Here is a 142,677-nt window from a genome sequence, read left to right as displayed (position 1 = left end):
GCTTTAGGTCAAGCTGTCGTGGAGCAAACTGCAGTGCTGTATTGCAGGATGCGCAGGGAGCGGAGGGTGCTGCTGTGGGGTCAGGGATGGCCCCCCCACCTGGGAAGTTCTGTGCACCTGTAACACGGGCTGGGACTCAGGAGATCCTGGCTCCAGTCCCCCACTGGGTCACAAAGCTCATTGGGCCAGTCACTGCCTTTCAGTCTAACCTACCTCAAAGGGTCGTGGTAAGGAGAAAATGAAGAGGAGGAAGAGAAGGATTATGGGACCTGTCTTGGGTTCCTTGTAGGAAAAAAGGTAGGACATACATTCAATCAATCAATCAATCAATCCATCAATCATAAGCACCATTTAAAAGGCATCTGGTTTAGAAGAACTTCCATCTTCATTTCCCACAATGCCTCTTAAGCAATGCTGTTTGTGGGGCATTCTGGGAAATACTAGCAGAACAGCTGCTTTCCAGAGTGCATGGATGGTAGCGCTGAAGCCAGGTGAGGGTCAGCACCTGGAGAACTGGATTTGCTGATAGGCTTCACTTCAGCTGGGGGACTGAGCGGCCGACATATCCGGGTACACCAAGGTGGGCAAGGCGGGAACCTCTGGTGTACAAGTGAGCTGCAAATCCGGGGGCTCACCAGAGGCCAAACATTTGCTCTGTCTCAAAATTGCTGGGGGTACCCTGCTGATTCAAATATCGCCCCCCAGACTGTGAAGAACCATAGGAGGCGCATCCCTAACTCTGCCCACCTCTGACCAGCCCACCAGGATTTTATGAGCCTTCTGCCAAGGCTCTCTTTGCCCCCCCCCCGGGCCCCCACTAATCGTGCCCTTGTATGACTTCCTCTCTCTGGCTACCACTTGCCTGCATGCCGAGAGGCAGAGAGCAAGGCAGCCTCTCCTGCGTCTCCTCTTCACCACCCCTTTTCTCTGGGCCAGCACAGGACCTCCCATCCAAGCACTAACCAAGCCCGACCTTGCTTAGCTTTCGAGATCAAACGAGATGAGGCTTGTCCAGGCTGGTATGGCCTTGCTCAAGGGTAGGTGAATAAGGAGGCTGCAATGGGGAAGAGGAGGAGCAACTCCAGGAGGGCTCAGCCTCTGGCCCTCGCTGAAGGGTGAGTCCAGCCAGTGCCAAACTGTGCCTGCCTTGGATGCTGAGCCTGGGAAGCCGCCTTGGATGAAGGCGGATCAGCCCATCCAGCTCAGCATTGCCCACACGGACTGGCAGAGGCTCTCTGGGGTTGTTGGTCAGAGCTTTTTCCAGTCTTACCTGGGTGGCAACTGTGGCATGCAAAGCAGGTGCTCTACCTGCTGAGCTTCAGCCTGAAGGCAGCTTACTATTTCAAAATGCTACGATCAATAACAGCAAATGATGCATGAATGAGAAACAGTTCTGTTCAGGACCCAGCCTGGTTTCTCTTCTCCTTCTGAGCTCTCTCTGGGTACAGAGGTCCGAAACAGGGTTATGGCAATCCTCTTGGAAGCCAGCTCTCTGCTGTTGGTCTGACTTCCTCTTGGCCCTGGCTGAGACAGTGAGCCAAGCTGAGAGGAACTCTGCAAATGCTCATGGAACCCCTGCACAACCAGCAAATTTCTGAAGCACATGTAGCACAAGGAAAGGATGCAAATCACATGTGTGGGAGAAAGATGCTGCTTGTCCAGTGTTCACACATGCAATTCCTGGCAGGAGCTGGTGGGAGCCCCGAGCACCAGTCCGGACTGCAGGAAAATAGGCTGGAGCCTGGGCAACTGAGCAGAAGGAATTCAACCATTTCCGGTCTCCAAAGCAGATTTCTCACCCATCTGTAATCTTCAGTACCTTGAAGAAGAAAGAGAAGTGTGTGCTTCACCTCTTCACCTCCACCATTTCTGGACCAGGGGGAGAAGCAGGTGAACAAGCAGGTTGCAGATGGGAAAAGGAAGAGAAACTCTGGGGTGCTTGCAGGCTTGGCCCCTACTGGAATACAGGCCCTTGACAGGTGCCCAGCCATGCCGAACCTTGACGCCCTGCAGCTCACATTTGGCTTTGGCCATGCCCGCTGCTGAAATATGCTTTCAGCTGGGATGGTGCAGACTTTGGCATGGAAAAGCTTCTCCGCCCCATGCTGCAAAGTCCTGCCTCCACAAGCGGCATCTTGTAGAACAAGGGCATGCAAGGAGGAAACCCACCAAGGACTCGGAATCTCAGAGGTGCTCCTGCCTGCATGACTGATGTGAGGAAACCACATAGCGGCACATTCTGCACATGAAAACCCTTAGAGGGGGTTGAGCTTTGGTTGTCCCAGTGAGCATCTGAAAACGTTGCCCCCGGAGTCATGCAGTTGCAGTACAATCTTGCGCATGTTCACTCAGCAATAAATCTCATTGGATTCAAGCTAGGAATGGCAACATGAAAGAACCTGACCCAGACTTTGGCAGAGCCAAAAGCGGACCATGTTGGAGTTGTGTGTGCGTGTGTGTTTGGGGGGGGGGGTTCTGCTTTGCATATGTATGTATGTATATGGTGGGGAAATTTGCATAAAATGCCGTCACTGCTTGTGCAATTTGTAGAACATATGGCCACCATTTGCATAAAACCTTGCCTCAGTTTGTGCAAAAAACGGCTCCTGTTTGTGCAAATTGTGGTTGCATTTCACAGAAATCTCCCTTTTAAAAGAGAAATGCAAATTGTGGCCCAGCTTTAAAAGCAGAAAGTGTGCACAGGATCATGTCAAAGCATCTCTGCGCCAAAATGGGGCAGATGGCCTGGGATCTAGAGGTCCTGCTGGCCCAGTCCACCAGATCACGAATGCCCGACCTGATCCCTCGTGTATCCCTTCCAACGCATTTGCTACCTGAGATCAGCCTTGGAAATGGAGATCAGGTCCATGTTGCCTAGCGGCCTGCTTCCAGTGGTGGTCAGCCAAGCCCCTTCTCCACAAAACCATGGCGAAGGAATGGATGGAAGCCTGGCATTCACAAGGGGATCAGCTGTACAGCTCGGGAGACATGGGACAGGGGATGAGGAAACTGGAGAAATGTGATGCTGTCTCTTTAAAAATAAATAAAGACGTCCCCGCCCCCAAAGAGGCAATAAGCGTATGCAAATACGACGAGCAATACTGGCTGTCTGTGAAACAGATGAAGAAAAAAGTGCTTGAAGCCAAAGAGAGGAACGAGGCAGCAATAGCTGACCCCGGGGTTAATAATTTTTACTTTTCCATCTCGCTCCATCCATAAAGTAGGGGAGGGGGAGGATGGCAAGGGGGGCGGAGGGGAGAGAACTAGAAGGTTCCTTGCAGGGATGGAGCAGCCATGTTGCCTGCACACGTTACTTAATAATGCACTTTCTCGCGGGGTGGGGGGAGCAGAAAGAGATTCTGGAAAACCCCAGAATTGTTTCGACCCAGGCGTTGTTCGGATTGAGTCAATTCTTTTTATTATGGTCCATGGCCAGATGTATGACATGTGCGCATACCTGCAGAGGAGTACAGGATCAGCAGCGGACCCTGGCCTTTGGCATCCTTTGGTCCTTCCTGCAGTCCCTTCCTTATCTCCGGGTTTTTGGTTTTTTGTCTTTTTGGCTACTTAAGGCAGGGAGGCAAGTTGGGCCCCTCCAGGTGGCTCAATCTATAACTCCCCTAATCCCCTACCTTTGGCCATGGAGATCGCATTTAATTATTTTATGTATGTAATGGACTTTTAAAGGGCTAAATAACTGAGTTCTCTGGGTAGCATGCAATGCTTTAAAATAATAAAATTGCAAGATTAAAAAGTAAGAACAGTCCAGAACACAAGCAATGCAGTCCAGCAAATTCAAACCGGCATCAGAGTAAAATACTGAAAGCACCGGAAAACAATTCTGAAAATATCAGGGAGAATATGAAGAACTTGACCAGGGACTGTGCAGTTGGTGCCAGGGGAACCTCTACGGAGAGGCATTCCACAAACAGGGCGCTACCACTGAAAAGACCCTGTCTTTTATAGCCACCTGCCCCACAGGAACCCCTGGTGAAGGACCTCTGACACTGCTTGCTGGGGCATATGGAAGCTGTAGTCCAAACCATCTTAAGCAGGAGCACTGCTTTAGATGTGCTTTACCACTGCTTTTGAGTTTCTTTGGAAAGAAGATGACATTCCTAGAGAGGACAGAGTCTCTCTCTCTCTCTCTCTCTCTCTCTCTCTCTCTCTCTCTCTCTCTCTCTCGCTGTTTGGCTTGTTCATGCTGATGGAGAAATGAGTTTGTGCCTTCCATAGGCATTTCTGCTTGATTAATTCCAATGCAAACAACTGCTGTTATTTGCTTCTCGTGCATGTTAGGTCACTTGGCACTGCAGTGAGATGAAATCATGTGCTTTTCCAGTTCTTTATTTCTTATTTCCAAAAAGCCATGAGAAAAGACGAAGACAGGCACAATCCTGGCCATGCCGGGGAGGCCACAAGATTATCCAGGTCCCAGCGGTGAGATCCTGTGGTCCTGGAGCTGGGACTCCAAAGGCTGAACTGCACTCCTGCATCCTCAAAGCCAGTGCAGAATGGACCAGGCTGGTTGGCCTTCTCTGGGCCAGGAAGAGGAGAGGGGGGTACGCCAGGAGGGAGGGAACGGGAGGAGATGGGCTAATTCCAGATTCCTATTGGCACCCACCTCCTTTTCTCCCTTTCCCAGGCGTGTTGTCTAGATTGCCAAAAACGGCTACCTAGAGCAAATACCTGGCACCAGGGGCCATGGCAGTACAGATAGCCACTGCTGCACCTTCCCACACACCTTGTTCCAGGCATGGAGTACCTGTGGTTCCCGGCTCTCTCACCTGGAGTACCTGTGGCTCCCGGCTATCTCACCTGGAGTACCTGTAGCTCCCGGCTCTCTCACCTGGAGTACATGTAGCTCCCGGCTCTCTCACCTGGAGTACCTGTAGCTCCCAGCTGTCTCACCTGCTCTCTCACGTGTAGCACTGTACTCAGTTCTGGGCTCCTAAGTTTAAAAAAAGATGCAGGCCAGCTGGAAAGGGCTCAGAGGAGGGCAACCAGGACGATTCAGGGGCTGGAGGCCAAGCCCCGTGAGGAGAGATGGAAAGAAGTGGGCATGTTTAGCCTCGAGAAGAGAAGGCTGAGGGGAGATAGGATAACACTGTACAAGTACCTGGAAGGCTGCCACAAAGAGGAAGGGCAGGATCTCTTCTCGTTCATTCCAGAGTGCAGGACATGGAATAATGGACTTAAGTTGAAAGAAGTGAGATTTAGACTAGACATCAGGAAGAATTTCTGGGGAGGTTGCGGGCTCTCCCTTGTTGGAGACATTCAAAAAGTGTCTGGACCGCCATCTGAGTGGGACGGTTTAACTCGGATTCCTGCAATAGCAGGGGCTGGACCTGAGAGCCTTCTGGCCCCTTCCAGCTCTACTATTCTATGATTCCAACATATGCAGATTTGCACACATGGCATCGATCATGCCACTTGTGTAAACGTCCTTCGCATTTTCCTAAATGGTGCACAAGCTGTCTTAGTCTTAGAAAAGGAAGCCTCCAGGACAAATCCTGACTTTGCTCGCTTCTGCTCAGAAGCAGGCAGGAAGCCCACCAAGCTCAGACCAGCTCGAGGGCGTGTCCCGAAAGAGCCTGGCTTTCCATAACAGGAATGCTGTGCGGGAGACACCCCTCCTTTTATATGCGTTCCGCACGCAGCATTGCACAGGGCTCGGAAAGTTCTGAGCTCAGATCTTGTCAGGTTTCTGTGCTGCTTTTTGTATCAGCTCACAAACAAATCTATGCCTGCGTACCCTATTTCTGCAAGGGACCTCATTCCACTTCCATACTGACGGGCACGCGACCACCTGAATTTGGCAGCAGCGGAAAGGGCGGTGATGGATTTGGTATCATCATTTTGATATCCTGCCCTGTCTCCTCTTGAAAAGAATCCAAGGCTGCCTGCAAGATCCTTCGCTCCATTTGACCTCAAAACAACCCTATGAGGGAGGCTGGGCTGAGAGCAGGGAGTGACCCAAAGTCCTTGAGAGCTTCACAATTAAGTGGGGGCCAGAATCCAGGCCTCCTGTGTCCTGGTCTGACTCTAACCAGTGCACAACACTGCCCACTCCCCTACTTTTTCCTGCTTGCAAAGAATCCAAGGTGGTTTACATGGTCTTCCCCTCCATTTCATCTGAACAACCATCTTGAGAGGTAGGTTAGGCTGAGAGTCAGGAACTGGCCCGAGGTCCCCAAGTGGGGTCTACAACCCAGAGCTCCCGAGTTCATCTGACGTTCTAAGCACTACACCGCACAGCCTGGGGTTTCTTCCCAGCACTCGGGGTTTCGATGCAGGCAAGAGATGCTGTTCTTGCTAAGCCAAGCAAAAGGCCCACTTGTGTTTTGCCTGCAGCCCGGAGAAGATTCCCCCTCTGTCTCCGACAGGTCTGTTATTTGTCCCCCTCCCCAAGTGACATGGCACCTCCCAGCTCCCCAATTAATTCCGCTGGGGTCAGGCTCGTTCGCTCGGGTCCTCCTGGCTCAGGAGGGGCTCCGCTGCTTCCTGCACAATTCGGATCGCAGCCAAGCTGATTAAGGGAGCAGAGGGAAAGGGCTTTGCCTTGCGTAATGGCTGCCCCTCTGCATGTGCTGGCAGGAGGGGAGCCGGGGCAGCATCTCGCCCGCCTTCCTTCCCGCCTGCGTGATTTTGCACACTGCTGTGCGGAGAAATTGCTGGCCGCATTGGCCAAGTGCGTGGTACCCTCCTGTCTGCGACGGGCAGCAGCAAAGCTGATTGAGAGAAGGCAAGCAAGGAAACAACGCGCGTGGTTAACCCTTTGAGTCTGCGCTTTCCCAAAGAAATTCCCAGCCAGAATCCACCTCACCCCAAACCCTGTTGCTGCCGCAAAAAGCAAGAGGTGGGACCCAGTATCAGGAGGGCTCTGGATCCCAGATTAGGGGTGTGAAGATCAGGTTGGAATCTGGCTCTCTTGCACTTCCTGGACTTCCCCCCTTTTGGTCCTGGCCAGGAAGTGAGCTGAGTTGAGATCAGGTCCATGAATGCTCAGGAACACTTGTGGATTCTTTATGCAAAGGATGCAAAGATTCTAATTCTTTGTGCAAAATATGCAGCTCATGTCATTCTTTGCACAAAGTATGCAGCGCTCACAGGTCGTGTGTGTGGGAGCAGAACACTGCTTGCGCTGGCTTGCTGTTGGAGGCCCGGCCGAACACTCCGCATGGGGCAGGTTTAGGGAAGAAGGAAGGTGGGCTGTAATCTGGGGGCCAGGCTGAGGAAATCCAATGGATTCCCACCCTCAAAACAGATTCTTGCAACCCTGCGCAGCCTACATCGTGGCGCAGTGGTGGATTTTGAAGTCATGTCCCGCCCACAAGGAACATCTGAAAATTCAGCATTGATCCACTTCAACGAACCATTTCCAGCAGTGTCATCACCACCAGGGGCAGCTTCTTCTGGGGAGCTAATGGGTCTTAATTGCCCGTTCAGGACCATGCTGCTCCAGAACACTTGGCGGTGCAACAGGGAACGATATGTTTTTTTCCCTGGGAAACAAATCGTTTCCCGACGCTCCTGTGGGGAGGGATGCTAAGCTCACAGGGATGCCTGAGGGGCGGTGGGCAGACTGGTTCCTTCGCTTTACTTTTTGACATCTCTCTATAGCCAAAGCTCTCAGCTTCATTTCCAAAGATGAAACTCCCAATGTCCAATATAATAATATAAAACCATTACACGCAAGTATATAAAAGCAGTTTTAAACCCTCACTAATAAAATTCCCAGGGCATAGTAAAGAGACTCATCATACACTGTGAAAAACCTGGAAGTAGAGAAAGTCTTAACCTGGTACCAAAGAAGGAAGGAAGGAAGGAAGGAAGGAAGGAAGGAAGGGGAAGGGGAAGAAGTGTCTGCACCAGACCATCTCACTGAAGATTATCCCTGTCCCCAAAGTTACAAAAGTTTCAGGATGGCATCCCTGAGGGCCCTGGGTCCACTACACCACCAAGTATTCTGCTTTAGGTTGTTCCATAAATTCTGCAGATAAATACCATAGCTAGGTAGTGACACGATATAAACCTGCGTGGTAAGGGGGAAATGCTGCTGCAGACATTGACTGGACTGCTCCCAGCCCCGAGACCACGTTTCCATGCGATGGGGGTCATTGCCCTTTGCAGGTGGGGCCACGCTCCCTTTGAAAGGTCGGCTTTGTGCTCTGGGGGCTCTCCTAGAGTCAGTGCTGGATGCCCAAGTGGCCATGGCAGCTTGGAATACTTTCCTTAGCTTTGGCTGGTTGGCTAGAGGTGGCCTCCTCTGGACCTGAATAAACTGGGGTAGGGCTAGGAACCTCACGACTGGATTGCCGCAGTGTCGTTGAGGCAGGTCTGCCCAGGGTCCTGGAGCAAACAGCTGCAAAGTTGTTCCAGCAGCCCCTCTGAAGCATGCGGCTCCCTCACCGAGCAATCTCTTCTGGGTGCTTGTTTGCCACTAACGTATGAAGCCCTAAACTAGTTGGGACCATGATCCTCAAGGGGATGCCGCCTCTCTTTTTGGCCTGCATGGATACTGGTGCCATCAGGTGGGGTGTCCTTGGCGGTCCTGCATGGACCTCTGATGCTGACCTCTACTGGAGTACACCCGGAGAAGAGCCTTCTTAGTGGTGGCTCCATTTCTCCGAAGCTCTCGGCCTCTTAAGCTCAAGCTGGCCCCATGTTGTTTTTGGTGCCTCCAGAAACTACACTCATTCCAAGACATTTTCCTTCCTGACTAGCCACAGAGTTTATTGCTATTTCAGGTTAATATAGTGTTTGATCCTGTTGATCTTTTAAAATGCTGTGTTGTTCAGTGCTCCAAAGTCTGTTTAGATGTGGGACAGTACATAAGTGGTGTTCAATCAATCAATCAATCAATCAATCAATCTCACTTTGGCATAGAGTGGCCCAGAGTCAGGCCTAGTGCTGCGTAGGTTAACCCAGGAGGAATTCTGGGGCCGTCTATGTGCCAGATCCATGGAGCTGGGTCCAAAGGCTGACCAGAGTCAGAAGCAGTGTCAGCAGACAGGAAAGGAGCAGTCCAAAGCAAAGCTGAAGTCAAAGCTCAGGTCACGCACATGGGAGCCATCCAAAACAGCCATAATCCAAGTATCAGAGCCTTAAAAGAGGTCCAGGAATCAGCAGAACAAGAGGCCAATCCAGAGGAGATACGCTGAGCTGCAGGGTGCCAGGACCCGAAGAGTCGTTCCAGCAGCTAGCAGGCCTCAGCTGAAGGCTTGGCCACTTGGACTGCCAGGGTTCTCATCCAGACCTCCTTCTGGAAGACGTCCCCCTCTGGAGGCAAGCACTGATCGATCAGGGGCTCTTCTTATCGGAGGGGTTCCCCTTCTCCTTGGGTACCTCTGGCCTGCCTTCTGAGGCAACTACATCCAGATGGCTGCTTGGCTAGTGTCTCTGAGGCAGGGGCGCCTTCCTCGCACAAGGACGGACCTGCCGTCCTTCCTGTCAAGGCCAGGATCCCACCCGCTCTCCCAACCCAGAGCAGTCCGCAGTGCAGGGAGCGCTCTCGCCACTCTTCGGAGGATTCCCCAGCTGGGTGGGGGACGGGGAACACGCCGGCTTTCTCCTTTGGCCGGCCACTGGGCCTGGGACCCCCATGCTATCAATTTCCTGGGGCATATGAGATTCCGTTGTTTGTGGCGACAGAAGCCAACTTTTCTTCCTCCGCTCTCCCTCCAGCACTACCCTGAGCCCAGCCTTGGCAAGTTTATGGCCTCCTTGAAATGCAATAAAAACTGCACATCAGCAAAACCCTGCTTTCCTCGGGCTGCCGGCTTCCACCATAGGAAAAGGGGGGGGAAAATCCCCTCTTTTCCCCACTCCACCAGATCGATACAGAGAGCACAAAGCTGACACCGAGTCTCATTAGGGGTTAGTTTTCATCTCTCTGCTCCTTGGCAGCCTTCACATTATCCCATAAAATTTATTTACTATTTCATGAATACATAAGCAGCAGGCAAACGCTGGCTTTTTATATATTTACACTGTATATATTTCACAGGAGAGTTATGTATGTCTCTGAGGCAGAGCAGAGGGAGGGGAGGAGTGAACACAAGCAGAAGGAGAGAACAGCTGTGAGGAAAGGAGAGATGGAAAGGGAGAGAGAAGCAAGGGGGGCGGGGAATAAACCCAGGGATGGTGTCCTGGCACCTCTGTCCAGCAAGGAACCCTAACCGGGACTGGATCAAGCTGGCGCTGCTGGATGCTTGACGAGGCCCACGCCTTGGTGGAAGATCCACCTTCCACCCCTCCGAGCGCCAAGGCACGTTGTTTCCCCTCCTTGCGGCCAATTCCTGCTCCCTCCAGGCGCACAAGCAGGGGCAAGAGCCTGGGGGTGAAGCAGCAGCCTCCAGCTTTGCAGACTGGGGCCAGTGGGCGAGAGCAGCTTGATCAGCAGCAGTGTCAAGGACGAGACGGGCTCTCCAGAGATGGGGACCCATTGAAGGCAGCCTGTCCAGGGGTTCTCCGCTGGAGCTGACTCTGTGTGCAAAACGTAAGAGGAGCCCTGCAGGGTCAAACCCAGGGTCCATCTAGTCCAGCGTTCTGTGGACACGGTGACCCAGCGTGGGACTCCCACCAGTGGGACATGCGTGCAACGCACTCTCCTGCCCATGTTCCGTAGGTACACTGCTTCTGATACTGGGGGTAGCACAGAAACATGAGGACTAGCAGCCTTCTCCTCCATGGATCTGCCCAATCCCAGAAGAGCATAAGAAAAACCATACTGGAGCCAACAAATCCATAGGCAGGGGAGAGCCACACTTAGGAAGCACAATCTGCACGTGACCCACAAGCTGTACATCACCCGCACCTCCTCTAAGCATCCGGGTGTTCTGGGATATTGGCTGTATCGGATGGGATTGTGGGAGTTGGAATTCCACCCATCTAGAGGTCATCACACGGAGGACCCTGGTCTTTCTCTTCTCCATTGCTCTGCCATCCAAATCTACCATCTTCCTAGGAGAAAACAGTCCCACTTCTTGCTCTTTACCCCACTGGTGTATCTCACCTGTGACCTGGCCTCCAGCCATCAATATCGGCCCGGGCTGCTTCAAGATCCTATCGAACTTGCCTTGTCTTGGTGACCACCAATCCTTGTCTTCTCAGAGCTGCCTATCTCTGCTGGGTTAATCCAACCGTCATCCATCCATCACCCTTCTGGGCTGCCAGATGCTTTCCTCATCAACATCCCTCTTCCCTTCAGGAAAATTGATGGTAGATGGTGAGCGACAAAGGTACCCGTGCCGGGCCTCTGGGAGCCAAGCTCAGGGACACAGCCTGGCGCAAGAGCAGGTGAGCATGCAGCTTGCAACGGGGAAGTGGTGGAGCTACTTCCGGAAGACCTTGTCCACAGGCCACCACTAGGGTGTGGGCCCCCAGCAAGTGCCCAACCATGCCGACCTTGGCTGCCAACCCTGCCAGGGTCTGCCATGAGCTGGTTGCCTACCAAACTGCTGGGCGAGCCAAGTTTTGCGGTGGGGTCTGTTCTGGTTCCTCGGGCAAGACACCCACCATGTCTCCTTCCAAAGGAGTCCACCTTCAAGCCACCTGTGTCCCCAGCTGCTCCTCTTTCTCATCTCCCAAGCCACATGCCCCTCGCCATGCTGCTGCTTACCATACTGCTAATTTTCACTACGCTGCTGTGCTGCAAGTCCATCTCATGACCTGCTAGTATAGACGGGTTAGAAATGTTCTAAATCAATCAATAACTGGTATTGTTCCTGGTCAACAGTGTTCCTTGTTCCGTGTGCCCTGCCAGGTTTACCCTGTTCATCAAACATCAAATCCCGCCTCCTCTAATAACCAGGCTATTAATTCCTAATTTAGGAGTAAATCTAGCATTTGCTTTTAACTATCCTGGATTCTCTGGGGGGCTGAGGGAGCAGAGGATAGGCAGAGGAGTCGAAAAGAATGAAAACAATTATGGGAGAGAGGCGTCTCACTGCAATAAATGCCCACGTGGAAGATCTCAGTGTTGCTGCATCTTGAGCACCCGTGGACACGTATTTCTCCTTCCGCACAGCTGCATCTCTGAGCCTAATGTGGGAGGGAAATTGGGCCGATCGCTTTCCAGGGCAACGCAGGCAGTAGGGATACCCCGAGGCCAGACTTGGCTGCAGGTTTTGGAGGGTCCTTGGGCAAAGCACCCTTCTGTGGTCCCCTTCTCTCAGGGGCTTGGCCTTATCACCACCAGCTGCTGCTGCTCCGCCTCCTCTTCCCCTCTGCCCTGCCCTGCCCAGCAGGGGGAGAGCCAGGGGCAAGGATGGTGCGAGGGGCAAGCCATGGGTTCTCTGGGGCTTCTGCATCACCACCAAGCAGCATCCCCCTCCTGTGCCATATTCAGCGGCCTTTGTGAGCGCTCCTGCGCCCGCCATGCAAGAAGGTTGCCAGCTGACCCACGAGCATTTGCAGACCTCCTCTTGGCTCAGCGTGCTTTCCAAGATTGGGCAGAGAATGGGAGGGAGCCCACAGATGCTGGTGGGACGGATTCCGTGGGGCTTCGATGCATCCCTGCTGCAGGGGCTTCTGTGGGGGTGTGGGCAGGCCATGGTGCCTCTCATGCCAGGGAAGAGAAGGTCCAGTGCGGGGCACTTTGGTCATGACGGACCAGCAGATTCAGCCACCAGCAACGGCTGATTTCTGGGGCTGTGGGATGCATCGCGGGGTGGATTGTGTAATTTATTGGTGTGCTATTTCACTGTGTGGGGGGGAGGAATTATGGGATGTGCTGCATCTAATGCAACAAAATGCAGCTTGAAATGGAGCGGGGGGGCACCATTTGTTCCCTCTTCAGGTCACACAATGCTCTCCTTTTTTAGCTCTGCATGGAAGTCACGCTATGTATTGTCATGCATTCAGAATGGATTCATTTTAAAGGGGGTAACATGGAGCCAGATCAGGATCTGAAGCTCCCACGGGAGACGAGTGGTGCGTTTCGCCCTGGGAGCACCCACCGGAGCCGCAGCATCCCGGCGGCCTCGGACCCAGTGGAATCACACAGCGCAGTCAGGAGCTCCGCAAGACTCTATTAAAACCGACACGAACCCTGCCCAGATTTGCGGCAGCACAATGGGCTTTTCTTTTTCTAACTTGTGCCCCTCCCATCCCGCTTCAGAACTGGTCCCGAGCTGAGCCTCCTCTCATGGCAGTTCCTGCATCTGTGCTTGCTTTCCAGCCTGAGCCTGCCTTGCTCGGTACATAGAAACATTGAAACAGAGCGAGTCAGAAGGGGTCTCCCGGGCCATCTAGTCTGACCCCCGGCTCCAGCCGGCTCCGCTCACGACATGCCCACCATGTGGACATCCAGCCTATCCTTGAACACCCGCACCGATGAGGCCTCAACGACCCCCCGTGGAAGCCCATTCCACACCCTCGGGGTCCTGACTGTCAGGAAGTGCTTCCTGGCATCCAAATGGAACCTTGGCTCCCTGAGCTTTGCTCCGTTGAAGCACGTCCTGCCTTCCTCTGCAGGGGAGAACAGGTCTCTCTACCCATCTCCATGTGACATCCCCTCACATACCTGTATGTTGCCAACAGATCCCCTCTGAGTCTCCTCTTCTCCAGGCTGAAGAGACCCAGGTCCCTCAGTCTCGCCTCATATGGCATCCCCTGCAAACCGGCCACCAACCTTGTGGCCCTACGCTGCACTGACTCCAACCTGGCTATATCCTTCCTGTAATGAAAGGAGGTACCTGCTCAAGGCTTAAGGAACAAGGTTCCTTGTTTGCTCTGAACTTGTCTTGCTGGTATCTGACCTTTGGTCCTTGTCTTTGCATCTGGTTCTGCCATAGTTTCTTGATATGTGCCCTTGCGTTGGCCTTTGGTTTGCCCCTCAGGCTGGCAGGGGCTCCCTACCCTGGCCTAGGCTGACCACTCTAGTGATACCGATGCCTGAAGGCTCGGCTCGCTCTGCTCTTTCCAACTTTCTCAGGGGACCTCTCAGGGACTTGAGATCTGCTCTTTCTTATCAGTTTCTGGATCCAGCAGTGCTGGTGAGAACATACCCATGAGGCTCCTTCCATGAATGCCAAAGAATGATCTCATCACGCATTCCTAAGCAACTTTGGTATAGACATGGTGTAGAAGGCCTTTGGGTCCAACCACCTACTCAGTGTAGGACTTGAGTCTCCCATCCAGCTTCTAACCAGGCCTGACCCTACCTAGCTTCCGAGATTAGGCAGCCTCAGGCACTTCAGGCTACACGGAAGCATTCATAGCATTTGATCAAATCACTGGTTTCTTGATGCATTGCTAAGTTGTCTCCCAGGAAAAACCTACTTTATCCATGGCTCAAGATCAAAGATGCATCTGAGATGTGCTTTGCTAGGTCTCTCCAACGGTGCAGCTCTCCAAAGGTGTTGGTTCTTCTCCAAGAGCAGGAGGCTGAATCACCTAGAAACCTCCATGTGGTAGAGACAGCTCTCCTGGTGGTACAGTCCCATGCTGTTTGTCATTCGTTTCTCACCACCAGGAGTTGTATCTGTGATTGTGGGGTTCCACTTGCTTTTGATTTCTGGACTAATAGCTGCTAATAGACCCAATCCCCCATGGACACCTTGCAGAGATATCTAAGCTAGGGACCCCTCAACCTATCTTATGGCAACGAATTGTGGAAGTTAATTGCGCATTATCCACTGCATGTAGAAAGAGTGCCTTGATGTAAGGAGAGGACCATGGACCACCAGGCTAATTGTCCCACTTCCATCCTCGCTCTGCCTGGGCATGCTGAGGCCTGAGCCACCCGGCGGTTTGATGGACGAGGAACTGCTGATACAGCCGGCACTGTCTTCCGACTAACACCGTTCGATACTTTGCCGAACACATCCATTTATACACCGTGATATATAAGGCTATCAAGCTTGGGTGGTAATAGCTCCTGCGAGAATTGGGTTGGATTCTCCTCTCCTCTGCTCCCTCCCCTCAGTCTGAGAAGCAGGCGTAAATTTAGCAGAACAGCTTCACTAGCCTTTGGTGGCCTGGATGGAAATTCACAGGGTGCCTGGGTTTGCTGAGAGTTTAGCTTAGCATCGAAACAAAATGAACCCAAGGGCTGAATCCCACCTTGGACAAGCTGATGGGTGTGGCTAAAGTCAAAGGGGGTTGAGCAAAACCAGCCAAAGCATCGCATATGCTAGCTTGAAGTTCTTATCACGTGGAAGAACGCCAAGCCAAATGCCTTAGAAGAAATGCTTCAGCCACTCAGAAAAGGGAGGGGGATCACCATACAATATCCCATGACCTGATTAAAAGCCCATCATATGCTATCAAATGCCTGAAAATAGAGAAACTCGCTGAAAAGAGATCAGTGTTGGCAGCAGGCAGGCCTCACTGGGGAATTCATGCCATAAGGGCGGGTGGGGTGGGGTGGGGTGGGGGCTGCCACTGAAAAGGCCCTCTCCCTTGCTACCCCTCTCTGATATTCCCTTGCAGGAATTACCTGGAGTAGGGCTTTCTGTGATGAGTGTCGTGCGCAGGGGGATCCAGGCCGGGATTGGTGCTCCCTCAGGTGTGCTGGTCCTGAACCATGCAAGGTTTCCCAGGTCAAAGCAGTGTGCTGAGTTGGGCTTGGAGACAGATGGGCAGCCAGTGCAAGCCAGCCACATCCCGGATAGCTTTGGGTCGCGCTGTCCATGCTGTCAGTTCCGCCATTGCTTTCAGAACACAGAATATATTGCAGCAAGAGCACTGGCAGCAGAAACCAGGTTCTCTCTGCCCAGGCGGGCCGTGGCTGGGTCACCGACCAAAGGGGCTTGAGGATGCTCCATAGCACTGTGGCCGCCAAGCCTCGAAGGGCAAAGACGGCAGACCGTACCTGGGAACTTAAGACAGGGCTCCAACGCAAATCGCAAGTGCAGCCTTCTATTCCGGCAAGTCTGCAGGAGCATATTTGCTGGACCAAAAGATTTTTATTTCTCAGATTTCTTTACAAAATCATGTGTTATGTGTGTGGACCCACACACCATTTTTAGGTTTAGTGTAATAAGAAGCGTGGGATATAAAGTATAGCCTTTCCGGGAAGCAAGCCCATCAATTAGCTCAAAGGCCACAAAAGCTTTAACTGGATGAACCCAGCTCTGGTTGGACCTAAGCCTTGGGTTTCTTACCCGGTTGCGGCTACTGGGTTACCATGCCCAGCAGTATTGGCTGGACTGCAGGTCCCTTCACCCTTGCCCATTGGCCATGCAGGTTGGGGTTGATGGGAACTGGAGTCCAGAGGGGCCCCTACTCCTGCTCTGAGGTGCCCAGGTGACTTTGCTCTTTTGGGGGCTTGGGGTGCACCAGCTGGCTGCCTTGCTTTTGCAGGAAGGAGGCTCCCCTCCAGGGAGCCAGCCCAGCCTTGGGGGCTCTCCTGCAGATCCCGCGTTCAGGCTGCATCCTCTCATCAACCTTGCCGGACATTCTGGTGCCGGCTCAGGGGGTGGGGTGCCTTGCTTGGGGACAGCCAGCCCAGCCTGGCCAGGCTGCCCCGCTGTGCTGGGGCGAAGCCTCCCTCCCTGTGGAAGTCCCCAAGGCATGTGGGGGGCTGCAAGCCTCAGCTCTGTGGATCATCCGGCATGCCAGGAATGGAGGAAAGCGGAAGAAAGGGAGCAACTCACCTCTAGCCCGACAAAAGAGAATCACCATAATCAGAGGAACACACAGCTGTGATTAAAATGCCGCGATTGACATAGGTCCCCCTCGGCTGCGGGCAAGCCGCGTGGGATTAAGCCTCCACCACAATGGAGTGTGATTATTTTATCAGGGGAAAGGAAGGGAGGCCAACAGGGGCCTGCCTGTGACACGTGTCAAAATCGTCTTTACATTTTTGTGTCAAACCGCTTGGCTGAGAAGGACGGAGAGATGGGCATTGAGCCCCCCGCAAGCGCGAGGAGGATGCTTTAGGACGCCGCTGCATTTGGGTGGCCGGAGCAGGACGAAAGGAACAGCGCAAGAGCGAGAAGGTGGTGGATGGATTAGGCGCAAGCAGAGAGAGGAGAGAGTGAGCGAGCAGACTGGAGAACGTTCTGATAAACTGCTGAGCGAATGTGGATTTCCCATTGTACTTTATTATAGAGTGGCCGTTGTTTAAAAAAATGGAATTGACCGAAATCTGCACTGCTTTTGTTGGTTCCGTGGTGTGTGCATGTCCAATAAATGTATGCGGCCCTGAGACAAATCGGCGCGTGATATATGAGCTGCAACTTCTATTTCTGCAGCTTCCCATGATGTGTAATATGGGAGCAAAGGGGCGTTCACGAACAGGGCTTCTTTTCCAAGCATTTATTTCAGGTGCAATCCTATGCATATTCAGACACAAAAAAAGCTTACAACATGTCCTAGCTGGGAGCTGCAGGACTTTTTTCCATCAAAGAAGTACAGAATTGTGTTTGAAATCATGTAAATATCAGGCAGGCATGAAAAACAAAAGATTTTGTAGGCCGCTCAGACACTGTTCGTAAGCTTTTAGGAGGAACCTGCGAGGCAGCATGATAAATAAAGGTGCAGGAAATCAGAAAAAGAGGAATTTTTTTTTTTAGTAGAAATTCCACTGCTCTTGTTCAGGGAGTGAATTTCAGAAGGATGCATCTCCCTGGACATTTTGCATTTCCTCTTGTGACTTAAAGATGGGGCAGTAAAGAGCTGTCATAGCATTACAGGATTTGAGAACATGGAAAACCTACAAGATGCTACAAGAGAAGTGCTTTTCTACTGTTTATTGATCAATACGTTTGTTTGTTTTTTTAAAAAAATAGTGCTTTCTTCTGTGTAGTGGTCGATATTTCTTGGGCTACTGTATCCTGTATTCTGTCTTTTCCTGCAAGTGGATAGGCTGATTAGTTTTATAATTTTGCTGCTAGCCAATTTGCAACTCTTGGGTGGACAGTAATGAGCAGGTGGGTTGTAGGTTTCCCCTTTTGATGTATTCTCGGCGCTCACCTCTCTCCAGGACGCAGCGCAGGCTTCCCTCAGGGGCTTGCTCTCTTTGCTCTCTCCTGCCATTCCAGATCTGCCTCAGTCTGACCTCTGTCTTCCCAGCTCTGTGCTTCTCAAGCCCTTGGCTGCACAACCCGCTCCTACGGATGCCACGATCTTCCCATGCGCCCCCTTTCCGTCAGCCTATCATGGAGGTTCAGCATTCGATGACATCAGCAAACATTATGTGACTTCACTACCATTCAGCCAATTATCTTTGAGTAGGGGAGGAACTAATTGATGCATGATGGAAGGTGACCGGACTTTTGTTTTTAAATCTCTCCCTCCCTTGCCCCACCAATCACACACACACACACACACACACACACACACACACACACACACACACACAGAGCAGCAGGGCCAATGAGGGGCTTGCAGGCAAAGACACTCTCCCCCCCCCCCCCCGTGCTGCCCTGCTCCCTCTGCTTCGCTGTCCAAGGTGCTCTTAGCCCCTCTCCGCTGCCCATTTCCCCGCTTCCTCGGGCTCTGCCACCCTCTCCGCTGCGCCAGTGCCCGGCAACTGGCTTACAGTGCTGATGGGTAATTAGGCTTCATGTGTGGGGCAATTATAGCTGTACCTTATTATTACTGAGATTATGCATAGCATTATATTACGTATTGATACTCTCTGTTGCTGAAATTATTATGATATTATGTATTTTATTCTTGCACTAAGTTTTGTTTTGACTTGTTCATTGCTTATAGTTAAATATTATATTGCTTGAATACATTATTGTATTTGTATGGAATATATATTTTCTTGTTCTATTGGAACAACATCATCACATGCTCCCCTCTTCTTCCTTTCCGAATTTACTCAATGGTGGCATCCCTCACCCCTTGGAGAGGAGAGGAGAGGAGAGGAGAGGGGAGGAGATCTATGAGAAAGAACATGGCGAGTGGGGTTGGAACCTTGACAATGCTTTGCTTTTAAGGATGCGCTGCTGGAAATCATGGGCCCACCAAGCTGGACCCCCTTGCTCCCCCCATCCCTCCCTTACAGGGCCACTGCACCCTCTTGCACCCACACAAACTCACACACGGTGGTGGGGGAGGGATGTCCGCATGTCAAAGTCTTCCCTGACCCTCGAAAGGGGGCAGAAGTGCAGGCCACCCGTTTGCCCCCATCAATGCCTTGGCATTGGAGGCGTGCGTGTTGCGGGAAGGGTGGGGGGTGAGATAAAAATGCAAGTCTGAGACTCAGATTTATAGACAGGATTTCATGGCATGTTAAAACCCCACCAGCCCCCGAGCCCCCGCCAATCTGCATGCCCGCAGCGGTGCCTCTCGCGACTACACAGGCAACCAAACCAGCCACGGCCGTCGCAGCGCCTTCCTCCCTCCCTCCCTCCCTCCGGCGTCACCTGCCAGCTTGACGGGGAAGGGCGCTCCGGCACAACCGCCGTGCACATGGGCACACGGTGCTGTGAAACAGCTGTCCGGCAGCCTGTGGCCACGTGCCCGGCAGGCAGCAAGCCCATGCCGGTGACGGCTTTGCTGTGTTAGCCAGTGCCCAATTAAGAGACTTGCACTCCGGGCAGAGGACAGCTGAGTCCTGCTAGGCTGGGGCGGTTGCTCGCCGGGGACTGCTGTCTGGCCCTTCCGAGAGGAGAGCAACCTTCTCCTGCATTGCGCTTTGCACACCGGGTGTCATTCTGGGGCCATGAAAGTGGCATTGAGGGCGTGCAACGGGGGTGGACGTGGCAAATGGCTCCACCATTTCCCTGCCACTGCCAAGCCTCCTTCCTCTTCCTCTAGAGGGCCAGGAACAGCCATCTCGAGGAAACGCACAGCACAAGGCAGGGCAGCGGTGTAGGTGCTGTTACTGTGCCCCCCAAATCTCATAAACAACCAGTTGCGATGGCGACGATTGAAAAATTAATCACCAAACTTTAACAAGTTGAATTTCAAAAGCCAAATTTGAAATATTTAGGGCTTTTCTTTTAAAGACAATCATGTTTATAAAAGAAAAGGCAATGGCTGCTTTAAAATGTGCTTTCTACAAAATGAGGAGGATCAATGGAGTTGATAATATGACGGAAACTTGATCTTTTTGTTCTTTTTTGCCATTATGAAATGTCAATTAAATCATCTATTTGATGTCTGTAGTTCTGACAAACATCTCCTTTAATTTCAGTTCAATTCCCAGCATGCTTTCAGTTCTGTGGGTAAATTTATCTTTTGTAGTTTAGTCTGGGACTGGGTCCCTTGCTAACCAAAACAAGCCATACAACTTCAGTTTTATGTTGGATGGACTTGGGTCTAGGGTTGAATGAGGATTTTGTTTCACTTTGGTTCTGGTAAGAATTTACTGGAATTCTCAAAGTTCTCCATATTCAGAACAAAGAGAACGGGAGCTTTTAAAAGTGTAAAGGTTGGGGAAACAGACACTGGCAGATCTGTGCATCTGAACGTTGGGTGCTTAAAGGACAGGGTTTGGGTCCCTGTGCATCCTGCAATGTTTGTGGTGTTGAATTAGTATCGCTAACTCTTTTCCAACAGATTTCCTGTGAGTGAATTTGGCTTTTGAAGATCAAGGAGAATTTGGTTTGCATTTGTTTTTGATGAGCATTTTTCAGAAATCACAAAGTTCTTCAAGGTCAGGATAGAAATAATTTGTTGCCAAAGTCGGCAGGGTGCATCTGCCTCATTTTCCTTTTTGGTTAATGTTTGGGAAGGAATGGGCAAATCCACAAAACCTGAGCCCACCCGAGTTCTCCAAACTCCATCAGGAAACTTGTTCCAACCCAAGTTCTTGTGAGATTGTGAGCTGTTCTTGTGGCGACCTTTGCGTCTTCCCTGCACACATTCCCAGATGCAAGTATTAGTCATTCTCATCTTCGCATGGTGCACATTGTTCTCCCAGGGATTAATGTGTATCCATGAACATTTTCCAAAATGTTCTCTCATTCATGCATGTGCTCAAATGCATGCTTTGGGCCACAAATCACATTGCAAGCTTGGAGGTGCTTGGACCCGGACTGCAGATTGTGCTGAATCCAAATTGGTTGAACCCTGCTGGGAAATGAACTGATGCACATTTCTGATGCACCCCTCCTTTTGATTTGGAATTGATTTGATCAATGCTCAGAGCATGTTTCATTTCTTAGATCCTCCATCATTTGACAGCTCAGAATAGGGACGTCCTTGTAATCCCAAAGCCTGACAAGACTTTTTGTTGTTGTTAGTTGTGAAGTCGTGGCTGACCCATCGTGACCCGATGGACAACACTCCTCCAGGCCTCCCTGTCCTCCACCATCCCCCAGAGTCCACCTAAGCTCACGCCGACTGCTTCAGTGGCTCCATCCAGCCACCTCAACCTCTGCTGTCCTCTTCTCTTTTGCCATCTATTGTTCCAGCATCAGGCTCTTCTCCAGGGAGTCCTTCCTTCTCATTAGGTGGCCAAAGGATTTGAGCTTCATCTTCACTATCTGGCCTTCTGAAGAGCAGTCAGGGTTGATCTCTTTTAAGATTGACTGGTTTGATCGCCTTGTGGTCCAGGGGACTCACAGGAGTCTCCACCAGCACCACAATTCAAAGGCCTCAATTCTTTGGCACTCAGCCCTCCTTATGGTCCAGCTTTCACAGCCATACATTGCAACAGGGAAAACCACAGCCTTGACTATATGGGTATTCAGTGCTCAGGTCTAGTAGCTGGACTTTTTGTCTGTTCCAGGTGGGGCCTCACTCCCTTGGGAGGGAAAAGTATGCAGCTTGGGGTGTTCCTGGATCTAACTGGAGGTCCCAGAGACCCCAGTGGAGCCGATAAGCCATAAGATAGATAAGCCATCTACCAAGTCACTAAGTATTCCTGGAGGGGGACAAGCTATCCAAGGTCATCCATGTGCTGCTAACATTTTATTTATTTTTATTTAGGACATTTCTATGCCGCCCCATTCGCCGAAGCCTCGGGGCGGCTCACAACATCACAATTAGACTATCGTAAAGTGCTTCATTTGGAAGGTTTGGAAGCTGCTGATGGTGTGGAAGGTAGCTGCTAAGCTGCCCTCTGGAGTGCCCAGCTAAATTCATGCAGCACCTGTATTAAAAGGAGCCAGTGTGGTGTAGTGGTTAAGAGTGTGAGGCTAGAACTGGGGAGATCTGGGTTCTGGTCCCCCATTGACCATGGGGCCAAGTGAGTGGCTTTGGGCCAGTCACAGACTCTCAGTGCAACCTACCTCACAGGGTTGTACAGGTAAGACTGAGAGCAGCAGGAGGAGAATGATGTAAGCAGCTTTGAGTTTGTTAGAAAAAATGGGATATAAATCAATCAATCCAACACACGAACAAACAAATAAATGAGTTGCACTGGCTACCTATTAGCTACCAAGCCCTGGAAAAGGCCATGTTGTTGATCTAGCAGACTGCCTTCCCTTGAATATGCCCAGCTGATCCTTAAGATCTTCAGTGGAGACCTTCTCACAACCAGCAGAAGGTTGCCACGTAGGATCTCAAAGGCAATCTTTCTCTAACGCTGCCCTTGACCCTCCTCTGTGCCCTTCAGAAGCCAGAACACGAGATGAGCTGCCAACACCCCCTGGAAATGCTCTTCCTTTGGCTTGCAATTGGAATCCATCACTCATTGGTTGGCCCAGCTCTTTGCAGTTTTTATTAGTGTGTTTTTAATGTCTGTGGATTGTTCCTGCAACTGAAATTGTGTTTGAATAGTGCACTGGAACATGTGAAATATGTCTGTGTGAACCTCGTAGGTGCTTTCAATATGAAGAGGGGCATAGATATTATTAATAAATTTAAAAATCCCACTTCTCCTGATTTCCAATCCAGGATTGCATTTATTGTTTGGGCCTACCACAGAAAGAGAACATCCATAGTCCTGTGTTCTTTTTCACCAGCTGCTGTTTGTGAAATGGCCAGATACAGAACGGAATCCAAGAAGTGGATGATGAGTGGACAGGGAATCTAGCTAGGCGACGTTTGGGAGCTCTGGCATGCAATAAAATAAATCTAGGGGGGAAAGGGCATCCAGAGTGGCTTTGGAGCCCTGTGTCTCACTACCAGATGCTATCTTGCTTTTCACAGTGTGGGGGACAATGGGGACCCCGTGGGCTGCACATCACCTGCTCTGATGTCGTCTGATCTCCTTCCTTGCAATTCGAACCCAAAGGCTTTGGTCAGCATTGCCAAATCTCTTTCAGTCTCAGGACTGGGCTCCATTACGGGGAAGCATCCAAGGGCCAATATCTGTCCCTTGTGAAAGACAACAGGGCCAGGGTCCAGGAACTAGCATTGTCGGCTTTCCTCACTGTCAAGCTCTTCGTACCAGCAACTAAGTCTGAGGAAAGGCTTCTCAGCCCTTTGGAATGGGGAAAAATGCAAAACTGCCAAGGAATGGCCAAGGGATTGGTGGCTACAGAAAGGGGCAGGACCATCTTGTGAGCTCTGGAAGGTCAGATTAGACCCCCTGGTGTGAGTTTGCCCACTGCTGGTATAGGTCCAATGCATCTGGAGGGCCAGAAAGCACATTTGCGCCATTATCTCTGACAGCCCTCCCAAAATTTGAAGATGACTCTCACCCGGGCTCCAGATAGACATCCCCAAGTCCCTCAACTTGGTCTTCTGCTCTCAGTCATCTTCTCCTCTTGGTCATCTTCCACTAGTCTGGTTTCCATTGCTCAATGCTGCTTCTGAAACAGATGCCCCAAGTGGGACATGGCCATCCAGCTGAAATCTGGCCAAAACGCCCCCAGGTGGCACAGCACCTTCGCGTCCAAACATTACGGGCCCATGCGCTAACGACACGTTGTACAGGCATGACCAGGACCCTGCTCACATCTGTCACTTGCCAGACTGGGTGGCCACAGGTCCTATGCCACAGGCAGCTCCCCCTTGGGTGATGCTCCCCTATCTTTGTCGGGTTCTTTGGCCCAAGTCTGGTTGGAAGATCAAGGAAGAACCCAGTGGGAGCCCCTTGGGGAGCAGACTCAGTGAAGCACACTGGTCACCTTCTCATGGCTCTCCCCACTGTGACACGAAGAACTCCACTTCTCTTTAAATCTTAGCAGTAGTTTTGAATTTCTATCCATCCACTGAACTGTCATTTGCAAATGCTCTTCTCTTCTCTTCTCTTCTCTTCTCTTCTCTTCTCTTCTCTTCTCTTCTCTTGATAGCTTGTTCTTCTTGGATGGCAGGGCAGGGGTCACTCTTCCAGCGCGAACCAGAATGAACTCCAAGGAACGGCCAACCACACTGACCAACTTTCATCAGGCTCCACAAAGACGGGCGCAACGTGGGTGGCACCACACCAAGAGGCTGTGCCAAGAGGCGACCATTGTCCCCCATACATAGGTCAGGCTGGAGGAGACGCATTCCCATGCACGGACTAATGATCCTGCACCCCAAACCTGTACCCTCTCCCCTCCGTGCTGCAGGACCCCAAGGCAACCCTGCTTGGGATGCAGAGGTTCCTGTAAGTGGCAAGAAAGAAAGGCCAAAAGTAATCAACCCGCCGGGTGACCCTTCACCCCTTCCCCAGCGTTACACATGCCCGGGCTAATACACGTGAGCCCAGCTGCTTGGCAGCTGACCCCCCCCAGAGACCGCCTTGCTGACAAAAGGCCTATCTTCTCTCCACCTAAATGATTTAAATTCTAATCAAACATCATTTATAGTACATCTCGCCGCCGTCTCCTGGGAACTGCTCCCACATGAGCGGTTGCCAGGGCAACGAGGGGGTCTCATTTCAGAAATGTCAGATTGCATTATTGTCTTCACACTTCTCTGATAACCTGGTGTCTCTCTCCTTCTTTCCACCATCCCTGTGGTTTTCACTCTCTCTTCCCCCCTCCTCCCCACACCAATTCGTCCCCCCACCTCTGCATCCCAGGAGAAAATTACCAGCTCTATTTCATTACCTGCTCTGCCTCCATCACCAAACACACACACGCACGCATGCACGCACCATCCCCCCTCCTTTGGGGGCTCGGCGGTGTGGTCTGGTGTCACTTCATTTCACTAGATATGAAAATGAGACATAGATTTTTGCCAGTGATGATAGCAGAAGCAGAGCGCAGTTGTTCCGGCAAATCTCCCCGGAATCGGGCTGTTTGGAAACAACGGCGGTTCTGGGCTGAGCTATGATGCCCCCAGCTATGGGATTCAGGGGGACGATGGTGTGTGTGTGGGGGGGCGGGGGACAAGCAGGAGCTGGTAAAAGTGGCACATGGTTTTTAAATGTTAATTTTTAAAAGGGAAATGGAAACAATGATAGCAGAGGAAGAAGGAAAGAATGCCAGTTTTGCATTAAATGCAGGAGGGGGTATCGTATAGCTGAGGACAATATAGGAGCAAGGCAGACGGGTCTTCCACCTTGGTTTAGTCTTGTAGGTTTTTGAAAAAATGCCTGTTAGGGGCCCTCTTCAGAGTGGAATGGTGCCCTCCTTTAAAATGGATAGTCCTCTAATTTGGAGGGCTGGTGGGGGACAATTTATTTTGTATTATAATGAGTATAGATCACTGTTAGATCTAGATAGCCATTGGTTAATCTGGCGTCCCAGTGCTGTGTTTCCAGGTTGGCGTGGGATTCTGGATGTACAGCATTGGTCTTCCAGCCCCAAAGTTGGCAAACTTCTTCCCAGGTTGGCTGAGGCTCCGAGGTCTCAAGTCCAACTTTGGAGCCAGTGTTGTGGGGCAGGGTGCGGGGAGGAGAGGCACCGCTGCCCTACAAGGAATCCTGGTATTGCCTTCACTCAGAGGACCAAAATCTGGGATCCTCCAAGTTGCCTGTCATCCTCCACTGCCTCCCTAATATATTAAAAACCACCCAAGGTTCACAATAAAATACATAATATAAAAGCAAGAATAAACTGCATACTGTCAAAGGCATTAAAATCTTTAAAATATTACAACACGCTAAACTCTAGAACAGGGAGACTGACAGAGGCCATTGAAAGTCAGGGAAAGCCTTTGGGAATAGGCATGTCTTCAAGAGACTTTGAAAACAAACCTGCATTTCAGCCTCTTCGGCTTCACTAGGGAGAGACTTCCAAAGGACCAGGGCCACCCCTGAGAAGGCCCATAGATGTGCTGATGCCTGGAGAAATTCTACTGTGTGGAAGGACCAATTAGGCCTCTGCAGAGGAACCTAGGAAACAAGCGGATATAGAAAGGGCAAGGGAGAAAACTGGTGTTCTCAAGTCCCAGCCTGGTTTAAGACCCAGGCAGACCTAGGCAGACCTAAGCAGAAGAGCGGCAGGAAGGGACAGCTCGCAGAGCCCTCTCAGCAGCACCCAGACAGCACATGGAGAAGGTCAGCGAGTCCAGGTTCTCCTTTATTGTGCCTTGTTCTTTTTCCACTTCCGAGGAAGCAAAGGTAGCTCCTATGCCCCTCTTCCTATCTATTTTATTCTCACAACAACCCTGTGAGGTAGGTTAGGCTGAGAGGCAGCGACTGGCCCAAAGTCACCCAATGGACTCCATGATAGGAGACTTGAACCTGGGTCTCCTGAGACCTGGTCCACTACTCTAACCACTAGACTACACTGACTTCTAAGGAGACAACGTTTTCTCCCGTCTGCAGCTATTCCTGGCTTGAGACGCTGACTGGAATATATTAAAAGGAAGCCCTTCTTTGTCTAGCACAGAGATAAACTGCAGAACTCATTTCCACAAGCTACAGTGTTGGCCAACCATTCTGTGGGCTCTACAAGGGAAGTGGATGAAATCATGGTGGGGGAAGCGGCTATCAAAGGCTACTAGCCCTGGTGGCCACATGCGGCCTCCAGCGGTAGAGACAGCGTGCCATGCACATCAGTTGCTGGGGCACATGGGCAGGAGGGTGCGGCTGCATTCATGTCCTGCTTGAGGGGTTCCCATGGGCAATGGTGGCTGTTGTGGGGACAAAATACTGGATTAGGTGAACTCTGGTCTGGTACATTCAGGCTCATCTTTTGTCCTTACAGCTGTTGAAAGAGAAAACTCTTTTAGGAGACATAAAAGATGCGGCAACTCTAACATGGCTGAACACGCAGGGATCCAAAGCAAGGATTTTAAGAGCAAAGCATTCAAAGCGTTCAGAGTGGATGGAAGAATCCATCCATTTCAGTCACACCCGCATTGGATTTTTTTTAAAAAAATCCTGAGCTCCTTTAGTGCCTAGGACTTGGCAAATTTTGGCAAGGCCTCAGCCCCACCGCGTCGCCACCTATCCTGCCTTGAAATGCCTCCAAGATAAACAGCGAAGGACACAAGTTGCGTTCTAGATGGATGGATGCAAGCCTGCAGCTGTGAGAGGGGCAGGTATGTCAAAATCTTGGTCCGTGCCACTGCAGACTACAGATGGCGGAATTTGAGGGGTGGGCAAGGGAGGGTGGTGGGGTTCCGCATCTATTGCAGCATTTATACTGAGCTTTCTAAGAATGCTCCATGGTGGTAAGCCCATTGGGGAATGGATTTCACGGGCTACAGCACGCTTCCCTGGATGCTGTAAATGGAACTGGAGGGTTTAAATCTGCAAATGCAGGAGTAGTTACGACCTAACTACAGAGACCTAAAAACTCACTAAAGGTACAATCCTGTGCTAGTTAAGACAGAAAAAAGCCCCACAACAGGCCAACACAGTCTCTTGGCCCCAAAGCAGCCAGCAATGGAGTGACTAGTAGTGTGGTGTAGTGGTTAGAGTGTTGGACTGGGACTCAGGTGATTGAGTTTCTAGTCCCCACCCAGCTATGGAGTCAACAGGGTGACTTTGGGCCAGTCACGGACTCTCAGTCTAACCTACCTCACAGGGCTGTTGTGAGGATGCAATAGAGAGGAAAAGAGTCAAATAGGCTGCCTTGGATTCCTTGAAGGAAAAAAGGCAGGATATGAATATAATAAATAATATTTCATTTAAAAATGGAAGGGCTAAAAAGTGTGGCTAAATTGAAAGGTCACTACCTGGTCCTGCAAAGGGCCCAGGTAAGCTTTTCTAAGGCAAAGTACACTCAGTTCATATAAAAATGAACCAATACAAGTTTCGCTCATCTGCTTGAGATTTCAACCATTCCATGGTGGGAAAAGGTGAAACTTAGAGTCCCCCCCTTCCTTAATGTCAGCTTTTAAAAAGTTATTATAGGTGTGTGTGCACATTCTTTAAATTTTGGTTTTAAATTTTGCATTGTCAATGTTGAATGATGTTTTAGAATGCTTTAAATATGCTGCATCTTTTATTGTTCTTTTTGATGTGCTTTGTGAACCTCCCAGAGAGCTCTGGCTATTGGACAGTATAGAAATCAATTAATTAAATTTTAAAAACCCTGAAGAGGTCCATCAGTTTCGCCAAAGGCGGCAAAGGTGATCTTAGGTGTGCATGAAATTTGCATCTGCTACTTCAAATGCATACAGGCTTATTGAGAAAAAGGACCATCCATGAAGCAGAAATATAATGCAAATCTAATAGAAATAGGTTTCCAGAAATGGAAATAGAATGCATCTCACCCTCATGAAAAAGATCAATACCAAGTGATCCTTGGCATCCTCAAGGCCTCTGGGGGACTCTGCCTTTGCTTTCTGGATTGTTCCACCAGCCTAGGACTGGACAGTCCTTCCCAGCAAGAATGCCACAGGTCCCTGCCCTCCATAAAAGCCACGCGCAGTCTGGGGTCCCACAGATGAGTTGGGCCACATGGCTGGTTGGAGGTCGGAAGGCAGCTCTGGAAAGTGGCAGGTTAAGCATGGTTTCCAGCATTTTAAGAGAGAAGCAGCACCAAAAGGGCCTCTTCATGACACATTTGCAGAATGATAAGCAGCCCCTGAGGAAGGAAAGTGCTTTCTGAAATGTGTTGGGCAGAACAGAAAAGCCTTTTCAGGCAGCTGAGAATATTTTCTCTTCTGTTTCGAGATATGTAAGCGCCTTCCCCATGGCTATCTTGCCAGCAATAAAAGAATTCCAGCACTGGTCCCTCAAGTTCACTGTTTACATATTCTGGTCTTTTACATACAAACATATAAAAGAGGACACGGAGAGACACTCACAGGATTTTGGCTAAGCTAATGGGTCTTAATTGCCCATTCAAGCCCAGGCCACCCCAGATTACTTTGCATAGCAAGCAGCAATAACTACACCGTGTCTTCAGAATCCCTATTTCCCCATTAGTGAACTGTGAGGTTAGCAGCCAGAGCAGGGTAGCAGAAAACACGAGCATCCCTGAGATTGAGAAAGCCTCCGTGCTTCCTCCCTGTGAGCCCCAGATACCGTACACCACAGGGCTTACTTAACACGTTTGCATCTTACTTTGCCTCTTAGATTTTAAAGACTGCAGTGCTGGGAACTCCAGAGCTTCCCTGGACATGCTGACACCTCCCCCTTGTGTCGCAGTGGCTCCGTTTGGGCTCCCAACTTGTTGGCATGCGCCGTTTGAGTTCAGGATTGCAAGGAACAATGTATTGCTGTCCGGGGATTCCAAGAAAGGATGCACTGAGCTTGACTGTTTGGTACCATCTTATCTCTTGCAAGGAAGAGAGTTACACATTTTCTTGCCTTTCTCCTTCCCCTGAAGTGTGGTTAATACATCACATTTATAGTGTATATCTGAGTCCTAAAATACCGTCAATGTAGGCAGTCTCTGGTCCTTTGGATATTGCTACACTTGAAGCTTTCATTTCCAGTGACTGAGTCTCCTGGGAGGTATTTCAAGCTGTTAAAACGTGGTGGAGAAATTGCACGAGAGATGCAAAACCAGCCCATGATCGGCAGGTATGAGGAAAGGGATGGGGTCAGGGGGAGGAGTGTGGCTCTCTGGGGGCCACACAAGGACTAGATTTAGTCCCAGCATCTGAGGTTCCTCACCTTTGCACTGCTCCATATTTGCACAAAAGCCACTGTGGAGGTGGTGGGGAGGCGGTAAGAGGGAGCCCATCTGTTGGCACCTCAAATCCTTTCGCCTGCTCCGTGCAGCCAAGGTGAATTCAACCTGCCCCATGCAGAGATTTATCTCTGAAGAAGAGCTGTGCTGAAGGGGAGAAGGCGTAATTTACATGCGGGAGTTCCCCAGGTCTGTGCCTTGTGTCGCCAGCGTTTTAACTGGCAAACAGGCACGTCCATTTTCAACAGTTCATGCAAAAATGAAAATTCTGGTGAAAGTGGCTGGAGAGGTGAGAATTTAAAATCACTTACTCTTTGGGGAAGAGGTCAGGATTGCCACCAACTTTTCAAGCAGAGGCAGTGGTTGAGAGTTCTTCTTTAAGTTAAAAAGGCAGTTTTTAAATAAGCCATGCTTACCTGTAGCAGTTTGGAATTCTTGTAGCTGCCCAGTTGCTTTCCATGAATCCACATGAGACTTCTGCATCCCAGGAGCCCTTCCCGAAGGTCTGTGAGAAACAGCCAAGCCCCACAGTCTGAAGGGAGTTCCAAGAATTGCTACTAGTTTGGAGAAGCCTCTCTGTAAAGAATTTGGTGCTATTGCAAAGACACATGATGCACAAGTAGGAAAGGAAAGGAAAGGAAAGGAAAGGAAAGGAAAGGAAAGGAAAGGTGTAAAAATAAATACTGGATTCTCAGTCGAGTTCCACAGAGAGAAAACTGTTTGAAATTCTCCCCCTCCCTGTGAAAGAGGAAGGAAAAAAAAAACATCATTCACAAGAAGAAAAACATAATTCATAGGAAGAGGGGGAAATCCTAAAAAAAATGAGGTGGGGGAGGTTTCCCTATGGTACTAGTTGTAATATTATTTTCATGCCCTGGGAACCGTGTTCTTGAGTGCCTGCCAGAGAATGAGTGGGGAATTTGCAAGAATTAGAGCCAGGATGCTGTATCCAAGGAGCTGTCCTACTAGGCTTTTTGTCTTCAGCTGCTGAAATAGTCCCATTATTTTCAAGTGTGAAATGGGATAGATGGCAGCAAAGAACAACAGGACCTTCTTTGCTCTCAGAAAGACCTGGGATCCACTGCCTGGCACCTCCAGCTAAACAGATCAGGTGTTTGGTGATGAGGAAGACCCTTTCCCAAAGGACTGGGAGAGCCACTGCTGCTTGGATCAGACAGTCCAGGATTAGATGGGCCAAAATCTGCCCCAGGCAGGCAGTAGCTTCTTCTGTGGAATGGGTTCAACAGAGGTGGAGCAAAAAGTAGGAGAGAACGCATCATGTGAGGAAATGACCGGCTTTCAGGATCAATTCATTTTTTTATTGCATTCATATCCCGCCCTTTTTCCTCACCAGGCAACCTGCACAATCCTCCTCTCCATCTAATCCTCACCAGCAATCCTGCAGGGCAGGCCAGGCCGAGAGGCAGGGACTGGGCCAATGTCAGCCCAAGCCCTGAGAGGCCAGGAACCTCCTTTTCAGCAGGGCTGATCAGCCACTGCAGTTTCCCTTTCCAGCTTCATGGGAGCTATCCATGGTGCTCAGCCTATTTGAGGGGCTCAAAAGAAAAGCTACCACAGAAGAGGAGCCCCGTGGATGTAGGAGCCAGTGGCCTGCCCAGCCCCACACACTGAATGGGGACCCGAACCTGGCTCTCTCAAGTCCCAGTCCAAAATGCCAAGCCCTACAGCACCCCAAACCTTCCCTGAGCAGGTAAATGAGGGAATCACAAGGTGTCCGAGCTTTGCTGTTGTGGCACAGAGGGAGAGCCCCTTTCCCTTTGTAGCAAATGGTTGCACTTCAGCTGGCTCCAGACCTTTCGCTGACACTCACCGTGCTTAAGTGGAGGATGAATCACCAAAAAGGAGGCCGTATCTTTCTGTCTACCTTTGCTGGGATGTTGAATGTCTTTCAGTCTGCAGCCTGAACTTGAATTTGGAGAAGCCCTGGGGCTCACACCCCCTGGTCTGGGCTGAAGACAAAAGGGCTGGAGCTGAAGTACCAGAAGGACAGTCCTCTAGAGTTTAAAGCACTCCCTCCTTCTGGAATAGACATTACTGCTACTAATTGAGCCTTCAGAAAAGGCTACCCCAAGGCAGGAAAGACCAAATGATCCATGGTGTGTGGGGTGGGGTGGGGTGGGGGGTTAAGGAAGGGATGGGCCAGCTGCAGAACCCAGGAGGGCTGGATTTGCCATCAGGGGGTGTCAGTGGGGGCCTTCTTGCCAAACAGGAGCTGCCGTGTGCTCTTCAGCTCATCCCGAGCATGGTTTTGCTCACAGGCCTGGGGGGAGGTTGTTTCAAGCACAGGGCCCTTCCTTGGACCTCTTTGGATTGGCCCACACCAGAGAGGAAACCCATCCCAGGTAAGGATAGGTGGGGTGCCACTAATGAATGCCAGGCCCATGACGATCCTCACCCCCCTTCCCACACGCACACGCACTCCTTTCCGCGAAGAATAAACCCAGCCGGGCCCAGGCGGTTAATATTTAACTGAATCAAGAGCCATAAATATGGAAAATGGGGCTTTTAATTAAATAAGCAGCTTTTAAAAAGACCCTAGGGCCGGCACGGCTTTTGTTTAAATATGATGGATTGGCCTCCCTTTCTCTCCTGCTCGAGAGAGGTCCAACGAGCAGGGCTGGCCGGTCACTGTCACACTCCAGCAGTCTGGCCGCTGCCACGGACGGCTTCACGGTGTGTGGCGCTTCTTGAAGAGGGAGAGGCCGGCCTTCCGCCTTCAGAGCGCTTCTCTCATCGCCAGATGCAGCATCCCAGGAAGACCGTGCAGCTGGGTGGAGGGTGAGGACTGGCCACCGGCTGCACTGCCGCCCTCTTGGAAAGAAGACGCCAGATTGGAGTCCAGAATGTTTGGAGCCTGGGCAAATTAGTTCGTTAGCCCATCTATTCGTTCGCACGACTCAGCTTCGGGATCACTCAACAAGCAAACTTGAATCCAGGCCTGGTGCTGAAGGGTGGGGGTGATTGCTGACTCCCCAGGCTCTCCGGGGGCTGATTTTGCGGTGGGGAGAGTCGGTTGGGTGTGGGAGCTGTCGTCCGCCACTGTCCCTGGAGGGATGCTATGGGGGAGGGTGACTGTCTCTGGGGCACGGGATGAGCTTTGCAAGCAGAGGTATCCTGGCTTGATCTGCACTTTTGCCAAGGAGGCCTAAGGTGGGAGCCCTGCCTAAAACCCCAGACACTCACAGCCACTAGAGTAGACCTACTTTGCTTGACAGACCAAAGATCTGAGGCAGAGATCAAGGGCCAACCAAGGATCTAAGGCAAAACCAGCCCTCAAAGGGGACACATCTGCCTCCCGGGGGTCCCCAGAGGAGCACACTCAGTTCCCCAGGTCCCAGCCCTTTCCCAGGACCACTAAGCATTTGGTGACTCATCAGCTTTGGGGCAGTCCCCCCAGCCCCATTGGAGGCTTCAGGCTTGGAGGGAGGGAGTAGGAGCGCTCAGCTAAACTGTTCTGCCCCTCTTGGCATGCAGCCTCCGAGGGCTTCAAAATGGGGCTGAAAGTAGTTCTGTGCTCTGGGCCACACGGAGCTTCCTTCTCTTCCTCCCTGTACAAAACTACATTCATGCCCCCTTTTCTTGCAAGGGGCTCAAGGCAGCTCACACAGCTCTCCTCTGCCCCCCATTTTACCCTCACAACAACCCTGTGAGGGAGGCTAGGCTGAGAGAGTGGCTTGCCCAAAGACACCCAGTGAGCCCCAGGGGTGAGTGGGGCTAGAACCTGGATCTCCTGACCCCCCAGGGCCATGCTCTAACCACTCCACCACCCTGGTCCCCATCTGAGCCCCCCATCATGGTACAGCACCCCCTTGCATGCAGAAGTTTGCAGTAAGTTCGGCCTAGAGCGTTGCTCCTTAAGGCTTGCCATTGGCACTCGGAGCAGAGTCTCACCTGGAGCAAGTACCTGGCTGTGTGGGAGGAGGGCATTTTCGCCAGGACAATGGAACAAGGGCAGAGAATTATCTTCCCCTCTACCCCCAGCCTGGACTGAGGCCCCGCTTATCAAGAGGAATGGAGCAACTCAAATAGTCTGCAACTTCAGGTCATCTTTGGGGGTCCTTCTCTGGGAAGTAAGGGGGGTGGGAGTTCCAGGAGAAAGCCCTTTTTTTGGGTAGCCCCCTGGGCATGGAATGAGTTCCTCAGATAGGTGCACCTGAGGCCTACTCTATATTTTTTGGGGGCCAGATGCAAACTTTTTGCATCGTTCCAGTATTTTAACAGTTCACTTTTAAACTTTAGTTATAATATTGCATTTTATCATGCATGCTACTAAACCTCCCTGCTGAATTGGTTGCAATTCCTGTGGTTCTATTTTTGTGGTTTTTCCCCTTCTTGTTTATGTGTTTTTAACTTTTCTTAACTGCCCAGACAGCCTCAGCTATTGGGCAGTACAGAATGAAATAAATGAATGAATAAATAAAAATCCTGGGCACAACCAAAAAAATTAGGGATGAAACCAGGCAGCCTGGTGCAAACCAAAGTTGGGCTGGGATCCCAGAGAAGCTTGGGGAGTGACTTCAGCCCAGTTCCTGACTTGCAGCCTAGCCGGCCTTGCAGGGTTGTTGTGAGGACACAAGGGAAGGCAGGACGAGACGGCACGCTGCACTGGGTTCTTTGCTCGGGGAAACATCCGGATACCCGTGCAATTAAAAAATAAAAAAATTCAACCGAGCAAGGGCGGTTAGAGCAGGCACCGGGCAAATCCCCCGCCCCCGCGTGTCCCGGGCGAGGGACTCCCCTGCCCATCTGCCGCCTCATCCCGCCCGGAGAAGATGGCCGCGGCAGGGGCGCGCGAGGCGCGCCACCGGGCCAGCCGCCCCTCGCGCGCGCCTCCTCTTCCTCGCCGGGGCTGCGCCTCCGAGCGCGGGCGGCTCGTCCTCGGGGGGCGCGGGCCCCCGCCCGTTGCCATGGCAGCCGCGGCGGGGCGGGGCGGGGCGCCCCAGGCTCCTCTCCAGAAAGCCGCGGCCGCGGCGGAGGCGCCGTGACGGCGGCCGCAAATCGCGCGCGGGGCCGCGGCCGGCGCTGCTCCCGCCCGGCCCCTCGCGCGGCTCCTGCTCCGCGCTCTCCCTGCGCCTCCTCGCCCGGCTCGAGCGAAACCCGCCGGGGCCGCCGCCGGGCAGAGCCGGCCCGCCAGGGCCCCCAGCGGGACAGCCGCTTCGGCTCGCGCAGCGCGCAGCGCGCACCGGCCGGCCCGGCGCCCTCCTGCAGGGCACCTGGGCGGGCGGGCGCGCGCGCGCCTGCGGTGTGCATGGGAGTGTGCAGAGCGCCACCGTGGAGCTCAGGCTCGCAGCGCGGGCTCCTTGCCCGGGCCCCCTCGCCGCTCCGCCTGCCGCTCCAAGGCCAGAAACCGGGGTGTGGAGGAAGCTGGGGGCTGCTGCTGGCCGCGTCTCCAAATGGCGCCCCGACCTCCTGCTGGCCCCCACCACGACGCTTGAGGCTCGAGAGCGGCAATCTGGAGGAAATGCAGGGGATACTGGGAGGCGCATGTGCCTCAAGGTCAGCAGACGCTGGACGGAGCCTTAAATGTCATAGTTAGAATATCCCCATCCTCTTAACACACCGATCAGGTACTCAGAGCGTCTGCCCCAGGCTCTCTGTACCATCTATTTGGACTTCTTTTTCTTTATCTGGAGGACTCAGGATCTTGCACGTTCTGTGTTTGTGTGTCGGTCATCTCTGCATTTTGGAATCTTCCAAATCTTTGGATTTTGGAATCTTCCAAACAGCAAGGCTTCGGAAGCTGGGATGTTTCCACCATCCCTCCTTTTCAGTGCAAGTCTTTTGTGTTCTTCCCAATTGTGTGAGGCCTGCAGTGAGAACGTTTGAGGATCCCCGTGCTGGATGCCTGTGACTGTCCTTCCTCTCTTTTAATGAGCACTTGGCAATTTGCATCATATGTTGCTTTCACCAGAAACACAATGAAGCTGTTAAAAAGAAAGCTCGTTTCTGGCCCTTTGGAGGTGCAGAAAAATGTGGGCACTGACTGCTGAAACCTCAGAGTAAAGATGCTGGAGTGCTTCTGCAGTTTTCCACGTAGCTTTCTTCTTCTTCTGGTGATTAGTAGGAGGGCAAGGAGTTAAGGCAGAGGGATATACATCTGCAGGTATTTCTGTTCACAGGTTCCAGCTTTTTCTTCCCCAGGCACCATTCTTTGATTCTTTCTAGTGTAGAGACTCCGTGGCCTTGTGCACAAGCAAGTCCAGGGCCTGGCTAACCTCGGCTGTAAGAAAACGAGCAGAGGCTGTGTGAGGGGCTGGCACCCGGAATTGCTGGCTTGGAGCCCCAGGCCTCAGCCCCACCACTCTGTTGCCCACGGGCCTTACCGAAATAAAGGGCCCCGATTGTCTGTGGGATCTGATCTCCCAGGAGCAGCAGGCTCCCCTGCTCCCCCACCATTCCCATATCTGCATTGCTTCCTGCTCCTCCTATTCTTTCTGCCTGAGGCTTGCTCTGAACTTCTCCTCCCCTGTCCACACGTCCCCTTTTACACATATGGGTGTCCTATGCACGTGCACGCACACACAGTCACGGAGACCTTAGCACATATGTAATTCAGCATATGCAGATTTGTGCATTTATTTTGTCTTTGGTCGGGTGGGCCAAAGCTCTGGGTCTTTCTGGTACTTGAGACCACCCCAGGAACTAGAGAATATAACGCACCGGGAATTCTGCTCTGGGAACCCTTGCAACACCTGATTTATTTGATTCATGTGCCGGCACCCGAGGCACGCATCTTTCATGGGTGATGCGCTTTTGAAGGTGCTTCTGGTTCATCCCAGAGATGATGGGGCACTCAGGGCAATGGGTGGCTGACCTGGTGCCCTGCACTATAATGCTTATCTACCCCAGCCAGCATGGTGGCTAGCCAGGAGTCATGCAGGCATAGTCCAGAAAACCTGGCAGCCAAAACTCTAAGCTGCTGCTCCAGAAGACGCTCTGCGTAGTGGGGGTGCAGGGAATTCCAGGACACCCGACTGATCACACAGTCCATCTTTAGCTGTCCATGAATGAGCATGAGCCGAACCCTGAAGCCCAGAGCTGGAGGCATAGCCCGGGGCCGAGCCCTCCTGCCTCCTAGAGCTTCTTGCAAGGATGACGTGAAACGCAAAGTGGGTCTCAGTGAGATCACATCCACCATCTCCCACCTGATTCCCTCCAGATGCACCCTCCCCTAATTTCCCACCAGCATAATGACAGAAAGGGCCGACAAGTTGATCAGGCGACTGGATCCTCTCGCTAGAGAGGGAAGGCAATGGTACGTGGGGCTTTCAGTTTAGAAACAAACGGTGAGGAAAGAGGGACAGGAGGGAGGTGCATGAAATGGTTCGGGGCACAGAGAAAGTGGGGAGAGAGGAGTCTGTCCGTCTCCCTTCTGGCATCATATGGCAACCCGATGGGGTCATCCCACGTGGGAGAAGGACAGCCAACGACAGGGAAGGACTCCTCCACACATGCTACAGCCCAGGAATCCACCACTACCAGATGCAGGAAAGGCTGCCTATGCGGAGAGCTTTGAAAAGCGAAGCAGGAGCACCGGGACAGGAGTTGCAACTGCGCTACTGCTCTTTCCCTCTGGGCTACCCAGAGGCATCACAGTAGCCCCTGGTCCACCCGGGCTCTTCTGTCCTCACTCTCTTCCTGCGCTCTTCTTTCAGACCCACGTGAAGCATTTCTCCGGCTCTTTCAGCAAGCGGATCGCCTCTTGGACAGCTTTGAAGGCGGAATGCAGACCCAAAAGCCATACCACTGCGAGACTGGCAGGGACAAGCTGTGCAATCACCATGCCATCAGGTCCTCTCCAAGCCCCCCAGTGCTGCAGGGTGGCTGCAGCCTCAGTTCAGAGGCCCAAAGTGTGATTCACAGACTATGGAAGCCATCTTCCTTCCCTGGTCCCTCTGGCTTGGGAATCTGCCAGAGGCTTCTTGTCTGGCTGAGACTTGGGTGTGCTTCAACTAGGGATGGGTGAGAATTTAATTTCAGTTTGTTTGTTTGTGCAAGAATCTACCAAGCTTTGCAAAGTTCTCCAGATTCAGGACAGAATAAAAAATCTGGGAATTTTGCTGTTGTTCAATGTGGGAGAAACCCAAGTTGGCAGATTCATCCATTCACATCAATGGCCCTGGAACTTATCTCTGAAAGGCTGGGGTTTGAATCCTTGTCGAATTACCCATAGAGGCACTTTTGAAGGATTGCCATCTCCCCCCCCCCACCCCCGAACAGGGTCCTTACTTTTAACTGCTTTATATCAGTTCTGTAGTACATCCTATTCTTTTAAATGCTTGGGGTAGCTACACCTGTTGAATTGAGCTAGTCCTATCAGTGGGAAATGAGATCCAGTTGGGTTTTGACCAGCATTTACCAAAAACTGCCAAGTTCTTCAGGAGAGAAAGAATGTGAGATTTCAAAACTCTAAATGCAGGAGAAACTGAAATTCACCCCATGCATTTTGGGATTGTGCCTCCTGGCTTCTCCCCGTGTCCTGGCTCCCCACTTCTGCTCAACCATGAATTTAGCTCTGGTCTTCTGGCAAAACACCTAGCTCAAGGGGGCTGGAAAAATCCCCACCCCAGAGGAAAGAAAGCTGGCTAGACATGGCACCCTCTGGTGGTGCAAAAGAATCGAACAGGAGCGGCACACCGTGCCCAGCAGTTCTGTCTTCTTGAACCACGGTGTTGCTCTGCTCTCTCGCTCGGCCGACTCAAAATTATCGACCCTGTTGCCACAGGGAACTCCAGTAAGAAGGTTGCAGACAAACTACTCCAGCTCATATTATGCAGCTTTCTTTTCTTTTTCTTTAAAAAGGATGGACTTAATAGCTCTGGTATTGTTTGACATTTGGGTTTTACTCACTGCAGAAAGCAGCACTAATTAGTTCTTAGTTTCATGGCAGCGGCAGCAAAGCTCATAGTTTTATGAAGTGCTGAAGACATCTTGGTCAAGTCCTTTTTTTGCAGACTGGTGTGGGACTGTGGAGATCCACCACCTTTTCATCCAATCCTGCTGTTGATGTTTGGATCAGTAACGGTCCCCTGGGAAGAATCCATGCATTAAATCACTGAAGGCTCCTGGAAGCAATGTTTAGAGGATGCTTTGCCTGGTGTCTCTCTGCATGAGTCACTGCCCGCTGGCTTGCTTCCTTCCCAATAAGGCTGTTGACAGGTGAACTGTTGAGATTCCACTTCCCTCTCCAACCTGTTTCCTGCTGCCAACATTTACATCAGTAATTCCAAAATGATGTTCTGAGAACAAAGCCATGAAAGGTTCCACTGAATCTGTATCCGTGCATCCAGGATTGTCTGTTGTTGTCCTGTATGAGTCACTGCTCTCGGCTTGCTCCTTCTGCTCTGCTCGGAAGCAGGCAATGCTACCATGAGACGTGGGATGTGCATGGAATTGCTCTGGGGTTGGGCATCTGTCGGATTTCCTGGGCTCAGCAGGCTGGAGCTGGAGTTCCTGGGAAGTGTGCCCAGTGTTTGGGGCCAAAATGATGATCGTAGTCCAGGACTTTATCATCTGCACTGGCTGCCAGTTCCTATCCTGGCCCAGTTCAAAGTGTTCTTATTTAAAGCCCCGTGAAAGCCCAATTAGGGGCCAAACTACCTGAAGGATCGTACCCCCCATATATTTCTGCCTGGACTCCAAGATCATCCTCGGCAGTCCTTCTAGGGGAATCCCTATCAAAGGAAGTGAGTGGATACTAAGAAAAGTTCTCCCACCACCTACACTGTATGCTTTCTGGTGTTAGATGACATCTTCATTTCCCAGAAATTCTAGTCTTTCTGCAACTGTTGCTCTAAATCCTTGACTGTATTTTAAATCTTTGTACTGCTGCAAGCGTTTCCTTTGGCCTTTGCTGCTGCTGCTGAACTGTGGTTTTAAACTTTTGTTTTTTTGTAGTGTATTTTATGGCCTTCTTGATTATATTTTCCTTGCACTGACTGTATGGTTTTGGTTGCGAGCGGCCGAGAAAGTTTCAGCTTGTGGGTGGTGTGGAAATGAATCAAACAATGAATAAATACCACGCACTCCTCAGAAGATGCAGCAAGTGAAGACAGCAAGCCAGGAAAGACACAAGCACAGTCACGGTTAACACCTTTGCTCAGGAGGGGGCATGGCGGAAGGGGTGTGTGTACACACACACACACAACACACACACGCAGCAGGAAAAACTTTGGGCAGCCTTCCTGGGCCTCACGCACTCGGATCTTTTGGACTTCAGCTCCGGAATTTAGGACCTTTGGCCACGCTAGCTGGAACGGCTGTTAACCCAGCACTTCTGAAGGGCCCTGTGTGGCTGCTTTTCTATGTGTGGCTACCCCTGCGTCAAAAGGTGCGTCAAGTCATGTGCGTCTTCATGTGCTGTCTAAAAGGACATGCTCAGGTCCAGCTTCAGCAGCTCAGCAAAAGCTAGCAGGCTGCTCCATGGTTCCTTCCTTCAGCCAACCTCTACCGGGCTGAAATGCAAGCAAATCCCAGTTTCTTTTACCAAGTTCCAAAGTATTCTTTTACCATAGCTCAGTTTAGCTATGGCTCCATTGCAGCGCTACACCAGTGTGGCTGCCACGACAGGACGCATCAGTTCATTCAGTTATTTGATTGCTATCCTGCCTTTTTCCTTTTTAAAGAACTCAGAGCAGCTTACATCATTCCCCTCCTCCTCTCTTCATCTTATCCTCACAACAGCAGCCCTGCGAGGTAGGTTGGGCTGAGAGTCTGTGACTGGCCCAAAGTCACCCTGTTGGCTCCATGGCTGAATGGAGACTAGAACCCAGATCATCTGAGTCCCAGTCCTGTGCTCTTAACCGTGACACCACACTGGTGCTTAGTTCTCATTATTCTGCAGTAACTGGACAGGCCACTTTGAGCACCGTGTCTCATTTTGGGCGCTGCAATGTAAGGAGGATGGAGATGAATTGGAATACTTTGGGAGAAGGGCAAGCAAGATGGAAAGTGAATGGGAAACAAGTCCTATGAAGAAAGGTTGAAGGCACTGGATACGTTCAATGAGGAAAGGAGAAGACCAGAGGGAGATTAGGGCAGCCTCTTCCCCTTCTTGAAGGGCTGCCCCTCAGAAAAAGCTGAAGACTGCCTTGTCTCAAAGGGGCAGAGCTAGAACCAAATGGGCTTCAGTTACAGGAGAAGCTTCCTAAGAGAATCTTCTTACAAGGTAAGAGCAACCTAACAATGGGAGTGGTCTAGACTCGGGAGGCAGTATGGACGACTGCTGGCCCTCCAAGTATTTCGGCCTATGACAGTATGGTGCTGTGGTGGGAGTCTTGGACTGGGCTTTGGGAGATGCAGCTTCTAGTCCTCGCTCATCCAGAAAGGTCCCTGGCAGACACTGGGCCACTCGCTGACTCTCCACCAGGTCTAACTGACAGGACTGATGTGGGGAGAGGGGGAGAAAACCCACACAAATGGGTTCCTTGCAAGACAAAAGGAGGAGGTTTTAATTGGAATACGCAAAAGTAATTTTTAAAATTCCCCCAAGCTTAGCTGGCGTAGCAATGGGAGGGCAATGCTAGGAACAGCAGGCCACCAGCTCCGGAGCAGCGGTGCTCTCTCACTTGCAGGGAGTCACCAGTCCGTCGAGGATGTTCTGCCACTTCCTGAACTTAACAGGCGTCAGACTAGTTGGCTTTGGAGGACCTCTGTAAGGAGCTGGCCATAGTGCTGAACCCCAACACGGGGTAGTCAGCACCACGGACAGCTCCTTCAACCTGCAGGCTAGATGCACCACAGTGCTGAGCGGTCTCAGAACCACGGACAGGCCCCCCCCCCCCCAAATGTCAGCCTGCCCTCCACAGTAGATTACAGCCCCCAGCCACGCTACTTCCAGCCACCACTGAACTTGATCCTTCCAAGAGAGGTCACCTTCCAAGGTCTCTCCTGGCGGCATTTTCACACCCTGGGAGATGTCTTCTTCTGATTCTTTCTCTGGTCTAATTCCTTATTTCCCAGCAGGAAACTGACAATGAAAATTCACACCTTCCTTCAGGAAATTACCCCACGGTTAATTCTTGGGCCTCAAAATCCTGCCCAGACAAGCCTGTCTGAATGCTTTCATGACTATGCTGCCTCTTAATAATGATAATATTAAAAATAAAGAGAAGAAAATCCCCCACTGGCACCACAAGGATGAGGTGAGAATGAGATGCAGCTGCCCTGTCAGAGCCGACCGAGTGCATGCTTCCAGACACAGCAACTGGGTTCTAAGACAGCCAAGTGGAAGCGCATGCCTGTCCCTCCAGCCCTCTGCACACAGTGCAAGCAGTGGGACACCCCGCTTGGATCCTGTGTCCCAGGCACCGGTTTCTACCAAGCAGGCAGTCACGCCCAGCCAGCCAGTAGCACCAGCTGGAACTAAACTGGCCAGCTTTGCAGTGGACACACTTACCAAGAGAGGAAAGCAAGAACCTTTTCAGCAGGCAGGCAAGAAACACCACTGGAGAGTCCATTTTCCATAAACCTCTGCAGAGTCTGAATCGCACATCTGGGGGAGGACTGGGGCACAGTCATGCCTGGATGGTTCCACCCCTCTCCCACCTCCAGCAGCTCTTCAGTTTCTCCTGAGTCAGGAAGATTTCCAGGTTGGACCCGAGTCTTTTGCCTGGATTAAGAGCGGAGTCATCTGGCTTTCCAAATGTGCTCCAGGGATTGCTGTCGGCCAGGTCATCCTCTGGGTGGATTTCCCCAGCTAGGCTGCAGTGACCTAATTATTTTGGATCACCGGACAGTTGGAAGTTTGAGAGTGTGTCATGAGCACTCTCACAAAATGGCTACCACAGTATGCATGGTTGATTATCAAGCACTCACTTTCCAGGAGTTAAACTGGTGAGACAAACAGAAAAGCAACTTATGCAAGAAAGTAGGGGTAAAGGTTTCCAGCCTGAACAAAGATGGCACTGGAGGATGGTAATCTGCTTCGTAGTCTGGTGACCCGCTTGTTTAATATCAGTAAGAAATAAAATTAAAAGAGGAGCAGAGAGCCTGAGAGACGCTGAGGTGTTGGAATCCAACTGGTAACCACAGGCACCACAATGGCGAAACCAGGGCCAGGCGCTCTGCCTCTGTACATCTACACCACTGTTCCAACCAGTTGAGGATCCAGCAGAAAGAATTTCCACATACCTCATCGCTTCCGGCTCAGTGCAAACACAGGGAAACTGAGGTGGTGGCAGGGGGCGGATAGAACTTGTAGGGCCGGGCAATACCAAATCAGAAAAGCACAGAAAAGTCAGAGCACAGGAACAAAGGGATTGTAATTTCACATTCATATCCCAATATGTTTAAAAACATTATGTACATTCTTTTTGAAACCTGTGCAAGTTATCAAGAAGTGGGGAAGAGGGAAACCCCGATCTACTGCTAGTGATTTTCTAGGAAGGTTTGTTTCATCTGGTGGCTTAAAAACCAGTGTGGCAGTTTTCTTGGTTGGCAGGCTAAAGGAGACACTGTTGCCTTGTTGGATCCTAGTCAGGATGCAGGAAAGATCCCAGCGAATGGTAAGACTTCTGGCTCTTTGCTCAGACTTCTGACTCTTCTTTGGGGGCTTCGAAGGAGCGATCCAAGGGCCGGATGTCTCTGCAGCGGCTTGATTCAAAACTGGCGAGATGGGGGAGAAAAAGATACGGCATTAGAAGTGTAATCCTTTCAGAGGCAACTTGCTTCATGGTATGATCTGCAGGCAAATAAGCAACCAAATTTTACCAGGGAGAAAGTTGAAAGAAGGAGAGACCGACTGGTTTTCCTGCAAAGGTTGCCCACACAAGGAAAACCAACGGAAAAGGATGGGAGACAAGGCTCTCTCTGCCTGGGACGGTGCTGAGGCCAGGCTCAGAGCGAGTCCTGCAGAGACCAGTTCGCCCCAGCGAGGACTGAAGATGTGGGACGGCTGGGGAAGAAACCAGGTAGGGCTCACAAGCGCATCTGGGCGACGCCTCATGCTGAAAACTGCGCCCCGCATTAAAAATTCGCCAGCCAGTGAATTTCCAAGGGATTTGTAGTAATTAGATGACAAAATGCTGGCAAATCTCAAGCTTGCCGAAGATGTTACTCAGGGGTCAAAGACTCGACACTTTGGGCTGGGTAATTTGTAAGTGTCAATCATGCTCAGCCATCAGAGAGAAGGCAACGCTCCAGCCGCTGCATTCTAACTAAGCCCAGTGCTTCCAGCTCTTTGCCACCCTTCCTCTCCCGCTACCCACTCCAAGTAGCCTCCCGTGCCTGCATGCAAATGCAGCTGCCGCTGCTGCTTCTTCGCTCAGACTTATCTATATCCAGCCAGATCCTGGAAGCCCAGGGTGAGTGCCAGCACAGGTATGCATCTGCCTCTCCCGCTCCCTCCCTCCCTCCCTCCCCGCGGAATGCATGTATGCACATCGGAAAGTCAAGGTGGGGTCAGACTCTTAGAGGACCATGGAAATGCTGCAGAAAAAGGCAAACTCAGAGGTGGGAGAACCTTCCTCGGGGAGGGAAAAGCAAAATGCTTTTCAAATTTAGAATGCCAGTGGACAAAGGCCTGAGATTTGTAGCCTTGGGAGCAAATCTGCAGCCCCTCCTGGGGTCTTGATCCAGCCCCCCCCCCCGAGGATTTGCACGTGGCAACGGTCCTTCCCCTGACCCTTGCTCTGGATTGTGGCACAGTTTCTCAGCTTCTGGGCATTTTTCTCCATTTTAGAAGGTTGGAATGCCTCCTGGAGCTCGAAGCTACATTATACTAATGTTTCTGGCATCATTCCTTTTACCTTCAGCCCTGACCACCACGGCAATGCTTCCCCCCTCTCCCAGGAGTTTCTCCAAAATGGAATTTGGTTCTCAGATTGACAGAGGTTCCCACGCTGTTAGGTACTTTCTGAAATGCTTTTGTTCCCTATATTGCTCTACTGCCTGATAGCCAAAGTGCTCCAGGCAGTTTGCCAAGATTAAAACCCTTGAAAACAAGAACACGCGTAATATAGAAAGGTTTACATATAAATGTACGAGCAGACCACCCATGGACACACAGGCCTGACACATTCAGCCGACAGCAGCACTAAATCCAAGCCCCACATTCAAAAGCCTATCATATTAGGCCAAATACCTGAGCGTACAGGTGCTTTTAACCTGAAACAAAAATGAAGATGTGTCGGTTGGTGCCTGGTGGGCCTTGCTAGGGAATTCATTCCAGAATTCGGTTCTGGAACATCCAGGAAGAAACTGATTTCTGAGAAAGTCCTCTCCTCTGTTGTCACCCTCAGGCCTTCTATGCGAAACACAGCGCAGGTAAGTTCATGCCCCAAGGCACTGTGATCCCAACCCATGGAAATCTTTACAGGCCAAAGCCAGTCCAATAGGTCAATTGGACTTGGAAGCAGACAGGCGGCCGGTGCGAGAGGCCAGAGCTGGTGGCGTTTGCTTGGGCTTTCTTGTCTCCGTTATTAATCTAGTTGCCACATTTGCAGAAGCTGCATCTTCTGGACTGTCTTTGAAGGCAGCCTCATGGAGGGTGCAAAGCAGCAGTTATACTCAAAAGAGTATGGATGGCAAGAGCGTGGATGGCGCATTGTTATCCAGTGGGAAACGACTTAGCAGAGACAAAAGCGGTTCTTCACATAACACAGGTGAAGTTCTACACACGAGCTGCACAGGTGATTGGTTCCTCGTTGGGATGCTCTGAGGAAAGCATCATCGATTAATTCACCCAGTCATTTAGTCAAAGATTTATAACCTGACTTTCAGGGCACAGTGTTGTACTGATGGTGCCTACACACTGCTTCAACTATGCAGAAATGGTTAATCAGAAATTTTAAAGCAGGAATGCAAAATTCTTTAAGCTCAGCTTCTCTGATCAGTCAAATGCAGGCTGGAAAAAGGACGTCTTCAGAGTTTTCTGAAAAGCGAGCTGTGTCAAAGCCAGCTGCCGTTCCCTTGGGGGGGAGTTCCAAAGGTGGGGGCTCACCACCGAGTAGGCCCTGTCCTTGGTACATGCCAGGTAGGGATGAATGAACGAGCAATGTTCAAGCTTGCCAAGTTTCTCCCATCATCATCTTGCCCTTTGTCTTGCTCCCAATTTATGTGTGTTTTTGCAATTGTTACACATCATGTTTGAACAGGAAAAATTCCTGAATCTGAGCACTTTCCCCCCACAGTGAACAGAAACACAGTTCTAGTCATCTGTGGATATTTTGGGAGATGCTTTCTGGAATGGGCATCTGAGCCAGCAAACAAGGCAGGTTTGAATCTTTTGCAGGCAGAAATGGCATTTTTGTACCTCTCTACTGCCAGTCTTTCCTGGCGAGGATCTCAGCCACTGACCTTAACTGGAGTCTGGTGCAAAATGCACACTTTTAGAATGAAAGAGCCCTGAGCCAGGAAATCCATTCTGAGCATCAGAACTGAATGGAGCTCACCATCCTCCTTCAAAGAGATGTGCTCCAAGTTACTCCAGGTTTTCTTCATTTCAACAATGCCTGGGGTTATTTCCTTGCCGCTATCAGGCACAGCGAAATAATTTCAGACTCTGGACTTAATGTCCCTGCAGGCCTCTCCTTTAGATGGTGAAGTGCATTATTGCAGTTCAGATGCACACAACCACCCTTTGTAGTGACTGTTCCAAGCTTTACAACCGCTTCTACATTCTTGATACATTGGAACAAGAAAACCAGTTTGCCAAACCTGACTGAAAACATACACTGTACCTCTCAAGTGGGTGCAGCTCTGAATTTTAAACCCATTTGCGTCTTTATATCACCAGGAATAAAATGGATTTTGCTTCTGTTTGTCATGATAACCCTCACTTCCTGATTGGTGTTTGGGTGCTCATTTAGGGGTTTCCTGGGAGGTGGAGGCCCTTAACTCTAGCCCCAAATCCAGCCTTGTCAAGAGAGAGAAAACTGGAAAACATCCAAAAAGTGAGAACCAGTCTCCAGAGTCTGGAAAAAAAGAGTTTATTCTTTAAGAACCCCATCCATGTTTCCACCCAGTATTTTTTGGAGCCTTTCCCAAAGGCATTCTTAAAAAGACTTCTGAGAAGTGCCTATCTTCAAAGCATGAGCCAGTCCTGACAAAAGTCACTGAAGGCTTTTTATGAATTCCCCTGAAGAAGGGACCAAACAAGAGTGGGATGGAAAGGAATAAACTATTTTCCTGGCAACACAAGGCTCATTCTTTCCCCTTGGATCCTGTTCCCCGAATGCTGGGAGAGCTATGCTGGCCATTTCCCCAGGTGACCAAAAAGAGGGCAAATGTAGGGACACAGCAGGAGATGTGGTACCAGTTTTGGCCTTTCCCTTCCTAATGGGCTGCCCCATGAGGCTGTTCTGATGGCAGACCCCAACAAAGTATGCAAGACAATAAAAGACGGCTGAAAATTAAAGGTGGTTGCAAAGGATCTGGGGATTTAAAAGCCTGAAAAGTCTGAGGTGTAAAATAAAACAACACGCTCTTTCTTTTTTTCCTCCCCTCCCCTCCCCTCCCCTCCCCTCTCCGCTGGCATGATCAGATGCTAACTTTCAAGGACCCTCATTCTGCCCATTTTTAGAGAACTCTTGCTGGACTTATTTTACCAGCTCCTGCAGGTGAGACACTTCACAGCCATCCCTCGGCAGGGATGGTTTGACTGACATGGCTTGTGCACAGGTAACTTCACATGTGGACTACTGCAATGCGCTTCTAGGTAGGCATACCTTAAAGGCTGGTCCAGAAGCTGCAGTTGAGACAAAATACTGCGGCCAATTTGGTAAGAGCAGAGGCTTCTCACCAGCATCTTTACAGCTATCAAGATGGAGCTGAATTACCTGTCTTGGAATGGCTGGGTCAGGTTTGAGGATTGGCTACTTGCTTATAAAGCCCGAAGCAACTTTGGACCAGGATACTCGAGATCACCCCGCCTCCGATCCCTGCTGCCGGATTCTGGCATTCATCACGAGATGCTCTTCCAGTGGTACCCAGGTTTTTGGATGTTCAGCCCATTGAGGACTGGAATAGGGGCTGCAGTGCCAGAGCACACCCACTCGCGGTGAGGCAGGTACCGACCCTGTGGGGCGCCTGATGCTTCCTTTCCATCCCTTTTCCAGCAGGGAAGGCAATCTTGCCTTCTACATATCACTTAGAAGCTTATTCATTGCCAGTGATTTGGGAATGTCATTAAACCAAGATACAGTCGATTTTTTGCTTCTGGGAGAGGACTGTAGCTTGGTGGTCACATTCTGGGTTTGCCTGGAGCGAGTCCTGGGTTCAAATCCCTGGCCAGTCTCCAGTTAAAAGGGATCAGAGATAGGAAGGTCCTTTCCCTGCATGCAATCCTGCAGTTAGATGATTCCATTTTGGGAAGCTTTTGTGGCTGTGTGCTGGGGATGGGAGGGGCCACACGTGAGGGGGCCAGGCCAAATAGCAGCCGAGTCTGTGTTAAAGTTCGTAAGGTATATTACTAAGCCTCAGAAGGAGCATTCCCACCTTTCAGAATGGGAAAGCGCACCAGAAAACCAGTGGGCAATTGGCTGACGGGGGAGAAGGCCAAAGCCAGCCCATGGGCCTGACGCCTCCATTCGAGGGTCCAAGAGGCAGTCTGGTCTATGAGTGTCCCTTGTCTTCACTGCCCTGATCCACGCCAGCTGTGCTTCACCGCGCCTTGCCCAGAAGTTCCACGGCGGGGCTTCCCTCCTTGCATACATCCAGCTCCCGGGACCCCTTCCCCTTCCTCCACACCCTGGTCCCCTCTCCCAGCAGTGCTGGGCTGAGGTGGACCTGCAACCCGACTGGTGGTGGGGCACGGTGGGAAGCGGCAGGGAGGGGGAGGACAGAAGCCAGGGAGACGCGAACCAGGAGCCCGGCTGCCGACGGGAAGCCCCTGCGTGGGCTGCTAAGCTGTCAGCCTGCCAGCCCGGCTCGCTCCTCCGTCTGCTAGCGGAGTTGCCTATTATTTTCCTGGCACCCCGGCCCTGGTTTGCATATTTCACTGATTCAGGTCACATCATGCGCACACACAAGCCATCGCCAGCGTCTGTTGATATTCTCGGTCTCTCGCCCAGCTCCAGTTTGAGGTGAAAGCCTTCCTTATTAGCCAATTTGGATACCCATTTACTGTGAATTACTCAGCCTGATTATTATTCATGAATGGATAAATCTGAAATCTCAGCTCCCCGCTAGGCCCATCTCCCCCTCCCACCCCCCCCATGAATATATTTAGAGGAAAACAAGAGGGTGGTGAGCAGTATCGCTCCTTCTTGGGTATACAAACATGCCGTTGCCTCAGAAAGCCCGGCCCTCCGATCTACCTGCTCGGTGCTGGCCGCCCCGTGGAAATATTTCCCCCTGTGCCCACACAAAAGGGGGACCCCAATTCCCCCTCTAAGCAGGGGGAGCGGCAGGCCAAGTGGCCTGGCCGCATGTGGGAAGAAGCTTCCTGACCCAGTGCCAGGTTGGGAATGGCGCAGAAAGGGTTTCCACTGCACCTGATCTCTCCCCAGGAAGGCCCATAATCCCATTAACGCAGCCCCCGTTTCAGCCCTCCTGCTCTTTGTTCTAAGGAGCCCACGCCTGGCCAGGCAGACGCAGTGCAACTTGGGCTCACCCGCTCTCTCGCTCAGGGCGGGGGAAATTTGCTTCGGCACATCCGTGTCTGTTGTGATGTCCCAGGTAGGTTGAAAGTTAGTGGGCCCCTTCGTTCTTTCCACCCACCCACCTGACCTTTCATACTGCCCAGTAATCCAAAGGTTTTGAATGGAATGCAGTGATGCACCTTAAATCAGGCCCATTGTCCTGGGACGGCACTTGAATAATGCTCCTAAAGCAGGGATGCAGGACCTCAGGCTGCGATGGCCCACCTGAAGTCTTGGCCCATCCTCCTGAGAGGGCCGCTCCCTTCCCCCAGCCATCCATTATTTTGCCTTTTTAGGCTTTCCTGCACTGCCCCCTTCCACTGAAAAGTAGCCATCGGCTACAAGAGGCTGACACTAAAACAGGGTGGTCTTTTTGATGTTCTGGTCCCTGCCCTTGGCCTGGTTTGCTACTGGCATCTGGCATCCAAGCGCTTATCCAAAATGGAACTCAACCCTTGGCTGCAAGATGTCAAACACCCCACTGGAAAATGTTCAAAGCACTTCGGATAAATGGCATCTCAGTAATCTTTGATAACCACCATCTCTTGCGGACCATTAATCACACGGCATAACATTTTTGTGGGTAAAGATGAAGCCAGCCTGCATGTGCAACAACGGGCCTGAAATGTGAACTCAGCATCTCACACTCACTTCTCCATCACCTTTTCCACAAAAACGAAGTAGGGCCAAAACAAAATGTTGCGGTGCATCTACTGCAGACCTGAGAGGAGCTGTTCCATTCGGGAATCCAAGCCAGACTTGTCCTATTCAAGCTGGGCCCAGGAGTTGGGGAGAAGGTACTGGTTTTTGTCTTTCTGACTTCAGTTCTTTCCATGCTACGAGATGGCCAGATGCAAAAGAGGAGGGGGCTCCTGTACCTTTAATAAGTGCAAACAAGAGTCAATTTCAGCAGGAAGCTTGTCATGACACTATTAAAGGTGCAAGAACCCCATCCTCTTTTCCATCTGGCTTTTCCATCTGGCCTCTTTTCCATCTGGCTCTGCTGTAGAGGGCTTTCCTTTCCTTCTTCTTAAAAGAGCCACAGATAGAGCAGGAAGTGACTTGTTTGTTTTAAAAAACCTTGTAAAGAGCATTCCCCACCTCCCAACCCAAGAAGCTGCCATGGTCGCATCCAGACCAGCATTGCTGGCAACTCTTTGAGGCTTCACAGTCAAATCAGGTAAAACATGCCTTGGTATATCCATTTTTTCAAACCTTAACACATTAGTAACAATCCTTCCCTTTTATTGCTGATAATGTTTGTTACTGATAATTAAAAGCTTATTACTGATTAGGGACAGGGTGAGAATCTAATTGCAAAATAGGAATCATTAAGAATAAAAACATGCACAGATGCAACAGCAGGGGGTTGGACTCGATGGCCTTCATGGCCCCTTCCAAATCTACTATTCTATGATTCCCCTTTTTCCCATCTTCTGGGATAAACAGCTATGCTCTTGAACAAGTCGATTCATTCCTAACTGGGGATGTGGACAAGAATGTTCTCTAAGCAGTGAGCATCCCGCCAAACTCCAGTGACAGGATTTAGATGGAAAGCTCAACCACGACAGTTAAGTGAGATCAGGGCGGGTATGAATGTGTACGCTAACTAGTGCGACACATTTAAATTTCCGCAAACTCCCACCCCGGCCCTGTTCCAGCCTTTCCCATGGTTTGAGCAAAGTGAGATGACTTTGGAAAAGAGAAGAGATGCAGAGTTCTTGCGCTTGCCTTGCTCATGAGGAGGCCAAGGAGTGTGCGCAGGGGCCTGCCTTTCGCTATGCACTCAGTCCTCCGGCAGCCTCCTTGACTTCCCATACTTCAGTTAAAGCCCAGAGAAAGCAAAGAAATCTTTCCCCAGGGTGTTTTTTTGGACCAGGGAGGCTGCAAGATGTAGAACAGAAAGAAGATGCACATGGGGCACTTCTGGCTGCTCCTGAATTCTCTCCACCCTTCTGGAGGGGCACTGTTCCTCCCCGCACACGTCCCAGGCTGATGCTAGATACGGGGCATGGTGACACATGCGCCACTGCAACTTGGCCGCCAACCCACTTGCAGCTGTTTCCGCTTGCCACACTGTGATGACCGCGAAGGGTGAGCTCTGCTTCCGAGAAAGCACTTGAGGAATTCGCCTTCCCTTGGAGCTGCTCCGTGACACTGTCAGCCCAATATAGAAACATAGAAAACAGAGCGAGTCAGAAGGGGCCTCCCGGGCCATCTAGTCTGACCCCCGGCTCCAGCCGGCTCCGCTCACGACATGCCCACCATGTGGACGTCCAGCCTGTCCTTGAACACCCGCACTGATGGGGCCTCGACGACCTCTCGTGGAAGCCCATTCCACACCCTCGGGGTCAATATCTCTGCTCACAAGGCCGTTGCAGGATTTCCGAAGGTCGTTTGTGCACAGATTCATGCTCTAGGAGAAACTTTTTACAGGAAGTGAACAAAGCAACACTTCCTTAAAAGTGGGAAGCATTTTTTCAAAATCTGGAAAGACTCTAGGGATCAAAAAAATGGCAGCCATCAAGAAAAACGTCCGGAAGGTTGATGTCTTCAAGAGAGCATCTCAGAGAGGCTGTTCCATGTGGAGAGGACCACCCTGTCCTCCGCATCTCAGGCTGCGCTCCAACCTCGGGTGGGTGTGCCAATGAGGGAGAAAGGGGTGGGGAGGGCCGGTGCTGAGAATCCACAGCAGCGTAAAAAGAACAGCCCGTTGCATCAAGCCACGGCCCAGCTTTCTCTTCACCCAGTGGCCAACCAGGAATTTGCCAGAAACCCCGAGATGGCTCCCTTGCCAGACATGGCACACACGGCCTCTGACCCACGAGGCTGCATAGCCCTGTCAGCGCCAGTGACTGGGCAACAGCCTACCAAGGACTGGCCACGGAGGATCCACTTCTCCTCCGTGGATCTGGGCCAGGCCCTTTCAAAGCCCCTCCAAAGTGGTAGCCGGCGCGGCTGCAAATGCTATTGCTTACGTGTTCCTGATGTGAAGAAATCTTTCCTTCCTGTCCCGAACCTCGCATCAGTCAACCGGCCCAACCGGGTTCTGCTATCCTGAGAGAGGGGATGGAAACCGCCTCCCGATCCACTTTCTCCACACTGCACGTAATTTGGTGCGCCTCCCTTAAACAACCCCAGAGGTTGCGATCTTCCTGAGACTTCCCAGCTCCTGTTTCCACAACTCCACCAGATGTGCTCAAAAGTAAATTGCTCAGAAGGGTGACACGTGAAGAAAAGAAGACCAAAGGCCAAAAGGGGAACCGGCCCAGTTGTGCCTTCCATTCGCCCACAAGTTCCTGGAGGATCGGCACACTCATATTTTAAGTTCTAAAGCCACCCACGAAGAACCAGCTGGTCTACTCTAGTGTAACTGACTGACAACTTTTCACCCTATTCAATCGGCATGGGTTATTTCCAGGGATGACCTAATCCTCCTCCTCCGCTGCCCCATGAACAACTTAATCAAGCAGGTCTCATTCTTTGCTCGGGAAAGAACTTTCAAGGAGAGGGGAAAGCTAGAGGGAGAGGACAGGGATTTAGGGTTTGCATTGTATTTCAGCAATGCATTAAAAATTCAATGAACTGGTTTTTTAAAAAAATTAAATTATTGGGCAGGCTAACATGTGCGCCCTAGTTGCAAAGCAATCCCTTTGAGACATCAATTATTAGCCAAAAAGATTCCAGACAAATCCTGCTGAAGTAGATAAGCATCGTTAACTCAAGGGAGGGGGAAAAGTCTTCATTAAGGCTGAAAAGGACCCCTTCCCCCAATGAGCATTTGGGTGGATGGGGGGGGGGGGGAATCAAAGTGTTACATTTATTTTTATAAAAATGTAAGCTTCAGAATGGCTCCCTATCCATTCTTCTTCCCTGCCCCCATTGGCACCCCCCGCAACAAAACCCATGCGCCTTTGAACATCTGACTGGCAAGCATTTCGCATTTCAGTCTCGGCAGAACAAATTGAATTAGATGTTGAAACCAGGCTTGGATCTGTTCGCGAACGCCTACCTGCTTTGCTTGCACTAATCCTTCGCTGCGCCGCTGCGGAGCACAGAGACTCTCCTTCGCGGTGAGCGATGCGCCCCGCCATGACAGACAATGCGTGCGGGAGTGGGAGACGAAGACGCCAGCAGCCCGTGGCGCAGCTATGCAGGATTGCGCTCCGTACATTCATTCTGGGCCCCAGCTCAAGTGCTGCGCAGCTACGCCGGCAGTGGCCAAGCCCCTGTTCTCCTGGCAGGGCACTGGCATCGCAATTCGTGGGATGAAACTTAGTTTCCATAGGTCTGTCTGCATGGATTCTATATCTGTTCTGTGGTTAGCCCCCCTCCATCCCAGCCCATGTGCTAGCAAGCGCATGATTTTCATGTTCTTGATGACCCACTGCTGAAGGCCTGTGGGGCACCATCGGAATCCCAGCTGCCCTGTCTTGCATGGGTTCCAGGGGCACTTGCTGGATCACCGCTCTATCTGCGTCGGAGGTCCAGCTGTTTAAGCAACCCAAGATGACAGGAAATTGCTCTGTGCAGAGTCAGAGCGTGAGCCAAGCTCACTCAGGCTATAGGAAGGGCCTTTCCTGGCTCTGCCTGGAGGGGCCAAGGATCGAAACTGGACACTCTTCCAGCCAAGGATCGAAGCTGGAAACCCTTCCCTGTGCTCTGGCCCTCCCCACAGAACACACGGAGTGTTCCTGTATCACTGGTCTATGAGGCTGTCACTCGTGGCAAAAGGAGCAACCAGAGCCATTCTCCTTTTCCTCCTGCAATGTCTTTTGGCACAGAATGAGGCGGCATCCAAGCAGGTCAAGGAAGTGGACGCGGGGCCACTGAGAAGGGGGCACCGACTGTTCCTATTGAGGCCAGCTACAAAATAAATCACATATGAATAAACCCTTCACTGCTGCTATCGATAAGATCCTTGTCCTCGCTCCCTGAATGTGGCAGTGCTTCCTGCTCAACAAGCCCCGTCCTCCATTCGCCACTTGTGCGCAAAGCTGCGACGTCTGGCTTGCTTTGTTTTGGTCCTGCGCTCCGGCAGAATTGTGGCATGCACCACGCACGAATCCTGCTCCGTGTGGGTTGCCAGCAGCCCTCGTTGTCCATTTATGTAACCCTCGTGCTGCCTGCAGGCCCCACGGTGCGGGGCTGCGGCCAGAGCTGGGTCATTGTGTCGCCTTTCATTCACTGGCTGCCCGGCATGTTCTGAACCCTTCGCTGTCGACACGGAGAGCTGCTCCTACCTTAAACTGGCTGCTGTCTTCTCCCCCCGCCCTTTTCTCAGCCAAGCTGTGCACTCTCGAGGAAGGTGTCAGGGGGCCCAGACATCTCGAGGTACCCTAGAATTAGAGCTCTTCCAGAAGGGCACAACGCACTGCAGGGCCCCTAAACTTATTCCAGTGGGAGGCGAGCCATGGCTTAACCTGGTAAGGGATTAGTGCTGGAATCCAGCAGCATCTTCTCTTTCATCGGGACAGCGCCAGATGCCACATCCTCTCTCTCTCTCTCTCTCTCTCTCTCTCTCTCTCTCTCTCTCTCTCTCTGCACAGCTGCAAATGAGGCGGGTGCATTAGAAAGGTGGTTGGCTGCCTGAGCGCCCAGACGGCGCCGGCAAAGGAGCCCAATCATCTGCTGGAGGGGACGGGCAGCGTCCCGGCATTTGGCAAGGACCGGCGAGGAGGTGCAGCTGTGCTCTCGGCGAGCGCAAGGCGGGCTCGGAGCTGCCGCGCACAAGGGTGAGTGGCACAAGCATCTCCTGCGCGGGATCAGTGGGGGAGCGTGGGTGGCATGGGGTGGGAGCCGGAAAACGTGCTTCTAAGGCGATGAGAGGAAAAAGCAGCCCAGCGGGGAAAGGGGAACCGGAGCAAGGGGAACCGTCTCTCACAGCAGCCGGATAATGTGACGGAGACAAGGCGCAGGCTGACCTGCAGCGCCCCACAGACCTGCAGCGCCCGCACTGACAGTTGTGATCATCTTTCCCCTTCTGCTTCTCCAGGACAGAGTTTGACCTGCTGTCTTCTCAGGGAGACCTGCTGCGTTTGCTTCATCTGTGCAAGATGCCCTCTATCTCCCCACTCTGTGAAAACAACCAGACTAATTCCTTCCTTTTCTAGGTTTTCCTGTGAAAACCACAGATATGCCAGTTCCTGGAAACCAATGAAGAACACGACTAACTTGTAAAACCTGCTAAAATTTTAAGAGGGAAGAGCGTGGAGGGATGATCCGCAGCCGCCTCCGCCTTTCTCAAGGGGTCAGGCTTCCCCTGGGCTGTACAATGCCAAGCTGCAGCTTGAGAATAGGCTTATAGGATGGAATGCTCCTTGAAGGAAGAACATTCTATGACACCTGACAGCTGACCCTCTACCTTATAGTTTTGTGGCAGGGGTCCTAGGTATCGTCTTCATTCTCTCCTTCATCTTCCATCTTCTCCAAGATTTCTTCTAGGGCAGCTGACCGCTTCTTCTTCTTGGTTGGCGTTTCTGTATGGGTCCAAAACGACAAGGTTGAAGGAGTGAGAGCAAAAGAAGACAACATCATTGTCCTGTATCTGCCCACCAGCAGAACCAAAGACCCTCTTTCAACAAAACCTCAGTGACTTAGTAGGGCTTGTAGGATCTAGATCACAGAAAAAAACAGCCCTTGTGTTCCAGCTCCTTGTTCCATGAAGGATGTTGAGTACCTGGAAGGGACTGAGAAGAAACGCAACTGCATGTATATGTACCCAACCTCCCAGGTCAAAATTTCAGCTGTTGACAGCCAGGAATCCAAATTCTGTCTGAGCGCTGATTTTGAGTGTTGGTACTTTGTGTTGGGTACCGGAGACAAGAGAAGGGAGTTCGCCAACTCTGTGCCTGAGCTGATGGAAGTGGCCTCAGATGTGGTGCTGAAGACCTCCAGAAGGACAGCTCCAAGGGATCCCAGCTTCCACACCGAGCCTGCTGAGTGCAGGGCCAATGAAGTGAGACGCAATCCAGACAGGACAGAGGCACTGTTAGTAGAGGAGTCGCTGACTGAATGAGTGATATTTAAGCAGCCTGTTCTGGAGGGGTCACCCTCTCGAGGTTCATAGTTGGGGTGCACCTGCGTAGGCTGGTGGACTTGTTTGCATGGTGCATCTTTATCAGCTTAGACTGATAAACCAACCACTTCCTTACCTGGACAGGGATAATCTACCTCCAGTGAACAGCTCTAGGCAGCTTTGGACCAGGTGCCCTGAAATATCATCTCTTCCCATATATACCTGCCCAGACCCTAAGACCATCCTCAGCAGTCTTCCTGAGGGAACCACTGCCAAAAGAGGTCAGGTGGTGTCTACTGGAAAGATGGCCTTTTCAGTTGTGGCACCCTGACTTTAGAATGGGCCTCCCAGGGAGGCTCACTTGGTACCTACATTGTATTCTTTCTGGGACTGTGCAAAGACCTTTTTCTCAGGAATCATCCCAGGAAATTTTAGTTTCCTTTTGGTTTTAAATTCGGTATTGCATTTTAAAACTCTTTGCACTGCTGCTGCATCTTACTCTATTTCCCACTTCTATTTTATACTGTAGCCTTTATTATGTTATACTGTGGTTTGTTCTGCATTTTGTGTTTCAAATGGCTATTAATTGTGGTGAACCACCCAGACAGCTTCAGCTTTTGGACAGAATAAGAATGCAATAAAATAAAGCAACAGATTCTAAGGAAGCCCAGATATGGACCCATGCCTAAGGTTCCCCAAGACTGTGGGTGGAGTTTTTCCGATTACTTGTGCCCTGCTTTGTGACTGGAGAACCTTGTGATCGAGCCTGGGTTCTCTGCCTCCTGCACCTTGATTCCACCCCCAACTTCAGTGGGTCCAAGCTGGGGCTCGGCAGGTTTCTGAAATCAGCATTACGGCTAAGATGAGATTGTGCCGGGAGAAACGTGGAGTTCCTGGTTCGGATCTCCTCCATTCTCACGAGCTCAGCCACTGCCTCCCCAATCCTGATGAACGTGAGACGCGGAACACACAGCTTGCTTCTGTTCGCGCCTGTGGGGATCACGGCAGAAGAACATCTGAACCCCTAACCAGAACCCCTTCTTTTAATAAACACCGGGCACGACCCGTTAGACAGCCTGCCCAGATGCCAACGGGGCTTGGGCTAATCCTGCAAGGAGAGGCGCCGGGGCCTCGCCGTCTCTTTGAGCAGGCGCTCTCCAGTCCTGGGCTCCATGCACCACTGCTCTCTCTGCCTGCCCCCCAATCAAACTGTCAGCAATCACTTATTCTCCGTAACGACAACAAGGCGCTGGCAGTTCACAAAGACTGCTGGAAATTGAGCCTGGGGTGAGGTAATGAGAGCACAGCAACTGCCGCAGCTGCTGGTGGGAGGAAAGGAAGATGGGGCAGAGGAACGCAGAAGCGCACAGGGAGCGGGCGAGGCTGCCTGATGTTTCAACTAGGGGAGAAGCAGCCCCCCGCCCAGCCCAGTCGGAGGGGCCGCTAACACCAGGGGAACTGAGGCAGGAGGGTCGCCCTGGCAGATTCCTTCCCACACGAGTGTTCTTCCCAGGGCAAGGACAGATGTCGCCGTCACAGGGATGGCCCACACCTGGCTGTTCGTGCAGCTGGGCTGCTCAGGCACGCGGGTTGCGTGGCGTGAGACAGTTGGGGCACCGGGAAGTTAGGTCACCGGGATGAAGGCCCGTGCTATTTTCCACAGTGGCTGAGGAAGATGGACTGTGGCCCAGGGACGGCTCGATCCAGCCATCTTTCATGCACGCGATGCTACACTGCCCTGAACATGAAGGCTCTCATGGAGCTACTGTGGCTGGCATCTGCTACCGATTTCTCCTCCTCCACCCAGCCATTTAACAGCCCCTGTCACATCCTGGGGCACAGTGAGAAGGACTCTCCCTTGTTTGGCTTGACCTGGATCATCGGCCCAATCCTTCAAGTGGCCCTGCATTTCAGGAGTGCTGGTATTTTGGGGTGCCTGGAAGCAAAGCCAGGGTTACCGAGGGATCCATGTGGGGCTTTTGCCCTACACCAGTGGCTTTTCTGGATGGCCAGTGGACAACTCAGGAAAATTCCCAGAATCATGGGACAGTAGAGTCGGAAGGGGTCATGAAGGCCATCGAGTCCAGCCCCCTGCTGTTGCAGGACACCACGTTACACCACCCCGCTCAGGTGGCTGTCCGGTTTCTTTTAACTGCTACTTATTTCTTGGTTAGGAGTCTACCCAGCCTTCTCCTCCAAGAAGGCCAAGGCGGCATAGGGGCTCCTTGAGGCACCCTGCTCTGCCCTCCGCAAGAGTCTTCGGAGGCCGGTGAGGCTGTGACTTGGCCGTGGTCCCAAACCTGCTCAGTGGGCTTCACTCCCCAGTGGGGATTTCAACCCGGGCTTCTGGAGTCCTAGTCCAGCACTCCTAGTCACTACACCACATGGGATTCTTATGACTCGGTCCGATTCTTTGCTAAAACAAAGCCATTATAGATGGAAGAATTTTGCTGCTTGCATAGCATTAGGCAGGTGAGCCCTGATCTGCATGCATGTTTACTCTGCAGACTTGAATTCCCTTTCAAGGGAGAGGCTGAAGGTTGGCGACAGGTGCCATGCTTGGCTTGGAACAACTCAAGATTCAATCAGTCGTCTGCTGTCTTAGGTGAAAAACATTAATGAAGGAAAAGCTGGGAAGCTCCCCCACCAGCGGGCCTCCGGACTGACTGCGGCAGTGCAGAGCAAACCTCTCGTTTGACCTTGCATGCCCTTTATTTATTTACTTTTGCATTTATATGCCACCCCTCTACTCCTAGTGGAGTCTCCGGATGGCTTTTTATATATATGATCCCACTTGCATACAAATTCAGCTTAAAGACAATCTCAGGAAAGGTATTTGCTTCTTGGTATTCTGCTCTTGTTAGTCATAAGGAAAGACAGTGGGGCCCATACCAGCTCAGCTATATGGCTTCAGACACTGGGAAATATCTTCACAGCCACCATGAGGCCTAGAAACCTGAACAGACACATGCAAGCCAGGATAGTCTAAACATTCTGAATCTCCTCTCACCTGAACTTGAGACATTAATATCGACACCTGACTGGAATCATGATCCAGAACCCTTTGAAAAGTAATTTAGGCTCCAATGCATGTTTGGACAGAAACAAGTCCTACCAACTCCCAGCATAGCTAACTGGGGCATGCTGGGAGTTGTAGGGTGTTTGTCTAAACATGCCCTGCACCCCTAACCAGTCAAAGCTGTTGCTCTTTTATGTTGTTAACTTAATGATGTTAACTTAATGAATAAAGTTTAACTTTAATGAATAAAGTTAACATCATGTCTTTTGCTCCTTTCCCCACGATCCCTGGCCCAGAATTTCCTCCTCCTCTTCCTCCCATCAAACACAAACCCACTTTTCCCCAGCGCCTCATGCCTTCCTCTCTTCCTCAGCCCTTGGCTCCTCTGACTTTTGCTTCCTGCCTCTTCAGTCTGTCTCCACACACTTTTCTTTACCCCGTTTCTCGGTCCACAGCTCAGAACATCTCCCCTTCTTTAGCCCCTCCCCATATTTTTTCACATTTTGCAGATTCTGTGTACATCCCACTACTGATCTTTCTTCCCCTGCAGAGACTGCGAATGTTTATTAACATTCCATAACATCACAACACCTCCCCCCGCAGTTCCGGGGGAGACGGGCTCCAAGAAAAGAGTCAAGTGGGTTTTTTTGAACTATACAACAATATAAGTTGATATACTTTCCTCATTGATTATTTACAAGGCTCAACCAAGTCTCAAGTGAATTAGGGAAGCCCACTGTGATTGTGACGTGCTTGAAGTTCGGGGGGGGGGGGGATGAACTCCCTCCCTCGCCATGCTGTCCTCTTACATTTCCCTGCATTTCAAAAAGCAGCTTTCCATGTGGAGAACAGCTGTTCAAAGCCCGATCTCAGCCATCAAAACACCCTGCTCAAACAAACAAATAAATGTACATGCAGGACTCTGGGAAAGGTTGTAAAATAAACATGGGGAAGAAAGCTGCTGCGTTTTCTTCCAACATTACAGCTGCTTCCAAAGATAAACAACAAGTAAATGTCACAAAACATCAATACAGGAGAAATTAACCTGACAAAAGCTGTGCTATCCAGCCCCCCCCCACCCCACCCTGCCACATCCGCCTCCTCCATCTTCGATCAAACAATTTTGCATTTCTGGAGTCCCCCCATCTAATGATTTTATTTTTCAATTAATTCCTTGACAGAATGCCAGGGCCAGCCGTACTTCTGCTCTTGTACTTTTATGAATGTCGCGGGAGATGGAAGGGGAGGGGTGGGCAGGAAAGTGACAGGAACGCTCCTCTCCCGCCCCCTGGCATGGCGGCGTTCTGTTTTCAGAACCAAGATCCAAAACTTGGTGGGGGGGGGAGGGATTGGCACGTTTTGGCAAGAGCGAGGCAGGAGTGTGGCATGCGGCATTTGCTTTTGCTGAAAAGGTACTCGGGGGAATGCCAACTTTTGGAGACTGCTGCCCTTGAGTTAGAAGAGGTCTGCTCAGCCCCTCTCTGCTCTTCCGCTCACTACGCCTTTCCTTTGCGCTTGGTCAGCTGAAGAGGCATCCAGGGGAAAAAGCAAGGATGCCCCAGGCTTGTTTCTCTGCCCCAGAAGGGGCAGCGATTCTGCTGCTCGGGGAGGGGGTGCTTTTAGCCTCTCCTCACCTCCCCCAAAAGGCATCCCAGCCATGGCTGCAAAGCCCAGTGCCTGGCCATTGAGCACGCAGATCTAACTCTGTGAGTCAAATTAGGTGCAAGTGTCAGGCTCGCTCTCTCTCTTGCGACAGGTATTTTTAAAAATCTGATCAACATCGCAGTGTGCTTCATATTCCCCTTCGATTAAAAGCCCCCTCCCTCCCTCCCTCCCTCCCTATTTGCCCTGCTGGGAAAAACGGTGACAGCAGCTTTCCCCAGGCTGGTGTTTTGGATGACAACTCCCAGCATTCCCTGACCAGCATGGGAGTTGCAGTCCAACGCAACAGGTTGGGGAAGGATGACTTGGCGGTATCACACAGATAACTTTGGATTTTCTCTTGTGGGGAACGTAGGCGCTGCCCTACAAATTCACCGCACCTATTCTCTGGAGCTACAGCCCACCGTTAATAATCCCAGCAATTTGGGCGGGGGGATGACGACACCAGGCATGCAAAGAGCGAGCCGTGGGCTTCCCAGCAGAAATGTTCTTCCGAGAACCTTCCCTGCTGCTGTTTGGAGGGCTCGACAGCTGCAGGGAAGCTGCAGAGACCCGACCCTGTTGGGGTGCGAGGCACGTGCACCCCACGAGCCTTGCGTCTGGCAGGATTGCTGCAGGGTGGGGGGCAGAGGCTTTTGGCAGTGCAGTGGCAGAGACTGGACTGAGGTGGGGCATCAACGGCCTGGGTGGGCCGCAGGCAGGCTGTGGGTTCCCCACTCCAGCTCCGGTGTTTGCACCGCCTCCATCACACACTGTGGCCTGGATGCACTCCAGCGTGCTGGGATTTTATTTTTTAGTTTATCTAGGGTTGCATGCATGCCATGGTTTGGGAAGCTGCGGAAGTCGGATTCTGGAGAACGTTGGCTTTTGTTCTTTGTGCGAGGAGTTCCGATAACACGAAAATGTGTAGGAAGCACCTGCTAAAATATTAGAAGCAAGAAATGGACTGAACGGGATTCCCAGTGACCAGAGATATGAGGGCTGAAGCTGCGTATTCTGCTCAGCTCTTTGCCCCTTCCTATAGCCAGAGGAAAAGGATGGAATGAAGAAAAACAGGCAGGGTGGTTCAAAGCTTGCATACAAATGCAGGTTGGAGACATCCAGGGTGGTGTAGTGGCTAAGAACACACGACCGGGACTCAGGCAACCTGGGTTCTAGTCCCTGCTGTGCCATGGAGCCAACTGAGTGACGGTGGGCTCTCAGCCAAGCCTACCTCACAGGGTGGATGTTGCGAAGATAAGACTGAGAGCAGGAGGAGGAGAAGGAAAAGCTTCCTCACTGCCAGAGCAATGAGACAGTGGGACCAGCTGCCTGGAGAGGCGGTGGGCTCTCCCACCCTGGAGACATTCAAAAAGGAACTGGATAGTCATCTGAGTAGCTGATCCAGGACACCCATCTGCCCTGCAACAGCAGGGGGTTGGGCTTTGATGGCCTTCATGGCCTCTTCCAACTCTACCATTCTATGAGTCCAAGGATATAAGCCACTTTGAAGCCACTTTGAGTTCATAAGGAAAAAAAAAAACACACACAGTTTTTTTAGGGAGCCCAAGTCATGCACAGCCTTGCTTTTAATCCCTGAAGAGATTGTACCCTAGAAAGTGTGCATGGAATAGCAACTAGAATGTTGGCCCGGGACTCAGGAGATCGAAGGTCTGGTCTCTCCTCAGCCATGAAGCTCACTGACAGCCTAGCCTACCTTGTAGGGTTGTTGTGAGCCTAAATAAGAGAGGAAGAGGAGTATGTAACCTTCACTGGGCTCCCTGCAGGAGAAAGAGGAGACTATAAATAGAACCACAGCCCTCAATGAACTCCTCTTTAGAGCGGAGGTTTACTTTCCAGAATGACGTCTCTGCAGATGGCAGGCGTGGCCAATCGCGGTCCTGCGAACGAGTCCAGGGCATGGTCTAAGTCACACCCTTGGCCTGGCACTTTCCTGCGGCGGCTGCTGCTGGAGGCAGCCCAGCTTTCTGGAAAGCACGTCTGCCAGGCGATAAATGCGAAGGGTGGGCTGAACTTCTCTTTCGCTTTTAGCGCCAGCAGCATAACTTGGGCCAATCGACACACGAGGATGGCAGCTGCAGGAAGCCGGACTCTCCGAATCGCTCCCGTGCCCCATGGCGGCTCCGAGAGGAACAGCCTGCAGGTCTGATGAGCAAAGGCGCCATCCCAGTCACGGGCCTTGCTGTCCCTGCACATTGCGGCAGCCCGCACCTTTCGGATGCATCCCAAGGTGAAGCCCACCTGAGAGAGATGCTTTAACTTGGAGACCCGCACTGAGCAGGGGGTTGCACTCAGTGGCCTCGGTCCCTTCCAGCTCTATTGTTCGATGATTCTTTGTTCAAGGCCAGCTCTTGGCTGACGAACCTAATCTGGAAGGGAAGCTCGAGAATTGGGCAGGGCCTGGGACGGGCCTCCTGTGACTTAGTACAGCCTTTTAGGATGGCGGCACATCGTCCACTGCATAAGCACGTTCCGTCCCATTCTGCTCAATGGCATATTCTGAGGTACATTGCACAGGGATGGGGCAAGCAAATGATTTCACTCCCCCTCGAATGTCTGAACACCAGCCTGGGGCTTGGATTGCCTCCTTTCTGTGTGCATTTGCACCCTCTCCCCATTTCTTTGAAAAGGGGAAAGCTTGCATTTTTTGAAAAAAGGAAAAAATGCCCCCTTTTTCCAAAGAAGTGTCCCCAAAATGCGCACTCTGCCTCTCCCCCCGAGAAAAGCGTGAAATAGCAACGTGGCTTTTGAGCAGGAACACCAGTTTGGGGATTGGTGGTCAGTTCCAGAGAATATGATCTCCTGGGACCAGGAGATGCACTTGCATGATGTGTGAACCTAAAAGAAATGTCCGTCCATCCTAAATGTTGCACACTGATGTTACATTTTGAGGTGGGGTTGTTGAGAGAGAGCTTGGGAGAGAGAGAGAGACTAAAATGAGGACTGAAATATGCAGACCTGAAGACCTCGCAACACACGGGCAGGAGAACGTGTTTCCAGCGGCAATTTTTTTCTCCACACTCTTTCCACCCTTTGGTCATCCTACCTCAACCTATATTAGGGATGTGGAACAGGGACTTCGAATATTTGTCCCCATATGTCTATACATACATACTATTAGTAATACTTTCAAGAACAGTTTGATGCATCTCAGAGCATTACTCTGTGCCTGTCTGCTGATGTTGTTCTTTTGTGCTTCTTTGTTTTGTTAAAAATAAAAAATAACAAAAGGAAAATACTTCTTCCTATTGGCCTCACTTCTTGTGCAGGGAGAAGGAAAAACACCCCCCCCCCAAGTTTGAAATAAAGCACTTGTGGCTGCATTTGCTCACATCTCCACTGATACAGGAAGCAGGGGGCTGTGACAGCCCACCCCCCCATGACCTCCTAAGCTTTCCATCAGCGCTGCATCCCCTCGGCCCAAGGCTCGCTCGCTTCCCCCATCCCAGCCTCAGCCTGGGATGAAAATTTCCCTTCTGTCAGTTTAATTCTTTGATCGATGGGGAAGAGCAGGAAATGCAGTCCCACACAGCTGGCCTCCCAAGTTACCCCTGGCAGGAGATCGCCGGCCCTGCTGGCGATGGCTGAGTGAAATGTTTGTGGCGCGCACAGAACGCAAGTCAATAGCAATTTAGCTGGATTGGGAGCAAGTGTCTCCTCTGCACGAACTGCAACTCCCGAGAGGGGAGAAGTGCGCGCAGGATTATTACTGACTCACTCGGAAATATTTCCAAAACAAGCCTCCGAGAAGCGGGGAAGGAAGCAGGATGCGGGCAGAGAGAGGGAGCGGCGTGTCTCGATCGCTGGCGAGTGCAATGCGACGGCCGTTTCCAACCACCACGCCTCGCAGGCGGCAGCCCGGCTCGGACGATGGGCTCTGGCCAGCCGCGGAGGCTGCGGTGACTCGGCTGGAGAGCAGCCCTGTGGTTGTGGCTCAGGCTAGGGAGGACCTGGCTTTGCAGACTTGAGCCCCTGCAGGGACTTCATATGACCTGGGGGGTCGGGGGGCAAGACGCCACCCTGCCCGACTCCTCTGCTGCAAAGGCAGACCTTCTCTCTTCCCGTTCCCCTGATGCCTGCCTCTAGCTCACCCCAGTGCAACACAGGACGGCTCACATCACCCATCCTGGTGGGCACAGAACAAAGCTGCTGCATTCTAAAATGGGCATTTGAGAGCCGCAAAAGGTGCAGAAAAAGGCGACTGAAACCCTCAGGGGTCTGAAAAGGCTAAAGCAGCTGGGCTTCTTGCGTTTACGAGGGGGGAAAGCCAACAAGGTGGGGTTACATATAATCAAAATGTATATAATTCTGCATGGGGCAGATGAAGTGGAAAGGGAGGTTTTTCTCCTTTCTGGAAGACCCTGGAAACCTGGCAGGGTCACACCTTGAAAGTAATTGGTAGGAGAGTCAAGAGAGGGAAGGGAGAATTCCTTTGCATGGCACGTGGTCGACCTGTGGAACTCATGGGTACAAGATGTGGCCCTGGCTGCCGAAGCAGGTCACACAAATTCACGGAAGCTCAACTATCACTGCCTACATGCCATGACAGTGATGCGCTGCTTCAAGGAACAGAGCCAGTGGCCCCGTTTGCTAGCTGTTGCAAAGCAACGCTGAGAAAACCGGCCCTACCTGCAGGCTGCGTGAATACATCTCGAATACACCATGGGAAGCAGGGTGCGTACCAGACCAGGGGTGCAGGAAGCCTCTTCCCACGGGCAGAACAGAGCTGCCCGGGATTCCTGCAGGAGGCCCCAGGTTTCACCCACTGGCAGGATCCCTGCTGTCATTTCAATCAGCAATCCCTTCAGATGAGCAGGGGAGATGCCCAAGGCTGCTTCTTCCAGCACAGGCAGAGCTCCTTTCTCCCGGTACAGAGAACTGCCAAGGGGACCCAGAGTCCCTCTTGGCCAGCCTTCTGGTCACACGGTGGCCAACCGGTTGGCCACAGGATCCCACAAAGAGGACAAGAGCACACGGCCACCCTCCCACCCAGGTCTCCAAGCAAATGGTGTACCTGTGCACACTGCCCTAATCCTGGGGGAAGTATATAACCATGAGGACTAGAAGCCATGGATAGCCTTCTCCTCCAATTAACTTGCCCAATCCCCGTTTACAACTGTCTCAACGGGTGATCCTCATTACATCACAGAAATGTATTCCATCATTTGACTCTGTAGTGGGCAGAGACGTTCTTCCTTTGATTGTCATGAAACTTTCATGGGATGACTCTGGGTTCTAGGATTAGGGGAGAGGGGGGAAAGTGTCTATTTTCTCCACACCACAACATAATTTTGCACTCCTCCAGCTTGTTGCCCTGACTCACCACATCTCCAAGGTAAAGACCCTCAGCTAAAATGGGTAGGAGGCACCTGGTGCAATGACACAGGAAGCCCTGGATCACGAAACTCCTGTACTCAGTGAATTTCCTTCCGCACTTGCAACTGGATGGAATTTGGGGCTCCCAGAATGAACACATCTCTCCGTTGTTGGGGACTATGGGAGAAGACGGAAGTCCCCGTATCCTCCTTGCGGGCAGGAGGACTTGCAGTTGGCCACTGTGCTGAGCCAGGATGGCTCTTCGTGCATTCTCAGGAACCCAGGCACTGAGGTGGTCTAGACGTGTCCATCTGCAGCCGTCTCGGAATGGCTGCAGTTCCAAAGCTCCGACTTGAGCTGCCACCCCAGAAGGGCAATTCCTAGCCTTGCGCCAACCTGCCCAGGCCTCGCCCCTGGGGCTCGTGAGCGCTGGCCGAGCGGCGTGGCCTTTGGGGACCACGACAAGGCAGCTGCCGAGGCTGCAACCACGGACAGCGTTCCAAGGTGAGTGCGTAAATACCCGGACCCTCCGTGTGGCGCGGCCCTCCGGCAACAAAAGAACAGAGCGCGTGGGAGGCAGAGCGGAGCGTGTAGCCAAATACAAAACCCATTTCCTCCTGGCTGCGAGAACAGCAAACAAAGATTTTTAGTGCAGATTCCCAGGCACTGCAGCCCGGAAACTGGGCTGAAAGGCTTTCTCTCCGGTGGGCCCGCTGTTTGAAATGCCCTCTGGATGAATAGCACACAGCCAGTGAGCGGCTCGCCTCTTCCCATGACGCAGCTTCTCTCTCTGCTTCCTCCCCTCCCCAGTATACACACACACACACCTGGAAGAATGTCCTTCACATACTTGGTGTGTGTGTGTGTATGTGTGTGTAAATGCTGAAAATCAGACACAGTCCAGGTCAGGTAGTGGTGAGGGGAAAAGACTGACCAGTTCAGCAGATAAGGAAGACCCGCTCCGGCATCTGCTTCCAGAAAGGCATTTTGAGCAAGGCAGTATGTGGGGTTCCTTCTCTCTCCCTGCTGCATGAACGCTGCTTCGGTGGCCAACAGAAAGGGCCCGTGGCACTTGACTGCCTGGAGTGGAGCCCCAGAAGCATTTCTTGCCCCATGCCAGGACTAATCTTTTAAGCAGACTTGTGCCGTTCAGATGAAGTCTGCCTTCATCTATTTTTCCTCGCTCCCCTTTGCTTTCTTCCGCTTTTCTCAGGCTGCAATCTGATGCACACCTGGCTGGGAAGTCCCACTGACTTCAGAGGGATTGACAGATCTGGCGTGCGGAACACATGAGGGCTGACGGGCAGCGACAGGGCAGAGTCGGGATGCCATCCTCCCAAGGATGCAGAACTGGGGGCGCTTGACGAGGAGAGATGCCCGCACGGTCTGACCCCACGCCCCAGCCAAGTCTCTGTTTCCTTGGGGCTTGCCTACAGTTTTCCCAGTAGCTGGGACAAAACGAATCTTCCCTGTTAAAATGGAAAATACTTCAGCTGGGCTCCAGGCCCAAATAAGTCATCTTTGTCCTTCACAGCCCTGTTGAGCTCTCGCAAACTCAAGGCAGTGGCTTCCTTTACAGAAACACTCTCTCTCCTGTTTGGACTTGCTTGTCTTCCTCTGCCCTGGGCTTCCCCTGGCATTCCTGTCTTCCCCATGGGGCCTGGCCTTCCCAAGACTTGCCCGACCCATCACCGTTGAAGAAGGGCTGATCCTGCTGGAGCTGATGGCTGCTCGGAACCAGCTTCTTGAAATGGTTCCACATAGCCACCAGGATGTTTGGACTCTCCCTGGGGGCACAGCTCTGGGGACCGTCATACCAGGTGCTCGCACTTGGCCGCATCATTCGGACAACTATCAGAACACACAACTGAACGCAAAGCCATGCGTGCTGCTCTCCGAGAACTTCGACACACAACCCTGCCACATGCTGGCCCTTCCCAACGCTGGTTTGGAGCACAAATGTTGCCGCGCTGGGGCTTGAATCCGCCTCCCCCAGTGCTGGAACCTGCGGGGGTCATCCCATAACACTGAGATTCAGGGCACATCAAAGGAAGGACTCCTTCTCCAGCACATAATTGAACTTCGGTATTTGCGCCTTTAAATAGTGCAGCTCGCAATTTGGTTGGGTTTCAAAGGAGACTGGAGAATTTCATGGAGGGGAAGATAATGAAAGGCTTCTGGTCCCGATGGCCACACACCCTCTCCGTATCAGTGTGTATGCCAGTTGCTGGGGAACATGGGTGGGAGGGTGCAGATTCCCAGCAGACAGTTGGTTGGCCATTGCAGGGACGGGGGGTGGGCTGGATGGATGCATGACCTGATCCAGGAAGCTCTTCTGATGTTCTTAAATCATAGGGACTGACTTTAAGGACAGCACGGAGCTTTGTGTCACCTTAAAGACTAACTCATTTGTTCTGGCATAGGCTTTCGTGGACACTTTGCTCAGTGCTATCACTGCAGGCATTGGGTGAAGAAGACTCTGTCCACAAACACTTGCTTTAAAATAAAAGCATTCCTCTTACAGGTGCCACAAGAGTCTGTATTTTTGCTGCAAGGGGTGAATAGTGAGCCCTCTGAAAATTCACTTGAAGGCAATTAGTTTAGACACAATGGCCAGTGTGGCCTAGTGGTTAGAGCTTTGGACCGGCCCTCAGGAGACCCAGGCTCAATTTCCCACTCAGCCATGATGCTCACGGAGTGACTTTGGGCCAGTCATAGACTCTCAACCTAACTTCCCTCACAGGGTTATTGTGAGGATAAAATGAGAAGAGGAAGATTCAGTGTGGCGTAGTGGTTAAGAGCGTGGGACTGGGACTCAGAGGATCCGGGTTCTAGTCCCCGCTTGGCCGTGGAGCCAAGTGGGTGACTTTGGGCCAGTCACAGCCTCTCAGCCCAACCTATCTCACAGGGTTGTTGTTGTGGGGATAAGATGGAGGAGGAGAGAAGATGTAAGCTGCCTTGAGCCCTCTGTAGGAAAAAGGCAGGCTATAAATCGCAATAAAATCGCAATATAAGATTATGTAAGCTGCCTTGGGTTTCTCGCAAGAAGGAACAATAGGATATAAATATAGCAAATAAATAGGGAGGAGAGCCTATTAAATGACTGCTTGGCTCTTGAACCACATGACCTCAGTTTCTTTCCCAGGGGAAAAAAGCACCTGCGGTAAGTCCCAGTCAAAGGGCTTTAGTCCACTCGAAGGAATCAGATTATCAGTGGAGAAGCAAGGGGACGGAGACCAGGGGAAAGAGAATGCCCTCTGATGGTATTGCAGAGTTTTGCTGGACCTCTCCTGCACGGCTGCCCTTGTGAAGAGTGTCTACTTTGCTTCTGCATTCAGGATGCATCATTAATGGGATTTGGGGACACCAATTTCTGGAGAGAATGGCATGGGTGGACCTATGCACTCACTTGGCCCAAGAACTGGTGACTGCTACCAAGAACCAAGCTCAACAGCTCCTTCATACAAACAATTATTCCTACATTTCTCCTTCAACCCCTTTTTTGAGCAACCTAATTTAGGAGGGGAGATAAAACTGGCTTTTAGCCGTTGCTGGTAAAAATGGGAGTCAGAAACTCTTGGCCAATCTACCGCAAATTGTTCAAACAGCTACCAGGAGCTGCTGATCTGCCTTCTAACCAGCTCTAGTCTCCAATCTTTTCAGCTGCATCAAGTGCTACCTCTCCTTCAAATTGCATGCTTGCGCTTGCTCGCTCGCTCGCTCGCTCGCTCGCTCGCTCGCTCTCTCTCTCTCTCTCACACACACACACACACACACACACACACACACACACACACACAAAATTGTGGTGCTAGATCACAGAGGGGAATCTGGCAATACTGCAAGGCTGAGGATACGGAAGGACCAGAACAGCACGGATGAAGGGAGGCTTGCCCATCTCTGCAGGGGTACCCCCAGCGGGGGGTTATGAAAAGGAGGTTTTGTAGAAATAGTCTGCCGCCCAGGTTCCACAAACCACGCCATGCATGCTCAGAGACTCCTCCGCTGTGGGCGGTTTGCTGGGCGTACACTGGAAATGCAGTGCTTTTGCCCACAGGCTCTGTGGTTTGAGAGAGAGGAGAGAGCCCAGCTCCTGGCATCAGGCCTGGAAGAAAAGCGACCTGGATAACCTGCTCGGTTTGTGCTGCTTTGGGAGGTTCACCAAGGCTCTTATGCGTCAGTTTAGTATTTGGTGCATTCCCATCTCCCCAGATGCTGAGATCGACACCCAGGCCCTGTGAGTGCCTCTTCTGAGGGAGGCACAAGAGGTGGCAGATAGGGTGCAGGCCTGCTTGGGAGTGGCCCCTCCGTGGCACCCGGGCAAGACACACCGGTGGGCTCGCTAGGCATGGAGGTTGGCGCCACCCAGCCCACGGTGCGGCCTCCATGAAGGCCCACACCAGTTCAGACGGTCCTGGACACTGCCGGTGCCGTGACCGCAGGGAGTTGGAGGCAGCCTGCACCCTGTAAGGTTGCTCCCCAGCAGGGCTCTCTCTGCCCCCGCCCCCTTACATTTTTATGCCACCCAACAGCTGAAACACACTGGAGTGTTTTGCAACCATTTTGGGGGTTGATTCCTTGAGCAACAGTGTGCAGGAATGGGTAAACCCACCCCAACACTGTCCTGTTCTAGTTAAGGTAGGACTCATAGAAACATAGTGAGTCAGAAGGGGCCTCCTGGGCCATCTAGTCTAACCCCCGGATCCGCTGATGACATGCCCACCATGTGGACGTCCAGCCTGTCCTTGAACACCCGCACCGATGGGGCCTCAACGACCTCCCGTGGAAGCCCGTTCCACACCCTCGGGGTCCTGACTGTCAGGAAATGCTTCCTGGCATCCAAATGGAACCTCATGCCAGCAACTGTTTAAAACGAGCAATTCACAGTGCCATTGTCCAAGGAAAAGCATCTGGGGTCTCTGGGGTACAGCACAATCATTGGATGCTTCCATACACAGGACCGTTTTCCTGCCTGTATATTCCAATATCAATCCACTTTGACAATTTTTATTTACCTAACTTCAGTTGCGTCCAATAGCTGAAGCTTTCTGGGAAGTCGACAGCAGCATGTAAAATGCAATAGAAATGCAAACTAAAAATACTGATAACAGTAAAAATGTAAGAACTACACCACGCGATTTAAAACCACATGGAAAAAGCTATAATAGTGAGCATGTATTAAGAGAGGGCCCGGTAGACTGTGGACAAAATACCTCAATACGCTGCTGAAAGCTGATTAAACGCCCTGCCAAGGGGGACAGTCTTGATCTGGTGCTGCGAATACAGCAAAGTCGGCTCCAAGCGAGCTGCAGCGGGGAGCCTGTCCTGCATCGTTCGTGAGGCTGAAAGGCGGGGGTGGGGAACCGGAGGCCTGCAGGCCGAGCCTGGACCACCTGGAGCCCTGACTTGGCCCCTGGGGTTCCCCCAATGGCCCCACCTCTTTCCGCTGACCAGCAATCTTTGGACGGCTTTTGCGCAGCATCCCTTTTCCCCACCATTCTAGAAAGTCAAAATGCCTCTCCTGGCCTTCAAAGTAAGGTACAGATGCTAGTGCTTTGGCCCTTTTTTTAACACCACTGGCCCCGACATGGCAGGCAGCTTGGATTCCCATCACCACTGCTGCAATGGAAGATGCCAAGAGCGAGCTTTTGGCATGCGCATTATGTGCACACCGGCCCTTGCCTCCTATAAGGGGAACACTGTGCACTCCCCAAGATTTACTTCAAGAAATGCAAGCAACCCCAGAACCACTCTTGGTGGGGCAGGCTCCTGCCCACTGCACGACGTTTAGCTCTGGGAGTCCCTCTCCGATCAAGACTTGTTCTGAGTGGCAAAGCTCGCATGTGTAATGCTCTGGGACCATGACAAAGAACCATGGTTTAGGCCCTGGGAATCTAAAGGAGCATCTGTTCCCATAGACATCCACCCAGACCCTAAGGGCATCCATGCAGGTCCTTCTGTGGGAGCTACCTCCAAAAGGGGAAGTGCCTTCTTGGCTGTGGCACCCCGATTACTCACACAGGGAGATGTGCCTGGTGCCGACTCTGTACTTGTTTCGGCACCAGGTTAACCCCTTTTTATTTTTCTGGCATTTTAATTGTTAATGTAACTGCAAAATTAATTGCTAATTCGTGGATTCTATAATGGCTTTTCTCTTATTAGTCATTGGCATGTTGCAATACACTTTTAGTAGATATCACTATTTATTGTTATTGTGGCTAGCCTTTCAATAGAGCGCAATGTTTTGCAATGCACTGCGAGAGATTGAGATATTTTGTGATAGCTTGTGGTATTTTGCGATAGATTGCAATGTTCTGAGATCTATGGCAATATTTTGCGATATACAGCTAATGGGGTTAATTGCGCGAGTTATAAAAGCCTTAAACAAACCAACACACCAACCGTGTCTGCCAAGCATCCCACCCCACCACCGCCGCATTCACTGCCACGCGCCCCGTACCGTGAAAATGCTCGGCCGTCCTCCACCGCAGGGCTTCAACCGTCTCCTCGGGGTCGGCCCATTCCAAGACCAGCCTCCTGCCGTACAGATGGGTGCTGTGGCACAGGGCGCTGAAGGCTCTCTGAAGAGAGAGAGACACCAGTGACAAGGTTTGGCTCGTCCGAGCAGCTCTGGCTGCCTCTCACCCGGTGCCCCACACAGAGACCAACGGAGGGCACCTTCCCTGCCGGATCACCACACCCCCTTGCGGAGGATTAAAAAAATGGCAAACGTGTCGCACGTGAGCTCCCTGCAGGTCATTTGCATTCCCGTTTTTTCCTCCACCTGGGAAAAATGTGCAGTCTCCGTCGGGAAAAGGCACGTATTTGTGTGCCTCCTTTCCTGGTTGGAAAAAAGTGCATTTTTAACACATGCGTTGTTCCTGATTGAAAATGCACGTTTCCCCCACATAGGCTAAAGCATGAAAATGAGGATTTTTTAGGCGGGATTTGCACATTTGTGCACGGCATTTATGGAAGTATGCATGCGTATTTTCAGAAGAGCACTCCTGTGCTTGTGCAAGTGCATGCTTAGGGAAACTAATCCCAGCTTGCGAAGATTTCCAGAGAGTTGCATACGCAATTGTGTTAACCTGCGAGTGAGACTGGTTCCTATTATTTGCAAACGGGAACAAAACTGTACATCCCCACCGCTAATAGCTACCTGGGTCGGGTTCCCTTGACAGGCACTAACAGACATTATTTTTATTACTGTTATTAATGTATTACCATTTATATTCTGCTTTTCTCTTCTTGTGAGGAACTCAAGGAGGGTAAGAGACCTTGTCTTCTCAATTTATCCTCAGAGCAACCCTGTGCGGTAGGTTGTTCTGAGGATAAACACACGGTTCAAAGTCACCCAATGAGGTGGGTGAGGCTGAGCGTCCAACACACCAAGTCCCAGTCCAACAAGGTCACTACTGAACCACAAGGCCTCTTTCTATACCACCCGTCTTTCCCCAACCTAGTCCTATTAAAACTAATGATATTCACGTCAGCCACAACCAAATTTAAATCCCATCTCAATGCTATGTAGGGGCATTATGATGAACACGGCATGCCTACGCCCACCTTTCTTCCTCTTGTGAGGATCCGAAGGCAGCTCACAAAGTCTCCGACTGGCCTGGAATTGCCCAGCGAGCTTCATGGCTGAGTGGGGTCTCGCTCCCGATCGCCCAAGCCCCAGTCCAGCATTCTAACCACTGCACCGTGCTGCTTTTAATTCAGCTGCGCTCCCCAGTTTCTCCTGCTCCTGAATACCTGTTCCTGCATATGCAGGTGTGTGGATGGTGTGACCCCCCCCCCCAAACACTCCCCCTTGCAACTTGCAAAGCCCCCGGACAACCAAAACCTTATTAAGCATGACCATCCTTGAGGGAAGGCAATGCCTTCTCTCCCACCCTTGAAAGGTTGCTAAGGCCAGACCACAGGCTTGACAAAGCCCCTCCGGTTCTGTGCTCCCATCCCAGCAAACACGCCATTCTCTCGCTCTTTTACTCCCTCCTTATGCAAATGAGGTGGGAAAAGCTGCAGACGGGCGCTGTCTGCTGTCACTTGACAGCCCTCGCAACCCCCCCACCCCGGTCCTCCAGGACTCAGCCCCGCTCTTCAGGGAAAGCAGTAAGGACAAATATGTTTGCTGTTCGGCTTGGACTCTGTGCAATTGCGCAGTTTATGCGTTGCCTTGTTTCTGTTTCTGTTGTTGTTGTTGTTGTTGTGTGTGCTTTTAAATGCCGATTTTCACACAGAATGCTACCCAATTAGCGGAGCAATGTGTTGGCTTAAACAAACACTGCTGGTGGGATGGGAAGGCGGGGGTGGTGGGACGGCGGGGGAGGGGAGGAGGAGAAGGAGGAGGAGGAGGAGGGCTCCGCTGTGGGGAGCAGCGAGAGCTGTTTACGTTGGCAGCAGCAGCCATTCCAGCCCTGGCAAGCGACCGTGGCTCTAATTGTAGGCTCTCATTTGCTAATTTGTACTTTTTAATTTCGCACTTCCCGGCGTCGCGGGCGAGGGAGACGGTGGATGTGTGAGAAAGGATGGCGAGGCCCCCCGTCTGCACAAGCATGAGCGGGAACAGCTGGGCGCCGGCAGATTCCTGAGTGGCACCCAGGTAGGGGCGCCGTGGCAGGTTCAAGCGCAGCCGATTGCCTCCCCCTTCCCCGACCTGGCTGCGAATCGCAGGCCTGGCGACGCAGCTCTGCAGGGCCCCGGCTGGTGAATGCTGTAATTCAGGAGTTCCCAGGCAGCCCGATCCTGCCCGGTGTCCCGAGAGCTCCTGCCACTCAGGGCAGACCATCTGGGGCTGGAAGGATCAAGGGTCCAACGCAAGAGGCTCCTCCCACCTTCCCTACTGTTCACGTTGAAGTGTGCCAAGTCCCTGGGCCAGTCCACTGGCCCCACCTACTGGAGGGTCCCAGACGGGGGTCTTTCCCAGCACGCCTTAACTCCGCGACGGTGCTGGGACCCCTACATAATCACTGGAATCCATCCTTGTTCCTTCCTTCTCTCCCTCCCGTTTTCCTCCCGATCTGATTGCTCAAGTTTCTTCTCCAACTGCCATTTAGCACGGACTCCCAACCCAACCTTCCTCACTGGGTTGTTGCAGTAGGGATACGACTGAGAGCAGGAGGAGGAGAAGGATGTTGGCGGCTTGAGTTCGTAAGAAAAAAGTGGGAAATAGATCAAATAAATAAAAAAGGGCATCTGGTGGTATCGAAGGACACACTTGCCTGAACCGGGCTCAGAGTTTCTTTTGTTTGGCCAAGCGCCTCAGGGATCTGTTTGGGTACGTCTGCAAATCCGAGTTTGTCAGTGCCTCCCCTTTTCTTTCCGAGTGCCCCGCTCGCCGATCCACGCCACTTGGCACTGATGCCACCTAAATTTGGCAATACGGTTACGCGGAGCTGCTCTATCTTGGCTGCTCGGCATGGGGGAGCCTTCCCTCTCACCTATTTCATGCACTTTATTGTCTTTGCATTCACGCATGGGTGGGTGGGTGGAGGGCTTGTTCTGGGCTCGCGTTAAAGCCCCGCAATGCATGCAGCCACGGAGGGGGGTGCATGAAGAATCCGTGACCAACAGGGCAGCCCGGTCTGTATATGGCCCTGGATGTCAGAGGTCCCAAGAGCCTTGCAGGCATGGCTGTTCCCAGATGCATGGAGGGCGGGGACCGTCTGGGTTCCAGCGCGGTGGATGCCATAGATCAAGGCAGCGGGCCAGGGAATGCCCCTCCCAGGGGGGCCATGGCTCACCAGGCCTAAATGCTCTTAATTTGGTGGACAGGGCCTCTCTGCCTCTCCGTTCCCTCTTGCCCTATTAAATACTCGGCCCAAAGAGCCCAGAGGCAAAGCCATTAGTGGGACACAAAAGGCCGACAACATTAGGCTGTTGATAGATTTCCCATCCTTCCCGAAAAGAAAGCGTTGTCAAGGGTTCTGGCGGAAGACGGGCCGCCGCCACGCCAGCTGAGCTCCTGGACGAGGGCCGGGCTTCGTTCCTGAATGGGTGATTTTCTTGCTTTGGAGAGCAGCTGAGTTTTTAATGCCGCCTGACATCAGGCACAGCTCTGGGGACCCCCAGACTAGAGGCAGCTGAAGGCTGCTGACCAGTGCAGCAAGCCATTACCATATTGCCGCAATGCTGAAAGGCCTGCACGGTCGCCCTCCAGATTCAAAGTGCGGTGATATTACGAGCACTAAAAAGAATAATCATCGCTTTTCCATACAGCTCTACATTCAGTTCATAAAAAGCTCGACGCTTTCCGCCTCTAAGGGAGTAATCCAACGGCCCCCGGACACCATCAAGGGGAAACAGGATTCCTTGCATTCGGAAATCCAGTGCCGGAGGCAGGGCTCTGACCTGGGAGCTGAGAATGGGGCTCCTCCCACTCGCGAATGGCACAAAAGAATCCTGCTGCTGCCTCTCTGAGGTTGGTGCCTTGACCTCGGAGAGGTGGCTAAAGGGGTTTTCCTGTGCAAGGGAGAGGAGGAGACCTGCAGAGGCCGGGGCTCAATTTTCTGGTGTCTCCTGCAGCCTCTTTCCCTCCCCATTCAAAGTACCCCAAGTTGCAGAGCAGGTCAAGTGGGGAATTGAAGAGGTCCTCACTGCCTCTCCTGCTCGGCAGGGGACAATCGCTGGCCTCTGCATTTGGAAGCTGGCAGCTCTCGCAACCGCACCCCGAGTGGCTTAGGACCTCCCTGTCTTGCTGTGACCTGCTCTGAGATGGTTTTCTAGAAGAGAGCCTTTCGACGTCACCTCCCCTGGCAGAGGGCTATCCGGGCCCTGCAGAAAGGGCTTGCTCCCGTATTGCTCCCAGACCCTGGAATGCCCTTCTGCCGGAGTGAAGACTGGTCTTCACCCCGCCCCCCCCCCCTTGCACATTCAGCAGGGGCTACGGCCCAATGCCTTGCATGGAGAAGGTGTGGGGTGTTATCCCGGCAGGGAAAGCATCTACCTGCCACTCTGGCCAGCCACTGCTGCCAGCCACTGTTGGCAACACTAGTCTAGGCAGACCAGCTCTCCTGACTCACCAAAAAGACAGCTGGGACACCTTCTTTTAGCTGGGCTTTTTCAACTCTTATGTTTTGATTGCTCTGTCACCCCAAAGCAGAAGCTGTCTGAGCAGTTCACCACGATTCCCAAAACATGGACACAGATACAAGAAAAGGGGGAACTGGCTTCCAGTACACTAAATTTTAAAAGCCATTTAAAAGCTAAAATAATTTCAGTCTAAACTAGACCTGTTAAAAACAGCAGATGTAAATTAAATATCCTCCGATGCCATGAAATGCCTGGGAGAAAAGGGCAAAGTTATGGGGCGGTTTACTAATGTAATAAATAAATAAGAAGTAAGTACATTCAGGCTAGAAAAGGTGCTCCACCATTCCCCATGGTCCCAAACCATTTAAGACTTTATAGATTAAGACCAAGATTAGAATTTAAAAACAGCATTCCTTTTAAAAGAATCCAAGCTAATTCTTTTGGAAAATGTAGTTAAGTATTTGTTATTTCTTTAACCAATACTGAAAACCTGCATGTTTACATGGAATCCAAACATAAGCCTAGTTACGGAGTTTAAGGTTACTTTTAAGATCTGACTATAATTTTGCTTTTTATTTTTCTTACAAAACGCTTGATTGGTTTTTCCAGAAAGGTGGTATGGAAGTGTATAAATAGATCTGTAGAAAAGTCATGCCAAAAAAAAAAAAGACTGAAGGACAAAAACACATAGTGATCATCTCTCTCTTGGTTTGTTTACTGACTTTCATACATTCAGTGATTCTTGAAGAAAGACAGATAGGTGGGTCTACCTCCATTCATATGATCACACACATGGGCATTGAGGAAATTCCCTCAGCGGCAGGAAGGAAAATTTAGGGCCACGAAAGAAACATCACCAAAAATTACAAAAATGAAGATTAGCTAGGAAAAACAGACCAAACCAACAAACCGGGCTATAGATGCTCTCAATTTGGCAGGAAAAAAAAGGTGGGGAACAAGATAGGCAACACCTCCTAGTGGTCAAAGAAAGCAATTTGGTGGCTAATGCAAATAGGGGCAAAAGTTGTAACTACATACGTTGCAGAAAAACTATGTGATTAGCAAAGATGAGAGGCATATCGTTTGCAGTTCAAAGAGAGACTTTCCGAACAATGGTGTTTCTAATAAAATACTTACTTCACATCCAATAAAAGTTCTTAAAGCTTGAATAGAAAGTACAAGAAAGGGAAGCTAAAATGATCAGGGGACTGCGTCATCTTTTGTGCAAAATAAGAGTTTGGTTTCTTAGCTCAGAGGGGACAAAAACGGGGATTGCAAAAAATGATTCATAAGTCCTGTAAAAATAAAGGCCCAAACATCTCCCTTAATGCGTTTCACCTGGTAACCAAATTCATGGACTTTCTGCAGCAGTTTTAGAGACCCAGACTGGAAAAGGTTGATCCTATTTCAATGCTAATTTTACCAAGCTCGGCACTGGCATTCCATCCTTTCCATAGTTTTGTTGAAAATCATGCTGGATTCTGATCGAGCAGAGGATCTATTCAGAAAAGGATCGAACCAGTACATGAAGTCCATTTCTCGCAGAATGGAAACGGAATGGAGCTGGTGCAGTGCAGTGGTCAATGAACACTAACCTACCTCACAGGGCTGTTGTGAGGATAAAATGGTGCGGACGGACACTAACCTACCTCACAGGGCTGTTGTGAGGATAAAATGGTGCGGACAAGGGAGCCACCTTGAATTCTTGTAGGGAAAAAAAAGATGAGGCAAGGAAATAGTAAAGCGATATGCATTGGGGTGTTGCATCCTTCATGGGAGAGGAAAGGAAGCGCAAGCCCAGAGAATGTATTGATTCCATCCTCTACTTTGGACAAGGGTGGAGTGGAACTGAACATCGACAAACCTTAAAAATGGCTCTGCTGGGTTAAATGAAGCAGGGTGTGGTGAGGATTAAGCTGAAAAATCTCCTTGTGTGTTTCTGTGGCAGCGCATAGGTAGATCTGTAATCGTGCCCATTTCTGCAGGTTCATCAATAAAATGTAAGGTCTTCTTTCCCCAGTTGTGCAAACTGCCACCAGCTGAAAAAGCCACATGCCACCAGCAACTGTGCCTTGGCCTGGAGATGCTGAGGGGTGGGGGCAGCACAGAATCCATAGGGCTGCGCCAGAGAAGTCCAGCAAGTTTTCACCCACCCTGCATGGAATCTTTTTGCATCCCCATCGAGTCCAACACAGTGCCTGAGTTACCAGCCTCCGGCGCTCTATGCCCTCCCCTCCCCATCAAAAAAACACTGCTGCTCCCGAAGCCAAACCCAAGCACAGATGCCGAGTTTGCCACAGATCTCCCCTTGACTTGTGGTAAGATTCCTTCTACTTGCCTGACAAGATGAAATCAAGCTACGGCTGCGTGAAGCGGCCTTTTCCAGAGATGCCCAGATCGTTTATGCAGAATCGTGGATAAACAAATGAAGGATCAGCACAAAGGCAAGCGAAGTGCATCACCACAGAAAGGTTTGGCTGCTTCGAAACAACCTTTGCACCCTTTTCTCACAGGTAAATGTAAGAAGGGAGAGCCAGGACAGAAGGAGTGGCTCACCTTGGCATCTTGCTTAGTGAGGAAGTCCACAAAACCGAAACCACGATGCGTTCCCATTCCAACCATTTTCTTCGGCAGGCGAACCGTTTTCAACTCTCCAAAGGTGCTGAAGGTCGGGCGTGCGGGAGCAGAGAAAGGGGGTGGAAACAAACAAAGCTCATTATAACCCCAGACTAGAACACAGTCGGTCAGGTCACTCGTTGCAATTCAGGAAATGGCCTGTGGTGCAGCGGTTCAGAGCGCAGGCCTGGGATTCAGGCAAGCTGAGTTCTAGTTCCTGCTCAGCTGCACAGCCAAGTGGGTGACTCTGGGCCAGCCACAGACTCTCAGCCCAACCTACCTCACAGGGTTGTTGTGGGAATACGACGGAGAGCAGGAAGGGGAGAAGAATTACGCGTGCTATTAACCATGGGCGTTTCAGAAAGAGGACCGGTGTTTCGTTGCGGGGTTGTGAACTCTGGCTTGTTGAAATCATGCAAATCCGGCACTCTGAGTTGGGTAGTTTTGACAGGTCGTGGCAACAACGAGTAAGAGAGCTTCAGCTGCCGCGCGGTATAGAAATTAATTAAATAAATAAGAGGGCCCAAAATACATCACAACGCTGTGTAACGGAACACAGTTGCTGCAGAGCCCTCCAGGGTGCTGTGACGCAACAGGTGGCATGCAAATGTTTTAAATAATAAATAAAAGAGCCTTGGATGCAGATGCCTCAAGAGAGGGCTTTGGGGGCACGATGTTCAGTGGGTCGCACAGCTGGCAATCTAACACAAGCTTGTGCGGCTTTCTTTCTCTGTTAACCTCAAACTCCGCAACCAGAGCCAGGTGCAACTGCGTGGTGCGAGCACCAGGACCTATGCTTAAATTTTGGGAACAGGGTGCCTCTGAGCACAGACAAAGCCCAACGGAACTTGAAAAAATAAGGAATTACAAAATAAGAACACACTCAGAGGTTTGTCCTGCTCCTCCCCCTGCGAGCCTTCTTGATTTTAACAGCCCAAATTAGGAGGGGAACAGAAGGGGTCAGTTGTCACGATTCTCCGATGGCTGGGCATCCCCTGCTGATCTAGGGCGCAACACCCACCAATCTTGAGCTCCCGAATAGGAGACTGCTGATCTGGCGCAGCTGGAGTGTTGGCAGGCTTGTTTTGAACGGGATCACATGCATTTTGCTCTGGACTGGCATGCTCAGGTGTGCTGCTGAAAGGGAGGACAATGGCCACCTGTCCCACAGGGTACACTCCCCGTCTCTATAACCCTGGCAGAAATCCCGCGATAAAGCAGCACCTTTCCCCGCTGCCAAAAGCCAGCTGCCTTTCCCTGGCGTCAGGTCCATTTATCAACACCTACGTACAAATTGGAGACAATGAATATTTAATGTGGGCTCTGGCTGCCGAGGTGCGCTATTTTATCTGACAATCCCCACACGCGCGTGGCACAGGGCCGGGGGAAGCTGTCGGGGCCGGAGCGCGCCCGACTGGGAATCAACGCGGTAAAGTGCCGTAAACGCTCTCGTGAAATGATAGAAGCTAAATCCAGGGAGTTAACCCGCTGCACCGGCTGCATGACCAGGCATTCATCTGCTGAATTTCCTCGGGCCGCGCCGTGTGTAAGTGGCGTGTGATGAAGCCTCAAAATGAATCTGCACGTCTCTCTCCTCAAAGCGTCCCCCCCACCCCGGCCGCCCACCCACTCACAGCTTCCATTTCTCCTTTCTTTGAAACAGCGATCGAGGAACAAAAACAGAAAACAAACAAAAACCTGGGAGACAACGCAGCTTGGAGGATCCGTGCGCCGGAGCCAAAGCGAGCAGGGCATGCCAAATGTAGTCCTCAAGATGGAGGGGAAAAGGGGATAAACACGGGTGCACATGCCGGTGCCTCTTGCTCACAACCCGAGATTCTGAGTCGGGCTGTGAGTTGCAGCTTTTCCAGCAGCACCTGCAGTGCCCAGGAAGGCACCATATAGTCTACACGGGAGTGAACTGGCACCCCTTTGGAAGGAGGGCGACAGGACCACAAATGCGGATGCACGCAAGATGGCTGGCTGCGCTTCCAGAGCAGGAAATAGCAGCCTGCTTGCCTGAATGACGGCCATGCAAGTCGCCGCGCTGGGTCGGGCCACGTGGCCCGGCCAGTGCTGGCCCCCCGCTGTAGGGCCCTGGCGCAAGGCGCCCCCAGTGGGCTCTCTCGCACAGTGCACCGACCATCTCATCGCTGCCGCCACCAGCTGGCCGCTCTCCTCAGCCTCTCGCTCGTCACCGAGGTCGCCTGCTCGCTGGCCTGGCCAAGCCACCTCCATGTCACGGTCACCTCCGTGCTTTTGTGGATCAGAGGAAGACAAGGAGACACTCCAGGGGGCTCTTGTTGGCGCGCCCCTTGCCTGATGCCCAGCCCAGCCCACCGAGACACCAGCCCTGCTCACTGCCACTCGCCTCTGGGTGGGCTGGCAGGCAGCATGTCCATGTGTGGGGGGGCAGGCACCTCCTGCGCCGCCCCTTCCCCACCGCCACTGCCTGGGCCAGAGCGAGAGACAGGCGAGCGAGCGAGCAAGTGAGCGAGCGAGCTGTCCTGGCGAAGCGGATGGGCATCTCCTGCTGCAGAGCGGCTGGCCCTGCTTCCACCTGCCAGTTCCTGAGGGGGGCCAGCCCGATGGCAATGGGGTGCCCGCAGGCAGGGCTGGAAGGCCACCGCAGGGACCTGGTGGGGACCCAGAGGACCAGCTGCTTGACACGCTGGCCATGGCACTGGGGCGGGGCACCCCTTGTTGCCCCGAACCCCATGCTCTCTACCCCGCCTTCCCATCCCTACACAACTGGCCACACAGGCCGGGCTCAATGGGAGGTGCAATCTTCTGTATCTGGAGGATGCCCTGCTGGGGAAGGATGCTCTAAGGTTTCTACTGGAAGCCGCCCCGAGGCTTATGCGAAGCGGGCAGCATATAAGTTGTCTAAATAAACAAACAAACAAACTGAACCAAAGGATGACGAAGTCTTTTCTTTCCCATACCTTCTCTCTCCACCCTTTCCTCCCATACTCCCCCTCCTGGACCCTAAGATAGTCTTCTGCAGCCTCTACCCAGGACCCCCCTCCAAGGGAAGCGAGGTGGGCCGCTAGCACAGAGAGGGCCTTCTCAGAAGTGTGCCATGACCTTCCCAGAAAGGCTTCCTTGGCATCTTCGCTGCGCTCTTTTCAGCCCCTCCCTATGTTTCCGGGCATTTGAATCTTGTGGCTTTGGCTGTTTTAAATTCATTACCATCGTATAAATCGTTGTGCTACTGCTGGGTTTCATTTGGTGTTAATTTTTATTTTATACTGTAGTTTCAAACTTTTCTATGATGTCTCATGTTGTACTTATTAACTTGGATTGTAGAGAGCCAGCCAGATAGCTTTGGCTACGAGGCAGTAGAAAATGTAATAAAATAAAATAAATAAAATCAAGTGTTTTCCTTGTGATGTATTTTAGATGGTGAGTTCCTTGCTGCAGGAGTGTGTCATTGGGTATCCTGTGAACTATCGTGCATAGAAATAGCAGTGCAGAAATAATGGGTGTGAGATGCATTGTTGGATGGGAATGAATGGATGGGACCCACTGCCAGCCAAAGGCCATAGGCATATAAAGCACAGCAAGAAATACAGCCACAAACCAAGGGAACCAACCCCCCCCCACCCCAAGAAATGCAGGGTCCCTGATCCATCTGCACATTATGCCAACCCTGTAAGGTAGGGTTGCGGCAGCGGGCATCTTCGCATCCCACTCTCCGTCTAGGGGGTTTATTGCTTTCGTGGCTGACTCAAAATGTGCTTGAGAGCAAAGAGATGCAACTGAATCCAGACTCAAGTCCAACAACCCCACCAGCCCACAATCTACAACATGCAGGGCTGGTGAAGCGACTGGAGAGTTTGGCTAGGATCATGGACAACAATCAAACCATCATTTAGCCATGAAACCCACTGGATAAACTTGGCCTGAAGTCCTGCAGCCCCAACCCAGCCTTGCTACCTGAGGGTCCAGCTGTAAATGAAGATTAGCTGTGGCATGTGGAACGCAGGAGAGACAGGCCCCAGAGTGGGGGTCCCTTTGTCTTCCCCCGAGCTGGGGCCAGGGTGGCACTGAAGAGCGGGCTAGGAAGAATTTCAACAGGCTTTCCCGTTGAGCGGCAAAGTAGCCAGCCAGGGAGAACAATGGGGGTAACCAAGGACTCCTTGACCGGGAGGGAGGGGCAAGGACCCCCCTTTCTCCCCGCTGTGTTGATAATTAGAATCCATAACACGGCCATTGACATCCCTGAAGCTGCGAAAATGACGGGGAGGGAGGAAAGCTTTCACGCCCCCTCTCCGAGCCCGAGCCTGCCACTCACACCTCTCTTTTCCAATTATAATGTTCACCTTTTGAAGAGTGGGAGGGGGGACCAATTACCCTCTCCGGAGCACAGAGCGCCCTGCCTGTGAAGAATAATTCATGTTTTGATCAACACGGAGAGTTCTCACATTTCTAATTTGTTTTGTAGCATGGGATGGGGTTGGTCTGTGTGTACATGCAATGTGAGAGGCGGGGGGGGGAGTGTTTTGATGGGACCCAAAAATAATTATACTTTGTGCACAAGTCCCTATTTGTATGCAGATGGCTGGGGCTAGCGGGAGGGGGGCCAGGAGGATGCGCAGAATAAATGAGGAGGGGGAGCGCTCGGACACTCTGTGTGCGTGTGTGCGTGTGTGCGGGCGGGCACACACGAGAAGGGGCTTTGTGAGACCAGAGGATGCGCTGTCAAAGGCTGCCAGCTCTGTGCACTTCCTGGTGCAGTAAACAAACCGCGGCTGCCTTGAAAAGCGGGATGCGAGGCTCACCAGAGCAGGCACTTCTGCGAGGCTAATGATGGCGCCAGTCATGAGGCTTGCGTGGCCCTCCAGCGTCGGAGGCCGTGCGCCTCGGAGGAGCGGTGGGTGGACGGCGCACGCAGGGTGGCTGCCACGGTGCTCCTGGCCTCCCTCTCGCTCAGCCCCTCTGGGCGACTCTTCTCCCCCCGTCGGTCCATGGCTGCTCCACGCCGCACATCTGTATCGGCGCTCACAAAATGACTGCCGGGCAGGCCTTGCAGCTCACGGAGCACTCGTTCCCCAGAAGCCCGGCCGGCCAGGTGAGACGAAAAGCGACTCGCTCAGGAACTGGGTCACAAATCGCAGAAACGGTGCGGCTGAGCTCCAAAAGCACTTCTGGGGTCCCAAGCGAGCACGGTGCTGGAAGGCAGGTGTTGCTTTGCAGCATGGCAGCCTCCAGGTTCAAAAGAATGATTTTACAAATCAGGAAGAGGCAGGGAGGCTGGTGGGCAGCTTAGGACCACGCCAGGCACTTCCACAACAGGCTCTCGGGCAGAGCTCAGTCCTTCCCTTACCCAAGGCTGGAAATAAGCACGCAAGTTGCTTGCTTGCTTTTGTTTTCACCAGCCCTTTCAGAGGGAGGAGTGGGGTGACCAAATGGGCTGGCAAACGAAGAGCAAATAGCGACCTTTCTCTCTTCTGCCAGCCTGCGTTCTTCTGCAGGGGGATCAGCACATCTGCCCATCAGAAAACAAGCAAGCTTTCAAAGGTGCCTCCGCTTCATTTTCATCAAGTCTACAATCATAAGCTTACTCATGTAGAAGTACCATGTGAGAAATAAATAATTGGAATATTGAATTTTTACTTTGCCTTTTTCCACTGGGCAAGGAGCCCAAGGTGGCTGCAAGATCTCCTCCTCTCCATCTTATCCTCACAACAACAACCCTGTGAGGTAGGCTGGGCTCTGGTGACTGGCCCAAAGTCACCCAGCGGCTGAGCAGGGACCAGACTCCAGGGCGCCCCTGTCCTGTGCTTAACCGCTGCACCAACAAGGCTTAGTCTTACATGTGAAGCAGCATTCCAGTGCTACGACCGCATTCAGAAACATGGGGGGAAGGTGGCTGGATTCTAACTTGGGCCTATAAGGAGATGACAGCTTCCTACCCATGTGCACGTAACAATTCACACAGACTCTCTAAGAGGCCAGGCATCGCTGTTGGTGTGAAGGCTCATGTTATGCAATTGTGGCACAGTGGAACTGCAGATCTGGGTTCTAGTCCTCACTGTGCCAAGAAGCTCCATTTTCAGTCACTTACTCTCCACCAAGCCTACCTCACAAAGTTGTTGTTGTGAGGGTAAAAATGGAGTTATGCAAACCACTTTGGGCTTTTACAAGAGAAAACAGTTGGGATTGAAATGTACCATAATAACAATAGTCAAATCTTTGCATTCCACTCCTATTCAACCCTCCACCCTCTATGTTTCCCACCTCCCTGTGCATTCAGTATGTCTGAGATTCATGCATCTGAGGCAGCCATGAAAACATTAACTCCTAATTTTTCTGTTTGTTTTTTGTCCAAACATCATGGTCATATCAACCAAAAGCAGCGGAGCAAAAAACAACCCCCCACAAAAAAACAAAAAACCAACACCCCCCCACCACAAAAAATAGATGTATGTACACATGTACACACAGATAACATTAAGCAGGAATGTCTATCAAGCAAAACATCCAGAAAGCAGAATTAGAACCAAGACACTACACATAAAATTTCATAATATGGTAAAAATATCCGCAGTTATGCCAGTTCTGCTGCGAAAGACCAACAGGGCAACCGGGAACATGTCTCTGATGTCTCTCTTCTAGGTCTGCGTCTTCCTAAAGAGCCCTTCAAATTGTCTAAGCTAACCGGATGGACACAGAAAAGTTTCCAGCCAGCTCTGGAGGTTTTAAAAAGGCAATCCAGAAGTCGCAGATGGCAAATGAGCCATTGGAGGAGATCTGTGCGGCAATTGGACTCTTCCCAGTCGCGGGAGCGCATTTGTACGCTCAGCAACACGCACATGGCGGCACACGGGCTTGGAAGCAGAGCACTCACATACATGCACACAGGATGCAGAGCGCTCCCTCCAGAAATAAAAGCTTTTATTCGACCCTTTGTGAAAGCATTTCCCTTTGGTGTGACACAGGCAGAGAGACTGAAAATCTGCCCCACGCCGGGAACCGGCAGCACAAACCTTTTCTTGGGCAAACACCCCACGCCGCATGCCTTTCCTGGCTTGTCGGAATGCAATTCCCCACGTTTCCCAGCCAGCATTATGGTTGGAGCACATTTCCAGGGGCACGAGGTTGGGGACGCAGGCATACAGTTTGTCCCTGCACCACTTGGGCAATCCTGTCTCTTGTCTGTGTACACACCTGTCAGGTTACTTGCCGGCAGGGGACTGAGAGCTACCACCACTATTTTTAACATTTCTGCTGTCCTTTATATTTCCCAGAATTCCCTGGAGCAATGCTCTGTCAGGAACTGCAGGGCACTGTGGGAAATATGACTCTCCCAGAGGTGGCTCACAGGAGTGTGTGTGCGTGTGTGTGTGGGCTGTCAACAGTGCTGACAGGCCCCGCCTGAACCCTCCAAGATGCCCCAGGGAGACACGGCTGGAGGGCCTGCCTGTGGCCCATATGACAGGCGAGGCCAATCGTTCTGTGAGCAGAGCGCTGGAGAGAGGTGAGAGGATGAGGGAAGGCCCGGAAGCAGCTGCAGGAAATCAGGATGACCAGAGGGAGAAGCAGAGGGCTGAATCCAGCACTGCTTCTCTCTCTGCGGGTTGGGACCTTTGTGCTGCCGACACCCGTCCGTAGCCAGCCCCTGCCCCATGCACTCTCCAAGTTTGCTCCAGAGGGTTGGGGATTTCCTGGGAAGCCTCCAGAGGAGATGTGGTGGTGCAGCTTCCACCTGCAGCACCAAGATGTTAGCTCCTGAGCTTTGGGAACTGAGGGGCAAAGAGAAAAGCAGGTGGGGTGGGAGAAAGAGAGGTTTGCAACAGGGAAAAGCCCACGTGATCTGGGGGACACACTTACTTACTACTGGGAATCTCCGCCTGGTAAACTGATCTGGCTCAAGCTGGGGTAGCAAATGAGAGGCTTTGAGGCTCCCTCTACTGCAGGAGGCACACCTTGGTCTGCGATGCCGCCGCAAGCCAAAAAGACGATTCAGCTGCCCCTTGAGCTCTCCTGCTCCAACAGGCTGCAGCTCCAGCCGGGCGTATGCCCAGGCCATCGCAAGCGGCCCTTTCCACCCTCGATCCATCGTGGGGCCAGCGTGGCACCCAACTCCTGCCCCTCCAGGCTCTGCTCCTTTTTCTTCTGCTTCCAGAAGACCACCCCAGAATGCCCCGTGATACCTTCTCTCCAATGCTCCTGCCCCTCTCCTAAATATATTGATGTTTTTGTGGACCCAGAGCAAAAACTGCCTTTTGGAATTCTTGGTCGTGGGATTCGGCTCGCTCTCCGTTGTGTAAGGAGGGAGGAAAAATGTCCCCTCCCCCATGAAATTGGACTGAATATTCATTAGGCTCAAGGGCATGGGGATGGCATGCACACGGCCGCTCTTCTCAGGTCTTACAGCCACAGTCAAGTCCATCCATTTGTCCATTTCCCACAAATGTGTTCGGATAGAAATGGTTCACTGACGAAACAAGCCGGGAGAGTTTAGGGTTGCGCTCCAGCCATAAAGGCAGGTTCTGGGTCAGGTGCCTGGAGCCATCTTGACTCAAATGCCTTGCTCTTGCTGCTCTCTTTATAACTCAGAGAGGCTGAGGATATTCTTCAAAATTAAAGCCTGGCCATTCACGTTAATTATTATTATTAATGCCATTTCATCATTATGTCATTTACGTTAATAGCACAGGGTTCTCCAACCTCCATTAGTAGCCATTCCAGCAAGCTGTTCTGGGAGAGAAAGTCAAACAGGCCCATTCCACTGGCCCTGTTGAGATATGACTTTTTCCTCTTCCCTCCCCATCCCTTTTCCTTGCATGCCATCTTGTTTCAGATTATAAGTCTGTGGGGAAGGAGTGATCTGGCTTACTGATGCAATGATGGCCATTTCAGAAGCTTTGCAGCTGCAGAACTGGATAAAAATGCTTTATATAAATACTCATGCAAGCAATTGTCAATCAGACCCAGACACAAAACAGCCTAGAGACCACATTAGATAAAAATATAGAAAGAAGAGCCTACACTACAAGGGAAAAGATAAGGTTACCCTTGCTGAGTGCTGTTTGAGGCAAAGCACTATTGATAGCATCCATTTGAAGGCTACGAGATCTTGAGAGCCTCAAAGAAATGAAGCCATTAAAAAAAAAGAACGAAATCACGATGGAAACTCTGAGAATTAAACACTTAGATACTTGACACTCAATTTTTTTTAAAGTGCTCCTTATTTCAGGCAGCCAAAGCTCTATTAGAGTCCGCAGATGGCCAAGCCTTTGATGAGACACGCCTCCTAATCCCAGCACTGGATTGACGTGCTCCATCTAGCAAAATGCATCTTTTGCTCTGCAATTGTTCTCTCGCTAACCACTGCGAGATAGCATCCCCCCCAAACTATCCTTGACCATCCATCGCCTTGCCCAGACTGGCCGATTACACGAAATAACAGCTCCTTTTCTTCACCTTTCTCTGGCTGAAGGAAGGGGGCTCCAGCAGACGGTTTTTGCCCCTGGCTCCAGCCCTGGCAGCCCCACCCCCTCTGGGAGGACCACATGGCAGAAAGCTTCCCCCTCGCCGCAACGCATGCCCCCAGCTCCCCACCCCCCTGCCCATGACTCTTTCGATGACTCCGGTTAGGCTAATCCCATTACAAGAAAATAACGTGGATAATTCAACCTAATGAAATCATTACAAGAATGCGGACAGCCAGAGGTGGACTTTGAGAGCTAATTTAAACCCCTTCACCGCCATTCTCCTCTGTATCTGTAGCAGGGGGAAAAAGAAAAGGGAAAGCAAGCCCTTCTTTCTTGTTAGCTCAAAATCCGGTTAGCGAACTCGGGGAAATCGGCTGCCACAGCCTCTTCCCTCCTCCCCACCCCACTGGTACTTTCCGTATTACTATTATCGCTGTCATCAATAACGTCTCCTTGGTAACCTCCGGAAAAAAATAATGAATGAATGTGCAGGAGAGAGGGCAGGAATGGAATCTACCTTCAGACACGCTCCAGCAGGTCTATTCCTGCCCGGACGAGGAGGGAGGTGGTGGAGACGTTCTAACATAGCCAGGGCCCACGGCATTTCCAGCCTGCTGAAGCCCCCAGCTGAACCCCCTGAAAACATGGGATGGAAGGAAGCCTTTGTGTGCAGATGCAGCGTTTCCTGGAATGGGCTGAGTTTTGCAGCGTTTCAGGGGATGGCTTGCAAGAGTAAGAAAGCGGCTCCCGTTTTCTCTCTCAAGGCCCTCCCAGCCAATCCAAGCGATACAGACAACCAGCTCTGCGAGAGGCAGGATGCTGAAACAAACTGGAGCTCACTGAGAAACTCAGCTTTCACTTTTAATTCCTCTGAAGCTGCTAGTCCCTGTGGCTTTTGACTATAGAGTCTTCAGAGCCTATGGCTTGAGACCTTATTGTGCAAGTGAAGCAACTCCACCCAAAGAAGAGCCATCATTCAGTGCCTAGCGCACGGCTCAGGTTGGATGCCTGGTGCACCAAGGCAGGGCTAGAGGGCCTGACGGCCCAAACTGGAGGGCACTGCCCCCATGGGAAGGTGCAATATTTCAAGAAGAACCAGCCTGGAAAAACGGTCAGAAAGCCCTGCTCCCTGACCATCACTTTGCAAGCTGCAAAATTCATCCAGTGCTTTGACTCTGGTGCCTGAAAACGTTCCTGTGTCCCTTGCCGGAGGTTTGCCTTCTTCATCCACATCAATAATGCCAGAGGCAAAAGAGATACCTGGATGCTGACCTGGTTTCATTCCTCTTTTTCTTATTGCTGATTTATAGTATAATCAAGCATGTAAATGACTTGCCATATCCAAAGGTCTGCCTAAGCAGTTCTACAAAATCATAGACAAAGCAGTTTTGCAAAAACAGATTAAAATACTTTGCTGTAAATATATATAAACAACCACTCTTTAGCTACATGGTTGTAAATGTTTAAAAACAAAGCTAAGGACACCAGGATTACTAAACAAAGCAATGAGGCAGTTTCAAATAAAGATACAGAACTTCGGCAGGAATGAAAAACACACCACTCTTAGAGTTGCCTGTGTTTGCACATCCTGGTATTGCTCCCAAACCCTGGTCCTGAGAGACAAGCAGGCCCATCCCGGGGAAGACAATTGGGCCAGTAACCATGTGCTTCACATGAAAGAGATGAATAACTGCCATTCAGCTCAGCAGCCATCCGCCATGGCGCAATTCGGAATGGTTTCACAAGGACAGGATGATAATGCCCCAGATTCCACAGGAATTGCACACACGCAGCACAGAACATGGCACTGAGCTTCCAAGTGTTTCAGCTTTCTCGCCTGTGTTTTTTAAAAAGGCCTAGGTTTCTAGCCCTTATGGTTTTAAAGACAGCCCTGACAGTTTATGGGTAAAGACTGCTATGATTCTCAGAGCCAGAGAGGTGGCTGCAGAAGCCTTTTCTGCTTTGCAAAACCAAAATGAGACAAAATAAAATGCATAAAACCAGCCAGCCTGCACAGCACACATATCACAAAATCCAGCTTTCCCAGGTGCAGAAATTCTGATTCTGGAGAATTCTAAACCCTGGACTACATAGAGACACAACCCTCTCTTGTTCATCTCCAGAATCTGAAATGCAAGCCACCAGTTGGAGTACCAGGTGGCATCTTCCACCTGATTACCTAAACCCCCATTTTTAGACCATTGACACAGCCTCTTACAGGAAGCCCTGTGGGCTAAGCTACTCCTTGGATGAAAGACTCCCAGACTGATGGCCCCATTTGCAAAAGGTGCACCAACCTATTCACTGATGCCACAAAGAGATCAGAGCTCAGTAGCCTGCTCTGGTGTCCCCGGAGATGTTGGGACCACAGTGTCCATCATCCCCAGTCAACCCGGACAAACAAGGAGGGTTGTACTGTCACACACCAGACTGGGAAAGCCTGGATTAGATAAAGCTAGGCTTTAAACCAAGGTGGGTTGCTCTGACTGGGGAAGGCCAGTCCATGGCTAGGTTCACACAACCACTGCGGAAAAGAAGCCAAGGGTTGCTGTGTTGTCTGAACAGTGGACATGGCTTCCAAGCCACCCTGGAATCCATGGCTTGCTACAGGGGTTTGGGTGGGGGTGTCTGGCAGACACCTCTTGTTGTGCAAGAGGCACCTTGTGAGGTTAATCAGACAATCTGCGCCGCAAAGAACTGCTGTGTGTTGGGGGCAGCCAAATGAAGCTGCCATGGCTCCCCCACCCCGAACTTGCAAACCTGGCCTATTTCCTAGCAAGTGTAGTGGCTGAATAAGTTTGAATCCAGGTTTCCCTCGTTTTAAACATAAGATGAAGTTACTTAAGCCGTAGTGGCTTATTCTGCCCGCACAGCCCTGCTGTGGAGCTGCTTGAGGGTTGCTCCCGTCTCAAACAAGCCACGCTGCCTGGATTTGGACACAGCAAGCCGGGCCCTGGCTGGTAATCTGGGAAATGCCACTAAGCATGTCCTGGGGATGACCCCCCCCCCCGCCTCCCGGCCGCTTAGTTAAGCAGTGCTGGCAAGATCGAGCCTGTAACCTGGTCCTGTGTCTCTCAAGGCAGCCCAGGGCTGGCGGTGGACACATCTGGCAGGAGGAGAAACTGGGCACAACCAGAACATGCACGCCTGGGAAGGCGCTTCAAGGGACAAGGGACCTGTCCAAAAAAGGGGGAAAAAATAACTCCTCGCCCCAGCACATGAAACTACTCCTGTGAGCCGCCTCCCACACCCGTTCTTTCACAGCTGCCAAGAAAGCCACTTACCAAAGAGAACAGCCCCCTGGCAAGCATCAAAAACAGAGTCCAGGGCACACTGCCTGTCTGCGTGACAGCACTTCCGCCCTGGTGCAACCTCACTGGGATGTTGTACAGTTGGAAGGGGAGGCGAGAGAGCTGCCGCAAGGACACCTTGAGCACTGTGAGGCAGGGAGGGGGCGGGGGGGCAGTGCGCTCACCTGCGGCTGACTCCCGCACGGCTGATTTCAAAAAGGACCCAACCTGCTGGGATCTCTGGCAAGCGGGATCAGTCCACCTCCCAGCACCCCCCTGGGTGGGAAAGGCGGAGGGAGGGAGGGAAGGTGAGGGAGGAGGAAACAGGTGCGAGCAGCTCACCTGAGAGAAAGGATATATGTGACAGTGGGCAAAAAGAGGGCACCAAAGAAAGAGAGGAGGGCGGGAATGCTTCCCAGAGAGAAGGGAGCACTGGAGAGAGGAAGAGCAAAAGAATAAGGGGCTCTAATCCTATTTGGCTCGATTCTTACCCATGGACACGACATGATACTCCCTCCCCCAAGAGATCACCCCCGAGGGAATGCAGACCAATCATGGACTGGCTCTCCACCCCTGCACTAATTGAGCTAACACTGCCTTCTCTTGGTGCCTTGTGGGTTTTTCGACATCATCACAGCCCTGCTCTTTTTCCATGCCTAAAAATGCCCCAAATTGTGGTAAGTCCTTTATCCGGAAGATGATGATTTGCTGTTCCTCTCTTGAATCTTCCTTTTGTGCTACTTTCTCCAAGTCTCACAGCACTTCCCAGCCTGTCTCGGTGATGACCGGTCTACTTTCAAAGCGTTTCCAGACATTCAGCTCAAAGGGACGGTGGCTGGAGTGGGGAGACAGGTAGGAAACTTCGCAAGAATGCCACCCATGATAAAAATTACCTTCGGGAAACACCCCCACTGCTTCTGCCTTCCGTTTCAACCCACTTTCCATTCATCTTTCAACACATGCCCAAATTGGTGAGATGTCACAAGGCAGTCGGGATTGGCCAGCCTCTGGATAAAAAGGCAGCCGTGAGATATCATAATTAGAATGGTCATTAGCGACACACACAGCAGAGGGTCTTGTAAATGAAGTGTAGAGTTGGGTCTTTTTTCAACTTGCTAGGAGTATGAACCATCAATCAGATTAGTTAATGGGACCAGTTTCCGGTGGTGGTAGGAAAAGAAAAAAAAGGAAAAAAAGTGACTAGAGATTTTTGTCAGCACGTTTCTTGCCTAATTGTTGCTAAGATGGAGGGATGAGACTGCAGCATCTCTTTCCAGATCACTGTTCACAGCACCTTCTTTTCCAGTCTGAAACCAAATGATTCAAGGGTCAAATAGCTGAGTGGGGTGTTGGTGAACCAGGTGTTATTGTGAGGTCTGAAGCCAGCTGTGCTAACAAGGCATGGCTTTTTACAAAAAGCCCATGAAAAGAACCCTTTGCTTATTGTAGGGTTATAAACTGTGGGCTGTTTACCCATGGGTTTTTTTTTAACTTCTGGGTTTGGACAACCTGATAACCTAGGTTTCATCAACAACCCACACTTAACCCATACTCAACTCAAATGTGGATTGCTGTGTTATCCAAACCCACTCACCCTGTCCTTATTACAAGCCTAGGCTTCCTTTCCCCCACAAGGACCACATGATGATGGAAATATGCTTCCTTTCCCACATTTATACCTACAACAATCGTGCACGGCCAGACACAGAAGCATCTGATCCAAGCTCACCAGGAGAACTTCAGGGATTTGAACTCGGGCATCCCCGGTCACTTTAACCAACAGCTCAACCAGAGCACCACCCTGGCCCACGCCCTCTAAATCCCTCCCTTCTTGAACGCCTCCTCCTAACCCCGGGTCAACTCACAAGGCGCAGCTCCCTGGATGGTTTGTGAGAGGTCAGGTGGTCAGACCAAACATGACGACCAACCAGGACTAGTGGGGATGATTTCTCCACCAACATGGATTAATAGCACATTCTAATCTGCATGTCACAGGCCGCTGCTTCTCTCTCTATCTGTATATGCTGCATGACCAGGACACCTCTGTATCTCCAGTGCCGAAAAGGGAGAAAAGCCTTTACACAGAGCCTGAAAGAGTGAAAGCTTTGGCTATGGGAAGATGAAGGACTTATGAGCTGGGAGGAGAAGTAGAGGATATTGCTTCTAGCCCCAGGGAGAACAAGCAGTAATTTCTGGGGGTGAGAAGGGAGTAAAGGAAGAACCGGGGCTGTGAAGGCCCAAATAAGTTTTTGGGGGAAGTGGACATTTCTGAGTGCCCCACAAATACTTCTGCTGTTTTTTGGGGCGTGGAAAATTGGGTGTGATAGATTATGAAATATTTTCTTTCGGAATTATGAATAAAATATTTAAGACAGGCAAAGAGGTAAAGAAGCTTGTCTCAAACCAGGCAGACCTTCAGATTTTATAAGTGCATGAAGATGATAAAAATGAAGGACCAGGCACAGTAGAAACTGATATTGATTGCCCAGAGAATTAGGGCTGATTGGGCAAAATCAATATTCAGCAAGATTCTTGCATTCTCCACCATCACCCTTTTCACAGCTTTTTCTAACAACTATCTGCTTAACATTAGAGGAGGCAAAGTCAGAGTATATAACACCTTTGCTTTACTATAATGCTAGCATTTCAACTTCTTGCCCTCCTCCTCATAAACTAGCAAAAAGAAAGATAGGATTTCTTAGCATCCAGCATCTTATAGCTTCATTTGTAGCAAACTCTAAAAATATCCAAACCAAAGTTCCATACCCAATTTTGTAATTGGTGTTCAAATAGACTATACCTTTACAGGTAATTTACAAAACAGGGATCATCTTACAACCAAAGTTAAACCTGATTCGTTTTAGGTTCATCTAGTCACCTTAGATCCATAAAGCCAGCATGGTAATTTGAATGTTTGTTTGCTTGGCTAAAGTAACAAACCATGGTTAGCACTCATGGCTTAGTTTGTCTGAATTCAGTGAGGTACCATGGTTAGAATCCCAGGCTAGCACAAGGAGACCCAGGTTCAAATTTCTGCTCAACCCCAACACGTTCAGAGTGGGTCTTGCCGCAGTCACTGCTGCTCAGGTTAACCCACCTCAGGGTTGTTTCAGGATAGAAGTGTGTGCGATGCGACAAGGGCTGCTATGCATACCGGCCTGACAACCTTAGGAAGGAAGAAAGATCATGCAAGAGCAACATATTAATACTAAAGGCCACAATAAGGAATGTAGAGAATTATTATTTCATTTCTATACCGCCCATTAGCCAAACTCCAATGGGTGAACTAGGAAAGGGCCGGGGACCTGCTTTCATGCTGGTCATTCATCTCTGTCATTCCCCTCCAACATGTTGTTCTTCCATCTCCCTGAACCAAAAGCTAATGAAAACTAAAGACAAGGAGGAAAGGGGAAAGAGAGGGAAGGCATGTAAGGCAGACAGAAAGACACATGGAAAGCGAGAAAGAGAAGACACTGGAGAAAAGGCCTGAGGAATGGAGAAAGACAGTATGAGAGCAAGTGAACACAACCGAGAGAGGGAAAAGGAGATGGCTTGCTGGTGCTGGGACCTTTCCAGGAACAGGGGGTACCTCACTTGTGGGAAAGCCGACGGAGCCGAGCTGCCAAGCGCTGCATCGTCTGCACTCACAGCAGCCCTTCCTGCCACCCGCCTGATTACGTCTTGACGGCTTCACGGCTGCAGCCCGAGAGAAGAATGACAAGCACCGGCAGGCTCTGCTGTGGTGGTACGAGCGTCACCGTCATTTCGCACTCCGGAGCTGCCCCTACCGAATAACTAAACTGGGAGGAACTGGGTGGGGGCTGGGTAGGTTGCTGACACATGCTAGTGGCTCCACTCACCGGGTCTCCTTTGCCCTGTGGGCACAGGGGTCCCCCCAACACCCCACTCCTCGGAAAACAAGCAGGGCAGTTTGGGGAGGGGTCCCCCAGTTAAGATGGTAGGTGTTAGCAGTGCCCAAAGGCGCAGCAGGGGGGTCAAGCCCTTTCCCTCATCTTGCAGTCTGGAACATGGTCCCTCAGGCTCTCCACCTGCTTGCCTCCCCCATGAAGCTCTCAACTGGGGGGGCTCCCCCCACAACCTCACTCTTCGCCTGGAGCCCAAACTGCATTTTGGAGATGCTCTTGTGGCTTGCGTTCCAAGGCGGCAGGAGCCAAAGAGGACGACCAGATGCAGCCTCTCAGCCTTGCAGAGACCAACCAGTTGCCTCTGGGAAATGGGCACAGAACCCACCCCAGAAAGCCTTTGGCGCAGGAGCACGATCCTCCGCATTTCAAAGGATACTGGAGGGGAAGAGGAACCGCCTTTCGTCACGGCAAAAGAGACCAACAGAATCCCACCCACCAGGCAGAGAATGCACAGCAAGCAGCAGGGAGTTTTTCCCCCTATGCCCCTTCCAAAAGGAACACCTGTTAAAAAGAACATGTCTGAGTTTTGCTTTCTTTTTCTCTTCTTCCCACCTGATACCTTTTCCTTTCGGGTCGTGCCCTTTCATGTGCAAGCCAGAGGACGGCCGGGGGGCGGGGGGGTCTCACAGCTCATCTTTGAAAGCTGCTGTGGGAACTTTTGTAGGCTGATTAGTGGGGCAAAAATACTGTCCATATAAGCACAATACAAGCAGTTCCCTCCCTCCAACTTCACTGAAGGATCCAGGTGTGGACCTTCAAGACGTCTTCATCCAAGGAAGAAAGAAGGAAAGGCTGATATCTCCCCTGCACAGCCACAACCAGTTTTCAAAGAGGGCTCTGCCCTGGTGAAGCCCCTCCTGGCTTGGGACTCATCACTGAATCAGGGGGTGGGCACTGCACAGGGAACTTGTTCATGGCAGTCCCACTCGGAGAAATCCAATGATCTAGACAAGCCTGATGGAGAAGGAACATCTGGGGCACACCAGTCGCTGGGGGACAGGGACTGGGGTGCTGTGCTCTTGTGGCTTCTCCAGAAAGCTGGTGGACCACTGTGAACAGAAACCTGTACGAGGCAGACCCTGGGTCCAGCCCAGCGCTTCTGATGTGCTAAAGATGGAGCAAGCCAGAGAAAGACTTGCCGTGGAGGCTGCTCACCTTATTGACCCTGAGGAGAGCCCCACAGCCGGGAGGCAGACTCAAACGGCCCCACTCAAAAGGAGAAGAACCAAAACTCTCCGCATGCCTGTGTCAGGAAATACTGGGGACCAAGTGGCATTATGCTCATATGGGAAATCCAGTGAGGGGTAAAGGACTGGGACTCGGGCGATCTGGGTTTGAGTCCCTCACTCACCCTGGGAGACTTTGCACCGTCCTGGACTCTCAGTCCAGCCTACCTCACAGGGTTGTTGTTGTGAGGATAACACTGAGGGGAGGAGAATTATGTAAGCCCCGTGAGTTCCTTGGAATAAAATAAATATATAAATATAATAAGGATGTGGGCTGAAAGGCAGAAACCTCCAAGGGAGTTAACAGAGAGCATGCTAGCTTAACATGTGTAGCCTCCCAGTCTTTATGAAGTAACTACTTCCTTATTTTGAATCTTAGTTCAGAAGTATAGAGGGTACAGATGAATATTCTCCAATCTCAAGACAATACACATGCATGAACTGAATCCATGTAATTGTCACTATAGTGGAAGTTATCATTAAAATAAGTAGAAGGATTATATGGAAGAGAAGTATTGTTTCCTGCAGCGAGAAGACTGCTGCATCCAGAGCCGTTTATCCTCCTGGCTGAGTGGCCAGATGTGCCTTTGATGTTGCTGCCTTGCATCCCAGAGAGACGCCGGACCAGACAACTCCCTTGGGTGGTCACCAAGTCCTGCACAAGACGGACTTTGCCTCACATCCAGTTGAAGATTCCTGACTCAAATCTCCATTGCAGTTACTTCCCACACTGGACACCACGTCACTCCCTATCATTTAAAAGACACGGCAAGGATGCTAGGAAGGTGGGTAAAGTTCACACCGTGAGCTCCCCAGAGACGGGACTTCTCTAGGTGGGTAATTTGGTCTTGGGGAAGCTTTAAGTGACTCCACAAATACGTCTGTGGAACACAGGATGTTCCTGAACGGCCTCGTCTAAGCTGGTGTCCGACAGATGTGCTGATCGCAATTCCCATCATGACAAGCCAATAGCCACACCAGTCGTCCAACACATCTGGAAGACTCCAGGACAACACATTCCCCAGAAATGAGTTGCACCATTTTGGTCTTTTGTCTGCCCCCCTTACAGGTTGCTTGACACTAATTGTGCAATATTGTGGCCATGATTTCTGCAGGCAGCCTTAAGGGAGAAAGAAATGCATTTTTATTAATACAGACATCACAGAAAATAATTTGGGGGCACTGTTTCTCTTGCTACCACACACACATCCTTAAGTTACTTTAACTTTAAATGGAAATAAGGGTTTTTCAGAAGGTGGATGGCAACATTTTGGGTTGAACTTTATCGGAGAAAGAATAGGGGGAGAGCAGCAGGGGAGGATAGATATTACAAAAAAGGCACTTTTTTTCTTTTTCTCTAAAGAAAAACTAGACTTTAAAGAACTTTACTTTCTATAATTCCAGAAAATGACTTTGGCTAGATTAATTATTTTAATGAAGAGAATAAGGAAAACGTGTGCAGAAGATCAAATAAATGCAAATGCACTGAGGTTGTAGGGATTCTCATTAAGTATTTCCATTAAAGAAATGGCAAGATCTTGGAATGTGAAATAAGCTCCCAAAATGAAGCTACTGCTTCCTTTTCCTTCAGGGCTTTCAAAACCAGGAACCGGGCAGGAGCGATTCAAACTGAACATGAGCCAAAAGGCCTGGCAAAGGCCTTTTGAGAGAGAAATAGAACTTTTCTGTGCTGCTTTTCTACTAGGCAGGTAGTTTTAACACGCTCTCCCATGAACAAGTAGAAAAGAAAGTCATTTGACAGACAATCTTCTGAAGGAACAGAACGTACCATCTTGCTCCCGCGAATTAAAACATAAAATAACCATGCGGATGTTAGACCCATCCATCAACTTCTGATGGACAGAATCAAGCAAGCACACACGCCACTTCTCCCGCTGCGACACCATGACAAAAGGAACCCTGGGCCACCTATTTTCACCTTTCCTCAGGTACAGACATGGAAGTTATTAATGCTGTCATCTTAGCAGACCGGCTGGATCTGTGAGAGCCATTCTTTAAATGTGTGGCTGCAACCAGAAGAGAGTAGAGTCTTGGAGCATCACTGAAGAAATGCATGACATAGTGTGGCACAGTGGTTAGGGTCCTGGACTGGGAGACAGGAGACCTGGGTTCTAGTCCTTACCCAGTTAACTGCGTAAGGATCAGAACCAGTCTCAGAGTTGGTGGCAGTCAGACCCTCAGCACAGCCCATCTCAGAGTGGCCATGAGGATGAAATGAAGAGGTCAGAGAGGACCAGGTGAGCCACCCGATGAATACTGCACTGATGTAATCCAGATGAAAGGTAATTAGTGCATGGACAATTACACCTGAGCTATCTCTGCCTACATAATAGAAAGGACCAGGAATTCAGGAAATTTTCTTCTCTCAGCGTTCCTCTACTAGTGGCTGCTTACCATTGGGATTAGGGCCAGATGCAAACTTAGGTGGGGTTGTGGTTTAGTGGGAGTATCTGGCACCCATCTGCCGCCACCTCAGCCCAAGGCTCCTGGTTTGCCATCCCTGAACCAACGCTTTGTCTGCTCCAACAAACTCCTCTTTGTCAATGTACTCTCGTCCAAGTCAGTGTGCTCCAGATGTTTTGGACTCCAACTCCCATCAGGGCATGTCCAATGCCTAGGAATACTGGGAGTTGTCCAACATTTAGGAGGTTGGAGACTGTCTTAATGTGTCTCAGGCTGTCTTAATATATCGTGGGTGGGCAGCAGGGAGATCTGGCCCTACTGGTGGATCATGTAGGGTGCCTCCCAATGCAGATTTAAGACAGAAAAGAATCTTACAGCTCCCAATATTTCAGTGCTATAATGACGAAAAGGAGAATCTTGGAAATTGTGCAACTGGATTAGATTGGTCCTTTGGTAGACTGCCAAGTTGCCAACTTGCACCTGTTTAATGGGGGCATCAACATTCCGGGCTCTTCCCCTGCCCCCCTCCCCCTGAATAAGTGAATATATTGATGAAATTGAAAAACTCTGAGTAACCAAGAGGAGTGCTGTGCAGAAGGACTGCAAGCCCTGTTCAGTTCCGCTGCTAAAAACAAATCCCTGAACTCAGATCTCGTTAACTCCAAGAATCCACTTTTGCACCGAGCTGCAATTAGTAGCTGTTGGGTTTCTACTAGAAAACTAACATAGTAAATCCTGCAAGCTCATAGCGTCCCAGTGCTGTTTTAGATGTTGGAGCACCACCAGCAATTCTAAAATGAAGACAGGCAAACGGAAAGGGTCTGACTTTGTGCTCCTGAAGAAAGCAAGAGTACAAAAGGACAGCCTGCTAGGCTGGATCTGGATCAGGTCAGCTCTGCACGGAAAGTCAGTGGGACTTGACAGGGGATGCGACTAGCACAAGTCCCTTCAGTTCCAACAGGGCTGGAGAACTCTTTTGGGGATTCCTGCAGAGCAAACCAAAGACACAGGAACGGGGAGAAAGAACAGTTGGCGACTCCGTGTAAAATGTGTGCAGCATGGACAACGCAGCTGGTATTCTCCACTTGAGAGTCAGCATCTTTTGATCATTGCAGCACGGAGAAGGAAACGGACACCTCGGCTGATGAGGGTGCATTCTGGGTAAGGCCAGGTGTGAATCAGTGCCGAGAGGCAGGTTAGAGGAGGAGTAGGGGAAATCCTGCACACAAATATTTCTGGTTCATACAAACACAGCTGGGGCAGAGCCTGCCTCATCCTTTTGCACATCAACACAAACCACACACCAACACCATTTGGACACGCACCGTTTTAACCCTCTGCTGACCCAGAGGCTTGGAGAAGTGCGAGCAGCCCCCCTTGCTGAAAAAAACCGTGCATGGGTACATGCGCGAGCGCATGTGGGGGGGGGGAGACCTGCCCCTTCTGCCGCTAATCAGATTCTAATCATATTCAGCACAGTGCCAGAGGTGTCTGCAGCCCTTAAGAGGTGGCAAATAGGCAGGTGCACTTTGCTGACAGAAACTGTCAAAATAGCCTCAGAAGCGAGGTCTTGATGATAACGTGAAAATGAGATACGGAACGAGGGGTACCAGGAAAAGGTGTGGGGACATCACTTTCTCTTCCCTCTCTGGCTAATGGTGATATTTATTTGGAATTTAAGATGCATACAAACACTTCAACACAGCCCTAAAGGAAGAGGCTCTGGTGGAGGAATGGAAGGGGAAAAGAGTGCACCGTGGCATTGCAGAACATTTGCAAGACTCCTGCTGGAGGAGAGGCCTTTCTACAGATGGGACACCAAGACCAGAAGTGAGCAAATGCACCACAAGAGATTGGAGCATGCCCTTTTTCTTTTACATAAACAAGCGTATTTTTAAAAATAAATTAAGCGTTCTTTTATGTGCATGTTTGGAAAGAATGGAGTCTTATGATTCTCACCATTCCTCAGGAAGGAATCCTGGGAGCTGCAGGGCATTTCTCTACCTCAGTGTGCTTAGGCTTGCAGCCTAAGGCATTGCACTAGTCCTCATGAGGTCATAGATATGTTGCAGACAATGGCTGGTAGAGTTTTAAGAGCTAAAAATAAGATGCCCGGAGGCCAGAGGATGAGTTCCAGTCCCTTACCTGGTTTTTTACTCAGGTAAATAGGCAGGACTGGGCCAGTTGGCTGCAGAGCTCCCCTCTCACTCCCTCGCAGCACTTCTTTTGATTCCAACACCATTCTTTTCCCAACTGGATGCCACACACAGAAGGGGTGGGATGCAATTCCCAAGATCCCCAGCTGCACACAACCATGCTGACTGGGGATGACAGACAATGGAGTCAGAAACCTCTGGAGAGGACCAGCTTGAGGAAGACGGGTCCAGGGGCACACTGTCCCTGCAGCCTGCGGTGGAGTTTGGGATAATCATTTGGGCAGACAGCAAGCAAGGATGGGGGGGGTGAGAGAGTGTGTGTGTCTGCGTGGGGGGGGGGAGATCCCCATACAGCAGCCACCCCCCTCCCTCCCTGCCACCTTCCGAGAAAGCTGCCGGGACTTGAGAAGCCGAAACAAGAACCAGCAGAACCGGGACAGAACCAGGCTGCACGGCCCCTTCTCGAATATTGCTGGTTTGGCAGGGAGGCCGTGCTCCTCCTCTGCTCAGCCCCGGCTCGGCTCCACTGGAAGAGACACCGCGCAGTCCAGCGTGACAGCATGAAATTAATACCATTTGGGGAGAAGCTGGCAGTGAATAATGAGAGCCTGAACACCTTGCTTCCTCCATTTCCCTCTTTAACCCTTTGGCAGCTGCGGCTCCCCGGCAGTGCCAGCAGCCTTCTCCCAAAGTGAATATAATTATGCTAAACAGACAGGAAATCCTGCTGCCCATTTCGTTTGGGGTGCAGCTTCTCCACTTGGCTGATTTTACACATCACTCCCAGCTCGGCCTCTCCATCCTGGGGCCCTTGATGTGTTGCATTACTGGGCGCTTGGGAGATCTGGCTTCTGCCCCCACTCGGCCATGCAGCTCACTGGCTGACTTTGGGCAAGTCACTCTCAGACTGGCCAACCTCGCAGGGTTGTTCTTCTAGGATAGAACGGAGCTATGTAAGCTCCCTTGGATTCCTCGCAAGAAGAGGAAAAGGCAGGAATTAAATGCAAGAAAAAGAAGTGCCCATCATTGCTTGCCGCCGTGGCTACTGGCCAATTCAGGGTGCAAACTACACACACTTAGATGGAAAAATGTCCCACCACTGCCCGACCTGAAGGGAGGGGGTCAAAGGCCATGATTTGGGGAGGGGCCGGATGCTTAGCTAAGTGAAAGCGGGCTACCTCCTCCTCACCCCTCCAGGCCCGAGAGAGAGAGAGTACCATTCTCGTCTTCCTTTTAGTAGCTTTTCTTCTGGGAAATGCAACTGCCATTGCCCTTCCTGGGAGCCCCTTGGTGAATAGCCAAGGCGAGACACACTGAGGCCATTTGGTGAGAGTGCCCGCGACACAGCCAACAGTCTGCATGTGTCCACCAATCCAAAAGGGTTGGAGACCCCTGATTAACTGATGCTCCAGGTCGGGGCCCTATTTCCATAAAGCCCCGTAAGCTGGTTCACGTTGCCAGAACAATACAAGCCGAACTGCCTTGCTCGCCGGAACCAGAACCTCATCACCAGCCCACTCTGCCAACCACCTCCGGCCTGCTGAACTTCTGCTTTGCAGCACGGTTGGACCTCCAAGTGCTGGCGCTCTCTCCCACTCACACACCCCTCCATCTACCTGCCTTTGTCCCTTTGCCGGCGGACGGGCGGGCGGGCGGGCAGGCGGCCCAGGAGTGGGTTTCAATTCTCCTGTCTGCTAGATGAATCCTTTTGCCCGCTGCTGCTTTGATTGCTGTCACTACAGGGGGAAAACTACTTTTGAGAAGCCTTCGTTCCATTTGGGGCTGGGAAGGGAAGAAACAACTCCTGCGATTTGTTTTGATGCTCGAGAGAGGGAAAAATGGATAATCTTTGCTCTAGCCTGCACAAACCAGCTCCTTGCACAAACCATTCCCGTGTGGGCCCTTGTCTCTGGGATGAGGCCAGTTATGACTTTTGTGCCTTCCGCCTTTTTTATTTTTAAGATGGAGGGTCCTATCGGAAGCTGGACCCTGGTCATCCTGGGTTGCAACCTCAACTATGTGTTGGTGCGCTCCGAATACCTGCTTTCTGAACTGACACATACCAGAGACAGCAAAACTATGATAAGGATTGCTTTGAGCATGGCTTCTTGCCCCTAGCTCTGCTCTGGGAGAAGGCGGCAGCAGAACTGGGGCTGGAGCAGGTGGGGAACAGAGCCAGGAAGGGGTGAAGGGAACCAACTGCAAAACAATAGAGCAGGAAAACTCACTAGCAGAAGCTTGCTCTTGTTTCTTTTCTCACTGCTTTGTTTCCCCGCTCTCCTTGGTTGTATAAGCCAGGACCTTCCCCCAAACTGGGCTTCAGGCTTGGGACTTCAGCTCCCATCAGCACAGCCGGCAGTGGGACTTCAGCTCCCATCAGGAATTCTGCAGGTGCAGCAGAAACCTTGTGGAGCCCACCAGGAAGGCGAGGGTTGAGGCCAGTCTGTTTGCTAAGGGCTGTCCCTTCTTTTCCTGCTCATGCATTTCATTCCCACACAGCCCAGTAGCTGAAGCTCTCTAGGTGGTCCACAAAGCCAAACAGCATGACGGAAGATGCAGCCAAAACGGTCCGGCACACAAGGGAGGCACTGACAGACCCTGCAGAAACCCAACATTTCCAGAGCTATCAACAACTGGGCAAGATTTTCAGCGTCTCAGGGAACACATACAGCCCCCAAACAGCCCCAGACAGATGAAGAATGAGCACGCACACACGGCAAGGAACACTGGCGGTTCGGATCAGAAGAAGAAGAAAGTGGAGTGGAGTAGAATGGAATGAGGTATCGTGAAAAGGGGTTAGCGAACTGAACGTTTTAGCTTCTATTTATCTCAGGGGTATCTCCTATTTTTGTGTGTCTTTGAATTTTGTGTCCAGGGCCATGTCCAACTAGATCCAGGGCTGCTCAGCCCCACAGAATGCCTCCAAGATCTCACCCTAGTTTAGCTTGGCATGACATTTTTGCAAAGCCACCCGCTGAGGTCCGGGCTCCTCCTACCTCGTTTCAGGTTCAGCGGTAGACCGCCACGCGATGGAACAAGAGGGGAAGCAGCTTCCCCAGCTGGACGCTTGCTCACTGGGCACCGGCCTCTTTTTAAAACATGTGCCACTTCATTCTTTCCAGTTTTTAGCTTGCGTTATTGCCATGTGTGCGGTTCTTTCAAGAGGGCTTATTTTTAGCGTGTGAGTTTTAATTGATGCTGCTGGATCATCAGCTGCACGCTATCCTTAAAGGTCTTGTAACAGAGGAGCAGAGCAATCATTATTGTTTGATTAAATGTGATTAAACGGAGAGCCCTTCCGGCTAAAGGGGCAGGATAAATTTAATAAATAATATGCTCATAGTTATTGCCAAAAACTATGACCAACAAATAAATGTGGCAACAGCAATAGTGTAACAGCTGTTACGGGGGACTGAAGCGGACGTCCTATTCTTATTCAGTCCCTGTACAAGACCGCTCATCTTGCCATATCATCATCTGGCACATTTGACAACCCCATGCAGCCAGTCTCTTGTGGTACACTGCGAAGAAAGCCGGTCTGGGATTCAGGAGAGCCAAATTTGAGTCCCCAGCCAGCCATGAAGCACACCAGGTGACTCGGCCTAGTCACTCATTCTCAGCCTAACCTACCTTGCAGGGCTGTTGTGAAGACAGACTGGAAAGGAGAAAAAAGACTATGCAAACTGCTTGGAGTTCCTTGCAAGAGTGGGAAAGATGGGACAAAAATGGGATGGACACACACAGGGGAAGCAATCCTGCACCACAGAGGAGAGAATTGCTCCCCCCACTGGAGAAATTTGGTGGAATAGCCATTCTGTCTCTCCTACATTCCTGCTCACTTTCTCTGTCCGCCAATAAGATGGAGAATTAGAGAGGATATCTTGTGCAGAGAAGTTTCAACATGTATGTGGATCTGGAAATTCTCTTTAAAGGATGTAGGATTATGTAAGTCTCGGAGTGAATGGAACCATGAACATGTCTAAATTAATGGGGCTAAAATGACCTCCAACTTTTAAGCAAATGTGCCCATATTTGAAACATTTCCCATTTGGTATTTGATCTTTTACAATTTCATCTAGACTTCATCCCTGTTTTAAGTTAAACAATAGTGCACAGGTGGCGCAGTGGTTTAAACCGCTGTGCTGCTGGGCTGGTTGATCGAAAGGTCGCCGGTTCGAATCTGCACAACGGGGTGAGTTCCTGTTGCTCCGTCCCAGCTCCTGCCAACCTTGCAGTTCGAAAGCATGCAAATGCAAGTAGATAAAAAGGTACCACTTCGGTGGGCAGGTAACAGCGTTCCGTGCACCTCGGTGTTTAGTCATGCCGGCCACATGACCACGGAGACTGTCTGCGGACAAACGCTGGCTCCCTCGGCTGGGAAACGGAGATGAGCACTGCCCCCTAGAGTCAGGCATGGCTGGACTTAATGTCAAGGGGAAACCTTTACCTTAACCTTAAGGTACTGAGTGTGGAGGAATTGGGACCGAGGTTGATGAAAGACCCTCTAACACCACCTCTGGAGAAACTGCAGACCCTTACAAGAAGTGATAGTCCTTAATAATATGGGAAAGGCTGAAATGTGTTAAGCTGAACTTTCTTTTGTTTAAGGCACCATTTTGTTGCTTCAAATGGAGAGGCCCTGTGCATGAGGCCCTGTGCAGGACAGGAAGCAATGCAGCTTTTGCACTGGAGAGACAGATCACAAAGAAAGGTGCTCCAGGATCAGCTCCCCAAGCAACGCCTCCCTCTATTTTACTTTTTCTTTCCAGGTAACCACTCTGCATCCTTTTACCTGGTGATGCATTAAACTGCAGGTTAAGAAAACTAAAGAAACAAGACACCAACCATGACAAAGAGGAGGAGATCCTGGACTAGGTCCAGAACAGCTTCATACTCATGTGCCTCTAACCACTCATGTGGACCTACAGCTATCATGTGCTGTGTAAGGAAGAAGGCAGGGCTGTGTAATGGTTAGAGTTAGAGTGCTGGATGAGGACTGGAAGACTCTAGCTTCTTATGAGATACTTGGCCATGCAGCTCATAAGAACATAACAGACATGACATAAGAACATAAAATAAGGACAGCTCAGGTCCGGGACACCTGAAAGAGCGCCTCCTTCCCTATGCGCCTTCCCATCCCTTAAGATCAGAGGAGGAGGCCTTATCCAGGAGCCCTCCTTGAAGGAGATTAGGAGGGTGGTATCCAGAGAAGGGCCTTCTCTGTGGCGGCACCCCATTTATGGAATATGCTCCCCAGAGAGGTTCGCCTGGCACTGACACTTTATTCCTTTTGGTGCCAGGCAAAACCCTTTTTATTTTCCCATTATTTTAATTGGCTTAAAGGCGGGTCTTATTTACCAGAAGTTGGATGCTGTGCTCTGTTTTATTTTGTGTTGCTTTATTGTAAAACCATCCCAAGATGTTTGCAGTGGACTGTATATAAAAGCTTTAAACAAACGAACTGCACTTGTGGTGGAACCAACTGAAGAGGTCTGCCTGGGCCACCCCAGCAGCTGATATGCAGCCACAGGGTGCTTCAGATCTGGGAGGTGGCTCATCACTGGCACTATAGACAGTCTGGTGTAGCGGTTAGCAGTGCAGGACCGGGACTCAGACGATCTGGGTTCGAGTCCCCACTCAGCCATGCAGCCAACTGGGTGACTTTGGGCCAGGCACAGATTCTCAGCCCAACCTACCTCACAGGGCTGTTGTTGTGGGGGTAAGATGGAGGAAAGCCACTTGGCTTATGTAAGCCACTTGGCATTCTTTGTAGGGAAAATGGTGGAATATCAACCTAACAAATATAGCATGAATACAGCATGGAGACCCAGCTTCTGCAAAGCTCCCTGCCACTGGGGGACAGACAAGACCCATCCGGGTGCCTTCAGCACCTGCTCAAGACATCTTTGTTTTGGGAAAGCTTCCTTGCCGAACAGCCCTGGCAATGCAAAATTTTTGTGTTCTCTCTCTGTGTTTCATGGCTCTGGAACCTGCCTGGAAACAGAGCGGTACACGACCGCCAGGGTGTCACAGTGGTCGGAGTGCTGGACTGGGAGACCCGGGTTCCAGTCTCTGCTCAGCCATGAAACTCACCAGACGGCTTCTGGCCAGCTGCAGAGCTCCAGCCTAGCCTACCTCACAGGCATGCTGGGAAGGTAACAAGGGGTAAAGAGGATGCCTTGAGTCCCCTACAGGACAGGAGGAAGAAAGGTGAGCAACAACACTAATACTGGTAATGGACTGTAAATCACCCACAAGGCCGCACTGGCGCCTGGCTTGATGGGACATGGGTGCGAGGCACCCACCACACCCACGCCGAAGCCTTGCACCCACGTTCAGGCAAGCCACCCAAGCCCTTTCACCCTGCATCATTCTGGAATTTTAGCCACAGACTCAGCAGGAGCAGCTTTGCTTTTGTACAGCGCTGCTGCAGTATCGGCAGGCGTCTCGTAACCCTGGGGTAGACCGGCCTTTCTTCTGACCCATCTGGTATTCTTAAAGGCAGTCCTGCAAACCACAATGGTTCAATTCGCTGCTTATCACATTCCCAATCTGCTGCTTTTCTTCCTGAAAGGACCCCAAAGTGGAATAGCGAATCCTCCTCCTCTGTTTTATCTTCACAACAACCCTGTGAGGTAGGTGAGGATGAGGCTCAGCGACTGGCCCAAGTCACCCAGAGAGCTTTTTGGTGCAGTGGGGACTAGAACGCGCTGTCCCAAGTTCCGCACAGCACTTGCACCAACACATCTCACTGGCTTTCGGTGCCGCAGTGGCTCCGATACCAGGTTGCTTTCAACGCATTGCCAACTTTCCCTGCAAAAGGTTGTGCTCAGAGCAGCTCAAAATACATTAAGCCTATAACACAACTATGTATACAAACACACGCACTCCCACACCTATGGGCTTAATTCAGCTATGTTAGCTCCTTGCGCTTTAGCTCTTGGTGTGCTTTTATATGCATTTCTTTCCTCTGCAGCACAGCTTAAGTCTTTTTCAAGAAAGGTATGGAATACATTTAATAAACAGAAATAAAAGAAATGTGTCAAGTATTTCAGTTCTAAGCCAAATGGCACTGCACCAAGCAGAGCTGCACCCGGGTTGAAAGAATCCCCACCACCAACGCATGCAAAACCAGAGATAAATTGCAAGTAAGCATGAGGGCACGTCGAAGAGACCCAAAGACACAGAGAGAAAGAATGTCGGCGGAGGCATAGAGGGAAGGGGCGCGGCCATCCCAATCCTCACCCCAGAGCTGTTCCAGTGTCTTTCTCTCTGGTTAGGCCCTATAGCAGCATCCCCCTTCCATCCTGGATTGCCGTTCCCATCAGCCCAGTGCTGCTACCCAGCTCTTCTGCGGAGCAGGAGATTGGGAGAAGGTGAACCTACACAATTGCTTCATCTTCTCGCCATCAAACCCATCGCCGATCCACCCCCATTCTAAAGAAGGGTGGGGGGAGAAAGATGGAAGAGGGGACTGAGCCATCCCATGCTAATCTTAAGCATGCATTATAACTATGATTCAGGCTTTAAGTGATACAGAGAGAATTAACTTCGCCAACTTAAAGCCTTAAACCCCCGCAAGTACCCGGGTTATTTTCATGGGCTTCGGCAAAGCAGCCAGGACTAATGTTGGTTCCTGCTCTGACTCGCCTTGTTCTACTCCCACAGTTAAGTCGCCGTGGCTGCATTAGTCACACTGAGAGGCTGTGTATGAAGCCAGAGCAGAGCTTGCTTGCACTAGGGATTAGGGACTCCAATCAAGAATAGGCACCCAGTAGCGATAGCTCAGATTTGGGGGGCTCAGTCCATGAAGGTTTGAAATAAGTCTTGAAAGATATACACTTGGGCATGCGGAGGCAGAAAGAAGTCCTAAAACTCCAAGCATGTGCGACTTTTGGTCTTTTTTCCTGCCTGAGCATGCACAGAATCGTGCCCTTCATGAATCTTGGATGATCTAGAACTTGAATAGGTAGAACGCAGAACCGGAGCTACTGACAGACCCCACGGTGTTTGCAGAGGAGATCGGCAAGTTTTCTAAAACCCAGGTGGTTAACACTGGGTGCAATCAAGTGACCCTCATCCCCTTTCAAGTAGGTCAGCTGGGGATTATGGGAAATGTAGTCCAACACATGCTGAAGGCACCAGGCTGGGGAAGGAGTCTATACTTGTTTCCTGGATTGCCAGTGTGTGCGTCTGGGGCAGGCGAAGCACCAAGTTTGCATTTTTGCTTACCGAATGGGCCGACTGGGATGCCTGGAGCAGCTTTCCCTATGGCTGAAACGGGACTGTCACAACTGGGATGTGTTGGGGCTGCCGGACTAGTTTCCTGCCTAAACACACACAGGAGCGCAGCTTTAAAGCTGCAGCACCCAAGGGTCCACCTACCGCTACAAATGAGACCAGGGCTCCTACTTCTCGACTTTGGGCACCGCCTAAAGAAATACCTTTTCTGCTGGGCTTTCCCAGCAAGGCGACTCTTGTCCCACCTGCATCACAGGGAAACGGCTTTCATGCAAATGATGTAGCTGACTACGCCTTGGTCTGGCTGAGCAATCCAGCCGCCCTGCCTCATAACAGATTGCACTTCTCTAGTTCAATCCTGTTTACTCTGACTGGCAGTGGCTGAACACCTCTTGTCTGATGCTCTCATCTGCAGCCACGGGGAGCCAAACCAGGGACATTCTCCATGTGAACAAACCAGGTCTTTGGCCTTACTTCCAACCCGCAGCCCTGCTCCAGCAGCTTCCTGGCCAGCTCCTAGAATATGACTCTGATCTCAAAGACTCCCACCATCCCCTCCCCCGCAGCTTCCTCCTAAAGACAGAAACACACACTCTAGCCCTTTTCTCTCCAGCGCGGACAAGAGGTTCTGGCAGAGCTTTCCCTTTACAATAGCTGCCTGAGGTGAGATACAATGCAGAACGGGTGGTGGAGATGCAGTTGTGCCCTCGCACGGGGGAGCCTTTGCCCTCACCTTGTCCGGGACTGAATTGGGCAGAGGTGCACATCTTGCCAACCTTTGGTCTATTGTTTAAAACACCCTCTGAAATGCCAGAACATCACACTGAAAGCTTTGCCACCAGAGACCCCCCACTCGCTCCTGGATTCTGTGTCTGTTTAGACAACACACTTCAGTTCGGAGAGCTGCTACCGTTAGAATGTTGTTCTTAGCAATGAATAAAATCAAAACAGAACGATCATGGCTTCAATACAATGATAGTCGATCTTCACATTGTCAGCCAGGAGAGAAATTCAGTAGATTTGCGGGGTGGGGGGGACCTCCCCTGAATAGCACATTTCTTTTGCTGTGATAGCTTTCAGAACTCTAAGCCCAATTTCCCCGATCTGGCAGACTCTGGATGCATTTGACATCCAGTTCCCATCCTCTGCCTCTAGCAGGGGAACTGATGATGGAAGTTCTTGCCCCAGAAACCCAGAGGGTGCCGAGTTGTGGAAGGCTGCCCAAATCTATGCTCAGGCCCTTTGTGGGCACGCCAAGGCAAGGCAGTCTGCTTCCAAGCAGGAATGAAAGAAAAACTGGGCACTTTTATTTTTTCCCTCTGCAATCTCCACATCCTCTAATTTGTATGCTTTTTTTTTTTTTTTGGTTGAAAAAGGACCATTTCCTGAACCCAAAGAAAGCAAGCAAGGAAGCCGACAAGATTGCTCTGTGCCGAACATCGACAGAAAGAAGCGCACCTGGTCCCGACAGAACCATTTCTGAGGATACGGTTAAGGCAAGAAGACAGAGTTGTTCAGCATCAGTCTGCAATGGCGTGAAACAATAGCTCCCCCCCTCCCGCCGCCACTCTGGTCTCCTCCACCCCCCACCCCCCAGGTCCTTTAACCTCCTCAGTCAGCTCTCAATGCCTAGCAAAGAGCTTGCAGGGAGAGGTCTGGCCCCAATTGTCTGCTGGGCGTTCAGCTGCTGCAAAGGCTTACAGTGCCCCCTGCAGGTCCAGGACAGAAAGCGCCTGCTGCACTTTTACCCACAAGCAAGAGGCTCCGGCAAAGCTGCTCGGAAGAGCAGAATTGTGATCCAAACATGATGGCGAGGGGGGGGATGCCGATGCAGCTGCCTGCCTGCGAGCGAGCAGGGAACAGACCCCCCGCCCCGACTCAGCGGGAGTTCCTTGGAGGAAAGCGTTCTCTTTCAAACAGCTCTGCTTTCAAAATAAGCATCCGACGCAACGGAAAAGTGCAGCCTGCCCGACGCGCCGGTGCAGTCACAGGCGTCCGCCTGGGGAAGGAAGACGCATCGGCGTGCGGCCAGCTTGGCGCGCATCACGGACCTTTTCTGATTCAACGGGAAAACCCTCCCTGAAGCTGGATGCTCCCTCCAGCATCGGAGGCATGTCGAAACCGGCCAGCGCGTCGTGCCACTGCAAGCCCGATGTGTGCTCGGTGGGGGGCGCGCGGGGCCGCCTCCTTACCTGAAAAGCTCCCTGATCTCCTTCACCGTTGCCTGGAAGGGGATGTTGCGCACGAGGATCTTGGAGCTCGACTGCCTCTTGCTGGTCTGCTTCTTGCGGCCCGAAGGCACGGCGGACCTGGGAAATCGAGAGACGCAGGTGAGCTGTGCTGTGAGGGATCACAGTGGTGAAGGCATTTTCCGGGAGAAGTACAGGTACAGGCCGAGTTGCTACTCTGCCTTCTCTGCCCTAGGGCAGCTTCTGACAATAACGGCAGAGATGAAAAGGAGCGTCGATTCCTAACCCTACCCCTACCCCGGGACTTCCTAGAGGGGACTACAAGTCCCATCAGCCTGCGGGGCTTACAGTCCCACATATCTAGAAGGGGTCAAGCTGGAGCAAGCAGATTAAAATCCAGGGAGGCTCCCTGGTTTCTGGTGTAAGTGGGCCTGCTTGAAAGTATTCTGGATGATCATCATAGAATTTTTGCCACGGGGCTGCCATGGGGGGGGGGCATATGTGGTTACAGAACCCCTGTTTCAGACAGCCATGGGGAGGAAAGGCTTTCTGCCCCACTTAGACCTTGCTCGAGCAACTGCAAAGCAAGGCAACGCAAGTGATCCGGGGGCTGGAGCAGCTTCTCTAGAAGGAGACGCTCCAACAACCGGAACTGCTCAGCTTAGAAAAAAGGCGGGTCAGGGAAGTGTTCAAAATAAAGCATCCAGCGGAGAAAGCAGAGAGGGAGAGAGTTTCTTGCCTTCCACAATACTCAAACCCAGGGTCATCCCCGCAAGCGGACTGCAGGGAGGTTTAGGACCGATCAAAGGACGGACTTCGTCACACAGCTATGGAGCTCACTCCCACGGGAAGCGGTCATGGCCAGCAATCTGGACGGCTTTTTCAAGGGGCTGGACAGACTCCTGGGGGAGGACGCTATCCAAGGCTACTAGCCTTGCCGGCCACGGCTACCTCCTTTACCAGAGGTGGCCCGCCTGCATACACCCGTTGCCGAAGAACTTGGGCGGGGGGGGCTCTTGCCCCCACCCTGCTTGAGGGATCCTGTGGGCAGCTGGTTGGACACCGTGCATATAGAAACAGAGAAACAGAGCGAGTCAGAAGGGGCCTCCCAGGCCATCTAGTCTGACCTCCGGCACCAGCCGGCTCTGCTCACGACTGGATGGACCTTTTGTCTGACCTAGTAGGGCTTTTATGTTCTTAACTTCTTCTTGAGCACGGATATGCTCCTGGATCCTTTGGTCTTCCCTCAGCCCTGAACACTGGTTTGTTCTTCAGACCACTGGGTTTTGCCATGGCTCCTTCGTCACCTGTGCCCACAACCTTGTCCTGACACTCGTTCAACCCCAAGCATTATCCTTTTATTTATGAGTTGCCCTATAGCAGACTTTCACAGGTAGGCATGTATAATAAAACCTACTAATAAAACACGGTCAAGGCTTTAAAGCACAAACACTGAAAGTAATTTTATGAGAGGTAAATATTCTAGAATCTAAAACATAGAAAGTATTATTTTAAAGTGCATCATTAAACATATCATTAAAAATAAAGAAAGCAGCAGTTAAAGATTCTTTAAATGCCTGAGAACTCAAAAACATTTTTGCCTGGTACCTAAAAGTCGGCAAATTAAGGAAAGTAAGCCAAGGATGATTCTAAATACGGAAAAGATCCAGGACTCAAGCCCATGGGACAAAAGTACACACATTTCTATATGCTAATCTGCACATGTACGCATCCATATGTTTATAGAGGACTCGATTTCCTAAGAACAATTTTATTTGTAAAAAGGGGTGTCTGGACAGAGGAGAGGAAGGCACACACACAGGTAGAAAAATTTGTGTGGGGGAACAGGAGATGAAGCACATGGGGAAAAATGACAGGTTGATCAGATATACGAGAACAGATGTGGTGCCTTGATTTCAGCAAGTGCCCATGGCAGCAGGCTGGTGAGGCAGTTGGCCCCCAAGAAATTCGGGGTTCCAGCCCAGTAGGGTGCCTGCTAACAGCACCTCTGCGCCAGCAGACCTCACTGGAACGGGCATTCCACAAGGGCACCACAGAAAGGGTTCACTAAGATCAGCCATCCACCTGCTTGCCAGTTAACAACAACAGTAGTAACAACACTGTCAGTTTTACCCTGGATACGCTCTGTCAGATCAGCATTGCTCTGGGCGAAGACACAACCTTTGGGAACACAGAAAGCTGCCATCGGTGCATCCAGCCAGTGTTGTCAACACAGGCCGGCAGCCACTCCCAGCATTTTTGGCAGGATTCCCTCCTAGGCCTATCTGGAGATGTCAGCACCAAACCAAGAACCTTCTCCATGAAGAGGTGTGCTACCACGCTGGGCTGCAAATGCTTCTGGAAAAAAATGGCTGACCCATCCCCTTTTCAGCTGCCGACAGAACTAGACAGAAGCTTGGGCAAGGCCAAAAAGAACTCGGGGCGGTCATAAAACTTACTTGACGGCTCGCTCAGAGATCTTCACTTCCAGTCGATGGTCATCCACGGAGCATCCCTGCAAAAGGAAAAGGCTGCTGAAAGGAATGCTGGGACTTAACAAACCTGACGTGGCCGCAGTGCTTGCGCAGCGGAGGACCCAGAGCTGTGCTTCGACAGAACACACCCCTTCACTTTCAAGCATTCCTCAGCCTGCGAGGCTGGCCTGGGGAACGCCAGGAGCAGTACGCCCTTCTTCTGTTGGCACTCGCATGGGCTGCACCCTGAACTGGCCACCAGCCACAGGGCCAGGATGACAGCAACTGTATCCCAGCACTGCTAAAGGATACCCAGGCTGAGCTACAATTAATTTATTTCCTGTCAGATAGAAAAGATGTGCCCTTGATGAAATGGGCACCAGAATTGTGTGCCTATTTAATATCCTATAACTTTTAGCACAACAAGTACAGACAGGATGGGCCATCTTAGGGGTAAGCTACACGCTACATGAGAGATCCAAGAGCGATTCATATAGACTAACAATCGTCTTACAATTCCCCTGACGATGCTCCTTATGGAGTCATCCAAGCACAAGGAAGAAGAGTCAAGGCTTAGGGCAAGACCAGTGCTGGTAAGGCAACTTTGGAGAGAAAACTCAAGAGGGGAGAAAATCCAAACCAGAACAGGCGAATGAGGGTTGTTTTCACATCTGGCAGCTACAGAACCATTAACCATTATGCCAAGGGCACGTAATGGCATATCCTTTAAGAAGGCATGGCTGGCGTGTGCACTGAAGACTAGCACTCCAAGCAGCAGCATTTTCTCGCAAATCCCGTGTGTGCCATTACCTTCATAATGCACCTGGTTTTGCATGCCTGCACATCCTATTCACAAGTTATGTTTCTAGGAGGACACTTAGAAATAGGGTAATCATGAATACCTAAATTAAATTAATAAATAAAATAGTGTGGTAATAGGCCACCACATCCCTTTAGTAATAGTATAAAGATAAGTTAATCAGGTTCAACCTAAAAAAATATTTGAAGAGGCCCTATGAATACATGAAAGCAAAAAAAGATGTGCATTTGTTTTGTAAACGATCCAGAAAGCTTTGACTATTGAGCAACAGAGCAATGCAATTGTTCAATAAAACATTGTGTCTATAAATCAATGGAAAAAGGTGGGACATAAATGAAGTAAGATCTATCACTTCCTTGAATCAATAAATCTTAGAATGAGATCAGAGAACAGTATTTGGAAGAAGCCGATGGGCTGGGAATTGCAGAAGTGCTGCAAGAGTTCGGAAGACGGGACAGTTAACCGGGCTGATTGAAGATGCCGATTTTTAATGAGCAATCCTAGCTTGAAATGTGAATAAACTGGTAGCAAATGAATCACAGGTATTTAGTACGATGTCTCAGCCCAGGTCATGCTATTTTGTTCATGACCCCTGACTAGCAGCGGTTCTGGGAAATAAAAGGAACTTTTCTGCCACCTGCCACCTGATCTTCCTAAGCCAGAGACGCCAGGGACCGAAGCTGGGACCACCTGCAAGCAAAGTGGCGCCTCCATCACAGAGCTGTGCTCCTTCCCTCCAAGGGAAGCAGAGCAAAGACTTTTGCAATTACCTGCAGCTGCTTGAGGGCCTTTTGAGCATGCTCTGGCTTCCTGTATTCCACAAATCCGAACCCCATCGAGAGAAGCGTGCCTGGAAAAGAAAAGGCTGGAGTTGAGGGAGCCTCCTGGAAAGAAGGCATTAGAAAAATGCCCCCAGGAGGCTGCCTTGTTTCAGGAGACACTTCTCAGGAGCCCAATACTGTCCACTGCCATGGGTGCCGTTTTGAACTGGGTCTGCAGCAGTTTCTCAGCTTCCTACTGGTGCACACAGGGCCAAACTGGGTCAGGAGCCCTGGCCTACCCCATGGTCATGGGAAGCTGTCTTATCTCAGGCAGTGCTATCACTGAGCCAGGCCAGCCTCACCAGCTGCAGGGAAGCCCAACGTGGCAGCAGAGAATTTGGCTCCATTGCTCGTTAGCCAACCTTTTCAACCAGGGATGCCAAAGAGCCAAACTGGGGACTTTCCACATGTCAAGCATTCTTCCCCCGACTTATGCTCCCTCTCCTTACAGGGATGCATTTGGGGCACCATTAAGGGAAGGGATAATGTGTGTGTCTTTGCGGACTTCAGCCATGCAGAATCAAGGCCCAACCCCTCTACTTCTAAAAATGCAACTGAAGATTGATTAGAGAAAGTACCGGCTTTGTCTTTCTTCTTGGAAACAGTGCAACTCTTCACCATTCCAACTTTGGAAAAAACCTGGAAAGGAAAAGAGCAACAAGTAAGTCAGTTTCATTCTACAGGGCGGCAATGAAGGCTATTGAGATTATGTTGAGGACTAGCCCCTTTTGCAGGGCATGAAAAGGCAGTGAAGATTTCAGGACACAGAAGGTATGAGGTTGGAAATGAGCTGTGCTTATACAAGGCATAAGGGACACATGAGCCCACCTGGTCCAGTACAATCAATGTTCTGGCGGAAACTTCTCAAGACTCACCTTTCATCTGAGGTAATGGAGTCACAGATAGGAAGCCCACCTGGGAAAAGCAGACTAGACTACTGCATCGCTTTCTACATGGGGCTGCCTTTACAGAAATCTACCTCTCTTAGAGTTTCCTCTGTGGTGGCAAAGTTGAGGTTCTTTATGAAGAGTGTACACCCTGGAAGACTTTCTTCTTCATCATCATCATCTTCATCGTCTTTTTCATCTTCCATTTTGATTTTCTCTGGTTCTGCTTTAACTTCCTCATTTTCACAAGCACCTATGAAACGAGCAAGCACGAAGTGATCATCCAACAGCAATGAATTCCCCCAGATTTGGCTTTGATTAAAAAAATGGCAGGGGCATTAAGACAAACTTTAAAAGGGCATGCAAAGAGAATGTTGCATATATTAATATACTGGAGATTACAATGGACAGTTAACCGATGTTTGCTTGGTTCAGCAAAGGATTTGTTCTGTTGTTTTTTCCCCTTCCTCCTAGTGTAAGTTAAAGAGTAATGAAACTCTACTTACAAAGTTTGTAACCATCAAGCTTATAATACTGAAGAAGTCACATGTTACTTTTCAGTAACTGTTGCCATTTACTTTAAAAAGCATCTCCTGAGAAGTAAGCCCTGTGTGTTTGTCCGAACAATGATCCTGCTTATCATTCTCTATTTTTATTGTATTTATTTCAGTTTTATACTGCCCAATAGCCGAGGCTCTCTGGGTGGTTAATGAAAGTTAAAATTAAACAAATGTTAAAAAGATGCACATGTTAAAAAAATTAAAACCAAATAAAACACATCAACAGCTATTGCGATTGCTATGATTCAGCATAGAAGCAGGACAATCATGCAGAATAAAATGGACTACATAGGAACCAGGTTAAAAGTTAAACTATTAAAATGCTGGGAAAATAAAAAGGTGGTCGCCTGGCACCAAACAGAACACTAAGCAGGTGCCAGACACGCCTCTTCAGGGCCTCATGCCAGAGCTGGGGTGCCCCAACCAAAAAGCCCCCCCCCCCCCCCCATGGCCACCTGCCCCACGTCCTTTGGCAGGGCCTCCCAAAGACAACCTCAGGTCCTGGGCAGGTACACATGCGGACACTGCTAAGTGATATCACATGCTGGAATATTTAGCAAGTTCAGTATAAGATTAAATAGACTGTTAATGGCACTTTTTAACTGCTGTCACTTTTTCTCTGCCACCCTGGACAACCCTCTTCCTACCCATGCACGAGGGTAAGATGAAAGCAACCATGGCCTCCGTCTTTCACGGGAGGTTCAGAGACTGGCTGCAAGGGGCAGGGTCTTTCTGGTGTGGTCCCCACCATTGTGAAATACTCTCTCCAGGAAGGCCCATCTGATGCCAACAGCGTCAACTTTTGGGTGCTAGGTTAAGACTTTGCAGGCATTCTGTGCCACAGGATGGGCCTATTTCTGCCATTCAATCAGGTCTTCGTATTGTATTCATAATTTTTAGCCGTTCCCATTGTTTCCCAGTTTAAATCTATACTGGAAAATGCCTTGAGCCTTATTCTGCAAAAAGAATCAAAACACGTTGAATATCACCATTACCCGCAGCAGAGTTGTGGGTGCAGAGTTAGGGAGAGACAGGGGTGGGGGTGGGGGCTAAGCAGGAGCAAAAGCAGCTTTTTTGTCTTCTGTTCCCAGCTCCACAAAGCCTTCCCTCCCCACAGCCCGCCAGACAAATAAAAAGTATCAGGTTTTCCAATTAATCTACAAGGGCCCCATCTTAACAGCCCTTTAATGCACTAATGAAAAACCCCTGAACACCACTGATAATGTTATCCCTTCTAACATCAGTGGGACAAGGGCAGCTTTCTCTTCGCCTTGCTTAGGGAAGGAAATGCGCCACTTCTCTCTGCATGCTGTCCTCCCCACCTGAGCCACGGCTACAGCTGATTAAATCATCAAGGAAGGAGCCAGAGAACACAGAACTCTCTTTTCTCCTGTCTTGATCCACTAAACTTATTTCCTGGGTTGCATATTCGCCTCCAAACTGCAGAACTACAAGGGGTAGCAAATGTGCCGCTGGTCACAGAATACGGCCTTACAAGAGTATGAACTTGCCATTTCTCCGAGAAACCAATTTCTCGTCCTCGCTGTTGCAACGGTCTCCTTGAAAGTGGATCAGCGATGCCTGCTTGCAGAACTGGCCAAAGCCCGCAGCAGGCAGTAAATGGGATTTCAAGGCACCTTCCGCTGCCTTCCCCATAGTGAAGCCGAAGGAAGAGGACATGTGAAAAACAGCATCCCCCCAAAACACTGGGGCAAATTTGCACTTGGCAGAGGCTGCAGAAGTTGGCTTCTCGTGGCTCTGATCTCTTTTAGGAAACGCACTGTGATGTTCTGCTCTGCACACAGAGACTATGGTCAAACTCTGCAATGGAGGAATCTAAGAATAAGGGATGGGACGGAGCTTCGCACATGTTTCGCGAGCAGGAGGCTTCCTGATTCCATCCACGGCACCTCCACTTTAATGCAGGCCCCAGCTGGAGGCGATGGGGAACCCCCTGACCTAGACTGCAGAGCATGACAGTGTTTCTCCCGTGAGGCCAGGAGGAGCATTCGCACCTTCCTGCAAGAGTTTGCAATTTCTGGGGTCAGAGTTTTAAGAGAGTTTTGTGGGCGCTCTCACAAAATGGCTACCACGGGGACGAGGCTTGCCCATTCATCAAACAGCGGCAGCGGTGGGCAGGGCCAGCCACACTCATTTCCCAGAAGCCAAATGGGTGAGACAAAGAGGAAAGAAGGGGAAGTACGAGGCTGAGGTGGGCCCCGAGTCCCTCAACACAAGTCTACTCTTTGGGGCCTGCATAGAGTCGGAGCTGCAGTGCAGCCCTTCAGCTTTGCTGGCCCGTTTTGCTCTGGTCTGAATGGAAGTTAATGTATTTACTGCAAAGCCAAGGGGGCAGGGGGTCTGCCAGGAGACCCCAAGCATCAGCTGGCCCTACTTTCCCCACGCCTGCATTCAAAGCACAGCCAGGTATGCACACAACATGCCATCAAGGCAAGTATTCCCAGAAAGAAAGCAAGTCATCCTTAGGTAACTTGAGGAAGCAAGCCATGCCGTATCCCTAGACCCAGGATTTGCCCCACCAGGACATCCCAACATGGCAGAGCCACCCAACGTTTGGACAGCTACTGGCTCCATTCTCAGCCCGCATGGCCAGAAAGGAAAAGCCTGGATCAACAGACATAGAACTCCTTGCCCCATGGACTTAGTCTGGAAGACAGTTCCTGAGTTTTCCACCACTGAGCCTCAAGTTTGCTTTTGCCCCTTCGGAAACTTCTTTCCCTGGCAGCCCAAATGACCTTTCATGGTATCCATTTGGCCCTGAACACATTCTGAAACTATGCTCTGTTAATCTTCCACAGCCACAGAAAGAGCGCGTGTGTCCCAAAGTCAGAGAGAAAGAAGGGGTTGGTTGCAGGGCCAAACGAAGCAAAATTTGTTTATCGTGGGCCTTTTCTGGCAGCACAGTGGAAGGCAGGGAATGGGCCAACACGGGCAGCCACGAGAACCGTTGCCGATTCTCAGGAAAAGAAACCCGATTAGAGCAATGGGAAAGGAGGGGCGGGGGGGGGGAGAGGAAAGGAATCCCTCCCCCTCTCAATCTGCAGTTTGCACAATAAAAAGAGCCAGCCTCACGCTGCTCTTTTGTAATCAGGCGGAGGAATTTGCAGTCGCTTCCCCCCGGGCGGCAGAAACCCTTATCGTCCACAAGCAGATTTCTCAGCGCTCTGGCGCTTAAAGCCCTTTATCTCGAGGTGAAGGTCCTGGGTGTGTGGGAAAAGAGAGAAAGTGCTCACAGAGACCAGGCTGGGGAAAGAATCGTGGGTTTGGTCTGCTCCTTCTTTCTCCTACTTCCTTCAGGACACGCAAACAAATTTTTTAGATGATGTTTAAAAAACCCAAGGTGAGAAACAAAACAAAGACGGTCTTGCCATTATGGGAAAAAGAGGGAGGGCTGGATTTATGGCTCACAAACACGCAGCCTGCCCTCTGCAGATCCATTCACCTTTCTCCTCACTTGTCCTTACCCTGGCAGTGGAACCTGTGTGCGAGTCTGGATGGGGACTCAAAGGCCTGAATGTTGCTCAACACAAAAGCAATAAAGAAATCCTCTGCTCACAAAACACCTGTGGATCAACCGGGACACTTTTCACCCTGACACTCTTTCTTTCTGCATGCAGGTATCTGGTTGTCTGCCTGCTTCTGATCAGCAAGATCTGGTCACCTAGGATCTCAGCAGAGACTCCTCGACCTGGTTCATACGTGACAAGCCCCAGTGTGGTAGAATATGGATTGTTACTGAGTCGTGGGTTTGTCTGTTGCTCTGTGAACCCAGCCTTCCTAAGCACAAACAGCCCACCGTTCACAACCCAGAAAGCAAACCTCAAGTCCACTTCATGGTTCAACCACGGGTGGGTAGCACAGCTGGGTTTGCACAACCCAGAACCAGCAATAACCCACACTCCAATGGCATTCTGGCTTGCCATGCTGTGTGAATCCATTCTTCTTGAAGATTGCAGTGCTCTGGAAGGGAAGGCCTGCTGGACCAGGCTTGGTCACGAGAACCCTCGAAAACACCTGCTCAGACACAGTTATAAGAAGTAGGATTCCACGCACACACGCGCGCACTGAGCTTCAATCACAGAGGTATACCTGTTGGCGCCTGTGCTTCGCCTTCCTCTTTGCTTCCCGCAATCTTAAGCTCCGTCTTCGCAGGGCTAGAGAAGACGCCCATTGGTGCCCATTCAAGGTACAGAGGGATATGTCGAAACTGAGACAGAGAGAGGAAGAGAAAAAACCCTGCATGTCAGCACAATACCAGGACCGAGGTATCTGAAGGACCACCTTCCGCAGTGGCAATGGACCTGGGGTTTAAGATTGGCTGGAAAGGCTGTTTGTAGTGCTCTCAGCCCATGTGGCTACTGAAACATGGCTCATGGGCTAATGAAAACGATTGGTTCCCCTCCGTGGGGGCAGTACAGATCTGCAAATCTTCCCAGGGAAGATTTCTCTGCCCTCGATGCTCTTGGTGCTCAGGCAGTGACAAAAGAAAAATTTGTGGGCACTTTAGGAGTTCAGGTGCTTTATCTTTTTCAGCTGTTTTAGCATGTCTGCAATTTTTAGAGTCATGACTAACGCTATTTATGATGCTGAGCTATTTTTGAGGAGTTGGGAACTGCCCTGTGCTCCAGGTGAGGAAGGGCAGGAATTTAAGTCAACAAAGAAGCTTGAAATTAAGAGCAGAAAATACAACAAGGGGATCGTTAACTGTTGGGAAGTTTAAGTGAACAGAACATGTAGCTTTGACACCTCAACATCCAAATGGGAAAGCGATGTAGAGAGTGATGAACTAGGACTGAGGAGGCCAAGGTTCAAATCCCTGTTCCACCGTGAAGTTTCTTCAGGGCCCTGGGTTGCTTGCAATCTCACCTACCTTACAGGGTTGTTATGAGGATAGAATGCGACGAGGAGACCCATGCCCAGGCCAGCTGCAAGCTCTCTGCAGGCACCACGCTGCGCGATGCCCCGGCGAGATCGCAGATCTTTGGGAGAAAGTGTTCTGCAAGGGCAAACCGCTTCTGGGGGCCTACCTGAAGATCTCGGGGTGTTTTCTGAGCCCAGAACTGCTTTGCAACTGCCATCTCTCCCTCTTACCTTCGAGTAGGCCAGCTTGGTGAATGCTCGCTTTGCTTCTGTGGGTTCCAGGAACTCCACAATGGCCGTCACGCCTCCCTCGGGGAGCAGCACCCGGCCAAGGCTGCCGTAGGGCCGGAAGACCTCCTCCACCTCCGTCCCCGTCGTGCCTGCAGGCAGGTTCTTGACCAGAATCACGGTTTTACTCCGCTCGCCAGCAGCCTGGCAGAAGGAGGGGACAGAGGGCCTTGGTTCACGTGCTGCTGTGCTGCTTTCCAAAACCGAGGTTTCCCCCATGGTGACTTAGGCTTCATGTCGTTAGAAGCACTTAAAGGGGGGCAGGAGCCCTACTGCAGTCCTACCATAAGTGTGGGGGTCACAGGCTTGAATGCGCCTAGGTTTTCAGCATACATTTAGGGCTGCTTTGCGTGGTGACTGCCTGGGAGAGGGCCACATTGTCCTCCATCCCATCTGGTTCAGGCATCCAGGGCTAGCCGAGGGTTAAACAGCCCTGAGCTACCCCTGTGAGAAGCCCTGCCGTCCAGAGTCAGGTGAGTGGGAGGAGCTGGGCGAAAACAGTAATTCTGTGTTTGAGGGTAGGACAGATTCGTCCCTGGTCCTGAGGGTCACACACTGAATACCGGTGAAATCCATTTACCAGGGGAATGACTCAGCCAGCACATTGCAGGGTGGCGTAGCCCCCTTTCCTCCCCCACACAAGGTCCCCCTCAAAATTCTGCAGGTTGGAAGACCCCTGCATTAAGTCCAGTGAATGCGGCGCACATGGAAAGCATCTCTGTGTCGACCTGGAATTGGGAAATGTCATTCTGTGCTATTCGATCTCCCTCTGCGGCTGCTCTGGCACCAGAGGGGAAAGCAGCGATGGCACGGGACCAGCGAGAAGGGCGCCAAGGCGCTCAGCACTTACCTGGCTGAAGGAATCCAGGCTCACGCCGTTATCTAGCAGGAACTGGCGGACCTTTTGAACGAGCTCCGTTTCGCCCAGAGCCACCCTCACGGCCACACTGCCCTTGCCCTCCTGCCAAAAGAGAACCAGCCGTCATGATGCCAGGCCTGGGCCCTGCCTCTGTGCCTCTGCCCATGTTCCAAGAGCAACTCTGGAGGCTCTACTTGCTGGCCCACCTGTTAGACTGGCAGGCATGAAAGACGGGCCCTTCGCTGTGAAGGCCCCACATTCGTGGATCACCTTCAAGCCATCACCATGCGGACCCAGCTGTGCACGAAGGCCCTTCAAAAGGGCCTGGAAGCCTGCTCGATTTGAATTGCTTTCTCTCAGAAGAACAGGATTTTTTTTTATTTCTGCCTGCAGGTCTTCAAAGCAGCTTGCAAAGCAAATGTGCAAGACTATCCCAAGAAAAACAGTATTAAAAAGCTGAATTTAAGACACCCTAAGAACATCAAGCAGCAGAGCATCATGATACAAACAAGCTGACAAGAAAAAGCAAAAGGAAACCTTAAAATATTATTTTAACTCAAAGTTGAAAGGAAGAACATGTTAAAATTCGAAAACAAAACTCACGTGATCCAGCACTTGGCTCTTGGTGGTGTTGTATTTCTGTGCAATAGCGTCGGCCACAGCATTTGCTCCCATGAAGAGCGTGTTCCAGTTGTGAGAACTAAATCGTTGAAGGTGGAAGGCAGGAGAATAAAACAGGGGCCGTCTATCAGGTGCATCATAGTAATATGAACTGCAGATCCCTCCTCCTCTTGCCCTGTTCAGGCCTCACTTTAGCGTGCAGTGACCTTAGAAGATGTATAAAACTGCTTACCAGGTCACCTATGGTGACCAGAGATCCCATGCAGGTGACTAGTGGGTTGGTGGTGAAGGGCTCTCACTCCAGCGCTTTTTTGCACATCTACTTGGTTCTTGCTGCAGAAGAACAGTTTGACTTCCACCACAAACAGCATAGAAATGGAGGGTGCTAGTCTTCCAGCAGGTAAATAAGCCCTCGCCACAAACTAGTAACCTTTGCTGGGCTTATTTTCCTAGGATGCGCTACTTGCCAACCTCTGATATGAGAATAGCAATGCTGATCTAGTTCTTACAGGGGAAATTGTACCAATAACTGAGGCAGTTCATGCCAAGAATGCAGAGTGATTCTTTTAAACACTATCTAAACTCCATGTTCCTATTATTCTTCCCAGTATATTCGGCTACAGCAGTGGACCGAGAAGAGAACGGGTTGGCGCAGAACTGCTTGGTCCAGTTAAGGCACCCATCAAAAAGTGAAAGAGACTGTCATGAACCCGAGAGGGGTCAAAATGTGGGTTAGCGAAAAATGAAAGCATTCCATTTGGCTACTGGACTACCGACTCAATACCATTATCAATGTTTTTAGAAAATAAGGAGTCCTACAAACAGATTTTCCCCCCAATCTTGTACAGTCCAAAGGCCCCCTTTTCCATATTCATACAAGTCTCCCCACTCTGTTGACATAATTTGCCAAGCGCAGGAAAAGGGACCCCTCCCTGGCCCAACAAACCTGGAACTGTTGGCTTTATCCTTGGAAGCCTTTTGCTTCTTGTACGAAGAACCCTCTGCAAGGTCAGAACTGTTCCCTTCCTCCTTCTTCACAGTGGACGGCAGCAGGTGCAGCATCCGTCCCTAAAAGAGCAGAAAGTTAACAGTAGTTTTCTTGCCTTGCCGTGATTACATTGCCTGCACAAACACAGACAGCTCCCGGCCATACAGCATGGGAATTATGGGAGCTGCTGGCCAACACAGCCGAAGGGCGCTAGACGGCAGAAAGCAACTATAAGCATGGAGCTAAGCCCAACTCTGTGCAAACGTTTGTCTCGCTGGCATCTAGTTTTGATTGCAAGGTAGGGGGCCTACCCACCTGTCCTCTGTAATGCACCTGCCTATTGCTATGGGGAGCAACCCACTGAAAGATGGCCAGCCCCATCTACGGAATGGACCTCCCAGATACTCACCAAGCGCCATCCTTATACACATTCCGGCACCAGACCAAGACATTTTTATTCAAGGAGCATTTTAATTGTTGACTATTTTAATTGGAATTTGCTTTTAACTGGTATTTTAAAGTAAGTTTTAATATTTGTAATTATCATGTTTTAGGAGTTTTGCAATAGGTTAAACTATTGCAACTATTAAACTATTACTTGGTGTTCCTGCTACGAGGGTGATGTTAGTTTAATTTTATTATTTATTGATATTGTGGTTTTAATTGTTTATGTATGAAGTTTGATGTTGTTGGTTTTTAACTATGCAAACCATCTAGAGAGCTACGAGATGGTACACAGAAATGCTAAATAAGTAAGACAGTTTTAAAACTTTCATGAACTTGGGACACACCAGATGTGCCGCTCGGTGCCCCCTGAGCCCATGTGGTTGCAAAAACACGCATGCGACTGTGAAGGGCCCGCTGAAGCTCTTCTCTTCTGCCTGGACCTTTGGGCAGCAAAGAAGCCTGTGCCTGGATCTACTGAGAGCCCTTTACGTGCTGGACACGAGTTAGCATGAATCCAGTTTTTGTAAAAGAAATGAGCGAGCTGCAGAGCACAAGAAGGGGTGCATGGCTGCCGAAGGGGTGCACAGCAGCCCACACTCCCCCGGCCCAAAGAGTCTGCCACCCTTGCTGGGCTCTGACTGGCAGCAGCTCTGCTGGGTGTCAGGCAGGGATCGGGCCCGTCCCTTGCAGCCTAATCCATTTTCCCTCTGTAACTGGAGAGGCGAAGACTGGAAGCTGGGCCCATCCTCAAGCAAAGCCCCTACCTGGAAAACTTGCCCATCCACCTCTGCAAAGGCCTTCACGGCGTGCTCAGGGAACATGTACGTGACGAAGGCAAAGCCCTTGGGCTTCTTCGTCAGACCGTCAATGGGGAAGTGGATCTCGGAGAGAGGGCCTGCGGGAGAGAGGGAGAGGTTGGACTCCGCTGGAAATGCTTCATGACCGGTTCTGCAGGACAGCAGCTCCCACAGGGGGGGCTGAGGCCTCTAAACCTGGACGATCAACCCACCACGGGTAGGAGGAGCTGGTTCGAGAGAACCACTGGAGAGGTGGCTGGTGGGGACACCGCAGTGGCGCCTTTCCATTGGCTGTGAACCCACTTTTCTCTGAGCCAGGCCTGCCCTGCCCTGCCCTGCCCTGCCGGTCCTCTGGTTTTCATTCATTAAAGCAAGGATCCCGACCTTTTTAGGCTGCTGGGCATGCCTGAGACTGAGCGTATGGCACTGCTCTCACAACACGGGTGCCGTGTCTCAGTCATTTCCCACAAGGCAAACGGCTGTTGCTAAAAGAAAAGCAACTTGGCCAGGGGTCTGCATGCTGCGCCAGCCAGAGGGCCCCGGCTTCCAAAGCACAGAGGAATATTCTGAACTGAACATGGACCTGGAAAGCAGCTCCTCGCTCTGCAGCCTGCCAAGCTGCCGGCGTAATTTTTAAGAGAGAATTCGAGCAGAAGAAATATTAGAAAGCAAGAGCCTGGCGAGTGCCAGGAGAAGGGTCCCTGGGCATCACTCTGCCGATCCAAACATTGACACATGCAAGTACATTAGACAGACAATAACCATTACGCAGTACTGCCTCTCATGAAGGGTTAATGCTCTTCCCTGCTTCCAAGAAGCACGCAGATTTTTTTTCAGGGGTAGCTCTGACGTCCTACTAACTTGTTGCAAATACTGGGAGTTGTGGGCAATTTTGCTGCCCAAGCTCAGTGCTGCACCTAAACATAAGCAGCGCTTTGGAGGAGGGATGGGTGGCGCCTACCGTGTTTGGAGAACATTGCTTCCAAGTCTTCCTCAGTGCAGGTGTAGGGAAGGTTCCGGACAAACAGCCTTCCCGACTCGGAGAGATCCTCTTCTTCCTCATCGTCCTTTTTCGTCCTTTGCCAAGCTTGTGCGGGGCCCTTCGAGGAGAGCTGCTTCTTCACTGTGCTCTCCTCGGGGAAGAGTTCGATGTACCGTCCACCTGTCAGAAGAAAACTTCAGGGTGGGATGCAGGGCAGAGGAACAGACACCGGCACCAGCGTGACCACCACAATACGGCCTCTTCTTGAGCAGAAGCACGTAGCCTCCAGGCCAACCTGGCGGGGGCACAGCTACACGATCTACCCTGACAGATCATGAGCCTTGTGGCCCTCCAAGATGCCTTGATCTCCGATGCCCATGATCATCCACCAGCGGTTAGCCTGGCAAGAGCAGGTGGGAGCGGTGGCCCTCTAGAGGTTTCAGCAGACCTGTTGCTCCCCGCTGCTCTTTCCCATCTTTCTCCTCCTGTGGAGCTCAAGGTATGAAGCTTCAGATCAGAAATGGACAGACTGACTTTCATCTCTCAAGGAAAAAGAAGATCCAGTTTACTACCAAACACGGGACTTTTTCTATCAATGGCTACAGAATCGGAACTCTACTTTGGAGAGAAATACATGGCATTTGTAGAGAGAAATTAGACTTTGTGTACAGTATGTTTGAAGTCTTTGGAATAATCATTTGTTTAGTGAGTAGAAAACAATAAAATTTTGAAACCCGAAGGTATGAAGCTACAGATGTATCCCAGGTAGTTTCCTCCTGAAGCACTATCTAGACCCAAACCTGCTTAAGTTCAGCATGGAGGGGAGGCCATGTGCCTTCAAAACATTCCCGGGGACCTGAAGAGTCCACAAGCACCTGAGGGCAACTGAGCCAAAGTCCTGCAGCTTCTTCCCCTTCATCCCACCGGATACGACCCAGGGCACCATGTTTTGGCCTGCATGGCCGATGCGGGTCGAGGGGAGAACAGGCACTGCAGTTTGGCAAAGGAGACAGCAAGTCCAGTGCCAAGTAATGGTAGAAACCTCTAACAGAGTTTTGGAGGAACTCCCTCAAGGTACAGTGAATGCAAATCACACACACTAAGTAAAATAGAAGGAACCTACCTGCAGTCTATATATGTGGAAAAACTCACAACACCAAGAGGAGCAACATTGCTTTGTTCTCTGCATGTTTATAAAATATACCAGCTCCTTGAGATACAGTCGCTCATTCACAAGGAATTTTTTCCCATTCATATCCAGACAACAGAAAGGCCTGATTCTCTTTAACATACTCCAGAAAATTATGTGCAGGGCACTCAAAATAGAGCTCCCCCTTTGGAAGAGCGTCCTACCTACCCATGTATTCATGATTTCGTTTCAATGCCTTCTGCACTTCTTCCTCACTGTTAAAATCGACAAATACATAACCTGGGGGGAGGAGACAGAGAAGCAGCTTAGTAAGCATCATGTAGATCTCTTAATGACAGAAGACATAATTACAGATTAAGCATGCAATGAAGAACAAGCCAAGAGGGCGGGATGGTTCTCCCCGGAACGAAAAACATTTTCCTAACCAGGTACGCAAGATTTACAGTGCAGTTAGACCCCCTGGACAGCAGGGGGGGCAATTCCAGGAGGTTCGGGGGCATTTTCACCCTGTGGGCTGCGTCCCTCACCCCAATACGGCAGAAAAGTAGAATGCTCTGTGGTGCTTTCACGCTGATTTTGACCCTCTACGGCTACAGAGCACTAAGCGTAAAGAAGGCTTGGAAGCTCCTCCTCTGGACACATTTTTTAAGCAATTAGGGAGGGCGGCAAAGGCCGCAAGTGGCTTAAAAAAGGGTCTCTTGCGCTCAAACACCCAGAGCCACTGACCCTAAAGGCCGCCCTTGCACTATTATGGGATTTCCAAGGCCTTCTTTCTGCAAGCCTTCCTGCAAACAATTCTGCAGTGCAGAGAAGGTAAAAGACTGGAGGGGACAAAGGACCCAGGCACATGCAGCTTGTAAGGACAACTCACAGGGTGGCGGGGCTGAGGCTCCATGGTACGGAACCTGCTCTGTGTGCAGGTTTGACTCCCGGCTTCTCCAGGAAGGGTGAAAGAAATGCCCCCCTTAAAGCAGACAGGCGTGGCATTATCGGGCTGGACAGAATGAACCCCGGGTGCGCTCGCTGTGCCCAACTCCGCAGCCACAGGGTAGCTGGCATCTCATGCTGACGGCCCGCTGTCTTCTGGGATGCCAACTCTTACCTGTCTTGTTCCCGTGGGCATTCCTGGCAATCCGGATGGCCACTGGCTGAAGCGGAACAAGAAACTCCCTGACGTTTTGCTACGGAAGCAGACATGAGTCGGTTAACAAAGCTCCTGAAGAAAGGTATGCCAAAATATTCATCCCTAGTGGAGCTCGTTTTCTGGTAGCACAGCCCAGAAAGCTCCAAATCCTGGTGCAAGCCACCTTCATATGCAAAAATGCTCTCTCTGGTTTGGTTTTCCTGCCTCAGCTGACAACCAACTCGAGAGAGGTCATATTTAACATCCTTCCCAAAGCATCCATTTAACAGGTTGCCCCGTAACTCTTGCTCCAAAATAGACACTCTCACTAGGTTATTCTATACACTTTTCTTATACCTGCATCCTGCCTTTCTTCTGTCCCAGAACTCAAGGCAGTTCATATACGCCTTCTCCTCTCAATCTTATCCTCACCTCAACAACCCTGGGAGGCTGGCTGGGCTGAGAGGGTGTCACCCAGTGCTCTCCATGCCTGAATCCAGACCTCCTGAGTGTCCCAGACCTGTGCTCTTAACCACGATACCTCCCTGCCTCTCCAAAATGTATTATTATACTGCACAGTATGATCTCTCACCGTTGTCCTTCTTGTGGGGAGCTCAAGGAAGTTCCTGCAGCTCCATTTTATCCCCACTGCAGCAACACTGCATCCGGCTGGGCTGAACAAAGGCTCCAGGTCACCCAGTGAGGTTCATGGTCAAGAGGAGACGAGGACCTGGAAAGCCCAGATCGCTGGCCCCATGTTCCAACCTGGATTCTGGCATTCTGTTTGCGCATGATCACCAGAGGCTGGTATTATCTGCCCCCCGCTCCCAAAAAGCTCCTTGGTTCCTCCGAGCCCAGCCGCAATCCCCTCCCGGCATGATGCGGGCGGCAAAAGGGGCTTACCTCTGTCACATTGAAGGGGGCACCCCGCAGCTTCACCGTGTGTGGCGTGCTGGGCTTGTTTGCTCCGGCTGGTGTTTTGACCTGCACAAGACACGCGTGGAGCCAAGTGAAATTGTCCGGGGGTGGTGGGGGGGGGGGGGCGGAGCTGGCAGTCCTGAAGGCCAAAGCACTGCCACATGAAGCCCAGCCCCAAACGAAGGGGGCCGTCCATCACATCCGAGTCAAGAGGTGCGCTCGAAAAGCTGCAGCTGAGCCATGGCTTGGGAGGGGGGCCAGGCCATTGAAGAATAAGGGACCCAAGAAGAGAAAGCCAGGCTGTGACGCGGATTTCAATTGCAGGGAGACAAGTGCAGCTGTGTGCCATGTCGTGTAGCCATTCTAGTAAACTCGGTGGCTGCTCAAGATCAGGCCACGTTCAATAATTAGATTTATATCCCGCAAGAATCCAAAGGCAGCTTACACAACCCTCCTGCCTCTGTTTTAATCTCGCAACAGCCCTATGAGGTAGGCCAGGCTGAGTGTCATAGAGCTTCATGGCTAAGTGGGGTCCGGAACCCAGATTTCCCCAGACCCAGTCCTCCCCTCTCCCTACCACACAGCACCTGCCCTTCCCTTTCGAGATCCACCAGCTCCACACGGTCACTGTCTCTTCCCCATGGAAAATTAAGTGGCTTGTACTTCAGGGGAAGCAAGCGACCACGTGGATTTAATGGGTGCGTCTACCGCATGCTTAAAATGGCAGCCGTCTCTCCTGCATGCAGAAGCCGCCTGCATTCATTGGCTCACAGAATCACCGTGTGCCTCCGTAAACTCACAAAACAAATGGATCACCAGGCCAATTTTCGACCACAGTTCCAAAACGCATGCACGTGCCTGAGCCCTCCAGATAATTTAGACTACTGCTCCTAACACACTTGAACACTGGCTATCCTGGCTGGGGCTGATGGACAGTGTAGGCCAAGGTATTTGGAAGGGGCTAGGGCTAGGGAAGAGTGGGTTGGATCATGCCAGGACGCACCTGCGATGTGGCTTTCGGGCTCTGGATCCCTCCGGCACTTGCCGCCTTGACCTTTGCACCCAGTGCAGCCCCTTCGGCAAGGCCAGAACCAGCCGACTTCGCCTGCCTCGGCTTCTCTGCTTCGGCAGCCTCGTCACTGCTTGTCCCCTCAGTCTCGCTTTCCTCTGCCGATGACAGCAGTGACTCATCCCCTTCCACCACTTTTGTTTTCAAGTAGGCCATGTCGGAGAGCTCCTGCCTGGCTGCTGCATTTCCTTTGGAATTTTTCTTCTCTGTGGATTCAGAAATAGAACAGAATGTCACCAGCCTTTGTCTGGGCAGGCAGGCATCGAAAAGGGCTTACACAGGATGCAACTTGAGCTCCAACTAGAGAAGGGAAGTGATATGCCCGGGGATCAAGAAGAGGGCAGCAGAGTTGCGGGAAGGAAGGCCTGTGCACCCCCAAACATAAACGCAGTCCTCGTCCTGTTGCGGAAGTTGCTTTGCTCACCTGCTTCTAAAAACAAAGAGGAAAATGCATTCCGAGAGGGAGAAATGCCAGAACATGGGAACAAGATGCGTCAGGCTCTTGGGATGCCCAGAAAGTTTGGCCGGTTGAGTGCAGAGCTGAAGCAGCGTATTCCCCCCAGCACCGAAAAGAGACCCAGATTCTGCACTAATTAAGTCAGGAGCCCCCAACCTTTCTGGCCCAATGGATATGTCTGCGTGTTTCAGAAACTGCTGATTTGACATTGGAGGCTGCAGCTTCTTCAGCAAAATAAGAGTCTATTGGACACTCTTTTAAAAAGTGGTATCTGAGCCTGAGCCATGATAAACCAATCTTCCACTCATGTACCACCTGAAGGATATTTCCTGGACAGCAGAGTGGTTGAGTAAGCCAGCTGGCGATCTCTGAAACACGCTGCCCCAAAGTTATTAGGGCTTTTCAAACAAGTCTCACATTCTTAAAGCCAACCCAGCAGCCCTTGTCTAACCAACTCAGACTTGCTTTGTCTGGGTATCTTTTTCTCCTTCAACCTGACCCCCATTTGGCATTTTAGGTGCCAGGCTAAAACCTTTATTTGCCCAATATGTTAAAGTCTGACTGTTCTTTTAATATGGGTTTTATTGTTGACTGGTTAAGAATTTGATTAGGCTGCTGTGTTTTATTTTATTTTTGTCTTACTGTTAAACTGTCCCAAGACTATGGTAAGAGATGGTCTAAAGCACTTTTATTTTTTTTTTTTAATCTAAGCAAGAGAAGACTCTCCAGGGCTTCTGTTTCTGAGTACCCTGAAAAAATGTGCAGAACCTTCCCCTGCTTCTTGACCATGTCAAAAGCTCAGAACAATGGAGACAAAAGCCCAAGCTGGCTCAGAACTGGAGGCATGCACACACAGTTGCCAACCTAAGTGTGACATCACGTCTGTCACAACCATGAGCCTTCTGGTAGCAGGGAGTGCTATGGCATGGCTGAGAACAACTAACACCTGTGGACCCGACATCACCTTCTCCAATCCAACCTGTAAGTTCTGTGCAAAAAAAGACCACAAACGGAAGCATGCCAGCTTGTTCCGCAGGGTGCTAATTTCTTCCGAAGAAAAATACGACACCATTTATGTCAAGCGCTCCAATTACCTCGGGCACTGCCAGCATCCGAACCCGCCACTCCAGGCTCTGCTTCCTCCTCACTGAGGCTGTCCGACTCATCCGAGTCGAAGTTCAGATAATCATCCTCCGACTTGGCCCGGCTCTTTGCGGGCTTCTCCGGTTTGGTGTCATTGGACCAGGTGGCCACCTGAGACCGCTTCTTGTGGACTGCCAGGAAGTCTCGGAATGCCTCCTCTCCTTCCAGCTGAAGGAAAGAACAGCAGAGTGGTGGAATATGAGCGTGGGAGGTCACTGAGGCCCCAGTTTTAACACCTGGCGCCTTCAAGTTTTGTGCATGTATCACAGCTTCCCAGGCTGGGTCAGATCATGAATCCCACAAGCTTGGGTTTCTCTACTCCAGGGTCTTTCAGACCTTGGGGCTGGGAAAGATCCCTGCCCAGGATACCAGAATGGAGAAGAAAACCCTAACAGATTAGCTGAACCAATGAGCTGACACAGCCTAGGAAACTGTGAAGCAGATGAGAAAGTCAGGAATAGCTATGATTTTTTCAAACCACCCCATTTTCAGCTGCACACTTGCAGAAGTGCAGAGTTCCTATTCTTCTGTGTGCTGCTCTCTTCCCCCTCAAGCACCCACATCCAGTGCAAACAGTCTACACCGCCACCTCCTTTCAAAAGGTTAGGACTTGCCTCTTTGAACTCCACTGCTTGAATTGTCTTCTTTTTACCCTGGGGAACCAAAATAATAATAAATAAATAAATAAGGTTGCCATAAAATGACAGGAAAGCAATCAACATCCTGTCAGGTCACGGGAGAACAAGCAAGTGCCTCAAGAAGGCACGTGGCCAGATCTTCCTAAAGGTATTTTTAGCACAACAAAAAAAATCACACTTACTTGCTTTACTTCTGTATGTCCCAAACCTTTGGGGGAATTTTTAGGAGCTTCATTGGACAGTCTGGGCTTTGTGGAGTGTTTGCTCCAAGCTCTGGGCTTCTGTGGGTCTCCGAAAGACTTACAGAACTCAACCTGGAAAAGCAAGAGCTGCATTAGCATGCTAATCTTGCCCGTCAGTTCTAGCTGCTTTCCTGGCTCATGGGCTGAACAGCACAGCTTCCGTATAGTCTGCAGTGCCTGCTCCTGCCTAGCCTTGAAAGCTAAGCAGGGCCAGGCCTAGTCAGAATCTGGATGGGTGACCTGAGAATACGATTCTATGACTGTTGTAAACTGCCTAGAGAACTTCAGCTAGGGCAGTACAGAAATGTTATTAATAAAACAGGGAAAAACGAGTGATCTTTCTGAAGGATTTCTGTAAGCTTTGAAATCATAAAAAGCAAAAGCTAAAAAAGTAAACATTTACTATGTTTTGCTGTTTACTAAAACTAGCATACCATACTGAACAGGAGTGCAGTTAACAAAAGTGTTTAGCCAATGAGCAATAGAGATTGTGGTGGTGTGTTTTACGTGCCATCAAATTATTCTCGACTTCCCAGGTGGATCCTATGAATTGATGCTTTTAAATCTGTCCTGTTCTTAGGAGACCCACTCAGCTCTTGTATATTCAAGGGCGTGGCTACCTTGATGGAGTCCATTCAACTCTAGTTAGTCCTCCCTTTCTTCTTATGCCTTTGACTTTCCCTAACATGACTGGCTTCTCCAGGGACTCCGCTTTCTCATGATGTGCCTGAGAGGTACAATAGCCCCAGTTTTAATATTTTTGCTACCAGGGCAAGTTCTTGCTTGCGTTGATCCAGGATCCACTTTTTGTCATTCGGCTGGCCAGGGTGTTTGCAAAACGAGAGCCGCTAAGAGTTTCCTGTTGTTGTCAAACAAATGTACCATTAATAGCCTGTATCAGCCTGGTGCTCTGTAAATATGCTGGACAACAGTCCCCATGGGCCAAGCTAGCTGGAAGCAATGGGAAATGTAGTCTGATGGTAGGAATAAGTCAGGATCAATTTCAGAAAAGCCCTCAAGAACCATATGCCAGTGGTGGGCATAGCAAAGGGGGTAGGACCAGAAATTCTAGTATATTGTATCTTAAAGCTCCTAAACTTAAGATACAATATGCTAGATTAATCAGCTGCGCCCCTACCTGGAGTACGACTGCCTGGCAACGGTGACACACGCGCTGGTGACTTCCCGCCTAGACTTCTGTAACGCGCTTTACGTGGGGCTTCCCCTGAAGACAGTCCGAACACTTCAATTGGTGCAAAATAGAGCTGCCAGGTTGCTGACGGGAACGGGGCATTATGTTCACATGACTCCAGTCCTCCGTCAGCTTCACTGGCTTCCCACTGAAGCCCGGGCCCAATTCAAGGTGTTGATTATGACCTATAAAGCCCTAAACGGCTTGGGTCCTGGTTACCTAAAGGAGCGCTTACGTTCTTCCTTCTCTTTTCTCCTCCTATATTTTTATTTACTTATTTTATACTGATAATTTTAATTTTATATTTGTAACTCAATGTATTTTTTGTATTTAATGGTAATTTATTATGTTCTATTGTATTTCAATGTATTTTATTGTGTTGTAAGCCGCCCCGAGGTTTCGGCAAGGGGCGGCATAGAAATGTTATAATAATAATAATAATAATAATAATAATAATAATAATAAACTTTAGGAAAGGCATTTCCCTTTGAGAATGGAGAAAGCTGCACAAAAGCTGTGAAATCACACCTGACCACTGGGGAAAGAAGGGTATGGGTTATCTTGGGAACCCAGGAGGACCAGAGAGTCTCTGCCCCGCTGCAGTCAAACACATCTAGAGGGCATGAGATCAGGGAAGACTGTGTTACAATAGATCTGAGGAGAACCTCACCGTGACTTTGGCCGTGTCGATAAAGCTCCTGTTGAAATGTGCTAGAGCGGCCTTTGCGTCATCCTCAGATTTAAAGCCAATGAAGCCAAATTTGCGGAACTTGCCATCCTTGGTGAATTTCAGGCTGGAATCTGTAAGCGTCCCGAAAGCAGCAAAGAGTTCCCGGAAGCGGTCTTCCTTTATCTGGAGAGAAAGAAGTGATCAAAGTTTATTCATTCCAAAGGTATTCCTCTGATTCCAGATTTTCTTTCTTATGCTGTCTAGTACAAATATTAATCTCTGCTACTGGATAACTGGCCAGCTCTTATTTCCTGATAGCCTAACTTCCACTAAGAAACTGTCACGAAAAATACCCCATATTGTCCACCAAACACCACTTGCAGCTCATCAAGAAATGAGATTAATGTATTCTGGAATCTGTCTTAAGTGTCCCTGAAATTTAAAAAATCTATCAGGCTCACAAAGATCATAATTCTGCACACAGACTTAAAATCACTCATTCAGTGGAATTTAAACAACTGAATTTTATGCAGGGTCATAAATCAGAAACCAGCTCAGCTAGAGCTGTAACCCTATGAATATATCCAGGTATACCATCTGAGTTCACTGGGTCTTTGGAGTAAACACACATTGAACTGAATGCCACCAATTAATCCTTTAGAAATATAAAACACTTTTGGGTTTCTCACAACCACTCCCAAAACCACTGGGAGAAACTGGATGCTAAAGAACAAGCCTGTCAAAGAGAAACACCTAATTCCAGTTATAGTCAACAATACGGAGGTTTTGGATAATATTGTATTGGAGTGTTTTTAGGTAAATTTCCATCAGAACATTTGCTGATGGCCAAGAAAGTAGACTAATCAGGCATATTTATTTTATTTGTTTTAGTTAAATCTTAGAGATACCCTATTTTTATCCCATTACACAGCTTGAAATAGAAAATAAAACATCATTAACATGATTTAAATGCAGTTATCTTATTGCAACTCTTGCCAGTAGCACGTAACTACAGCAAGTTTGTTGTTTAAAAACAAAAATAAAGATCCTGGAAACTGTTAACACATCAATTACTTTTAACAACCTAAAGAACACACAGTGTTCTGATCACCACTCAGTTGCTTCAACTCTCTCCGATTAATGTTAAGCAACCCTCAATTTCTCTATCTAGTCATTATTTAGTAATCTCTTTTCACATTCAGGCTAATATATTTCAGAGTCATCTAAACACACTTTCACATATTTGCTGAAGACGGTCACCAGACAAACGTTAAACACATTAAATTTAATGTCCCCAAACTTCGCAGGTTTAGACAGAAGCAGGTCCTACAACTTCCAGCATCCCCTAGGCAACACGGCTGTCTAAAGAATACTGGGAGTTCTGGCTTTTCTGTCCCCTCTATCCAAACATGCATAGGATTGCCCCTTAAGTAACCCTTCTTCAACTTGGTGCCCCCTGATGTTTTGGACTACAATTCGCAGCATCCGCAGCACTGCCCCTGCTGGCTTAGGACAATGGGAGTCGTAGTCGTATCTATCCAGTATGCTGCCGGGTGGAGAAAGGAGGGCCCGACTGCGTTGACACGAGTCCGACTGCTCCCCCCACAAATCTCCTCACCCCGTTCGGCAGGTTCTTCACAATAAGGCGCGACATGCTGCCACCCCGGCGGCCCCGGCTCCTCCTCCGCTCCGAATGCGACGCAGCCGCTTCAAGAAAGACGCGGCACCAAACAGTCACGCCGCTCCCTGGGCGCCGCCATCTTGCGCACTCCGTGAGATCACGTGACACAAGGACCGCCTCCCCGCCGCCTCAGTGCGCCTGCGTGTGTGTGGAACCGCGCCGCCTCGGCCAAATACGAGCCTAAAGGGGAGACGGAGTTTAATGACTGTCGATCAACACGTCCGGTTCTCAACAAAACGCTTGCGGGATGTGGAGAGAGAATACCTGGAAAGATAAATTAATAAAAATAATAATGCAGGAACACCATGGAGCAGTATCCACACTCGTTGTACTACAATACCCATTATCCATACTGACCGGAGATGATGGGAAGTTGCTACTAGGAATTTGAAGCTCTTAAAGAGTTCTTTGAGAGTGTCGATAAGCAAGTGAACGGGGCGATCCTATGGACAATTTACTTGGACTTCCAAGAGGTTTTTGTCGAAGTCGCTCACCAAAGGCTCCTAAGCAAACTTAGCAGCCATGGGAAAAAAGTGGGGGGTGGGATCCTCTTATGGATCTCTCACTGGTCAAAGAACGGAAGAGGGAGCATGGGAATCAATGGCTCCTTCTCCCCGTGGAGAGCTGTCCCCTGCATAGCCCAGCAGGATTTGGTATCGGGAACGATGCTTTCCGACCTGTTCATAAATCATCTGGAATTAGGAATGGGTAGTGAACTGGCCAAGTTTCAGCGTGGTTAAAACCAGAAGGGATTGTGAGACGCTCTAAAGGCTCCCTCCAAGCTGGGAGAATGGGCATCGAAATCGCAACTTCAGTCCAGTGTAAGCAAGTTCAAAGTGATGCGCGTTGGGGTAGACATCCCAGCTCGATGGAAAAGTGGGCTCTGCATACTGCTGCCGTGAAAAGGACAAGCTCTTTCCTCTTCCTTGTCCATACATCCTTAGGCAATGGTCTTTCAAGCTGCCCACACTTGTTAGAGTTGCAAGTTAACATATAGAAACTCTTTCTTTCGTTCTCTCTCATCCTGTCAGCCTGAACCCAGTACCTTTTCCACGCCATGCCTGTCTCCCAGTGTCTTTCAGCATTCTTGACCATTCATCTTGATGGCAGGCCCTTCTGGAAGCTGAAATACTGCAGAGGACCTGGGCAGGGTGCTAAAGTAGCCCCCTTCTTGCATTTATGCAGGTGGAAATAAGAACAAAAAGAATTGAGTCACTGATCTGTTATAAAGAGTTAACAATGGACGGCCACTGTTGCTCACATCCAAGAGCCGTGGAGGTGGCATCATTCTGTATTCTAGTATCCCTATGTTGCATCTGTAACTTGGAAGTCTAATATCTGTTTATTGCAATTGTTTAGCTACTTATATTGTTTTTAAATTTGGTAATTTGACATTTTCCTCTGCCTTTTCTAGTCATCTATGTTTAATGCTACATTTCTATTGCATGCACATTTTATGCAATGTTTTATTGTATCTTGGGAATTACTGTGAAAGAGCCGAGAGCTTTGACATAAATATGAAATAAAGAAAGTATCTAATCTTCCCACCTCAAAACAAAGCAAAAAACTACCTACTTTTCTCTCCATAATAAGTCACCCAGAAGGGGTGTGTGTGTAGAATCTAGACAAACAGATTAATTGATATTTTTGCATTGCTGGGTTTATGGGAGCAGTTGAATGGAAATACAGTGAGACCTTTACTAAGCTCTGTGAAAACGTCCTGCGAGATGCAAACACGTGACTTGTCTTAAGAGTAAAACAAAAGCAAAACAAACAAAAGAAATATTTTAAAAAAGGAAAAAAAGTACTAAGAGTGGGCAGGAGGTGGCGAAAGAGAGTAAACAGAAACCTCACCTGGCTGGAATTGCAAAAGGAAGAAAAACGTCAGATATTCTCGGAAAGTATTGTATTGAATGTGTTTCTACTATCCACCTCTGGCATCTTGCATGGAAGAGAAGCAGCTGGAAGGAGAGGCTCCCAGTTTTGATTCTGGGACAACTTTGGTCCTGTTTCCCCTTTCTTACGATGCATGAAGCATCTTCCCACCCAAGCATCTCTCTGCCCAAGCCCCCAAAACTTCTCCGACGGTCCGGATAAGAAATGATGGCCGAGAAGAGAATCTAAGGCTGTGCTTGGGCTGCTGCGGCTCCCAGCACGACTTAGTTCCGCTCTAAGCAGGCCAGGACTGAGCTTTTCCTTGCAAGGCCGTTTGCAGGCAGCAGAGGGAGCTTGGAGCTTGTTTATCTTGTCTATCAAAGGAAATGCGGACCAACCTTTTCCAAAACGGCCATCCACCCGGAGAAAGAGGAGCGGCAAAGAAGGAAACCACTTGGCTGCCCAGGACTTGTGGCTGCGGGTGTGACCTTGTTTTCAGAAGAGAAGAAAAAGGTGCAAACGAGGAAGAAGGCACAGACATGTCAGATATCTGGCGGAAAGCCCGGAAGGGTTCTGCCTGCCACAGAATGAGTGTAACACTGACCTAGGTTCAGATTTGGTCCAAAGTGCAGGTCGGTGTTGATCCGTGACAGCCTTTCCGCGAGGCCTGTTCTCCCTGGAGGAGGCGCCTGCAGATGGGAACACAGGAACGACTTGTGGCATCACGGCCAGTTTTGGAGAGCAGGTGCTGAGCCTCTGAAAAATGCAGGCTGCTGTGTGGATTGCTATGAGCAAACCAGTTTCATATCCTGGTTGACTGGGAGCAGGACTCTGGTAAATGGAGCGGGTCGTTGTTGCCCCTTCCAGACCAGGATGCCTCGGAACATGCTGAATTACGAGAAGGAGTGTTATACGGCCGCTAGGAAAACGCAGTCCTCCCAGCCACTGTGAGAAGGGGCGATTCTGAGGAGCAGTGGCTGAAGAGGCTGGCAGCCCGCTCTTCAAAGGGGCCAGCACTTGGGATTCACAAGCCCTGGTACCACCACGCCATTGACGGGAACGATGGTGAAATTTTCTCCATGCAAGCCACTTCCTCGTGGTTTCTCTGCAGAAAATGAGCCCGATCGAGCGGAAATGGACAGGGCTGCCTTGTTGGTTCGGTTTTGGGGGTGACACGTGTGCTCACGTGAGCCCAGGTATTTCCCTACAATCTGAAATAGTGCACCCATTTCCATTTGCAGCTTTGATCAGAACTAGAGGGTATTTCTTCCATTTGTTCTGGGGGCTGCCCCATACTGCATCATTTGCATGTATGATTGAATGTTTATATACACATCAGATTTATACCACACTTTTTTCCAATGAGCTCAAAGCTGCTTACATCAGTTTCCTCTTCCTGTTCTCAGTCTTATCCCCAGAACAGCAGCCCTGTGGGGTAGGTTGGGCTGAGAATCTGTGCCAGGCCCAAAGTCATGCAGTTGGCTCTGTGGCTGAGCAGGGACTAGCACGCAGATCGCCTGAGTCCCAGTCCTAACTACTGCAAGATTTCGTAATGTTGATTTTAATGGGCGAAGCAGATGAATTAGGTGTGAAAGTTCAGGATCTAATAATATGAACAGCTCAAAAATGAAAGGTTGGAGGGATGAGTGGTTTGCTGGCTTTGTTAAAGATGTATCTCAAATGTAAATTTTAAAATTTGAAATCATTGTTGAAAGGTGTTAAGACAACCATATTGGTTAAATCAGAAGCTTTGTTTAGCCACTGCTGACCTACTTCACAGGGCTGTTGTGAAGACAAAAGGGAGTGGAGATGGATTATGTATGCCACCCGGGGTTCCTTGCTACAGGGAAAGGGTAGAATATAATTATAATAATTTAAAAATAGCCTGACTGGAGCTTGTGTTTGTTAACAAGCAAGCACGCGTGCCCTTGAAAACACTTTCGCTGAGAAGGTTGTCTACACCAGTCCACCACGCTCCAGGGTTTTCAGGCTACGGTTCCTATCATCCTCAACCCCACGACCAGGGAGCATGGGTATTCGAAAGACCATCAGGAGAGCATCGGCTCGGTGCAGGCTGAGTTTTAGAAGCAAATGCACGTCAAGACCTTTGAGAAGGATCTAATGAACCTCTGCAAAGGCCAGAAGGAAGCCCCCACCTCAAACGT

General features: G+C 50.7%; 1 protein-coding gene across 2 annotated transcripts; it reads right to left on the bottom strand.

Moving 5' to 3' along the window:
* Positions 1-43,030: 43,030 nt before the first annotated feature.
* On the bottom strand, positions 43,031-138,721 carry RBM19 (RNA binding motif protein 19). Of its 2 annotated transcripts, XM_044448931.1 has the most exons (25): positions 138,575-138,721; positions 136,957-137,139; positions 135,035-135,166; positions 134,829-134,867; positions 134,166-134,382; positions 132,549-132,820; positions 131,531-131,611; positions 130,607-130,685; positions 129,712-129,783; positions 128,334-128,534; positions 127,340-127,470; positions 126,087-126,208; positions 125,123-125,219; positions 124,511-124,621; positions 123,604-123,804; positions 122,602-122,719; positions 118,024-118,184; positions 117,623-117,683; positions 116,994-117,073; positions 115,389-115,444; positions 112,933-113,049; positions 79,975-80,080; positions 72,842-72,962; positions 55,731-55,845; positions 43,031-43,391 (listed from the first exon to the last, which is right to left on the bottom strand). In XM_044448931.1, the coding sequence occupies exons 1-24, from the start codon at positions 138,608-138,610 to the stop codon at positions 55,754-55,756; spliced, it is 2,886 nt and encodes a 961-aa protein (XP_044304866.1). In that variant the 5' UTR covers positions 138,611-138,721; the 3' UTR covers positions 43,031-43,391; positions 55,731-55,753. The 2 variants fall into 2 exon arrangements, with proteins under 2 accessions (XP_044304866.1, XP_044304867.1); XM_044448932.1 differs by lacking the exons at positions 43,031-43,391; positions 55,731-55,845; positions 72,842-72,962; positions 79,975-80,080 and adding an exon at positions 95,699-95,933.
* Positions 138,722-142,677: the final 3,956 nt, after the last annotated feature.

The sequence above is a fragment of the Varanus komodoensis genome, unplaced genomic scaffold, assembly GCF_004798865.1.
Source record: "Varanus komodoensis strain SLA01 unplaced genomic scaffold, ASM479886v1 scaffold56, whole genome shotgun sequence".
NCBI lineage: Eukaryota > Metazoa > Chordata > Lepidosauria > Squamata > Varanidae > Varanus > Varanus komodoensis.
This window is presented reverse-complemented; position numbering and strand designations above follow the sequence as displayed.

Bases quoted from the DNA above. Each gene is read 5' to 3' on its own strand.
- RBM19 (XM_044448931.1), bottom strand. From the start codon at position 138,610: ATGTCGCGCCTTATTGTGAAGAACCTGCCGAACGGG. The intron at 134,868-135,034 runs GTAAGTGTGATT...TTGGTTCCCCAG, and splicing joins GACATACAGAAGTAAAGCAA to GGTAAAAAGAAGACAATTCA. The intron at 115,445-116,993 runs GTAATTGCAAAA...TTCCTTTTGCAG, and splicing joins AGGCCCTCAAGCAGCTGCAG to GGATGCTCCGTGGATGACCA.